The sequence below is a fragment of the Cibotium barometz genome, chromosome 7 (genome assembly GCF_041138505.1).
Source record: "Cibotium barometz isolate CiBa-2024 chromosome 7, ASM4113850v1, whole genome shotgun sequence".
Classification (NCBI taxonomy): Eukaryota; Viridiplantae; Streptophyta; class Polypodiopsida; order Cyatheales; family Cibotiaceae; genus Cibotium; species Cibotium barometz.
The window spans coordinates 22,101,072-22,245,250 of NC_141052.1; the positions used below are offsets into that span (position 1 = coordinate 22,101,072).

A 144,179-nucleotide genomic window follows, 5' to 3' on the forward strand; every position below is an offset into this window, starting at 1 on the left:
CTAAGCTTGTTAAGCTAGAGGTTAAGAAAATGACTTTTTTATGCTTATATGCTAATAAAATTATGATAAACTTATGATTTAATTCCATAAATTGGATTTAAGTCTAAGGATAGTATTCTATCATAATTGTATTATAAAGTCTTATTTTTTCTAAAAATATTAAAAATTATCAATAATAGTAGCAAAGCTATGGCAAAATTTTTAGAAATTAATACATCTCATTTTTTTTGCATAATGTGAAAAGAGGACTTCCTACCATATTATAGGATTGGACATACTATGCTAAAAGAATGATTTTCATCAAATTCATGGAAAACTAATTTTTAGTATTTATACATAAATAATTAATAAAAGAAAAGAGGAATTTTTGGTATTTTTTATTTTTATGCAAAAAGAGAAATTCCCATAATAATGGAGATCCATGTAATTAAATGGAAAAAGAAAATTTTTGGTATATTAAAATAATAAATATTTAATTTAAAGAGAAATTTTAGATAAATTTATTTTATGGATGAGAAAATTTAAATAATAAAAGAGGAATTCCCATGACAATTGGAATTCAATCATTTAAATGGTAAAAAGTGGAATTCTTGGCATATTTGAAATAATGGATATTTTTATTAAAGAAAAGAGAAATTTTAGATAAATTTATTTTATGTGATAAAAGAGGAATTCCCATGACATTTGTAATTCAATCATTTAAATGCAAAAAGAGGAATTCCCATGATATTTGAGATCCAAGAAATTAAATGAAAAAAGAGGAATTTTTAGCATAATTCAAATTATGAGTATTTATCAAAAGTGGAATTTTGAGCATTATTGGGAAATATGGGTAGAATTGATTTTTGTAAATCCCATGAATCTTTTACTCAAAAGAAGAATATTGAATATATTTCACTTGAGAAATTTGAGAAAGAATATGAAAATATCCATCGAGAAAAAGTACCTTTTAACTAGGCCAAGCAATTAGCAGAAATTTAGAAAAAGTCCCATCGGTATCGAAAGTAGAAAATGTTACTAAATGTGAATAGATGTGAATACGATGTGAATAAGATGAGAATACGATGTGATAAGATGTAAGTGGATGTGATAAGATGTGAATGTGATTTAAGTGGATGTGGATGTGAAGAGATGTGGATGGAATGTGATGTGATGTAAATGGATGTGGATGTGGATGTGAAGAGATGTGGATGTGAAGAGATGTGGATGTGGATGTGAAGAGATGTGGATGTGATGTAAATGGATGTGGATGTGGATGTGAAGAGATGTGGATGGGATGTGATGTGATGTAAATGGATGTGGATGTGATGAGATGTGGATGGGATGTGATGTGATGTAAATGGATGTGGATGGGATGTGATGTGATATAAATGGATGTGGATGTGGATGTGGATGTGAAGAGATGTGGATGGGATGTGATGTGATGTGAAATGTGATGTGATGTGAAATGGATGTGATGTGAATCAGGATAGATGTGAATGGATGAGATGCAATGTGAATAGATGTGAATGTGATGTGATGTAAATAGATGTGAATGGATGAGTTGTGATGTGAATGGATGTGATGTGATGTGATGTGAATCGAGATAGATGTGAATGGATGTGATGTGATGTGATAGATGTGAATGTGATGTGATGTAAATAGATGTGAATGGATGAGTTGTGATGTGAATGGATGTGATGTGATGTGATGTGAATCGAGATAGATGTGAATGGATGTGATGTGATGTGATATGGATATAGATAGATGTGAATAGATGAGAATGTGATGTGAATAGATGTGATGTGATATCAATCGGGATAGATATGAATGAATGAGATGTGAATCGGGATAGATGTGAATGGATGAGATGCAATGTGTGGATGTGATGTGATATGGATATGGGTAGATGTGAATGGATGTGATGAGTTGTAATATGATGTGACTAGATGAGAATGGATGAAGGACGATGGGAATACATATGATTGGATATGGATTAAGCAATGTGAATTGATGTAGAAGAATGTGGAATAACAAGAAATGATGTGGAACCATGTAGAAAGATGAGAGTTCATTAGAAACTTCTCCCTCTCCTTTGTCATTCTCTCCCCACCATCCAAGACTGTGCATACCATTATCTCCCCATCATCTAAGACTGCGCAGACCTTTCTCTCCCACTTGAATTCTTCTCCCATCGGCAAGCCACACCATTTCTCCCTTGACTTCTTCTTCTTCTTCTTCTCTCTCTCTCTTGCAAACACACGCATACCAGCCCTTCCTCCTTCTCCCCTAATTTAACCTCCCTCTCCAACTCTCTCGAGCACTAACCCTATCGCCAATCCCCTCACACGCTCCCCATCCCTCTCCACCTCTCCTATTTCACTCACCCTCTCATGAACGCCCTCTCCACCTCTCCTATTTCACTCACCCTCTCATGAACGCCCTCTCCTCTTAACAAGCAACACACACACGACCCCTCCTCTATGGCCTCCCCCTCTTATGACTCTCATTGGAGCAAACATTCAATCTAAGGCATTGGAATTGACATTGGCACACTTACTGGCATTTTTGAGACTCCACATACTATCATTGTTGCCTATAAACCTTCACTTATCCATGTTTATCTTTCTTTTATCTTTTAGATTCTTTATATGTAGTTGTATATGACGTGTTGTAAGATACCCGCCCAACCCGTCACCTACGGATAAGGAGGAAGGAATCTCACTCCGTAAGATCAATTCTAATCCATTGTGAGAGCTATCTCATCAGTGCCTCTCCTTAGCAATCCGATTTATAAGCAATATTCACAGGGTTGGGGGTCCTACCAAAATATGTCAAGGATCACTTTTTAGTTTCTAGTCTCTTGTAAGGAAACATTCGACTCATCAGGTCCACCCAGCCACCCTCTTTCTAGTGACTAGAACCGTTCATCTATAAGGTTTACCTAAATTACTAGGCACATTGTTTCACTCATGCAAGTTACAACATGATTCATTTATGTATCCTTGTGCATAGGTTTCTTTATCCCTTAATGAATACATTCTTTTCCAATCAAGGTAGCCTACACAAGAAAGAATTTCATCATTAAAAAAAAATAATTTCAAACCCTCAACATCCCAAGTTTTATCCATCTCTAATCCCTTAGCTCATAGAGTCATAAAATAGTCTAGAGCTTACAACCGTCGTGGGTGAAAAAACACTCATATAGTAGAATTAGAAGTGTCCCCTTCACCCTCTTCTTGCTATGGAAGACCTTTCTAGCTTAGGGTTTCCCAACGAAGGCGGTTGCCCCAATCTCTATTCAAAGTATTTAGAGAGTCAGTTGCCCCAGGTGGGGAGTAGCTTGTTGCCCCGGACCGATCACTAATCGGATCACATCGGAATGGTTGCCCCAAGAGAACACATCTCTTGGTTAGTAAAGAAAAACAATTTAAAAACAAATCTCCATACCCATCATCACAGCCTTTAATTTCCATTGTTATTTGTATGAATCCATGCAACCAAAAATTACATACATAAGTTCCTACATTTACCTCTCTAATATATGACTAGATGCATGAGACCATCTATTCAACCACATTTGCAAATATACTATTTAGAGTTAGGCACTTACATGGAGTAGATTTACCAAAACTTATAGCCTTGGAGGATGGTCACAACCATTTTCTCTCTGAGGTTGATCGTAGCCAAGTGTTCAAGGTGCCTCATTAGTAATCACTCTAACCTCATTTTCAAATTTTCTTGTATCATTCATGTCGCCATCTTCTTCCTTGTCCACCTCATTCAAACCCCATTAAAAATCACCGATCCAATAGCCTAAGAAGGTATCAATACATCCAATGTTTCTCTCCTTTATCCCCTTCAACAACATCTCCCACCACCCATCTCCATGCTTGGTCTCTCGTCTACATGCTATCACTGCTATAATCAGAGTGCCCTCTTCTTGTGAGTGACTTAGCATAATAGAAGACAACAGAATACCCAATGGGGTTTGTAGCCTAGGAGCCCTTCATTGACTTTGGCAGTGGGTCTTTCCATTAATGGCATCACCACTACTACACGATGACCCACTTTTGATGCCGGGTATCGACGATTTCCATGCCATCGATATAGCTATGTCGATATAATGTCAAAATTTGATGTTGAAATATTTGTTAGAATAATCTTCAAAGCTAAGCGTTGAAATAAACATTGAAAATAACGTCAAAATAAAGGTTAGAATAAGCGTCGAAAAGTGCATCAAAAGATAATGTTTTTTACCTTTTATTTTAGACTTTTGAAAAAACTTAAGTGTGCAAAAAAAGAAAACATTGACAAAAACCAAGTATTTCTTGGTAAATAAAATTGAAATAAGATGTTCTAGCTCATCATCGACTCTCTCATCCTCAACTACTAGATCCATGGCTCCGAATACATCTATTTCAAGAAATGCCTCTCCATTTACATCTTCGTCAATAGGTGTAGCCTCCATATCGTCCTCTTCTATTTCAGGTATTAGAGGTGGTTGTGTTGAAAGTTGTTCTTCTATTTCTTCTTTGAATTCCATATTAGTTGTTGTGTTTGCTTTTAACACCATATTAGATAATTTGGGAAAAATCCCATTCCCATTTGAAAAATGGGAGCATGGTGAACTTGTCCAAAAGTTTGTCAAAACCCCCTCATGTGACATATCATCGGAAAGATCTTGAAGAGTAGAATCTAAATCTATGATCTCCGACAAATTTAGAGTTAGTATGTTTAAGATATGTCCAAAACTATATGGAGTAATTGATTCCCAAAATGTGAGATTTTTTCCAAATTACCTAATATTGACTTTTTTGGTTCAAGTGCTAGTAATTGTTTAATTACTATACCTTCATTTTATCCTTCTTCTAGTTGTTCAGCTAGATCAATATCCGTTTCTTGTTCTTCTTGAGTGGGTTCCTCAACCTCTACTTCATCTAAAATTTCCATATCTTCAAATGATTTGTTTACATTGTGTAGATCAATTTGGATTACAAGCAACCACCTATCGGCTCCACCTTGAAGACGAACTACTCACAATGCTCTGGTAGCACAAATGTGTCCCTTTGGTTTGTCCATACCTTGTGGAGTCTCCTTGAACAAATTTGTTCTTATCTCTGTGCATGGTTTCTTGTGGTCCTTGAGTCACTACCTTGAACCACTTCACATAAAAAATGAACATAGAAAACTTTTTAAACCCAACCTTGATAATGTCTTGTATCGTTCCACAGTAATCAAGCATGCCAACTTCACTACTTAGATCACTTGCACTTGAATGAATTTATTGCATGAAATTTTCTTTAATTCCATGATAAAATGTTGTTCTCTTCTTTTCTATTCACTCCACTCGAAAGTGACGACAGTGTTGTGACTAAAGTGCACCAAATTTGTAATACTACAAGTAAAAGAAGATCATGAGATTGTATTAAGAATAAAAACTTATACAAGACTATGTCTTACAGTTTCTTGTGTACATATAAAAACTCACTTAAATGGTAATCACAACCATATGTAAGCACCTTCTTCTCGTCACTTATAACCTTGCCACTCTATTTTTCTTGTTTTATGGTTAGTTGAAGCCATCTACTAGAAGGAAATTGGATGTTGAGCGAGTGAATTTGGGTATGGCAATGCTCTAGTTTTTTGACTCTTTCTAAAATTCAAACGATCTCAGTATCTTTCCCTCTTTGCTAGGTTATACCTCTGGATCCATTTCTCCATAGCACTTAACTTGAGGATGCAAAATTTATTAATGTTATCTTGCAATTTCATATCCATTGTTCTCTGAAGCCCTTGTCCTTGAGGCTCTTCCCCAACGAGCCGATCATCCTCTTCTTGTGTCCACAATTGTGGCATATCTGGGTCTGATGTACTAAGAAATTATGTTATGTATATAAGAGATTCTTGAAAATCCATCCCATTGCCATATTTCCCTTAGAGTGAGCTTTTTTTGCAAGTGATTTACTGGAAATATGCTCCATTTTTTGGAATGGTCATTGCAAATTCTTCAATTTTGAGACACAACATTTTCTCCTCTAAATTGATAAAATTTGAAAGGTTCATAGCACTCATCTCACGGGCTCCATATATGTTGAATACGCATGTGAATTTGGGTCCAAATGAGGGGGAGGTGGAGCTTCTTTTATACTTCATGCATGGCCTAGTCAGTATATTCTTGTTTTTTATGGAAAGGTGTCGGGCCACCAAAAAATTCGCCATTTGAATGTGAAAAGGAATTAAAAAATTAACTTAAGCAGCCATCAAAATATGTTGGAATTAGGGTAAGGTTTGGAACAATGCACACACAAGATAGAGAAGCTTGAGAGCACACAAACTCACTAGATTAGAATGAACAAATGTGTGCCAAATACAAAAGATAAGTATACACACCCCAAAATGAGTAGATAAGAGGGTGTACATACGCATAGAGGAAAAAACTTCCTAGTAGTGAGGGAAAAAGTGCCCTGCGGGTCCTATGTGTGTCCACACACATCACAACCATATAATGCTACAAAATAGATGTCAAAATAACCATCAGAATTAAAATTTATCGACGCGCATTCCAATGCTTTTTGTGACACGTATATATCGATAGTTAGATCAACGATTATTTTGACACCTGTTTCGAGCGATGACTATTTTGATGCTAGGGATTTTTAACAGAACTGTGGCACCTCACTATTAGTGTTTTCGAAAACAAATTTTTTCTTACCCTCTCCAAAAAATTGGAGGTTCTCTTCTGTCCCTTCCTCCATCCCTTTCTTATTTCAGTTTTTTTTATGTGTGTCTCTAATATATGCACCTTCTAATTGTGTCCTCTCCCTTTCCCCATCCCTTTCTTGTTTCTTTTTTTTAAATGTATGTGTCTCTAATATTATGAAGCTTCTAATTGTATGTTTATTTTTTAGTTTCTAGTTTGCTGAGATTCTAGGTAGCCTTTCACCTTTCTCTTGTTTTCATTTGTTCATTTGCTTTGCTTTTGATAATTTCACCCTTGGGTGCTGGGGTTTAGGATTAACTTAGGTTTAAGCATGCATGCATCTAGCTTAAGGCTATGCTTAAGGCTTATCCATAAGCTTAAGCATTATGCTCAAGCTCTACGCACAAGGCTTACCCTTAGGCAAAGAGATTGAAGCTTATGCATAGAGCTTCTAGTTTATGCAAAGAGATTTCTTGTTTCCTTTGCCTTTCCAAGCTCTATTAATGATATAATTTTCTTTTTTCTTTCCTTGTGTTGTGTGTATTGCAGGTTTGCATATCTTTACACAATCTCTTCACTTCCAAGTATGGACCGTAAACCCTTGCTGCTTTTGTTATTTTTTTCCCTTTTTTACTTGTATAGAGTAGGATCTTGGATTTAGCAACCACCACATTGGTGAAGATTAGAGGCTATGAATATGGAGCCGAAAGCAAGGTAAGTCCCCTACTATGGTTGTTCATTCCATATTTTCTAGAAGGGTAGTATTCTGGTGAGTTTGTGAATAAGCTTTAAAAATGTTATTATGCACTTTCAACATGTTCTGTAAACATAATCACAAGAGATTTGGGGATCTTTCCAGTGGCCGAGCTTGTAACCCTCAAGCTCTCTAAGCTCCGCACCTCCTTGGGGAAAAGATTTAGTCACCATCTCTCTTACGAGTGTTGTCACACCATTGCATTGGGACTATAGATCCTTGTCCCTCCTCTCACTTCACAACACTCATACAAGGTCACTAACATGCATTAGAGAAGAAGATTCGAGAGAGTATTTGCACAAGAGCAAGATTATATGGTACAGTGGAGTATATTATATTATGAGAGAAAGTGACTTATTTACAAGGCCATAAGGGTTCCCACACACTTAAACTTTGGTGGTCGATTGGGTGACCAAGACACACCAGTGGCCTATTGCTTGTACAAAGCTTAATCCTATATTACATGCATAAATTACATTCATGGAAATCCGTTCTAGCTTGTTGCCACATGCTCTTGTTAGAGTGGAAATGACCATAAATATTATGTCATATCATTTTTGGGCACCCATATTAGTTATATATTTGGAAACAATTTCTTCATAGGTTGATCATAAATTATTTTGGTTTCTCTGTCTTTGTTATTTGATATAAATAAAATTAGAAAATCCTACTAACTCCAAAATGGGTTAACATTTACCCCTTCCTCTTATCAATTGTATCCTCGGATCGAGTAAAAGACTATGTTGTATATAGAACTCAGAAGCTATTTTCATGATGCTTAGGTTGTTGCATAGATGTGAAATGGTCATTGTTTATCTGGAAGGGATGGGGAGGGTAGATAGTAAATGATGAAGTTAGTAAATGGGGTAGGGATTTTTGTTGCGAGTGATTACCTCTCTTTTTTTGCATGTAATTACCTCCCTTTTTTTCTTCTTCTTCTTTTTCCTTTTTGGCAATCACATTGATTATTTAAAGTTATTAGTGGCTCTAAGGCTTGTGAGAAATGGAGAAGAGGAGGTGGGGGGTCTAGAGGAATGTTGAAACCATCATCAGAATGAGAGAGTTAATCTTAGCTCTTCATTTGATACATTAAATCAACACAAATGTAGCTTCTTGAAGACCATATTATTAGGGAGGGCTAGAGGTACTCACAAAGACCCAACATTGCCTTTCACCCCCTCCACCTCAAATAAGTGGGTGTGGGGGATTGAATGTATGAAGAAACTCTTGAATGCTTATATAGCCCTCCTTTAACATGGACTCAAGGACCATAATGCATGTCCTACAAGCCCTCAAATATGTGTGAGAAACATGCCCACCAAAACAGCCCATTTAAACAAGTAGAATGGATTAGTTCTTTGTAGAGTTAACTTTAAAACCACATCATAAGTGGCTATTTACCACTTTAATAAAATTCATAATAGATCCTATACAATAAAGTAAGAGGTGCGTGATCATTGCTAGAAGATACATCACCTTCACCTTAGCTTTTCTTGTGTCTAAATGCCTGGTGTGGAGAGAGGATGTTTTAAGTAGGCCTTCTTCGTAGCTTATATATCCCCCCTTCCACATGACTTTCCTTTCCTATTTACTAAATTTTCATCATACAACACTAACCAACCCCTAAACATGGGTCAAAAATATGCCTTTTTTGATTTGTTTTGTTTCACGCCTTTTTGCACAAGAGAGGGTTTCAAGATAAGGCTTAGTATACTTGTAGAAGCATGTATATTGATGTATGTATGCCAGTAAGAGATTATAAAGATATGTATATCATGTATGGAGGAGGGTTTTTAAAGAGAAAGTTTCTCAAGCACCCCCTTGTTGCTAGGCATGTTACATTGTTACTACATGATTGTGGTATATAATTAGGGTCTTTTTTAATGCAAGTCTTTAAGTAGTAAAAGGTGCACCATGTGATGTGTACTATTATTCCATAAAGGAAGAAATTCCAAATGTAGTGGCCCTCTTTATAAGATTAAGACACAAAGGTAATCATACTTTCTTTAAAGCCATGCGTTATCATGCACAAGAATGAATAATTTGAAATAATTGCACACAGCAGATGTATATGACTTTCTCCCTTTATTTATGCCACATATGTCTAAATCACTTTTAAATGTAAATAAAATTGAATATTATAGGATAGTGGAAACCACCTCATAAAGTTAAAAATTGAATATAATAGGATAGTGGAAAGCATCTCAAAGGCAAGTAGAATTGAATATAACAAGATAAACTATCTCATAATGTTAAAAAACAATCAAATATCTTGACTCATTGGTGGTTCATTCTCATGAAGCCAAGTTTTTAATCCGAATCTTAAATCGGCACTATCAAGTTTATGATTTTTAAGAGTATATGTTGCACTCTTAAAAGGTTAGAGCGTCATGTAACATAACTAGTGATAGGATTCAAGAAATCAAAGATAGACTTAGTTTTTCATCAATTTTAGTCTAACAAAAAATGAGTGCTTAAGATTCCACGCGGTAGTGCTTCTCTTAACGATAATATAAATGTTGAAAAAAAGAACAAAGAATATCTAAGATCTAAGTTATAACCTACTTTATTCTACACACAAAAAAAGCTTGAAGGACAACATCTTGCACGAGGAGCACTACTCAAAAAGAGAATACCTTCTCGTTATTATCAAGAAAGGTGTAGAACCTCCTTATAGGAGTTACAGCATGCTACAAATAAGCTAGCATCTATTCTTATCAAAAGTGCCTTTAAAAAAATGCACGAGATTGGTCTATATGGTTTCAACCACATAATATCCAATTTATCAAACAATAAACCCATACACTATCAATTCAAAGCTAACTAAGTTTTAGTTCTCACACGAAAATACTTTCCTGGAGATAAGAATATTTGATTTCTTTAGAAGAAAGAAAACTGTGTCTTCTACTTTAGATTACCAAGTTTATTAGATGTTGGATGTGATTTATGGGAGGAAGTTCTAGGCTTATTGGATGTGATTTACTATGTTCAAGATTTGTTTATGGAGGAAATATATACATCTCCGCTTGAGGACGTAAATTAGGGTTTTCAGGACATGCCTCTCTCTCTCTCTCTCTCTCTCTCACACACACACACACACACAATTAAATGGGTGCTAATAAATAGGATACCCATATTAAATATAGGTGAATTGGACATCTATACTAAATTTTGGTGAATAGGATACCCATTGCGATAGATATAGATAACGGGGCCATATTGTAAATGCCTCAAAAATTGGCAAATGACTCGACTTGATGAAGTATGGCTTTCAAATCTCAAAAATTTAACACAAGTTTTTGTCACAATATGTTGGTGCGATCCATTTGCCAAAAAATTAAAAAATCAAAAATTGTCCATAGGAAGACAAGGAAGGGGCGAGTAGAAAAGAACATATTTTGAGTGTGCATGTTGTCTTGTCTTACACAAGAATCTGTGAAATTTGAGCCGTGACCACCCTAATCCGGAAGTTCACATTTCACACACTCCTGTGTATGAAAAGGCCCTGATTTTGGGAGTCTTTGGAATAAAATATTGAACGGTCAAATCGGCCCATGTGAAGAGGTTGTTCCTTGACGCAGAGGTGACAGTCCATCTTTCCTCTCTCTCTCTCTCTCTCTCTACGCGCGCAGGGCATGCTTTTGGGGTCTCGCTTATTAGCCATGGCTGGTGCTGGTGTGCAGCACAAGGGGTGCATTCAAGAAGAACATACATACATACATACATAGATAGAGAGAGGGTGCCGCTTACCTTTCTGTTTTGCTGAGTGCCAACCACATGAACGAGCGAGCCGCTTCCTGAGTATTATAGCCAGCCAGCCATGGCGGGAGGAAGCCCATGGCCTTCCGGCGCTTCGACCACCCCGCCGGTGACCTTCTCCAAGGCCTCCTCAAGAAGGCCTACGACCAGCTGGCGCTCATCGTCTTCTCCTCTACCTCCAACTTTGCCAGCCCCAGGTAGGCCTCCAGCCCTCCACGGTCCACCTGTAGATCTGCCGCTAAACTGTGTGTGTTTTGACGCTGCGGTGCGCATCCTTTGGCTTAAAATGGCAGTCGTTGTTGGTTCTACCTGTAAAGATCAAGTTGGTATATGTATTCTAAATCAACGCTTGACTGCGTTCACGACCTCATCTTATGATAGTAAATTAGACTTACAATGTTATCCTCCTTGGTGCGCTCATCTTATGATAGTAAATTGGAAGATTAGACTTACAAAGAAGAAAAATGAGACTACTTACATGATAATGGAGGGGATTTAGAATTTCTAAGGTCATGTGTACGTTGCCTATCCATCTAAGACGCTAATTAAGAAAAAGATATGAGTGCATTTAATACAAAAGATGTCAAAAGTCATGTAGGAGAGTAGCTAGCTTATTGGGTGTGTTTTTAATACATTTAGCCTTGTCTTAGAAGAGTAACACTCGATATTACTACCCTAATTAATATCTTCTTTACGGTCCTCAAACGTAATGTAGTTTTAAAAAAAATCTTCTCTCTCTTGTGAGCTAAGGGGGAAAATCAATCTCTCTCTCTCTCTCTCTCTCTCTCTCTCTCGCTCTCTCTCTCTCTCTCTCTCTCCGTGTCTACCTCAACTGTCTTATGGGCTAAGCTTTTAAATAAACATATCTTTGTTGATAAAGAGAGCTTTTTGTCTTTGTGCATATCTTCACTCCATGCATATTGTCTTCAACACATAAACATTATTTAAATAGCATGCTTTCTTTTATCATGTTGAATATCTTTCTATTAGAAACAAATTGCATACATTAATATAGAAATGCTAAACACAAATCATGACTCTTTTTGTAGGCAGCAAAAGGAGGAGCACATATAAGTTGTTTGTGAGATTTTACATGGCAAATCAAAACTATATCTAAATTGCGTGTCAATAGTAGCAAGCATGTAGGTAACCTACCATAGTTAAAGGTTTAAATGTAGAGGCAATATTGTAGACTAAGATAAGGTTTAATGTTTTGTGTATGTATAAGCTACAAATCATTATTCTTTATTCAGGATAAAGTCATGATCTTCTCTAGTGTCCAAGTAATTTAATCTAAGTCTTAAATAACATATGTAAATTGCATAGCATGTAGACTTCTAAAGTAACACACAATTGTTAACCTTATGAGTGCATAACTAAAAAGTCAAAATGTGTAAAGTTATGATTGTTTGAGGTTGTAAATGAGTATTTATTTAAGTCAAAAGAAAATTTAAGAACAAATATATATATACTCAGTTTAGAGATACATGTGGGTCTAATAAGTCACTGCAAGGATGTGAAGTGATAGATGTGAATGTATGGATAGATGTGGATAGGCATGTGAATGTATGGATAGATGTGGACAGGCATGCTAAAGTTTATTTTGTCAAAATGTGAATAGAATTTGATGTACAAAAACTAAAACTTTTTGTAACTAATTGTTTTCTAAAGTTTCTTGAGTGATTTCTCTTTTATTGTCTTAATCTCTAATACATTCTTCTCTTTTAAAATACTTTTATTTATCATCGTAATTTAAAATAAACTTAGAATTTATCTAATAATATGATGAAGGTGTATTGAGTAGTCATCAAGAGTTTCAAATAGTTGTTAGCTAGTAGTAATTTTTAGTTAAACGGTAGTAAAACTATTTAAAATGAGTAATTAGTCTTAATCATATAATTCTTGTGCAAGTGGAGTTGATTTATAATCAAGATTATATTTTATTTTTTAAAGTTAAATAAATAATTTGATATTTTTTAATTACATATTGATTTGAAGTTAATATTAGTTGGATTTTTTTTAAATGAATTTTTTTTTAAAAAAGTCGTTTGATTCAAAGATCAATCACTTACTAATTGATTTTTAGTAGATAATTAAAATTATTTAATGATGACCTTTTATCTATGAGCTTACTTATTAAAAGTATTTACATCTTTAAGTTGAAGTTAATTTCTTAATAAAACAAGATGAGAGACTTATTGAGACTCTAGTAAAAGAGACTTAAGATCTCTCTCTCTCTCTCTCTCTCTCTCTCTCTCTCTCTCTCTCTCTCCAGTTTATGTAGCAGGTCCTAATTTATTTAAGTGAATTATGGTGGATTATATGGATCTTTTTTTTTTCTTCATTGTTTGAGTTAAGAGACTCATCTCATTTGTGTGTGTAAATTATATCACATATTCTCACACACATGCATACGTATACCTACCTATAAACAAACATATAAACCTATAACACTACCTAGCTATTTACATACATATATATATTACTTATCAAATCCCTAAATCTAAAATAAAACTTTAGAAAATATTTTTATTATTAATAAGATTTTCAAAGAAGATAATTATGTATGAGACATTTATGAATATGAAAGACTACACCTAGAAAACGTTGAATCACGGATAAGATATTAAGAAAAAGCTCAACCAAGGATAAAATATTTTAAAATTAAGTATTTATTTTGTAGCCTTAAGAAAATGATTATTTATATTTCTTTACATAAAGAGATTTCACTCTTGATTTATGTTATCATTTAAAAAGTTCTCTAAGATCATAAATGAAATGTGATAAACAATTAAGAAGTCTATGGGTATTGGGGATTCTTCCATTGAATATACACATTGTTTTCCAAGATAACTTATCATGATTCATTTATATACGTGAAATTGCAATGAAAAGTTTTAAATGTGTAATTGATACCAAGTAAAGCTCATGAAAACTCCAAGTGTGCCTTTAATTTAATCCAAAATGTTAATATTTTTTCGCTTTCATGCACATATATGAAAGGAATGGGACAATTTTTACACTCTTTTTAGTACTAATTGCTTGATTTCTTTAATAATGCATTGATATGTTTGGACCCCTTTTATTAGAGATTTTTTTTGTTATTATTTATTTGTAAAGAATATCATTTTTAGAACTGATCAATTACATGCTCATCTAGAGTATTCACACATATAGTCTTTCAATTTTTAAAACTTATCAACTATATGACGATCTAGAGTATTCACACATGTACTCTTTCAATTTTTAAAACTTATCAATTACATGCTCATCTAGAGTATTCACACATATAGTCTTTCAACTAAATGTTTCTGTCTTTAATTACTATTATATCTCATGCTTTCATGTTTAATGTTTCTTTTCGTGCATGTGAAACCTTGGAAAGATATTAAGAGTTTGAAAGGACATAAACAAGTGGGCACATGATCCGTAATCTTGAGGTATGGTCACATTATTCAAATCTCATCCATGATAGTGAGTTTAGGTTATGTGATAAGATGTTTATGGACCTTTGCAATTTTCTTTTCCCACCTCTTATTCGTCTCTCTCTCTCTGTCTCTCTTTCTACACACACACACATGCATGTATCCATAAACATGCATACGTGTCTATGTATGCACACATATTTTCATGCATACAGATATGTATACACATAGACATATACACATACATATATACATGTCTATGTATGTGTACGCATGTTTGTTTGTGTGTGTATATGTGTGTGTGTGTGTGTGTGTGAATATATATTTTTTTTTTGTCTCTCTTTTTAACTATCCAAATTACCCTTATGAATGTTTTTAGCTAGTATTTCACTTTCTTAAAATTTGTGTTCATGGTAGTGAGCTTAGCTTGTATTATGAGTAGATGTTTATTAGGGTAACTTTTTATTTTCTTCATTTTGTTCCTTCTCTCTTTATATATGTGTGTGTGTTTACGTGTACACACACTCAATTGTATTTTTGTATATATTTATAAATATATAATTATATACAAAAATATGTATGTCTATGTATATATGTGTATATACATAAATATATATCTGTATATATATATATATATATATATATATATATATATATATATATATATATATATATATGCACACACACACACACACACACACATATAGTTATCTTTCCATATTTTTATATTTATCTAGATTTTGAACTAGTTATTCTTTAATACATTTTTAGCTAGATTCACTTTATAATCTAATACTTAGGGGTTTTTTTTTCAATCATCTCACTTTATCTTTTATTTATTAGGAATTGTTTCCATTGTGTACTTTATCACAAGTCAAGTAAGTACTTAAAATGGTTAAAGTTTTTGTCACTACCATCTACTTTGCCTGCTAGCATCCTTGATTAAAACAAGTTGTGTATGTAGTACAAGTTACAGTGCCACATAACTAGTCATTTAACTCACATACCAATTTTTGCATGAAGATTTTAAAACAAGATGTATATGTAGTACATGTACACACTACTGCGCATAACTAGCCATTTAACTCACACACTTGGTCCCACATGAAGATTTCAATATTGTATTATGAACGCTTTCAAATATCTCACTTTATTTCATTGTATTGAGTTCTTATGCATGCTTTTAATCTCTTAATTTCTAGCTAAATATCTCTCTAATATAGTGACATAATTTTGACACTTGGTAATGCCTAGTGAGACGTCCTTTAGTGTCATTTGTAAATGCTTGATTACTATGATGAAAATATATTGAAAATGATTGTGTCTTAAAGGTCTTAAATTTATTAGTTTATTTAAAATAACAGTTACTCTAATACTAAATAAAAAATTTTAAGGTATTAGGTGCCTTGCAATATGTATGTGATTATTAAGGGATGTGTCATAACTAAGAACCTTAATAGTTTTAAAAAAACTTTCTCGATAATTTATTCTTTTTAGGAGAGTATAACTTATTACACTTCTCTCTCAAGGTTTAGTAGCTAAGATTTTTTCCCTTTTCTCTTTCTCTTATGGCTATTGGAAATAAATAAAGTTTTATTTTACATGGATTTGCATCATCATTACACATATTTTTTTTAAAAAGATAAAAATATCTTATCACCAAAACTCATCTTACTTGTTGGAAGAAATACATAATTAGGAAAAAGATGTATGTAACACTATAAACAAACATGAGTCTTTGCAATAGAAGTGTACTTTGAAAATTTTACTTATTCTCATACACGTCGACACATACTTCTAAATTTACATTGTAAAATATGCAAGATTTTGTATGTAGCTATGCTTCATCAGAAAAATCCTTTAAGACTTAGTGCTTATACAAGTTGGCACATACTTCAAGATTTATATTAAAAGATATGTATGATAGGTATGTAGCTATGTTTCATGACAAAACTACTTTAATACCAGAAGTAGTGCTTAGACATGTTGACATAGTTCAAAATGTATATTAGAGAATATATATAATTGGTATGTAGCTATTCTTAATTATGAAACTACTTTAAGAGTACCACCATACATAATTTGTAAGCTTATCAGCTAAATCTAAAATATATATTCAATGAAACGAACAAAAATTTTCTTACTCAAAATAAAAACAAGTGTGATTTTCTATATTTGCTAAAAGCCACTATTATTTACATGAATATTTAAAATAATAAAAATCCTTAAGACAAATAAGACTTTCACATGGTAGTATAACATTCTAAGCCAAACCATAAATCCTAACATGAGTTTTTAATATCTTGCCTATGGTGCAAAAAAATTAAGTGTCAAACATCAAACTACATATTAAACAAAATCAAAATCAAAATTAAACATCAATTGGTTGTGGTAGTTCATTTCTTTTTTAAAATTCTTTTTTCTCGTTTGTGGAGGAATTTTCCATGCCTACTGGATAAGGATAGCTTTCAAGGTTCCTTATGAGGAGGAGGCATGATCTCTTTAGATGTTTCTTGGAACTTCTTGTTGCTTTTCAGTATCATAGAATCAACCTCTTGATATTCAATAAATAACTCCACATCACCTTTTATGTGGATCTAGATAAAAGAGGCTTGTGTCTTTTACTTCTTTGATGATATGCAATTTCTTCCATGTTTGACAATAGAAGCCACTACAGTACCTATTGTAAAAATGAATATATTACTCAAAAGAAATAATATTCATTTATAAAATAAATGAGTACCCAATCATCCTCAGTAGAGAAAAGATTCACGAGGTGGTTGATTAGGTGCTAAGGATTTTGGGATGGATTTACTAATGCTTTTGATCCATCACCATTTCTATGTTTTCTAGTGATTGTAGGGAAGGGAAATACATTTGACTATCCTTTTCTCAAGTACATCAGTCTTATCCTCTTTGTTCAATATTACTACCGTATTGTCATTATATTAAAGAAGCTCTTAAGGAAGCCATGCATATTGGTTTTGAATCTTCATAAATAGTAAAATTGCATGCAATACATTTTGTATAATGGCCAATAAGTTTATTTTTTTAAATTATCTTTTTGTATTAGAGATTGATATAGACTTACCAAATTAACGTTTCGAGTCCATGAACCTTATTCTTGAGTAAAATTACACTAATGCTACTTGACAAGTTCCATGAAAGGAAACAAGTCTCCTGTAGTAACAAAGTATTTTTAGGATGCACATGCACATGGGATGGGCCTAGGCACATAGGCTTAGGGTCATTTACATTGTGGGATTAAAGAACATGGGCCTTGAGACTATAAAAGGCATGTGCTTTAGAACTATTGTAGCTTTGAACCTTTTAAAATTGCACTTTACTTTCCATTATACTTAGTGTTGATCCCTCAAGCTTTCCATCTCGAGCATTATGATTGATGATACACATATGTCTCCATATCATTCTGCTGCACCTATAGCACATCTTGGTCATGGTATACATGGTGGTTCCTTGGCCTCTCCATTTGCACACTAGATTGTCTTGGATTTAGAGTGCCTTGGATTTCCTTTTGATCCAAGCAGGATATTGTCTACCCACATCATCGTGTGGGCATCCATGAACTTTCCATTCAGTCTGAGCAATGTCGAAGATCACATTTTGACAGTGGGGTGGCATTACTTCTTGTTTGACCCAAGTGGCCGCACACTCATGGCATGGGGAGATACAATCTATCCTTTCGACGTGGGTGGCACGAGATCTATGTCATTAATCGTGTGACTCTTCCAATTTCCATTAAATCTAGGAAGCCTCTACACTGTTTATGTCACCCGATCTTCATTTCCACACTTGGATGTATACGGACTATTTGTTTAATTTTTGGATTTTATATATAGCCTCTTGTATGTGTATTGTCATGCACGACCACCCTTCGATTTGGAGGACCAAATCATGTTAAGAGGGGATGGTTTTTAATAAAGTGTTTTTAGGATACACATGCACATGGACTTAGGATCATTTACATGTGGGATTAGGGCACATGGGTCTTGGGACTATAAAAGGCATGTGCTCTAGGACTATTGTAGCTTTGAACCTTTTGACATCTTTCATCTATCATTACTCTTTACTTTCCATTTTCCTTAGTGTTAATCTCTCAAGATTTGTTTAATCCAAGCTAATTAGGCTAATCCATGGCTAAGCTAGATGTTACTTTCTTGGCGTATCATATGGCAAGAGCCAAATTTGGCCTACGTGCAAGAGCAACTGCAAACAGATCAGCTTTAGAATGCATTATTGTGCTTTTGAAGAAAGCTCTCAGTCCATCTCATTACAGTGGTCTATGGCTGCCACCCAGTAGTGTTAAAAAAAAGAGAGAAGAAGGGAGTTTGAAATGTAAAGACCTCAGTGGTGTTAAAAAGAAAGGATTTATTTTCTCTCTTTACCCCTTTACATCTTCGTTCTAGCCTAATTAACTTATTTTTCTTTAACCCATTCACACTAGGGTTGGACATTACACTTTTCTATTTACACTCCCCATCTACCTTGCTTATTTACCTTGGGCTTCTCACACGCTTTGAGTGTATTAGTGATACATTAGAATATCATGGGGATCAAATTTTGATTAGTGATACATCCATTGACATGTTTGAGATTGGGTATGATGATACTTTACTTGTTGATGAGCATACGACAGTGCATGAGGAGCATAGACCTAAGTTTCTAGTGCTAGATGAATCACGCTACTCTTTTAGGTCTTCTATCCACATGGATATCTAATGATTCTATCTCTACTCCTAGATCTCATAGCATAGTTGGTAGCTTTCACTTGGGTTTAGTGTATATATTTGGGCAGCCAAGCATTGCACATGATCATAGCAAGCGATGATTTTTTTGCGGTGAGACCTCAAAGTAGAGAGAGGATTATGCATACGGATCTAGAGAGCTTTTCATTTGATCTAGATATTGCTTAGGTCCATTGTTATTAGAGATAGATCTGTCTTGGGATCTAGGTCATATAGGGGCATCATGGATTAGTATAGATCATTCCTATAGGGGTGCCTTTAGTGATCCTGAATACTCTCAGATTGGGGACTCTACTTAGCTTTCATGTATAGGCACTTTATCCATCTTTAGTAATGATGAGGTCTATGGTGATCTTATTGACCATGCTTCTATCTTGATGGATCACGCACACATAGAGGATCTTGCACTTAAGGATGAAGTGCATGGTTTGGATCATATTTATACTCACATCAATGCAGTGGATTGTGCCTTTGATTGTTTGAGTGGTGCTTTAGTGGTTGATGGCATTGGTTTGCACTTGATCGTGCATGATGCCAACTTTGAGCTATGTTCTTTTGGCTCCCATGGGCGTAAACATGAACCAATGTTCTTTGGGGTCGGGACATTTTCCTATGGGTGCATTCTATGTCACTTTGGGGACATGGTGACCGACTATGTGGCACATCATTGTGATGCACCTATAGCACATCTCAGTCGGGTGACATACATGGTGGTTCTTTTGCACCGAGACCATTCCACAATCTTCTGAGGAGTGTTGATTACACTTGGTGGATACCTCAGATTTTGGATTCAAAAAGGCTTACAGTCTTTCCCTTCAACCCTGGTACTACAACGACATTAATATCGAGAATCAATGATGTATACCTTACCTATTTGTTTGATCTTGGAGGGTACATGACTAACTTCTCCATTGACGGTGGTTCCTTAGCCTCTTCACTTGCACAGATTGTCACAGGACCATTGTCCTAGATTTAGAGTGCCTTGGTATTCATTTGATCCAAGCCGGATCTTGTTTAGCCTCATCATCGTGGGAGGCCACTGACCTTTCCATTCAATCCAGGCATCGTCCGAGATCACCTTTTCACAATGGGGCAGTGTTACTTCACGTTTGACTCACGTGGCTATACACTTGTAGTGAAGGGAGATAAGACTTACCCTTTCGACTCGGGTGGCACGAGATCTATGTCCTTGATCGTGAAACCCTTCAGAGCTTTCCATTCAATCTGGGAGGCCTCTACATCGTTGATGGCATCATGATACCACCTCTATAGCTTCATCTGAAGAAGAACACCATTGAGAGAGGAGTCTATCACAAGCACCATAGCCCAACAAAAAATAACTATAAAAGGCACTAGAACACCTAGCCACTATCCCTTGGTCCTCAATTGCCCTAATGGGATACGTCAATACCTTCTATCAACTTCCCAAATCAATCCAGCCGCTAACTTAGAATGTCCTCTAAGGCTAGCTCTCACTTCCAACGACTCTAATCTATCACTTAATAGCCTCTCTTGACCATAGTTGACATCCATCTGACTAAACTCCTCTCTAGCTGTGCTTTGTATCCTGCCAAAAAGTTTCTCTTTGGAGTCCCAAAGTGTCCTCCAGCATCCGCTAGCCTCAAATCCTTGTCCTAAAGTCTCTCTCTCAGAATTAAGCAACTGACCTTTGTCTGACCATAAACTCTCTTGGCTGCCACATAGACAAGTCAGTTTTTGTATGCCTTCTGCTTTCGAAGTTGGATAGCATACTGTAGTCCAAAATTGATCCTCTAGTATCCGCTTCGATCCTCCAGCATCCACGAACTTATAGAGATAGTCCCTAGACGTTCCTGATTGTCCTGTTGACCCTCCTCTAACCTTTCATTCATTTTCCTCCTGCAAAGTCAAATTGAAACTTCCCAAAATGTCCTCTGGCAGCTATAAACCCTCAAATGTCAACCAACTTTACCAAATTTCACCTCTCAACCTCTCTGTTGACTACTACAATTCCACAACTACCTCTGAAAGGATTGTTTCCTCCCAACTAGCCTAACTGACCTAGCTGACACAACAAATCTCTCCTTTAAGTCAGCTAATACCACAAGGATCTCAAGACACTTAAACACAACCAGAACCAATCCTCAAAAACTATAAGCTAACCACCACCAGTGTCAGATTGCTAACATAGACACCCTATAAAACAATAAGCCTTTTGATAATTGTCCTTAGACAGACCTAAAACAGTCAGCTATGCCTCACAATTGCTTCCTATCAGCCCAAATAGATTAGAACAGGATTCCAACACAACCTCTTGACTATTCTGATGTCTGGCTTACATAGAATTGACCCCTACTTAGGCTGACTGGCCCAACATAAACTCAATATTATACAAATCTTCACTTATTGCTTTGTCTTCCAAAGAGCTCCTTCTAGGCAACACAGAATTGAACCAAAACCAAAGAACAACTCTTTAATTCACACAACTTGATTATATGTATATTTTGAGAAGATTATGCAACACCTAACAGAATCCGGGAGTCAAGATTAAGCAAATGAATGAAAAACCAGAACAAAACAAGAGATCTCTCACACATGAGAATGAAAGAAACCAGATCTATGTTCTCAACTTCAACAAAATCATCAACAACTATATAAAATGTTGCCATAGCTTGCAGGCTTAAACTGGAAAATACAGCTGGGAGATTCTTGAGCAATCCTTAATCTCGTCCAATTTCCAATAGTGGTGCATGATAAGAATTCAAGGACACAATCTTCCACACAGAACCCTTAATCACTCTGGCAACCCCCTACTCTAGACAAATATAAGTCTCCTCAACCATTCCCCATCACCTTCTACACATAACAAACCCACATAATGCTAACCAAATTCACAGCTATCTTCTCAACCATATACCAACTCTCTCCTGCAAAACTCTTCTTCTAAAAACCAAGCTCTCATGTAGAACTCTCTTCCAAAAAACTCTTACATATCCTCGTATCCTTCTTGCGCAATTACTTTCTATCTACATGCATACTCCTACCTACCCTACCCTACCCAATCCCGTCAGCTAGCCACCACGCAACAATCCTCACATCATCTTATTATAATGAGTTACCAATGTTGAGCTACCCATGCAAGATCCTATGTTACCTAAGGTCTTTGATCATACTACCCAATGCATTATTTTTTTTCTTGGGGTTGGGGTGAAAATCTTCATGGAGCATATCCCCTTGGCCACAAAAAAACCTATCATCTTTTTCCAAACGCTCCGATGGTTGAAGCATTCATGCTCAAACAATGGCTATGGTTTCTTTGAAATAGTCTTTGGCAAATAATACATCCAGCAACAACCTTCTTCATGCTCTTCTACTGCAAACAGCTTCATCATCAACCAAGTCTTCATATACTTTCTCTAGATCTTTCTAGACTATCATAACTCTGCACCAATATGTCTTTAATCTATATCCATTTACTATCTTTGAATGAATTTTAGCATCCAGATCTGTCAGCTTGTAAGTTCCATTCTCCTAGATGTGCAAAACTTTGAAAGATCCTTCCCATTTGATTTGGAATTTTGTCTGGAAAGTGTTATCCAATTTGGTGTTGTACCTAAGCACTAGATCCTCCTCTTTAATATCTTTATCCTTCATTGTCTCATTAAATAGCTTAGCCCTCCTATTTTACTTAGTTGGATGTAGTGATCCAAAGCCCCTTTCCTTACCAGTTGTAGCTCTTGAAGATCCAACATCTCTTTATATTCATTTATGTCTTTCTCGTGATGTTTTAACAAAAATTACAAACTGGGGATTTCCACTTCAATGGGTATCAGGCCTTTCTCGCAAAAACTAGGTGGTATGGTGAAAATTTTGTAGCTTTTCTCCTAGTTGTCATGTAGACCCACATAGCTGAAGATACATGTAAGTACCATTTCTTGGGATGTTCTTCCAGACATTTGGTGAAAATTTTACACAACTCCTCATTGAACCTTTCAACTAGCCCATTACATTGTGGATAATAAGGGGTTGAAAACTTGTGTGTAACGTTGAATTTTTGCATAAGCTCTTCTACAATATGGCTTTAGAAACCAAGTCCTTGATCTGTCAACAGCTCCAAGGAAATGCCAAATCTTGCACACAAATATCTTCAAAAACAGACCTGGCCACTTTCTTTGAAGTAATGCTTTTTACACATCTAGGCTTAGCCCACCAGGTTAAGTAATCTAAGATGTAGGTCCTACCCTTGACAGTTGTGGTTGGGTAGAGGACCAATTGCATCTAAAACCCATTTCTCAAAATCTCCATATGAAATAAAAATTTTCCTGAACTCATGGTGCAACACTCTTCTTCCTTGTTCTCACATGCCTCAGAGCTTTTGCACCAATGGTAAACATCCTTCCTTAAACTGGACCACACATAACCTACAGTAAGAATCCTCCTCAGAGTTAACTTTAAGGAAAAGTTCCCTCCACATACCCCTTCATGAAATAAATCCATTATGGCCAAGATTTCCTCTAGTTGGGACCCTTGTCAAAACCAAATCCTTGCCCTTCATGTAGAATTGATCGCTAACAATATTGTACTGCTGCAGAGCCCTTCATGTAGAATTGATCGCTAACAATATTGTACTGCTGCAGAGCCCTCCTTATGAAATCATATTTATGTTTTCTGGATAAACTTGAAGGTACCAGACCTGTGTGCAAAAACCTTTCAACTTCATGTAAAATCTCTCTTCCAACATAACTAGGGTGGGTTACAATTATGGTATATGCATCCAAATCTTTGCCTAAACTCCCTCTGTCTAATGTATCTGTAGCCTGGTTTTGTTTCCTCTTCACATGTTGAATCTGGGCCTCTTGAAATTTTTGCAGCATCCTTCTGATTTGGAAGCACCATTCCTTGAACTTGGGATTCTTGGACTTTCAAACATTGTGAAAATGTCTAATGACCCATAAATTGTATCCCTTGATGATAAATGTGCTAATTCTTCTCTTAAGGTACTGTTGGAGTCCATATTCTAAAGTGGCATACCCAGCTTCATTGCTAGTATACACTTGCAACTTAATACCTTCTTAATATACTAATGTACCTCTTGGATTTAACAAAATAATTCCTCCACTGGCAACCCCTAAGATTCTCTTAAAGGATCCATCAAAATCCATGGTAAAAGCATTAAACATATCTCCTTTAGGGTCTTTTCACCTGGGTACCGTCTTCTTCATCAACTATCTCTTCCCTTAATAGCAAAGGATTTTGTTTGTATGTCAAAATATTTGCTAATGTAGTCCTTGTACTATACTCCATGTTGTTGAGATGTCAAACTCAACATGAGCTGACACTCACTTGGCACTTACATGACCGTTCGACATTTATATCACTGGCAGGTTTGGTAGTTGGTATCGACATATCTTTACCAGAGATTCTTTAGCTGGACTACACCGACTAGTCCACATCTACCCACTCCACTTAGTGTGTTCACATTATAGACTACTTGTATATAATCTATTATGTGTGTTAGTCACTTTATCTTCTTTGTAGATATCTTTTGTTGTGTGAAGAAGAAGATGAATTTTTAGTCTCACCTTGTGTATTCTCTTCTAGGGTTTGTGTGAGTGTGTGTGTGCTTGCAAGAGCTCAAGATCTCTTCTTCCCTGCATCTTTTCATGGTATCCGAGTGTGGTTTATGCTAAGGGTTGAGCGGCAAGCAAGAGAAGCACATGAACCGGTACAAGGGTAAGAGCTTCATCTACTCTTCCCCCTTTGTGTTGGCTACTACACCCTTGTCGGGAGCTCTTCAAGAGGAGTTCGGGAGGCACCAAAAAACGAACTCTGATTAAGGAGCTTTCTTCGTGGGAGGAGAGCTACAGGGGGAAACTATACTATCTATTGAACTTAAATTTTTGGGTCAAAATGCATTTCGGGCGCATTTGGACCTCTGTTTTTCAGTCCGCCAAGCGTTCACGATTATTGCGCGGGGATAAGTTTCGATTCTCTGCAAAACTCTATTTTTGGAACTGCATGAAGGTCGTTTGGTTTTGTAGACACTGTGTACTGCAAATAGGTCTCAAAGTTTTCATTAGGTGTATGTATACAAATTGAGGTCCTTGGTTGTGACAGTTTTGGTGCACTATAGTACCGCCTATAGAGAATACAGCAGTTTGTGCAGGTCAAACAAGAGTGTTGTTTTTAGTGAGTTTGTGTTGTAGATAAGATATTAAATGATGGAATAAACCAGATTATTGCAGAGAAGCTTGAATAACTTCCATGCTTGGAGGTTTAGATTGACCAACTTCTTGATGGAAAAAGGTTACTGGGACTACATTGAAGGTGAACATGAGGAGGCACCAGAGATACCGGAGATTAATCCAACTACTGCATATGTAAAAGAATTCAAAGATTGAAATCAAGGAGCAAGGAAAGTCATGTATTAGCTTTTTATCGGCATAGAGGACACTATGATTGGGCATATATAGGATGCCAAGTCACCTAAGGAGGCATGGGACACCTTGGTGAAGTTGTATGAAACTAAGACTAAGGTACGAAAGATTCAGTTAAAGAATGAACTTCATACTGTCGAGAAGAAAAATGTATGTAAATGATTATGCCTTGAAGATAAAGGGCATTGTGGAATCCCTTGCATCAATTGGTGTTATGATGATGATAAGGTGAAAGTGTGTGTCTACGTGGTCTCGAGCCACAATACAAGGCGTTCAAAATGTCTATTCAAACTCGGGAGAGCATTCCCAACTTCACCGATTTGGTGTTATCAATGCTGATCATTCAAGAGAAGACTTTGGGTGAAGATCAAGAGTCTCTCACAAAACAAAAATAGTTCAGAGCAGTAGGCCTTCTACACAAGTTTAGGTAGAGGAAGAGGTAGAGGTCGTGGACGTGGCCAAGGTGGTGGCTAAACAGGTAATCAAAAGTATGGTTATCACAGTAGCAACAATCCCAGGATTCACAACAACAACTCACAGGTGGAATAGGCTAGTTTAGAGGCAAGGGGAGTCAAAGAGGTTGTGGTAATTTGCAAAGGTAGCATAATGATACACAAGGTTGTTTTTACTGTGGTAAGCCTAGACATGTGTAGGCATATTGCTATAAGAAGCTGAGTGACATGTGAAATAAAAAAGTACATCAAAACAACTATGCATCCTCTAGCAGAAATAATGAGGATAATGAGAGGTTGTTTGTTATGCAATATATGGTTAATGATGTGTTTGAAAATGATGTAGCAGCATATAAATATGATGTATGGTATGTTGATTTAGGTGCTTCGAACCACATGACAAGTCATGTGAGTGGTTTAAGAAAATGAAGAGTCTTGAAAGACCAGGTTTTGTTGAAACAAGGCATGGCACTGCTCATCGGATTGTCCATGTTAGAGATGTGCCATTGTTTATGCAGGATGGTAAGGTGAAGTACCTTGTCGATGTACTTCATATTCCGAACATTACAAAGAATCTACTTTCTGTTGGCCAGATGATTGAGCATGGTTTGCAGGTCTGGTTTAACCCTCATGGATGATATGTAGAAGACTTTAAGGATAAGTGTAGGTTGATTTTAAAAGGAAATAGATTGGGAATAATGTTTACATTGAATGTAAATATGCTTGAAGTGAGTACTGCAATGTTTGCAAATGGTTCAGGAGTTATTGCAGATACAGAAGTTTGGTATAAGAGAATCAGGCATGTAAATGTGCAAAAAATGAAGTCCATGCTGCAGACGAAAGAAATTGTGAGAGGGTTGCCTAAGTTTAAAGTTGAAGGTATGCAGAAAGTATGTGAGGCATGTCAATTTGGAAAGAAAACAAAGCATGTATTTTCATATGACAGAAATGTGAGCAGGAATGTACTAGATGTTGTGCATTCAGATGTATGGGATCTTGCAAAGACTATGTCTATGGGTGGCTGCAAGTACTACGTAACATTTATTGATGACCACACCAGGAAAGTGTGGGTGTACTTTATGAAGGAGAAGAGTGAAGTGTTCACTCATTTTTAAAATTTCAGAGTAATGGTGGTTGAAAAATAAACAAGAAGCATGTGAAGTGCCTAAGGTCAGATGGAGAGGGAGAATACTTCTCCAATGAGTTCTCTGAATTCTTGCAAAAGAATGGCATTCAGAGACAATTTACATGTAGATACACTCCATAACAAAATGGATTTGCTGAGCGAAAAAATAGGCACATTGCAGAGGATAGCACGAGCATTGATATAGCAGAGAAGAATATGCTGCATAACTATTGGACTCAGGCTGTGTCTACAATAATTTATATAATGAATAGGACTCCTACTCCTACTTCAGCCATACATGATGTAACGTCAGAGGAGAAGTTTACTAACAAGAAACTTGACTTGTCTCACTTGAAAGTTTTTGGATGTATAGCATATATGCATATGCCAGATGAGTTGCGTACTAAGCTAGATCCAAAGGCTAAAAAATGTGTATTTATTGAATATTCCCTTGATCAAGAGATATAGATGCTATAATCTTGCTACATGTGAGGGTAAGCAAGGACGTTGTATTTGATGAGATGAGTAGCTGGCATGTTGCTGAAAAAGATGCTGTTGGGACTGATGTAAGTGGAAATGTGGCTGCACAGAATGCAAGTCAGCAACTACAGTCATTAAGTGGACTAGGAGAATCCTCATCTAGTGGTTCTGTTGATAGACCATGGAGTGGCAGGCTGCATCATAATACCAGTCTTGGAAATGTAGTTGGCACATCACATAAAGGTAAAGAGAAAAGGGTTGAGCCCCTTGGTATGCCAGATATTTTTGCAGGGCATTCTCTTGTTGTTGATGGTGGAGAGTCTAGTGGCTTAGAGATGAGCCTTGATGAGGAGCTTGGGATTCTAGAAATGAGGACACCTGGTGTGAAGAAGGCTATGGAAGCCATGAATGCAAAGTTACAAAGATCTGGAAGAGTCAAAAACCCTATGCAGAGGTTGACTTATGATGGTTATGTGGCACATCACTATGCAGAGGTTGACTTATGATGGTTATGTGGCACATCACTATGCTTATATGGCGAAAGTTGTGCAGGTTGTAGAACCCACATGTTCTGATGAGGCTATTTGAAATGTGTTGTATATAAATGAGACTTGGGATTTGGTGCCGTTTCCTTAAGGCAAGAAAGCTATTGGCTGTAAGTGGGTGTATAAGGTGAAACATAATAGTGATGGTAGCATAAGCAGGTACAAGGCTAGATTGGTAGCCAAAGGATATGTGCAGACACATAGGATTGATTATGAGGAGACATTTTTCCCTGTTGTTGCAAAGATGGAAACTATGAGAGTTGTGATTATGGTGGCTACAGCTACAGGCTAGTTTTTACATCAAATGAATGTAAAAAATATGTTCTTGTATGGTGACTTGCAAGAAGAGGTGTATATGGATCAGCCACCAGGTTTTGAGGATATAGGTTACCCAGAGTAAAAAAATGTGTTCTTGCATGGTGACTTGTAGCAACAAGAAGAGGTGTATATGGATCAGCCCCGAGGTTTTGAGGATACAGGTCACCACCCAGAGTATGTATGTAAGCTTTGTAAGGCCTTGTATGGGCTGAAGCAAGCTTCACAAGCATGGCATGAAAATATTGTTGAGTATCTTGTCACTATTGGTTTTCATATGGCAGATGCAGATCACTCTTTGTATGTGAACAAGAGTGATAAGGGTATTGTTATCATCATCATTTATGTAGATGATCTTATTGTTGGGGGTGACAACTTGGAAGAGATTGAGTATGTGAAAAGTCTTCTGAAAAAGAAGTTTGCGATGAAGGATTTGGGAGATTTGCGCTACTTTTTGGGAATTGAGGTCATTCGCACACCTGAGGGTATTTGGCTCTGTCACCCACAGAGAGTATTTTTGGGACATGTTGTCCAAGTATGGCATGGCTGATTGTAAGTTAATCTCGGTTCCATTAGATCAAAATGGCAAGCTTAGCGCGGATGCAGGTTATGTGTTAGAGGATCCCACTATGTACAGGAAGATTGTGGAGTTTGATCTATGTCACAATCAGTAGGCCAGATTTGAGTTACACTATTGGCTTAGAGAGCCAGTTTATACAAGTTTCGTACAAACCACATCTTGACACTGTGCGATGCACACTTCGATATTGGAGGGCCACTGTTGATTATGCATTGTTTTATGTAGTAGGTGTACCATTGGAGCTATATGGGTACATAGATGGAGATTGGGCAGGTAGCATCTCAGACAAGAGATCTACCAGTGGATTTATGTTTTCATTGGGGATTTTTCATTGGGGAGTGCTGCTATGACATGGAGCAGCAAGAATCAGCCCATTGTTGCCTTGTCTAGCATAAAGGATCTACGGTGGCAGCGTGTGTGAGGTAGCTTAGTTAGGCAAGCTACATGCTGATTTAGGGTTGCATGTGGAGAGAAAGGTTGTTATATGTTGTGACAATCTTAGCAGTATACAGTTGGCCAGGAACCCAGTTCTCCATGCACAGACAAAACACATTGAGGTACATTACCACTTCATCAGGGAGAGAGTCTTGGAAGGCGACATCGACTTAGCCTACGTCAGCACATAGGATTAGGTCACTAACCTCTTCTCACGAAGGTCTTGGGAGAGATGAGAAGCTCTGCAAATTTCAAGATATGCTTGGAGTTCATGAGCTAGAGTTGAGCTTGAGGGGGAGTGTTGAGATGTCAAGCTCAACATAAACTGACACTCTCACGAGGTGCTTGCATGACTGTTCGACATTTATATCACTGGCGGGTTCGTCGGTAGCTGGCACCGACACCTACAGCTCGACTACACCGACTAATCCACATCTACCCGTTCCACTTAGTATGTTCACATTATGGACCGCTTGTATATACTCTATTATGTGTGTTAGTCACTTTATCTTCTTTGTAGACCTCTTTTGTTGTGTGAAGAAGAAGAATTTTTAACCTCTCACCTTGTGTGTTCTCTTCTAGGGTTTGTGTGAGTCTGTGTGTGCTTGAAAGAGATCAAGCTTTGTTCTCCCCTACATCTTTTCACTCCACTATGTAAGTGAATTGGAACTCTTATAACTCAACCAGCCATTTAGAAAATCTCTTTGATGGAAGGTCATATTGAATCAAATGGGGAAGTAAAGAGTAATGTGTCAGTATAGTGAAAGGCTTAGGAAGTGAGTAAGACCTGAATTTTATTAAGGCAAACACCACAGATACCATTACCAGTTGTGCGCTAAAATAATTCCTTTCTCTAATTGTCTTTGTTCTGCTGCTCACAAAATATACCAGCCTTATAAGAATGCTCTCTTCCTTGCTACAACCAACAACAGTACTGCACCTATGGCATCTTCTCCTACACTAGGATCTATAAAGAATTCCTTAGTCCAGTCTGGGGGCATAACAACTAGTAGTGTGCTCAAAATTTCCTTACCTTGCAAAAAAGCTTCATGTTCCTTGGCTTTCCACACAAAGAGATCCCTTTGGGATGCTTGTTGTAGTGGGTATAAATCCTAAGAAAGAAGATAAATGACTCTAGACAGGTATCTTAGCTTAATTCTTAGGGCTTGTGCTTAATTTCTTAGGGTCTTCCATTCTACTAAAAATATCCACAATAAAATATGTGGTATTTTTGTAAAAATTTTCATTAATGCTTATTTTAAACCACAAAAAATAGCATTAAACTCAATGAATTCCCTCGCAACGTCGATTCGTCCATTGAATAGTAGTAACATGTGTTCCAATTGCCATATCAACGATCCACATGCAAATCATCAACACAAATCAACAAAATAACATTTTTATTAGTAAATATTAAAATTTACTAAAAAAACCAAAAAATACAATAAAAAAGAAAAATAACAACAATTAACTAGAGATTGCTCTGATACCATTGTTAAAACCCTAAGATCTCTCTAGATAATTATTATGCATAGACATGCATAAATCATGCATAAACTCATCCACCCGACCGAGCCCAAGGGATGCACACATGAAATATAATTAAATACATCATACCTTTACCTTGATTTCCCATACCATCAAGAGGTATAACTCCAATCCAATAGTATGTAGCTATAGTGTGTATGCTAGGTGAGTAGTTATGACCCTCTACACAAGACACCATAGTCTAAGCCTCCAAGCCTCCCTTGAGTGTGCCCCATGCCCCTATTATATAGGAGGGCTCTCAAGTGACTCTTGACTCTCCATTTCCCATGTGTGACCCTTGGATGCCTGACCCTAACCTTAACCCTTAAGGTTAGTCCTAACCCATGCTCCCATGCTCGCAAGCCTAATGTGGGTTAGCCTCCTAGTATATGCACACATAATGTGCATATAACAGGTAGTAGCTATACTATTGTTGGTTGGCTTGGGGCCACTCATGCTTGCAACCTTCTTCAAGGGAAAGAGAGTTGATCCTTCTAACATACCAATAAGACTATTATGTCCACCACCACACATAAATCAAAGAAACATAGCTACATTTTAAATGGGGCTCATGCTTGCACCCTTCTTCAAGGGAAAGAGAGTATAGCTTCTATAATAACCAAGAAGACTATTATGCCCACATCACCACCCATAATTTAAATAAAAACACAATAAAGACTCCCTTTTCAAGTCCATATCATATCCTTCATTCTTTAGATTCGTCTTCAATGCAAGGGCATTTTCTCTAAGCCCTCCCATCTTAGAAAATGGAAACAATCTACATAATGGAATTTTGGGACATCAAGAACCCTACACTTAGAGATTATATAGTGTCATAACATACTCTTGAGTCCCTTCATTTCCTACACAAGAAACAATGGAGAGATTTTTCCACTCACTTGCTTTCACGCGGTTGTGGTTTTGAACTTTCACCAACACCTTTTTATCTTTGTAGTTTCTTCTTTACATTGGGAACCATAATTAACATAAATCCATGGCATACAAGGTCATATAAAAGAGTTCATAATTATCAATTTTTTGAGTAATAAGGTTAGTGTGCTTTTATGTCACTACAAATATATAAAGTGCTTAATTTCATTATGTTTGTATTATCTTAAAGACATTAGGTTAGTAAAAGTACTTCATTATGTTGATAAAAGCATTTTATTATGTTAATAAAAATATTTCATTATGGTAGTGAAAGTAATTAGGTTTGTACAAATTGAAAAGTTAGTCTCAATTAAATTATGTTGGTAAAAGCATTTTAAATTTGAGAAGCTATAACAACCTCTTACTTTTAATGAACTAATAAGTCCTCAAAATATTGAAGCCATGATTTTCCCATTTGAGAAATGATTGAAGAACCCTCTTATGGCTACCAAGAGACAATGAATGTCATATGTACGCTTAATAAAAAACACAAATCGCCAAGAAAGTGTACCTTGTACCCCACTACTAGAAGGGTCGCAATGGACATTAATGAGGACATCCGTTGTATCTCCCAAATGACATGCCTACCAAGTTGAGTCGAGAGGAGTTAAGAGTTTAGCACATGCCTACCAAGTTGCAAGTTAAGAGTCGATCACTTTCCTACGCTTCTTATTGAGTCAAGAGTTAAGAGTTGATCGCCCGCCTGTCAAGTTGTGAAGAGCTTCCAAGCTATCTTTGATTTGGTGTAGAAGATGACTAGGGGGTACGTGAAGTTAATTAAAATAAATAATAATAAAATGACGGTGACAATATTATATATGTCCAAAGTAGTATGACAATTAAAGTATTTATGAAATGTAAAGGATACTATTTTATTTAAATCTATAAAGATATATACATAAAAATGAAAGTCTTTATGAAATGTATAAAAATATATATTTTGATAGAGAAGTATAATTATTTATTAATGAATTTGTATATTTGTCTAGATACATATTCATAGCTTTAATTTATTAAGAATTAGTTATAGATTTGCTAATTAGTTTTCATGAAAATCATATTATATAGCTATAATAATAATTAAAGTAGATTATTTGTTATGGTAGATTAATATAAAGTAGATACATATAAATCCATCAATTTATTTAAAAGTATTTACAAATGTGTTTATAAATATCTATATACAAACAATATAATAATATTTATTTATGATTATGTTTCATAAGTAGTATATATTCATTGAAGCAAGAGACTTATATTTGTAAATTCAAAAAAGAAATCAAGGTTCTAGCACGTGAATAAATTGGACTTAGCATTCACGAGTTTTGAATTGAGATATAAAATAAAGGTTTTGGATTTCAAGGAGGAGTAAAACTTTGAAGGTGTCCTCATGATTGAGATCTCCTATATCACGTTCTCCATGTTATTAAGGTTCTTTTTATTATTGAATCTATGAATCATGCATGGTATGAAAACCATGATTGTTGTTCTCTAGCTCGTCATTTCTATTTGTTCACACAAAGTTAGCCTTGTTTTTATTTCAATGTTGGTGACTTTGTTGCAACAAACCATGTCATTTGTTGTGGTTTCCTTTATTTACATTGCCTTTGAACCATCTCCCAAAACACTTTCTATAATGTGTGATACTCCACTCTTTGAGTTAGTAACACATGATTTAAGGATTTTTTTAAATCGCAGGGCTACAAAATTTCATATACAACAAGTATGTGAACATGATAGGTCAGAGAAAACTCCTCTTTTGAACTCGAAAAAGGTCTAACTTGGATACAAAATAGATGGCTAGGTGCATTGAAAGTTCCATATTCTATTAAAAACTTCACATTCAACTTACAACAACTCATTAGGTAGGTTTGAGCCACGTCTAGGAGTTAGCATCCTAAGGAGTCTACTTATGACACAATGCACCATCCATATAAAAAAAGCCATGGACTCATCCGTTGTTGAGGACCAGCAAGGTCAGTCAACCAGATCCATGCCCGGTTTCAGAAAACAACTCTTACCCCTTGTTCCAATATCTTCCACGACGCACATGTGGGTATCTTCGGCGACCCAGAGCCGACCCCAAGCACCGTATGGTCAGCACCCTCTAGGATCCTTCGCAGGTCACCTAGCGCTTCACTCATAGGCCGCTTCCTTGGTCCCTCATCCACCATACCAGAAGCTTACCATTTAAATCGGTCAAGACCTCGGCCGATCTTGCTACGCGAGACGTCCTCCGTTGACTCTCCGTCAGCTGTTGTAACTTAATCAGTTAGGTCTCCACGACATTCACAAGACGATCAAAATTCTTTCTCAACATTCTTGACATATTTACAAACAGGTCACAAATACAGTTTCTATAATGAACTCTCGTCTTTCCACATTATCCCTCGTGAGTCCACATTACTTATTCCACATTCAATTCATATGTGTACCCATTCTCATCCAATCACATCATTTTCCATCTCATCACATCAGATTCATTCACATCACATATCATTCATTCACATCCCATATCATTCATTCATGTCCTGATTCACATGCCATCACATCTCATCCATTCACTCATATCGACGTCACATCCTTTCACATACACATTCGCATTCATTATTCCACCTACACCTCCATATTCGTGCATCCACATCCATATCCACATCTATACATCCACATCCACATCCGCATTCACATTCATACATCCACATCCGCATTCACATTCATACATCCACATCCATATCCGCATTCACATCCATACATCCACATCCATATCCACATCCGCATTCACATCCATATCCACATCCACATTCATACATCCACATCCGCATTCACATCCATATCCATATCCACATCCGCATTCATACATCCACATCCATATCCACATTCATACATCCACATCCATATTCATACATCCACATCCACATCCACATCCACACATCCATTTCCACATCTACATTCATACATCCGTATCCATATCTACATCCATACATCCATTTTCACATCCACATTCATACATCCACATCCACATCCACATCCACATCCACATCCACATTCATACATCCACATCCACATCTACATCCATATATCCATTTTCACATCCACATTCATACATCCACATCCACATCCATACATCCATTTTCACATCCACATTCATACATGCACATGCACATCCACATCCATACATCCATACATCCACATCCACATCCACATCCATACATCCACATCCACATCTACATTCATACATCCACATCCATACATCCACATCCACATCTACATTCATACATCCACATCCATACATCTATTTTCACATCTACATTCATACATCCGCATCCATATCTACATCCATACATCCATACATCCATTTTCACATCCACATTCATACATCCACATCCACATCCACATCCACATCTACATCCATACATCCATACATCTACATCCATATCCACATCCACATCTATATCCATACATCCATTTTTACATCTATATTTTTACATCCATATTCATACATCCACATCCACATCCATATATTCATATCCACATCCACATTCATACATCCACATCCACATCCATACATCCACATCCACATCTACATTCATATATCCATATCCACATCCACATCCACATCCACATCTACATTCATACATCCACATCCACATCCACATCCATACATCCATTTTCATATCTACATTCATACATCCGCATCCATATCTACATCCATACATCCATTTTCACATCCACATTCATACATCCACATCCACATCCACATCTACATCCATACATCCATTTTCACATCCACATCTATACATCCATATCCACATCCATACAACCATATCCACATCCACATTTTTACATCCACATCCACATCCATACATCCACATCCACATCCACATCTACATTCATACATCCACATCCACATCCACATCCATACATCCATTTTCACATCCATATTCATACATCCACATCCACATCCACATCCACATCCACATCCACATCTATACATCCATATCCACATCCACATCCACATCCACATCCACATCCACATTCATACATCCACATTCATACATCCACATCCATATCCACATACACATGTATATCTCTTCTTTTATATATACATCCGTATTCACATCCGTGTACTTCCCATCTCATCCTTTCACATATCCTCTCAACCCTTTTCTCATCTCATTATTCACATTTACATTCACGTCCACATTCATACATCCACATCCACATCCACATCCACATCCACATCCATACATCCACATCCACATCTACATCCATACATCTATTTTCACATCCAGATTCATATCCATATCCACATCCACATTCATACATCCACATCCACATCCATACATCCACATCCACATCCACATCTACATTCATACATCAACATCCACATCTACATCCACATCCACATCCACATCCACATCCACATCTACATCCATTTTCACATCCATATTCATACATCCACATCCACATCCACATCCATACATCCATATCCACATCCACATCCATACATCCATATCCACATCCACATTCATACATCCACATCCACATCCACATTCATACATCCACATCCATATCCACATCTATACATCCAGATACACATGCATATCCCTTCTTTCATATATACATCCGTATTCATATCCGTGTACTTCCCATCTCACCCTTTCACATATCCTCTCAACCTTTTTCTCATCTTATTTTTCACATTTATATTTATTTCCATTACACCACATCTTATCACATCCTATTTTCATCTTATCACATTCATTCACATCCTATCGCATCCCATACACACATCCATTCTCATCCTATCATAGTCCATACACATCTTATCACATCCTATTTTCTTCTTATCACATCCAGTCACATGCTATTACCATTTAATAGCTTTTTCTAGATTGATACTGATAATAGGACTTTTTCTAAATTTCAGCCAATTGCTTGACCTAATTAAAGATTCTTTTTCTGACAACTAGTTCCATATTCCTTCTCAATTCCTCAATTGAATTATATTCAATATTCTTCTTTTGAATAAAAGAATTCATGGGATTTGTAGAGATCAATTCTACCCATATTTTCTCTTATGGTAAAATAATCATAAATCAAATTTATACTAAAAAAAATTCATCTTCTTCCCATTTAATTTCTAGGATCCCTATTACCATGCGAATTTCTCTTTTTTCATCAAATATTTCTTATAAATAAAATTTATTTAAAATATCCATTATTTCAATATGCTAGAAATTTCTCTTGTCCATCTAAATGATGGAATACCAAATGCAATAGGAATTCCTCTTTTAACATTTAATTATTTCTCATAGATAAATAAATTTATCTAAATTTTTTTTAAAATTAAATAAATTATCCCATAATTCCAATATGATAGGAAATTTTCTTTTTCCTATCCAATGATGGAATTCCAAATGTAATGGAAATTTCTCTTTTAACATTTAATTATTTCTCATAGATAAATAAATTTATCTAAAAATTTATTTTTAAAATTAAATAAATTATCTCATAATTCCAATATGATAGAAAAATCTCTTTTTCCCATCTAATGATGGAATTGTAAATGTAATGGGAATTTCTCTTTTAACATTCAATTATTTCTCATAGATAAATAAATTTATCTAATTTTTTTTTAAAATTAAATGAATTATCCCATAATTCCAATATGATAGAAAATTATCTTTTCCCATCCAATCATGGCATTCTAAATGTAATGGAAATTTCTCTTTTAATATTTAATTATTTCTCATAGATAAATAAATTTATCTAAAAATTCATTAATTATGCATAAACTTAAAAATCAATATTTCTATGATTACAATGAGAATCAATCAGTTTATCTAGGATGATAATTCCTAGAATATGGTAGGAAGTTCTCTTTTCATACTTTGAATGAAAATATTTTATGTGTAATTTTTACAAAAATTTCGCTATAGCTTCACTGCTATTATTGATAAATCTCAATTTATTCTAAAAGAATGAACTATAACATTATGGATATGATTAGAATGATCCCTAATTGGATCATTAACCCATTATGGATTGAATCATAAATTTTTATGAAATAACTAACTTAAAAGCTATTAATTTGGCCTCCAATTAAACAAGCATAGAAATTATTCTTGGATTAGAAAAAAGCTTCATGAGAAGCTTCATTTGGATTAAGAATAGGTCATGGGAATGACCATTCTTTGAGTGAGAGAGAGAAATTACATAAAAACCATTAAAATTAAGCATAAATAAAAATTTATGTATTTCCTTACTACCATTCGTCAAATTAACTTCAATAGCATTAAAAAGCCATTCCAATTAAGCTTCTCAAGCTTGAGAGGGGTTGAGAAGAGAGAAACATTGAGAAATTATAGAAAAAGATCAAAATTCACCCTTTACCTTATAAATTGCTTGATTCTTTGATCACGCTAAAGGTCCCCAACCAATCAATTAATTTGGTATGTTGATGGAGCCACCAATGGAGATTGAAGAAAGAGGGAAGCTCCAATTTCTTCAATCTGGAGAGAATTTTAGAGATTAGTAAAAATTATCATTATTTCAGCATAATACTAGCATAGTATAGTTCTCCTATTTTTTCACAGAGGCTAAGGATCTATTTATAGGTGAGGGAGGCCTCTAGCCAAGTCCAACTAATTTCTAGAATTTTTCAGGTTCAGTTTGGTTGAATTTGGACAAGATTTGGACCTAGTTTGGTTCCCTTTTGATTTGGTTTGATCCAAGAGAGAGAGGAGATAAAAATATCACAATATTTTTGAGTTTAAAACTCATTCAAGCGTGTGAAGTAGGCATCTCCAAGAGAGAGGGGAGATAAAAATATCACAATATTTTTGAGTTTAAAACTCATTCAAGCGTGTGAAGTAGGCATCTCCTTGAAGGGACTCCCCTTCCTTACACATGTGTCAAAATGGAATCATTATACCCAAAATCTCTTTTTTTTTTTGTAATACTTATAGTCTTTTACTAATAAACCTTGTACACAGTCAACTCTTCATCTTATGTGGGCATTCACTCATTTTTGGGTATCTTCTCTTACAAATTGTGGATTTATCTCCTCCCCACATGAATTGATCCTATTGGCCCATAAGAACCTTAATTGGACCATAATCTAATTTTTTTTTAAAATCTAGACCTTAGGCTAAGGTCCTTTATACCTATTTCCAATTAATTCCAATTGCACATTGGAAAGTTTTTTATGAATTTCTGTTTTAGGGGAACCCATTTTAGACACTAGGAGAATTTTTATATCCAAAAATATCTCAATTTTAGGCTACCTCTCTCTAGATATTTTCTCTCTCTAGATCAAAACACGGTAAAACAAAATCTTTCTTTTATTTCAGAGAGGGGAATAATTATAAGATCAGAAGGGGAGGTTCTTACACTTGCACACCTCAAAAAGCTGGAGGGAGGAATCTTACATCCTACCCCACCTAAAAAACGCGAGATGTCCTCATCTCGCAAACTAGAGGACAACTCTTTCCCTTAAGATCCAATTGATTCTAGGGTTCCTTATATTCTGGTCAACCCAACAGAATCCTGGCATAAAGATCCCTTATATAGAACTTATCATCAGATAAATCCACATCTACATCCACATCTACATCTACATTCATACATTCATTTTCACATCCACATGCATACATCCATTTTCACATCCACATTCATACATGCACATCCACATCCACATCCACATCTACATCCATACATTCATTTTCACATCCACATGCATACATCCATTTTCACATCCACATTCATACATGCACATCCACATCCACATCCATACATCCACATCCACACATACATTCATACATCCACATCCATACATCCATTTTCACATCTATATTCATACATCCGCATCTATATCTACATCCATACATCCATTTTCACATCTACATTCATACATCTGCATCCATATCTACATCCATACATCCATTTCCACATCCACATTCATACATCTACATTTACATCCACATCCATACATCCACATCCACATCTACATCCATACATCCACATTCATACATCTACATTTACATCCACATCCATACATCCACATCCACATCTACATCCATACATCCATTTTCACATCCATATTCATATATCCACATCCATACATCCATATTCACATCCACATTCATACATCCACATTCACATCCACATCCATACATCCACATCCACATCCACATCTACATTCATACATCCACATCCACATACACATCCATACATCCATATCCACATCTATATCCATACATCCACATCCATACATCCACATCCACATCTACATTCATACATCCACATCCACATCCACATCCACATCCATACATCCGTTTTCACATCTACATTCATACATCTGCATCCATATCTACATCCATTTTCACATCCACAATCATACATCCACATCCACATCCATATCCACATCCACATCCACATCCATACATCCACATCCACATCTACATCCATACATCCATTTTCACATCCATATTCATACATCCACATCCACATCCATATCCACATCCACATTCATACATCCACATCCACATCCATACATCCACATCCACATCCACATCCACATCCATACATCAACATCCACATCTACATTCATACATCCACATCCACATCCACATCCATACATCCACATCCACATCTACATCCATACATCCATTTTCACATCCATATTCATACATCCACATCCACATCCACTTTCACATCCACATTCATACATCCACATCCACATCCACATTCATACATCCACATCCATATCCACATCTATACATCCACATACACATGCATATCCCTTCTTTCATATATACATCCGTATTCACATTCGTGTACTTTCCATCTCACCCTTTCACATATCCTCTCAACCCTTTTCTCATCTCATTATTCACATTTACATTTATTTCCATTACATCACATCTTATTTTCATCTTATCACATTCATTCACATCCTATCGCATTCATTCACATCCTATCGCATTCCATACACACATCCATTGTCATTCTATCACAGCCCATACACATCTTATCACATCCAGTCACATGCTATTACCATTTAATAGCTTTTTCTAGATTGATACCGATAATAAGATTTTTTCTAAATTTCAGCCAATTGCTTGACCTAATTACAGATTCTTTTTCTGACAACTAGTTCCGTATTCCTTCTCAATTCCTCAATTGAATTATATTCAATATTCTTCTTTTGAATAAAAGAATTCATGGGATTTGTAGAGATCAATTCTACCCATATTTTCTCTTATGGTAAAATAATCATAAATTAAATTTATACTAAAATAATTCATCTTCTTCTCATTTAATTTCTAGGATTCCTATTACCATGCGAATTTCTCTTTTTTCATCAAATATTTCTTATAAAATAAATTTATTTAAAATATCCATTATTTCAATATGCTAGAAATTTCTCTTGTCCATCTAAATGATGGAATTTCAAATGCAATAGGAATTCCTCTTTTAACATTTAATTAGTTCTCATAGATAAATAAATTTATCTTTATCTAAAAATTTATTTTTAAAATTAAATGAATTATCCCATAATTCCAATATGATAGGAAATTATCTTTTTTTCATCTAATGATGGAATTTTAAATGTAATGGAAATTTCTCTTTTAATATTTAATTATTTCTCATAGATCAATAAATTTATCTAAAAATTTATTTTTGAAATTAAATGAATTATCCCATAATTTCAATATGATAGAAAATTCTCTTTTTTCCATCCATTGATGGAATTCCAAATGTAATGGGAATTTCTCTTTTAACATTTAATTATTTCTCATAGATAAGTAAATTTATCTGAAAATTTATTTTTGAAATTAAATGAATTATCCCATAATTCCAATATGATAGGAAATTCTCTTTTTTCCATCCAATGATGGAAGTCCAGATGTAATGGGAATTCCTCTTTTAACATTTAATTATTTCTCATAGATAAATAAATTTATCTAAAAATTTATTTTTAAAATTAAATGAATTATTTCATAATTTCAATATGATAGAAAATTCTCTTTTTCCCATCCAATCATGGAATTCCAAATGTAATGGGAATTCCTCTTTTAACATTTAATCATTTCTCATAGATAAATGAATTTATCTAAAAATTCATGAATTATGCATAAATCTAAAAATCAATATTTCTATGATTACAATGAGAATCAATCAGTTTATCTAGGATGATAATTCCTAGAATATGGTAGGAAGTTCTCTTTTCATACTTTGAATGAAAATGTTTTATGTGTAATTTTTACAGAAATTTCGCCATAGCTCCGCTGCTATTATTTATTCTAAAAGAATGAACTTTAACATTATGGATTTGATTAGAATGATCCCTAATTGGATCATTAACCCATTATAGATTTAATCATAAATTTTTATGAAAGAACTAACTTAAAAGCATAAAAAAGTCATTTTCAATGAATTTGGTTTCATTATACCAATTTTATGGTGTTATACAATCTTGACAAAAAAAAAGGCTTACAAGAAGACATACCTATACTCCTATGCTAGGCTAAGCTCTACCAATGGTAGGTATTGCAACTATAGCTTTGGATTACATTGAGACTTAAGGATGTCTTCAATGAATTTGGTTTGTACTTTTTATTTGACCATCAACTTCTGGATAACAGGTTAGGCTAGAGTTAGCTAAGGGTAGTTTACAATCAAGAACTATGCCAACAATATTTTTTTGGTAGCTTTTGCGATCGATATATTCCTTTAACTTTTTGAGGTTTTGAGGTCAATCCACTTAATCTTAACCTCTTGCTGGGTTAATTGAAATGCTTTATTTTAAGACAATGGATCCCAAGCATTCAGTTTTGTATACAAAGAAGATGCACTTACTCTTCTTGGCAAAGAGTTTATGCTCTCTTAGGATTCCCTAACTTGGCTTTCATTATCTTTCTCATCCTTAATGTAAATCAGAATATCATCAAAGAACACCAAGACATGATTATCTAGCTGCCTCCTGAATATATCTTGCATGATCCTATTGAATGGAGCATTAGTCTACCTGATTGGTATCACAATGTATTCATAATGCCCATATCTAGAGTTGAATGTTTTCTTTAGGGTGTCTTCTTGACTATAATCTGATAGCAACTAGAATTCAAATCAATCTTTGCGAAGACTTTGGCATTGTGAAGTTGATCTAGAAGTTTGTCAATCCTAGGGATTTTTTTTTCATATTTAGACCGTCTACTACAGTCAATACATAACTGTAAGGTTCTATCATCATTCTTCTAAAATAGGATCAGAATTCCCTAAGGTGATACACTCGACTTAATGAATTCTTGCTTCAACATTTGTTAGATTTTTTCTTTGAGCTCTATGCACTCACATAGTGACATTTCACACTATAACAAAATGAGGGTTTAGCATCGAAAATAGCAGCGCTTTTGTAACCAAAAGGGTACGGAGATGTTGGCCCCATTTTGGGCCTATTTTCGCTGCAAAACGGGTTCGTTATTCGCCGGCAACAAAAATAGTAGTGATATTTTGCTCTACAGTAGCAAAATATTGCTGCTATTGCTTGGACATTTGCACCACCGTTGAATGTACTTACTTGCCATGCTTGCCAATCATGTCCTCCAGTAACAATATATCCTTCATCTTGCACCCTTTCAAATAGAGCTTCCAAACACCGTTATAATGTAAAATCATATTTATTTTGCGTAGAGAGCGGCTGCTTCAAGATATAGACATACAAATAAATTAACATTACAATTATGTTGTTATTTAAGATAACCTTCTTTAGATAAAAGATAAGAACAGTTTGAGGCTAATATATTATTTACAAATATTGGGATATTGACTCCTTCTTCATGTGTAACACCGCGCTGCAAGTTATTTGCCATCTGTCCAAGAAAAAACATAAATACTTAAAACTCTTCTGCATACTCAATGCATGAGGATTATGCATATGGATAATGCATAAGGCTAATGCATGCATATGGCTATAGCTACCAACATGCATTGGAAGCTACCGACATGCCTAGGTAGCTATCGGCATGCATTGGAAAATACCGGCATGCCTAGGTAGCTATTGGCATCCATTGGAAGCTACCGGCATGCATTGGAAACTATCGGCATGCCTAGTAAGCTAGTGGCTATAGCTACCAACATGCATTGGAAGCTACCGACATGCCTAGGTAGCTATCGGCATGCATTGGAAAATACCGGTATGCCTAACTTGCTACTAGCTCCCATTGGAAGCTACCGGCATGCATTGGAAACTATCGGCATGCCTAGTAAGCTAGTGACATGCATTGGAAGCTACTGGCATGCCTAGGTTTCTACTGGCTCTCCCATTGGAGGCTACCGGCATGCATTGGGAAGCTACCGGTATGCCTAGGTAGCTAACGGCATGCATTGGAAGCTACGGGCATGCCTAGGTAGCTACCAACATGGATTGGAAGCTACCAACATGCCTATGTAGCTATCGGCATGCATATGGCCTCATGCATAAAGCTTATGCATATTGCTTGTGCATATGGCTCATGCATAAGTATCATGCATGAGGCTAAGGCATATGGATATCTCTTGAGAGAAGCACAAATCTATAAAGGCTATCCATAGAGCATGGAAAAAATAACAAACCCTAATCTTAAAACCCTAAACTTACAAACCCTATAACATGTAAAAGCATAAGAGAAGAAACATACAAGAAAGAGATATCTTACCTTGTGAGACTTGTATGTGTTAAAAACCTAAAAAAATCAAACCAAATTAAGAAAAAAAAGTATTAATAACAAACCCTAATCTTAAAAGCCCTAAAACTTACAAACCCGTTAAACATGTAAAAGAATGAAAGAAGAAACTTACAAGAAAGAGATCTCTTGTGAGGCTTGTATGTGTTAAAAATCTACAAAAGTAAACCAAGTAAAGAAAAAAAAAGTTTTAAGAAAAATCAAGATCTCTTACCATATGAAGCTTAAATGGAGAGCTCTTAATTAGGGAAAATACTTGTAATGGTTAAGCTTCAATAAGAAGGGAAAAAGAAGAAAAGAAAAACTTAAAAGAGAGGAAATAGAAACGAAATACTCACAAGAAAGCTTTCATGGAAAGCTTGTTTACATAGGAGATAAAGGAAAAGAGTAGATATACTTACTTGAGCTTGAGAAGGATAGGGTAGGAGAGGTAGAAGTGATAGATAAAGGCATGAACTTGCAAAAAAACTCAGAGTACAAGTTTATTGTATTCAAAAGATAAAAACTACGTAGCATCAAAGAAGCGGGATATTTTTACAGTATAGCATCATTTTTTCACTACTATGTACGTTGCTTGAGCAGCGAGAAAATGCTGCGAAGTAGCGACAAATCTCTGCTCAGCATCATAAAACCCTCAATAGTTTTCTTCCAAAAACGCTACTAAAAAACGTTGTTGTGCTCCCTATGTGCTGTTGTAGTGTCATATGCCCGTTTACCACCACTGGTTGTGCGTTATCACATTGTCAATTTCCCTATATGGATGGCATCTGAGTAAACTCTTCTAGGAAGAGATTCACAAACTCTTGTTGTCAGTATGGGTCCATCTTTTTAGTATCATCATTGACTTTGATGAGTTTAACTACAAACACCCTTAAATTATTTTGAAGAACCTTTTATCATTTGCCTAATTTTTTAATTAACTGTGACTTGGGTTTGCCAGTTCTCCCCGAGGTAACTACTTCTTGAGACTTTCCAAGTCTCATAATTGAGATTGGCATTATTTTCTTCTAACCAATCCATGCCAAGATTACCATTATGGACCCCTAACAGGGTTGTGAGGAGAATTTTGGTGATGCTTGCGGGATGAGAGCCCTAGCAAAATCCCATGGTAGGTGTAAATATGAGAAAAAGTATTTCTAGGTAGTCCTTGGATCTTGATAGTCTGGTGTTTAATGGTAGGTGGCTGAGTGAATGAAGAGAGTGATGAGAAAGAGCTATGGTGAATGATGTCCATGATGTTGATGCATGGTCATTTGCATCTCGCATGCACATGTAATTTGTTCACATGGTGACATAGGTTTGTTGGGAGTGTAAGTCCAAGAGAGGATGACTATAAATAATCATAGCATGTCCATGATGTAGGGATAATGGGAGATAAGTGAGTGTATATAAGATGGTGTTAAGAACAACTCATGGTTGATCATGCACATGGGGATGACGCAGCACTGGTGTGTATATCCAATGTCTAAACATAGATGTTAGTCTACTTGGCATAGGGGGAAGATGCCACCAGCCGGGAAAGGGCCAAGGGAAGCTAGGTAGTTTTGCTAATTAGGGGAATGCATGGTGCACAACAACATGGGATTGAGAGGGAAAATGACGTGGAGCTAAACACAGGAGGAGAGAGCTTGAATTCTGAATGATCAAAGAAGTTGGACAACAGGGGATGGAGGAATTGGATGTTCAAAGAGGCTGAATCAAAGAGAAATTGAAGAGGAAGCATTACTATGAGAAGGTGTGGTGGAAGTATAGAAGGATTTGGACATTTTGAGCATGTGGGATCCAAAGCCAGAGTAGAGGTTATTGAGCAGATGAAGGCCTAGAAGAATTCGAGGACCAAAGCACATATAGGACACTCTATTGGAACTTGGCTTTTTCCCTAGGTTCCAACATGGTTGAATCTGATGTCAGCTCTGCTGTGATTTGAAAGATTATAGTTGGGAATAGATAATAGACAGCTTCCTCCTCCTCACTTGATTCAAGCTCCTCAACATTGAAATCATAATTCTTGTCATCATTTTTTGTCTTTCCTTTAAGGGTTCAATTTAGGAGAAAGTGTTGCTGAATCTGTCAAAATTGGAGTTCAATTTGGTTGTTTAGAACAGCTTGTATTTGAGGTGTTGATGTTTGAGCAGGTTGTGGTCTACTATGAATTTTGGATTTTGAGTTTGTGAGTACTATGATCAGAGTGGAGTGAGTGTTTGATTATACAGTTTTGATTTCATTAACTGAATGGATTCAATTGGAATTTAGAGATTGAATAGTGTGCTAACCATAGAATGGGACTTGGTTTATACGATCGGTTGAAAGAGGTTCATCTGTGAACATAGTTTTTTAAGTTTAAGAGTTCCATGTTTTAGTTGGACAAAGTCAGGTAAGAGATACAAAAAACTGCTGGATGATCTACAACTTGGATCAAAATAACCTGAGGAACTTAGAATTTCAGACCTGAATTGAGGTACTGTATAGAAGTAGAGTTTGTCCAACTGGGGAACGTTTAGTCTAGGTTGTTTTGAAGCTAGAGGGTGGAGTGGAACTATAGATTTTGGGAGATCAAGGAAGAGTGATTCGCTGGATCAAGCACCTCTGAAGGTTAGCTCTATATGCTTGGGGTTTGTTTTGTGTTTTGGATCTAGGTACCCTAAGGGATACAAGGGATAGGTTACTTTGGACTGTGACGAGGGGAGCCAACCTAGGGCAGATTTGTTTTTAAGAGGAGTGGGAAGAAAGATAGGGTATATTTGTTATTAAGAGGAGTGGGAAGCAAGACAGGTTTGGATTTGAGTAGGGAGGTTGATATAGAATCAAAAGGTGGTCAAGGTGTAGGCTATCATCATGGGGTTTTTTGCTGAGTTGTTTTAGGGTGGATAAAAGTATATGGGTCTAGAGAAAGAGCAAGGTATTACATCCATTTCTCCAAAGAGGTAACAAAAGTTTGTTTGGGCCTTTTTTTATTCAGCAGGGTTCAGAGGGTAACACTTGACTTGTTAAGTGCTTCTTGAGTAGGTGATTTGTGATCCCCCATTTCTTGCAATCTCACTCTTGTGTGGTATCTGGTGTTGTTATAGAGGTCATCATCCAGAGCCCTCACAATGTCAAGTGAAAATTAGTCTTGGGTTGTTTTTCTAATTACCTCTTAGGATAGTAAAAATTCCATTCTAGTTTGTTGACATTGGTTGGTAATGGTCCAAGAAGTATTTTGCCCAGGCCTTTCATTCGACAATTACTCTGACTAGAGCTGACAAACATCGTGACAAAAAGTCACTTGCATAGTATAACAAGAAGTGTCCCCTTCATCGTCTTCTTACTATGGAGGACCTTTTGAGCTCAGGCTTGTAACTACTAGAAAGAACCCTTGCTTCGCCTCTCGTGGTGGGTTACAACGATGGCAACTGCCCTGACGTTTATTCCAAGTATTTCTAGAGTCGGTTGCCCTAAGTGAGGAGTACTTAGTTTCCCCAGACATATCACTAAACATATTACATGAGAATGGTTTCCCCAAGTGAGGAGTACCTAGTTGCCCCAGACTAATCACTAAATGTATTACATCAAAATGGTTTCCCCAAACCAATTTTTTCGGAATGGTTTCCTTAGGGGGAGTTCCCTTATTCACAAATTCATCGTCAACATCATTCACACTTTGAGACCGTGTTTGTCAACATCTTTATAAAACCAAAATAGATAATCCCATATAAGTGCCATTCACCTTTCTGGAAGTCCTATCACTGCTCATAATTTTGCTTACTAGCCAACAATTCAGATCTTGTCCTAGTACTTAATAGAACAATGGCATTGCCAAGCCAAATCATAGGAGGTCTTGGGAAATCACATGATAGGGTTAGGTACAAATTAACTCCTAGGAGGAATCAAGTCATGTCCTGTGGTAGACCAACTATGAACCCCATTATTCCAATTTTGGTCATAACTTAGGATGGTTTAACTAGGGTGATCATCTCATTTTGTATCAACTCATCTTACTTTCAAATACAAAATCAGTTTAAACTATTCTCCAAGTAGTCAAATAATTATGAAAAGGTTTTGAGTTAAGATTGGACTTACTTGCAAAGCTGAGTCCATATAGTAGAAAAAATAAAGAGAGCTAACCTGGATGCACGTAATAATTGCTTACAATATTCATTTTCACTCATATGTTTCCTTGGCATGGTCTATCTTTTCCCTTGTCCTTTCACATCACCCCACCTTGTACTTGAATTGACAATATCAGTTCTCCTCCTCTTAGTGATCTCACAATCTTGAGGTTTAAGGTTTGTGAATTTGTCTATCTCTTTTGGTAGTGTCCCACCTAGCTTTGGATTTTTTTACAGATCCAAGTCTCTTAGATTTGACACTTCTCCTATGAGGAAGGATTCCCATTACTTTCTGATTGATGAGAGCAATTGGACTTGTGTGCCCTTGACATGACACATTATCCCAAGACATGGGCTCTTGCAAGGTTCTGTTGCCATGTCCCCCCATGATGAAGGATTTGAAGACCAGGCAGTGTGGAAAGCCATGAGTGCATTCACATCTTACTATTATGTTTGACTGTGGAGAAGGAGAAACATAGTGAGATGGGAGTTGAGGTGCAAAGAAACACTACTATATCTCCAAAAGGTCTTCTTTATTTCGATTTTTCCCAGTCAAGAACGTCACTCTCATAGCTTCAAGCTTGTAAGACATGCATGTGTGTGTGTGTGAGAGAGAGAGAGTGCGAGAGACAAACTGTGAGGGAAATAGTGAGAGAGGGAGATAGAGGGCCAGTCCACCAGAGAGAAAGGAAGGAAAGTGAGAGAGGGTTGAGAAAATAAGAGAAGTGGGGTGAGAGGGACAAAGTGAGGGAGAGAGCCAGGAGAGGGGGAGATCAAGAGAGAGAGCGGGAAGAGGGGAGTTGATAGATGCCTGAGAGAGAGCGAGAAAGTTGAAGAGGGAGAGGTTGGCGAGGGGGTGACAAGATGATATACTTTGAATTTTGTTTCTAGTTATGATACGCTAAATAATTCCGATTAATTTTTGTTTTTTCCATCTCAATAGAAAATTCACTATACATTTCTAATTATTTCAAATCACTTTAGAACCTCCTAATTCAATAGAAATGGAACCTGCCAATTCGAGTATTAGAAATTTATCAAGTTTTTTAACTTAAGCTCCATCTATTCTCACATTATCTTCTTTATTGATAGGTCTAGAAAAGATGAAAAATATGAATAACCTTACTTACCTCCTATCCATGAATAAGGGTAACAACACCTGATTGAGTATTATAAACTACAATGTTACCTTACTTATTTATTATCCATAAGTAAGGGTCAAAACATCTGATTGACTATTACCTCCTCAAAAAGAATAACAATGGCTATCTTATGGATCAATGTTAGTCAAGCCTCAATATTACATTCTCAAAAAGAATAACAATGCCCATCTTATGGATCAATGCCATTCAAGCCTAAGTTGTTCTCTTTTATAACCTTTTCTGGATCAATTATATTCAATGCTTGATAAAATATCAAAAATGGAACATCTTCACATGTGTGATGTTTCTTCAGCATGTACTCTATTTCTTATTTCATGTGGTCATTGAGTAATACATATAAAAGTATGTTCTGTTAATGTTTTATTTAAATATTACCTTCTCATAAAGAATAATGGTGGTTATATTTTTTTTGGCTTGATGCCATAAAAAGCCTCTTTTAGGCTTCATCCCATAAAAGAATAACGGCGGTTATCTTTTATGGCTTGATGCCATAATAGAATAATGGCGATTATCTTTTATGGCTTGATGCCATTCAAACCCTCTTTCTTATTGTTTATAATCTTTTGTTAAGCACACATTCACAACTTAAAAGGTAGGAATATGCTTTGAGATTTAGGAATATGCTTTGAGATATAGGAATATGCTTTGAGATATACTTGATATGTCAACTACATAATGTTATGTTTTGAGATATACTTGATATGTCAACTACATTTTATGTGCCATCACAAAGTTGGACTTCAAGAAAATAGAGGCTTTATGTATGTGTGGGCATTTCTCCTTAATAATTCTTCTTTCCTATTTTACAGCATTTTTGATGGGTGAAGGCCTCACATCTTTACATCTCAAAGACCTTGGGATACTTCAATCAAAGCTTCAAGTTGTAATCAGTAAGATAAAAAGAGCAAAAGTGAGTATATTCAAATTATGTTGAAAGCACTTTATTGTTTTAAAAAACTATACTATAAGGTGTGCCATAAACTACAAACTCTCTTATGTTTAATACCATTTAGATGAAAATGGTGGAAGAAGTTCAAGGTCAAGATCTTTGCAAGAAGATACATTTCTTATCTTTCTAATATACATTGACCTACTTTGTTTCTTTCAATAATATGTTGATATTTACATGTTTCATATAGTTACTAGAGCTCTTTACACAAGTATACGAAACAATGAAATATTTTTTATTGGGATCCCAGTGATGTGGCATTAAAAAAAATGAATACTAGAATAAAAGTCAAATCTTCTTAGTATTATGCTCACACGTACACACACACACACACACACACACACACACTTGTGCATGGGCATATATGCACACACAAATGTGTGTGCATGCACCCATAAATACATACTGGAAAGCAATATTATAACAAGTTCTAAATATACTATATAGTATAGCATACTATATAGCATATATGCACACACACATATGTGTGCGTGCACCCATAAACACATGCTGGAAAAGAAATATTATAACAATTTCTAAATATACTATATAGTATAGTAACAATACTAGGATGTTTGGTCTTTTACTAGATGAGATGATAAAAATAACTATACATATTGGAATGCAATATTATAGAAAGTTATAAATATGGTATGTATCAATACTAAGATGTTTGGTCTTGTACATAAATCAACAACTATTAAGTAATGTTTATTCTAGTGTGACACAAAGTTGGGGTTTTGACTTCGGTCACTTCTTAGAATCAAAACACACTTGTATGAAACCTCACAGTCTCCTCACCTCCCTTTCTCTCCCCTAGGTTAAGATAAGGATAAATACATCAAAGGTGAGATCATAATTCATGGAAGGAAAGATGAAAGGCTCAAGAAAAGCAAGAATTTCTATCAGTCTTGTAGCTCCAAACAAGAGGCAATTCTTTGTTTGAAGAAAATCTTCCAACTCAGGATTATGTGAACGAAAACCTACGGGGAATGTTGGTAAGGTTCATCCGTTCGAATTGGGCAATTTGGACAGAACATCTTAAAGTAAAAGAATATAGCAATCACTTACAAGAGGATAAGATACATGGGATTTGCTTTTTGATAAGAGATTAAGAGGAATTAATTATTATTAAGAAGAAATAATAGCCAAAAGTCTATAAAAATAGAGATACACAAAGAATTACAATTTTAAATCCATCTAGACTGTACAAAAGAGGATTACATAAGTACGTAGAGCTTGAAGAGAGCTTTGCGTCTATATAAAAACTTTCGAAAATGGGCAACCGAGCGAAAAGTTATGAGCATTTTACTACAAGAATATAAAACTGCTAAAAGTTAGCAACTTTGGGAGAAATTCTGATCATCAATGAAGTAAAGGATAAAGAAATTAGTTACATGAGTGGAAAGATCATTTAAAGAGCTTCCTAGCCATATGATCAATTTTAGAAACCAATACCCGAGTGATGAGTAATTACCAGTTGAAATTTGGGTATTGGACCACAAAAACTGCACTTCCCTCTCTTTGCATGAAACCTCAATTTTCACATAGCCTCTTGCCTTTCATCTCCTTCATGATTCAAGCTAGAGGGTAAGAGTTAACATTGCTCACAGACTGCTGGGGTATCTACTCCTCCTTCATGCGTAATATTGCACTACAAGTTGTTTGCCGTCTATCCAATGTCAATGCATAAACATAAATACTTAAAACTCAAATGCATAGTTTATGCATATTTGACAATTCATCCTAGACCGTGACACCATATCATTGCAAGTTTTTTACCATCTACCCATGCATAAACATAAAAACTTAAAACTCATATGAGCTTCTAGCTACTACGGGAGAATATGATTGCTCCCTTATGAGATGGGCATATGTATGTACTTAGGTACTTAGCTAGCATGGTTGTTTTTTCTTGGTAAACTAAGATCACAAAAAAAAGAATGTTAATGTAAAGCTCCTAATATGCATTCGGAAAAAAAGAAATGTTAATGTAAGCTTCTAATAAACATGCATATAGAGCATGTTAATGTAAGCTTCTAATAAACATGCATATAGAGCATGCATAGCTCCAATATGCATACATATAGAGCATATAGAGCTCTAATATGCATACATATAGAGCATACATAGAGCATATAGAGCTCTAATATGCATACATCCCAATGTGTACCATTAACAGAAAGGGTTTAAGGTTTACAGCTTACCTCAATAGGAAGGCTAGGGTGTTGAGACCAAAACAAAGAAGACCTATAATCATAGACTAGAGTCAATGCATAGGCATAGCTGAAGACATATAATCATAGACTAGAGTCAGTGCATAGGCATAGAAGCCTCTTATGCATTCTCTAAGCATGCATATTAATTGGATCACTTTTCATGTTGTATGTATGCATATTAAAGCATACATAGAGCATGCATAAAGCATGCATATACATGCGTGCATATTAGAGCACACATAGAGCATGCATGGCTCTAATATGCATGCATGGAACATATGTATTCTCTATGCATGCATAGCTCCAATATGCATACATAGAACATATGTATTCTCTATGCATGCATAAAGCATAGCTCTATGCATGCTAGAGCTTTGCATGCTCTATTATGCATTCATAGAGCATACATATGTATGTATGCATATTAGATCTATGTGTATGCTCTGATATTCATGCATATTAGAGCATACCCATGTGTATGCTCTAATATGCATGTATATAGGCCTCTTATACATAATATGCATGTATATAGGCCTCTTATACATAATATCTCTATGCAGAGAGCCCTCTTATACATAATATCTCTATGCAGAGAGGCCTCTTTATTCATAGAGCCCTTTATGCATACACGAAAAAAAAATCTCCCATAGCACCATTACTAGAGATAAGAATCTCATGTTACCATACGTTACAATGTAGCTAGCACTTCATGTAGTTAAAATTTCATTTCTTGGCACCTCCATATCCCTCTATTGGCAACCCTCACGTGCATCTATTATCTCCCTCTTCTCATATCTCTCCTTGGAAAACCCTCACCTTGTCTCCCTCAATGCTCATCTGCCTCTTTTCATATCCCTCCTTGGCAAACCCCTCATCTCCCTCAAACTCATCTCCCTCCTCTAAGAGATAATTCGATTTTCCTCTCTCTTCTCTCCACAAGCATGCAACACATATGTAATGATTTCTCCTTTTCTTTACTAATAAGTAGGGCATTGTAAGTTTATGTTTTATCTCACCTAATATTTGAACTTTTTATTTTTAGAGGATATTTTCACATAAGGTGAGAAAATCTCTCCTCATAAGGTGAGCAACCCTCTGTCACATTTTTTTTGAAATAAACATCCAAAGTACTCATAAGTATAACATCACCTATATCATAGGCAAAAGCCTAAGTAATTTATATAATTTTGATTAGGTGTAAACACTAAACACTAAATAGCATGGTATTATTATACTTTCTTAGTTTGCATTCTCATTAAGTTTTAAAAATGTAAACAATGGCTAGATATGATAAAAATGAATACATTTTTTTTCAAGATATTGAGAAGAGAAGGAGGAGGAGGATTATGATAATTCATGTGTATTGAATCTATATGTTTTTTGTAAAACTAGTAGCTTTTTCTAGTCTATAATTTGCAATAAAGAAAAATTACAAATAAGAAACCATGCAACCTATGAAATTGTATAAGTAATATACTTAATGGAAAAAAGATTTGATAGATTATTTATACTAGAAGTATGGTTTAATGAAAGAGATCTTGATTATTTCTTTTATACTAAGAGAGTGAAAATTGTTGTCTACAAATTTGTTATCAAGAGAGTAAAGGAGATCAAAAGAATGACTCCAAATAACACTACTACTTGGGTGAACATTACACACTTGAAAAACTTTGGGTGGTGTGAATAGTTTGTGCATTTCAAAATTTTGAGAATATTAATTTATATATGATCATAAATTATGCATATTCTTAGGAAGTAGTATGAAGTCCAAATGGTTATTACCTTTTAAATTCTTACCAAAAGAATATTGGTCTAAGCTAGGATGTGATATTTGAAGAGATACCACATCAAATAGAGAGGTTTCCCTTTATCATACAACAAGTAAATCACCATGGGCCATAACCTAGTGGTACTATGGATATCCTTGTCACACCATTTTAAAACGAAATGGACTTTGGAGATGAATCATGTGGATCTTGCTAACTGTATCTTGCCAAGCTTATGGAAGGAGGGAAAACTCTAGCCATCAAGAATGAACCTTGCAAATTTTCAAGGTCTAGACTGAGTCAAAGGAGAAAACGAGGTCTCAATATTACCTTGTGAAGAACATAACTATATTATAGATAAAGCTAAATGAAGCTATCTCCTTTGCAAAAGATTGACTTTTGTGACTCACATTGGGTAAGAAATTTAGACATTGTACATGGTGTTATTTATCTTTTGGTTCATAGTGTGTTTTTTGGATAACTAGGAAGAATTCTATGAACACTCTCTTTAATTGAGGTTGAGTAATATTTATGGCTCTATTGTTCATGGGAAGTTACATACGAAAAGAAAAATTGATCAATAATATGTTCGCATGTACAAGTAATTAGCCTTCTCCAAGCATTTATTATATATAATGGATGTTTATAAAAAAACAATCCTTACTACTTATCACCATGTACTCATTTTTAAACTTCTTCATTATTTAAGTACCCTTCATAAGAATATGCCATGTTTGAATAGAATAGATTCTCAATCCTAGTGCTAACACTAAAGTGAATTCTGAAAACTACATAATATGCTAAAGCTCCATACGATCTTGCTTTACAAGTATGGCTACACATGTGCATGTGCATGTATGTGTGTTCACAAGCATATAAAATTGTAAGTGTTAGCATCCACACATGCTTGTGGATGCATGCACATGAGTACATTCACATGTGCATGTGAGAGCATAATGCTAAGAGATTTAACATTTTTAAAAAATAATTCCACATCTTTAGGGGCCTAATAAAATTATATTGATTTTTCTCACATACTTGTGTAAAAAACTATTGCCTTTGTGAAATATAAAAATATTGAAATATTATTAAAAAAACATGAAATAAGTCAACATCATACATTAGAAAGATGTTGATAAGTACACCTTCTTGCATAGAACTTGAGCTTAAATTTTATACCATTTGCATTCAAATGGTATAAAACATAAGATATTTTGTAAAGTTTTGCATAGTGGGAATCTTATTTTATAGTATTTTAAATAATAAAGTGTTACGTACTCACTTTTCTCTCTTTTATCTTATTGATTTCAACTTGAAGCTTTGATTTAAGTCTCACAAGATTTTTGAGATGTAAAGACATGAGGTTTTCATTCATCAGAAAGCTATACACAAAAGAAAGAAGACATAATGAGGATGAAGGCCTATAAATACATATCGACATATTATGAGGAGAAATGTCTACAAATACATGTAGCATTATGATATCCAAGGTTCATCGACTAAGGTACAAAACATGTACTTGGCATATCACAAGCATATCTAAAAATCATTAGTGTATCTCAAATTATTTTCCTATCTTTGTTGTATTTGTAAGTAGTCAATTTGTTTTGTCAATACATGCGTTTCATGTTTCTAGTACTATCACATATAAAAATAATTATCATAATGAGGGGATTATTATTCATAATGAGGAATTTAGTATTCATAATAACCTTCATGATATCTTTTCCAAATATTGGAGGCAAACTAGCATAGATTTATCTTAACTTCATTGTTGGATATAAATTATTACTTCTGAATCATATTCTCTAGAATGATAGTGACTTCTTTCACCTCTATTTTTTGTGCTAGTAAAAACAATTTCCTAAGTTTATATATTTATATATATATGCTTCGTTAAAAAATCCTGTCTTTTCTTTTTCTTTTTTTTCCCCCTCCCTTTGCCTTTTGTCCTCTACTCGTCGCTAGATGATCTGGAACGTAAACGTTCTTTGTCGTTTCATTCCACCGGCCATGCTGCCGGCGGTGAATGCGTGCCTTATTTTTTTTCGTCCGCATCGGCCAGCCATGCTATTCGGCCACATCTTCTTCCTCTGTGTTGGCGTTGACGACTCCTCCTCATACACACTGTTTCATACCCCCCGCCCCCCCCCTTCCCTTGTACTCCTATAAAGTGTCACCCAGCCCCACTATGGCTGGTGGCACGTACGGCTCAGCCTCACTCCCTCCATTTCGTCCCTAATAGCCCTCCCCACTCACTCGCCACGTCCAACCAGCCCCCTCACTCCCTCTACTCACACCCACCCCCTTGCCACCTTCATCTGCTAGCGCACGCCACTCATTCGTGCCATCCAACCCCCTTGCCTTGTCATCTTTTGCTACCGTATATCCCCCCTCACTACTCATTCGTGCCAGCCAACCCCCTCGCCACCTTTTTCTAGCTTCCCCCCCTCACCACTCATTCTTGCTAGCAACCAACAACCTCACTCTCTATGCTTCGCTCATGCGTAGCCCCTCGCTACTACTCACCCCATCTCTCTCAGCCCCCCTTACCACTGGTCTTATACTCCGTTGCTAGTGAACGCCCTCAGCACTCTCGCTACTACTCACCCCATCTCTCTCAGCCCCCCTTACCACTGGTCTTATACTCCGTTGCTAGTGAACGCCCTCACCACTCACATACTCCCCCTCCATCGCTAATTCCCTCACCCACTCATGGAATTCTCGCTCCGAGATTCTCTATCTTAGTCTCCTGCACACTCCCCCTCCATTGCTAATTCCCTCACCCACTCATGGAATTCTCGCTCCGAGATTCTCTATCTTAGTCTCCTGCACACTCCCCCTCCATTGCTAATTCCCTCACCCACTCATGGACTTCTCCCTCCGAGATTCTCTATCTTAGTCTCCTTCACACTCTCTCTCAGTCTTTAGTCCCTCTCTCGCTCTCGCTCTCCCTTTCCCTTTCCCCCCCTCTCTCTCTCTCTCTCAATCAATCAATTTCTTTCATCGTTTCTTCCATTTTTCACTGCTAGGATAAAGAAAATAACTACAACTTGATATGAACTATATTTAAAACCTAGAGGTTGAAGAGTAAACTGAGAGATTAGAGGTTCTATCTCCAAGAGTTTCTCAATATATTCTACGTAAGAGAGGATCTCCACTCAACTCCCAAGCCATCTGAGTTACTTCTCGGTAATAAGCAAAGGCTCAACCACAATAAAGAATAATGGCTTGTGAAGGACATGCACAATGTAGAGGACATGGGTGTCCAATGGTAGTTGACTGTGATGAGGATACAACTGAATAGCAGTAGCTCCAAATGTCTCCCAAGGAAGTGGAGGACCAGCTCACATCCCCATAATCACAAATATTGCACCTCCACCTCAGCGTGTAAATGGGACCAACCCTAGAAGTTCTTGATTAAGAAAAGGGATTGTCCAATGTATCTAACTAGATAATTTTTCTTTAAGAAAATAGAAGAGGTTATCTCTCTTATGTGAGAATTTTTGTTGCATGGATTGTTACGCGAAATGTGGATATATGATTAGGACAAGGCCAATAGTATATTCTAAAGTTTTTGAAAATAAACTAAGGGACGTGTTTTTCTTAGGGGTGACCATTTCAAAGTGATCATTCTTGGGCAAGTGGGCAATTCCCTACCCAGGGTAAAAAAATCTTGAGTATTTATGGGGTTGGGGCAACTTCTTATAATGGTTAACCCACCACAAAGCAGGGTGAGGGCTCCTTCGAAGATTGCAAACCCGAGCTTGATAGGTTTCATGTTAGTATAGGTGAGTGAGGGGACATTTCAGCTTACTAATATGTGATAATTTATTACCACAACGGTTGCAATGCCTAGTTTGTATATGTAACTTGGTGCTCCAAGGGATGTTTTCCAGATTGTATTGTAATTGAAGCTTATGATTATATATGTATCATTTTTAAAATGATTTGTTGGCATTAAGGGATAAAGGAACCCATGAAGGAAATTAAATTAAGGAATTTCGTTATGTGATGCATATGTACCAATAATGTGCTTAGTAATTAAAAACCTCATTGATCGTATCCTGAATCTGAAAAGTGGGCCATAGGGTGGACCGAACTAGTCAAAAACTTTCCAAAGAAAAAAATATAGATAATATAGGTCATACCCCCAAGATCATGAATATATTCGTATATCGGATAGTCAATAATTAGCTCCCGATTAGGCGATCTTCATAGAAAGTTTGGTAGTGACATCCCTCTTTACCTTGAAGGAAGGAAGGGTATAGGAGGTATCTTACAGGTTGTATCAGAGCCATGTTAAGAGTACAGAGAGAATTAATATGTGACATTTGTATTAGAGGTATGATGTCATATGAGTATTGATTGAACAGTAGAAATACTCAAATTAACCTTCGACTAGTTAGTAGTCAAACCAATTGATGAATGAAGATCTTGGGCAAGTCACTTTTTAGACTTCTATCGACCGCCAGTATCAAGGATGAAGTTTCTATCGTTTCCCTCTTCTCGTGAATATATATTTGTTGCTAGTAGAGTTGAACAAGTTTATAGATGCCAAGCTATTCATCCTTCAGATTTTAGAGAAGCTTATGGTACTAAAATACTTCTTATTCTATGGGACTCTTTTCCCAGATCAAAGTGTCATTGATGAAAATGGAGACTCATGTTACACATGTAATCAGATCACTCACTTCATCCCCAAGCATAGGATTCATTGTTGTGGTGGGTTTCACTCGTTATTTTAAGGGATCTCTAGTAGGTTTCATCTGGGATTTTCAAGAATCTCTAATTCCACCAAAATCTATGCCTTGGATCTTACAAAACAGCCTCCCAAGTTTGTCATAGGGTTAAATAACCTTTGCGAAAGTATTGTAAATCAACACGCAACCTTCATCACAAAATGTAATAAAACATAAAAAAATATCTTTTTGACCTCTTTATTTTTCCCCAAGTTTGGTATTAAAGTGTTTTCTCTCTTTTCACGCCAACATGATGAAGAAGCTGAAAGGAAATTTGTGCTTAAGCAGATGCAACTCTCTTCCTTCTCAGGAGAAGGAAAAGATGTGGTAAAGGTGTAGAGGCATGGATAGATTCCATGACTAACTATTTCTCTCTTGTTGGTATTAATAAAGCCAACTAATCTATGTTGGGCCGTTCCACTAATTGGTGATGCTAAGCTATGGTGGAAGGAGTCATGTGTAGAGAAAAGGGTGTCAAGAAAACACTCTCTCTTGGGAACAAAACAAGGGAGTTATTAAGGAAAGGTACTTCCCTTAGACTTTAAAACCATGAAGATGAATGAGTTCTATAGCTTGACCTAAAAGAATTCATCAATGGATGCTTACTACTCCCACTTTGTTAGATTCAAAGAAGTATGCTCTAACTATGACCTTGGCTCAATCCATTAGCCGATTTGTGCAATGCTTAAACCCTCGCCCAACCACCATCGGCTAGAATCCATGTAGCCGACCAGCCTTGAGGATGAAGTTTTTTGAGCTAAACCTTTATAGGAAGAGACCTTACCACGAGTCATCCAATTCAAGGTGACCCTATGGAATTCACCCTTCAATCGACCGAGATCAGTGGTCAAAATTCACTACCACTCTTTCCTCGCCCATAGACCTTATAGAATGATATGCATGGCAAAGTGGAGTGTGCCACGATTGCCATCAACCACGTCATGTTGTGCTGAATTCCCTCATCTCCCCAAGCCTCTTAACCTTTCAAAAATATTACCTCCTCCAAACTTTCCCAAGAACCCACAAACTAATCTAGCGACAGAACTACTTCCATTCAACAACCGATTCAAGTAAGAAATAGAGTTCAAGTCCCTTGAAATATCAAGGACAGGGTCGTGGAAGAGGAAGAGTTGCTATGATTAAATATGAGGTAGCAACCCTTGAAGATGAAGAGGAGGCTAGAGCCTAGGCTTATGCTGGACAAAGCACCAAGGTGAAAATCATAATTTTCAGTGTCTATACACCAACATCCCATCATGGTAAGCATTTTAAATTGTTGATTAATTGTAGAAGTACCCATTTACTTCTTTCACCAAACTGCATCCGACACTTAGGTCTTAATCAAAAACCATCCACAAAAATGGTCATTGAGCTAGTTAGTGGGGCAAGGAAGTAATTTCCCAGCATACCATAGGGGATCTAGAGTTTGATCTCAATGTGGTAAACCAACCAACTGCTACTTCCATGTGATGCCCCTTGATATTTATGATGGTATTCTTGGAATGGATTGGCTAAAATAAAAAAGGGTGGAAAAATCTCATTCAAGGATGCCATAAAGGAAGAAGTAGTCAATCAAGACTAGCACAATCTCAAGGGTCGTATATCAGTATAGATGCACTTATAGATGCGTGTATATCCGTGCATATAGCCATGCATATAGTTACGTAAATAGCCGCGAAAACCTCTCCAGATTGCAAATTTTCCCATGGCCCCTCTCTCACTTCCATCTCTCTCTAGTTTGTGCGGCTATGTTCTCATTGTAGTGATCACCCTTCAATCGACCGAGATCAATGGTTGAAATTCACTACCACTCTTTCCTCGCCCATAGACCCTATAGAATGATATGCATGGCAAAGTGGAGTGTGCCATGATTGCCATCAACCACATCATGTTGTGCTGAATTCCCTCATCTCCCCAAGCCTCTGAACCTTTCAAAATTACCTCCTCCAAACTTTCCCAGGAACCCAAAAACTAATCTAGCGAAAGAATTTCTTCCATTCAACAACCGAGTCAAGTAAGAAATAGAGTTCAAGGCCCTTGAAATATCAAGGACAGGGTCGTCGAAGAGGAAGAGTTGCTATGATCAAATATGAGGTAGCAACCCTTAAAGATGAAGAGTAGGCTAGAGCCTCGGTTTATGCTAGATAGAGCACCAGGGTGAAAATCATGATTTTCAGTGATCTAGACACCAACATCCCATCATGGCAAGCATTTTAAATTGTTGATTGATTCTAGAAGTACTCATTTACTTCTTTCACACCAAACTGCATCAGACAATTAAGTCTTAATCAAAAACCATCCACAAAAATGGTCGTTGAGCTAGCTAGTGGTGGCAGGGAAGTAATTTCCAGCATACCATAGGGGATCTAGAGTTTGATCTCAATGGTAAACCAACCAACTGCTACTTGCATGTGATGCCCCTTGATATTTATGATGGTATTCTTGGAATGGATTGGTTAAAATAAAAAAGGGTGGAAAAATCTCATTCAAGGATGCCATAAAGAAAGAAGTAGTCAATGAAAACTAGCACGATCTTAAGGGTCGTATATCAGTATAGACACGCTTATAGACGCGCATATATCCGTGCATATATCCGTGCATATAGCCACGCATATAGCTATGTAAATAGCCACGTAAACCCCTCCAGATTGCAAATTCGCCCATGGCCCCTCTCTCACTTCCATGTCTCTCTAGTTTGTGCGGCTATGTTCTCATTCTCTTGTAGTGATCACCCTTCAATCGACCGAGATCAATGGTTGAAATTCACTACCACTCTTTCCTCGCCCCATAGACCCTATAGAATGATATGCATGGCAAAGTGGAGTGTGCCACGATTGCCATCAACCAGGTCATGTTGTGTTGAATTTCCTCATCTCCCCAAGCCTCTTAACCTTTCAAAATTACCTCCTCCAAACTATCCTAGGAACCCACAAACTAATCTAGGGGAAGAATTTCTTCCATTCAACAACCGAGTCAAGTAAGAAATAGAGTTCAAGGCCCTTGAAATATCAAGGATAGGGTCGTCGAAGAGGAAGAGTTGCTATGATCAAATATGAGGTAGCAACCCTTGAAGATGAAGAGGAGGCCAGAGCCTGGGTAGAGCACGAAGGTGAAAATCGTAATTTTTAGTGATCTAGACACCAACATCCCATCATGGGTAAGCATTTTAAATTGTTGATTGATTCTAGAAGTACTCATTTACTTCTTTCACCAAACTGCATGAGACAATTAGTTCTTAATCAAAAACCATCCACAAAAATGGTCATTGAGCTAGCTAGTGGCAAGGAAGTAATTTCCCAGCATACCATAGGGGATCTAGAGTTTTATCTCAATGGTAAACCAACCAGCTACTACTTGCGTGTGATGCCCCTTGATATTTATGATGGTATTCAAATGGATTGGTTAAAATAAAAAAGGGTGGAAAAATCTCATTCAGGGATGCCATAAAGGAAGAAATAGTCAATGAAGACTAGCACGATCTCAAGGGTCATATATCAGTATAGACACACATATAGATGCGCATATATCCATGCATATATCCGTGCATATAGCCATGCATATAGCTGTGTAGTAAACCCCTCCACATCGCAAATTCGCCCATGGCCCCTCTCTCACTTCCATGTCTCTCTAGTGTGTGCAGCTATGTTCTCATTCTCTTGTAGTGATCACCCTTCAATCGACCGAGATCAATGGTTGAAATTCACTACCACTCTTTCCTCGCCCATAGACCCTATAGAATGATATGCATGGCAAAGTGGAGTGTGACACGATTGCCATCAACCAGGTCATGTTCTGTTGAATTCCCTCATCTCCCCAAGCCTCTTAACCTTTCAAAATTACCTCCTCCAAACTTTCCCAGGAACCCACAAACTAATCTAGGGGAAGAATTGCTTCCATTCAACAACCAAGTCAAGAAAGAAATAGAGTTCAAGGCCCTTGAAATATCAAGTACAGGGTCGTCGAAGAGGAAGAGTTGCTGTGATCAAATATGAGGTAGCAACCCTTGAAGATGAAGAGGAGGCCAAAGCCTGGGTTTATGCTGGATAGAGCACCAAGGTGAAAATCATAATTTTCAGTGATCTAGACACCAACATCCCATCATGGTACGCATTTTAAATTGTTGATTGATTATGGAAGTACTCATTTACTTCTTTCACCAAACTGCATCAGACAATTAGTTCTTAATCAAAAACCATCCACAAAAAATGGTCATTGAGCTAGCTAGTGTGGCAAAGGAAGTAATTTCTTAGCATACCATAGGGGATCTAGAGTTTGATCTCAATGGTAAACCAACCATTTGCTACTTCCATGTGAGGCCCCTTGATATTTATGATGGTATTCTTGGAATGGATTGGCTAAAATAAAAAAGGGTGGAAAAATCCCATTCAAGGATGCCATAAAGGAAGAAGTAGTCAATGAAGACTAGCACGATCTCAAGGGTCATAAGTTTTATATTTGGGATAGCAATCAAAGACTCAAAGCATGGATGCAATGCATACAAGAATGTAAGTTAATGCTTTCACATTGAATGAGTTAAGTTAATAATTTGATTCTCTTTTATTTCTCCTTATAATGAGTTAGGTTTATAGGTTATGAGCATGTACCTCAAATGTACATGAAGGTTGTTTGCCACTTCATCGATGTGGAGAAAAGAATACAGGGTGAATTGTTGTTGGCTTTGAGAGTCATTAATGATGAGTAGGTGCCTCAGTCTCACTTTAGTTTTTATTGCTTGTCACATACACAAGTATTCATATTTTAACATTTGGTATAGGATTACTCGTGCCCATGTGGCACCCTCATTTGCACATGAGGTGTTCCTCTTTCAAAAGTTCGGTTTGGCATATAAGAAATCTTTTTTGGAGCAGTTGATAGATGAGGAAAGGCATTGGGTTGAAGTTGAGATGTCTCTAGATCATAGGCATTGGGTTGAAGTTGAGATGTCTCTAGAGCATAGGCATGGCCCTACTGTATGGTATAATGCACTAGCTAATTGTCCTTACTCTAGTTTGGAAGATAAAATCTTTATTGATATTGTTTTGATCATGGTTCCATTTCACTTCCATTATTACAACTCATGTTTATTTCCATCCTACATAGGAAGAGTTCTTTGAATCATTGAAAAGGCCACTTCAAAGTTGGATAGGGAAAGTATGACACTCGAGGAGTTCACATATGCTCATATCAAAGAGGCTAGAGGGGTGGAGAATGTCTTTCAAGACAAAACATACAAATTGTTGCAGATTGCAAACCCTACCAAAAATGGTGATGCATTTTTCCAATTCACTTATGCATATGATTGGAACAAGAAAAATTATCTAGTGAGGGACAAGATACTCACCCTTGCTCAGTCTAGACTTGAGCCTGATAGGTGAGATTGGAGGGTTAACATGTGGTGCTTATGTTTGTGTTATGTTTGTCATGTTTTTTCCCAACAACATGCGATGGTCCATTTTTGTTTGTTGTGATGTTGCAAGAAATCTACCATTTTGCACATGATGATTCAAACTAATGTGAAATATGAAGGTTACATTAGAAATTTTCGAGGAGGTTTTGAGATTGCGCAAAATTGAAAACCTATCTCAAGAAGGAGACATATTGGCATTGCATGTGTGAAGAGAGTCTAAGTATTATTTGAGGTCTTATTAGAGACATTAATATGAGAGGCTTGTTGCTACTTGAAGGTTTTGTGGAGCAGTTAAATGATGAAAGGGATAACCATGTAGAAGATGCCTTCCTTGACATTGTAAGAGATATGAAGCCCATGGGTGATACATCTAAGCAACTAGGGATTCAACTATTTGCTAAGAGAGGATTGTGTATAGGTAAGGGGTGTTTTAGTTTTCCATCATGCTCTAGGTCTCTTCTTTATGCATCACTCTAATTGACATGTATGCTAGGTGAGTGGGTACATTGCTGAGGGCCTTGAAATTAAATTCATGCCCTCCACAAATCTGATTATGGGCTAACCCCAATAGTGTGGGGTAGGAGCACCATCCATGAGCGGAGAAGGGCAATATTTTCATGAAATCTTGTTAGCTTCTAATTCTTGTTTAGTATGAGTTAATTGTGATTTAACAATTCATATTGGTCTATATACCATGGCCCCCTTTTCACACATACTTATTAATGTTCACCCTACTTGGCCTTTGGCCCGGCCTTTGGCCCATAAGCCTATCTCCCTCACTTACATTTGGCCCCTTGGCCTAATACAACTTATGCTTGGCCCTTGGCCTCCTATGTACAATTTCTATCCACACACCTCTTCATTACAAACCATCCCCACCCAAATATGTTTCATCCTAAAAACATGCACAAAGTAAAACCATAGTATGGATGGTTTGCATAAGCATCAAAATGAACAACTTCACACTTCTTTGCCAAAACTATACAAATCTTGAGCATGATTTGAGCCTTTGAGACCTCCAAAACTTTGTGTAATGCTGCCCAACTCACTGTTAATCATGTCTAAGAAGTGTATATATCAATTGCATCCATTTAAGCCTCTCTTATGCCTCGTAAATAGTAAATTACAACAAGCTGTTTTTCACTGTTTTGACTCAAAAATCCACCTTAGATATATCAAAAAGGTGTTCCATCCCCTCCAACATAGAGGTGTTCTTCTATATTGCTTCATCTTAAGGAGAACCTTTGACAAGGTTGCGTAACACCTTCTCTGGAATGTACTCCACCATGCTATATTCACTCATGGGTGGAAGCTCATCCAATACTTGCACCTCCAGCCTAACACAAACCTTCATATGTGATACATGAAAGACAGCATGTATCCTTGTAGTAGATGGAAGTATCAATTGATAAGCCACTTCTTCACGAACCCTTCTCAATACTTTGTATGGCCCAATTTAATGGTGTGCAAGTTTTGTGTTGGTACTACCTTTGAGAGATCCATATCGAGTCTTAGGTGTTGTCAAGAACACAAAGTCCCCTTCTTTGAATTCCAATGGTCTGCAGAGCGGCGATGTGCATCTTCATAATGCTTCATCTTCTCTTGAGACTTCTTGATGTTCTCTTTGCATGTTTGCAAAAGTGTTTGCGTTCTTTCCATTTCCTCCCTTACATGTAGATTTGCATTATCTTTCTTGAATTCTACGATCCGTACATGCACCTTGTAGCCATACATAGCCTTACAAAGCGACATTACAATACTACTATGATAGGTGTTATTGTAGGCGAACTCTTCCAAATGCAACCAATTATCCCATGCATGTTGCGTTTCATAGAAATAGTTCCTCAAGTAAGTCGTCTCAAGCCACTTATTGACCCTCTCAATTTGACCCATCAGTTTCTGGGTGATAGGTTGTGCTAGGACTCAACTTGGTACCCATGCTATCAAACAATGTATGCCAAAATGTGCCAATGAACTTCACATCTCCATCACTGACTATTTTTTGAGGCATACTATGCAACTTGAACACATTTTCCATGAGTTGGTGTGCCACCATAGATGTCGAGTGTCTCACTTCTGTTGGTACAAAATGGGCAACTTTTGTCAACAATCAATCAACCACCACATAGATGCTATCCCATCCCCTCTTGGTAGAAGGCAAGCCAGGCATTGAATCCATAACAATATGCATCCGGAATAGGTAAGAGCTGAAGCAATCTATCGGGCTTGTGTGTGGTATCCTTGTTGAGTTCACAAGGCATACACTTAGCAACATACTCTTTGAATTCCCTACATTGACCTTTCCAATGAAATCTCTTTCTTATGCCATTGTAGGTTTTGAAAAAACCCAAATGTCCCACCATGGGATTAGAATGCATCTCATCCACCATGACCTTTTTCTTGAAGAATGAGTGGGGTATAAGATACACCCTTTCTTTGCGATAGAGGATACCATTTTGTAACCGAAAATGAGGTAAATCATAAAAACACCATGCTGTTATTTTTGCACTATTTGTGAAACCTCGTAATCAAGTATGTATTCCTCTTGAATCTCCTCAATCCAATCATTATGCACTTCTGTGATGTCTGATATAATGAACATGCCCATATTCTAGAAAGTGAATTTGCCACCACATTTTCCTTTCCCTTTATATATGTGATCTCAAAATCATATTGCTGAAGGGTAGCCAAACACCTTCTTTGCTTAGGTGGTGAAAGATTTGATTGTGATAAGAATAATTAAAGAACCCTATGGTCACTTTGCACACAAAACTTTCTTCCATAAAGATAGTGATGGCATTTCTTGATTGCATGTAAGATTTGGTCATGCACATGCATCCCCATATCCTTGTCATCAAGTTTGTGGACTTCATAAGAAATTACCCCATGGTCTTGATACAACATGGCACCAATGCCTCTTCTACATGTATCTGCTCTATTAGTGAAAGGCTTGGAGAAATCCGAGCATATCAAGATAGGTGCCGCAGTAAGCATTCTTTTTAGCTCACCAAAACTCTTTTGTGCTGTAACATCCCAAAAGAATGCATCCTTCTTCAACTTATCCGTCAAAGGAGCTACTATATGTGCATACTTCTCAATGAACCGATCATAAAATGCTGAGAGACCTAAGAATCCCTGCACTTGAGTGAGATTGATGGGAGTAGGCCAATTCTTCACACATTCCACCTTCTTGGGATCTACCTTTATGCCATCAATGTGTACAATGTGACAAGGTATTCCACCTCCTTTTCCATGAATGTACACTTGGTTTCTTTAGCATGCAATTGGTTGGCTCTCAATGCATCAAATACTTCCTTCACACACATGAACTAAGTGCTCCTTTTAACTCTTTCTATACACCAATATTTCATTAAAAAAACACCAATACAAACTTGAAGAGGAATGGTTGTAGCACTTTGTTCATCAATGCTTGAAAATGAAGGAAAATGGAGGTAATGATGCATTTATGGGGGCAGATCAAAGCATATGTATGCCATTAGTGATGGGTGATTAAGAATATGATTAAAATGAGACTAAACTAATCACACAAGCATGCGGAGGGCATGAATCAAATACGAGAACTGATTTTTCACTCCCAAAGGTGTCGTTTTATAGGCCAAGAGTACATCCTTGAATATAGGAGAGGTGCCCTAATTTTAGGAGAGATGGAGAGATGGAGAGGAATGTGGAGAGGTAGAGTTATTGTAGGAGAGGTGGAGAGATGGAGAGATGGAGAGGAATGTGGAGAGGTAGAGTTATTGTAGGAGAGGTGGAGTGAATGTAGGTGGGCACTGCCTCAATTTTCTCCCTGATTCTCTACAGAGGAGGGTGCCCTCTTTTCACCTCTTTGACTAGACTCTTGTGCCTTTTACAATGTTGTAGTTACATGGATAATAACCTTTGAACCTTGGGTTTTAATCTTGTCTTTATGTTTGGGTTATTTCCAACACCCTCCTATAATCCAAACATGAAAACAATGACTTATAACTGACTTTGCCTAACAACAAATCCTCCTTGATACATTGAGATAGAGAACCCCCTTAATCACAACATAGGGTACATAGGGTGTGTGTACTCTTCTCTTACAAACTTCAAGGCATGGATTAACAACAATAGGTGGGTATACACAACAAAGAGTTAAGCAGCCAGCAACACAACAAGAATTACTCAACAACTAGTGCTCCCACAGACATAAGGCATAGCCAAATATGACTTAGATAATGTTTTAAAAGGCATAAGAGTCCTCTACATCTTCACACACTTGAGCAAGGTTGGTTTCTTCTACAACAGTGTTGACTTTCTTCTTTCCTTTCTTCTTGTCCTTGAGATAGCACCTTTAAGATGAGTGATTTGTCTTTCCACAATGCACACATGGATTGTTGGTGAAGCAGTCGTTAGTAAGATTATTTGTTCTTCCATAGCTTGCACACTTTTTCTTCATATTGTTAGAGGAGACAACATAGGCGCCTCTAAAGTCATCTTTGACAAGCTTCTTCTCTTCTTCTTGCAAAGAGTTAATCACACTTTCCAAAGAAGGAATGGGTTACTCTTTAAAGCATAGTGACTATTTGATTGAAATTTGAAGGCATAGCCTTTAACAATATGGCAATGACATCTTCTTCATATACTGGAGCCTTCACATACACAAGTTAAGTCAAAGACTCTTAAGTCTCTTGATTAGTAAAGCCACGCCTTCACTATATTCCATTTTAAGCTCATACAATTGAATTTTAAGACTAATTTTGGAGTGTTTAGCCTTAGCATTAAATATCTTTTCAAGTGTGTCCCATGCCATTGCAGTAGTGTTATCATCATCAATGTAATGAATGTAACCATCATCAAGTGTAGTGATTATGATGCGCAATGCTTGCTCATCTTTGGATTGCAATGCAATAGTGGTTTCTATAATATAATAACAAAATTTTCATCTCCATCATCAGGTTGTGGTTTTACAAGACTCCATAGATTCTTCTTCATTAAGTACCCCTTAATTTTGGTTTGCCAGGTGTGGAAACTTTGGCCATTAAACTTATCTAGCATTTTAGATGAAGCCATGAGAAGTTCTTACCATTGAGATAAACCTAGGGCAGTGTATAATATCCTACAATTGTGATTAATGTAAGTAATTATCCCAAAACCCCAAATACATTGAGATAAGCACCATGTTTTGTATATGCAAAAAACTATATGACTTTGGTGGGTACAATTAGGGGTAGAAAATGAGAGTAAGAGTCAAAATTGTTTACATAAACATCAATAGAAACTCTCTAATGTTGGGTTAGACCAAGAAATGGTCACTAAACATTTCAATTATAAAGATTAATTGCTTGTTTTTCTGAGGTAAGTTCTGAGGTAAGTTCAATGTTGGCATGTGCGGGGGGTACTCTGATTTGGAGTGCTCAAATGGAGTACCAACAAATAAGAAGGGAAACTTGAAGTGAGGCTATATAAGGCTTTAGAAACACATGAATTAAATATTTAAAACTTGAATGGATAAAAAAACCAAGTATTTAAAGATTAATTGAACAAATCAAGAAATTCTTCTTATTGTGGTATTCTGTAGAAAACAGTCGATTGATAATATCCCTTGTGTAGCCTGTGTGGTTGATCCTTTTGAGAACCCTTTTAGGGATATAAAAGCCCCCAAACAATTCCTCCAATGACTCAGGGATACAAAATCCCCCAAACAATTCCTTGAATGACTCACTCTATAGTGAGTTCTGGACTCTGCAAGCCAACGGTGTCGATTTTTGAAAAACGCACAAATCTGCTGCACCGCATGACGTTTTTGAGCAATTAAAGAGGCTCGACTATGTGCCATGATGTGATGAGAAAGCGCCTAAAATTTTAGATCACCAAAATATTAAGTGTACATAGAGATCAAAGCCCACCAAAGCAGTAATAAAATCTTAATGATCTATTCATAATGAATTATGTTGTAAAAATGATTAGAGGAGTGTAATTACGGTACCAAGGGATCACCTAACTCTGATACCATGAAGTAAAATGGCAGTAATGATGAATTTATGGTGGATCAAAGCATATGTATGCCATTAGTGATGGGTGATTAAGAATATGATTAAAATGAGATTAAGCTAATCATACAAGCATGCAAAGGGCATGAATCAAACACGAGAATTGATTTTTCATTCCCAAAGGTGCCTTTTTATAGGCCAAGAGTACATCCTTGAATATACGAGATGTGCCTTGATTTTAGGAGAGATGGAGAGGAATATGGAGAGGTGGACTGAATGTAGGTGGGCACTGCCCTCTATTTTCTCCCTGAATCTCTACAGAGGAGGGCATCCTCTTTTCACCTCTTTGACTAGATTCTTGTGCCTTTTAAAATGCTGGTTACAACGATAATAACCTTTGAACCTTGGGCTTTAATATTGTCTTTATATTTGGGTTATTTCCAACAGAAAAGTGGCGAGTGCATTACATAGCCTAAACGACATCACCATGAAATGATAGAGACCTCTTTCAGGATGAAATGTCATCTTGTGCTCATCCCCCACTTTTCATTCTTATTTGGTGGTAATTGGACTGCAAGTCAATCTTGGTGAAGAACTTGGCACTCTTAAATTCATCCAAGAGATCATCAATTCTTGGGATTGGGTACCTATTCTTGATGATGATTTTATTAACATCCCGATCATCTATGCACATTCTAAAAGTCTCATCCTTCTTCTTCACCAATAAAACGGGCGATACAAATGATGATTGACTCGGTTCCACCCACCCTATATCTATGGGCTCTTTAACTTGCTTTGCCACTTCATCTTTCTCCACTTTTGATAATCTATGCGGAGGTTTATTGACCAGCCTTGCATTAGGATCTAACTCAATGGCATGATCTACCTCCCTCATTGGTTGCAAGCACTTGGGCATATGGAACACATCTTCATACTCCTTAAGCAGCTTCTCCATGACCACATGTGTAACTTTGCTCTCTTTCTCATTATCCTCATGTTTACAAAGCTGAAAAACGTACATATAGCCACTCTTTTTCAATTCTCTCTTGAAGTTGAGTTGTGTGATATTGATCAAGGTTAAATTTGAGGTGCCAAAAACCATGCAATGTAATGGTCTCCTTTCCATGCATAAACCTCAAAAATCCTTGTTGTTTGCAAATTCATAGAGAAGGCTCCAAGATTTGATAGACAATCACACCGCAAAACCATTTCAATCGACCCCATATCTAGCACCAACAATTCAGCTTTGCAAGTGTAATCCTTTGAGAGCATCAATTCCACATTTCTACAAATCATTATGAAATCCATGTTATCCTCGTTTGCCACTTCAACTTTTCTCTTCATTGTTGCTAATTCCTTCGGGTACAACTTGAGATTTCGCAGTAAATTATAGTTCACAAAATTGTGTGTGCTACCACTGTCCACCAACACAAATGCAATCCTTCCCTTGATGGTAGCCTTGAATCTCAATGTATGTGACCCTTTGCAACTAGCATAGGATTTGTTGGATATGGAACAAAGAGTAGAATTGTGTCCATATACAGTTGTAGCACCCAAAGTATGTAGTAAGCCATCATTGTAATAAAAAAGATCACCAAGAGAACCATTGGGATCAAAAGGAAACTCCCCTTCCAGGTCTAAATAATGGTCGGCATCCACAAACTCATATGGCTCATCAAGTGGCTCTATTTCTTTGTCCTTAGTCTCATCCACCACTTTTGATTAAACCATATTAATTTTGACATTGCAGGCTTTGCACTCCTTCCAATGCTCTTTGTGATACTTTCCACCACATTGTAGCATAGGTTTTTGTCCCTCATTTGATTGATGCGGTCTTCCCTCACAAATTTGGTCTTGGTAACCCCATCATTGGTTGGATTTTCACCCACTTGTTGTGAAGGCTTTTGAGAAGTATTCTCACTTTTGAAACCACCCGCCGTAGTGTATGGTTTGCCACCACTACCATAGATGGTAGGAAATTTAGGTACATTGGGAGTGTTAAAAGGTGGCTTTGTGAAAGCATTTGACCCATAATCTCGCCGATGATTCACCCATGTATTTGTATACTTTTCCTCATATACCTTGACCAAGATCATTGCATCCTTGAGAGCTGTTGGTCTTTGTGCCTTCATATCCATTCCAATTGCATTCTTCAAGCCCTTGATATACTTCACTATTTTAAACTCTTCACTAAACCATTCAACATGAAGCATAAGTTCAAGAAACTTATGTGTATATTTCTTCACACTCAAGTATCTTTGTTGTAGATTTGTTGTAGATTGTCTCATTCACAAAACATTTTATCTTTTTGCATCTTGGAAGTGAATGCTTCTCTCATATCTGCCTTGAATGCATCCCAACTTGTGACCTCATAATCTTGTGATTGGAGATGCATCCACCATGCATGAACATACCCTTCCAAGTGTAAGGTAGCAAAGTAAACCTTTGCTTTCTCACTTCAAGGGTTTATCTCAAAATAGAGATCCAATTTGTTCACCCACTCCTCAAAGATGTCATTGTAGTACCTTCATCACCACTAAACTTTGAAAGGATAATCTTTTACAGCCTTGATTCCATCTCCATCCCCATGATGGTCACCATGCCTATGCATAGGCTCATCCATATAATCATTTTTATCCTCAAACTCACCAACAAGATCTTCCTCAACAACATGAGGTCTTGAAGCATCACCTCGATGAGTATTCCCCTTGAATGGAACATGACCATCACTCCTTGGGAATTTTGAGCCTTCATTCCTTGGGTTTGGAAATGCATGAACCTTTCCTTTGCCTTCATTTGGTGTGTACGGAAGCATTGGGTTGCGCATAGCACCATAAGTAGAATGAAAACCGAACATTATGAGATCGTGCACCCTTATCTTCATCCTTTCTCTTTATGTCATCATGAATGCCCCTAATCTCTTTCATTATTGGTTGCATCATTCTTTTAACAAGTGGTTGCATCATGGATTCCATCCTGCTTTCTCATCATCATCATCATTTGTAACATGTCATTTGTCATAAGCGGGAATCGTGGGGGTGCGTTTTCTCCTCCCAATTGATTTGATGCATTGGCCACATTTTCAAAACTTGGCCCCATTTTCACATTATTTGTCTTATGTGTCATATTTTCATTGTCGTTGTCCCCTTGTAAACTCATGTCCTCTTCATCAATCACCTCTACATGATATTCATTCACCATTTCCCTATCTTCTCTTATATCTTGAAGTCCCATCGCTTGCTTGGATGGATGCCCCTTGGCATAATGGCTAGTAAAAGGTTCAAATGGTGTCGAAAATTGTTGATCTAGGTCTCTATGGATAGCTCTTGTTGCATTGTATCCAAATATTCAATAACAAAAAATGTTAAGATAGCCCTAATATTCTTTGTTTTAGGCTTTGTACAACATTGCTGAAAATAGTAATTTGGCTCCAAAACCCTAATATGAAGTTAGAATTTTTTCGGCAATAGATTTTGGAAAGATCTTAAGTGGTACTATCCCTAAACAAAAATCCTGTTGCTTGACTCAAAGTGGAAGTATTCTCTGTTTTGACTTTTGTGTGTTGACCAAGCATGCAGTACCTAATTCCAAATTTTTTTGTGTCATTTGGTAGGTCTCAGGGAGTACTATAAGTATATCCAATCACTTTTTTGAACCTTCAAAACCCCTTGGACTAAATTAGGGTTTTATGAATCTAGTGAAACCCTGAATAAGGCCCACTTCTGGTATTTGATTTATGCAATCATTAGCTTGTTTCAAAGCTCTAGAGAAGAAATTTGTAATGCGATGTAGAGACCTTGTTACTTGCCCAAAACCCTGATGATTGAATTAGGATTTTCATTACATCCACACATGAATTTCTGAGCAAAATCGAACAGCATCCCCTTTGAAATTGGGAAAAATCTCAATGTAATGAAGTGTTACAACACTCATGCACTCATTGCCAAATTGCCCTAATGTCCAATGAAATCCAATTGCATGTGAATTTGACCATTGTAAGTGTCTTTTTGCATGCCAAAATCATTGCATAATTGTCCCAATACCTCACCCATGCATCATTTTGCCACAAGATTTCTCTTGATATTGTCTTGAGGATGTACGTCGGTGGAGCATGTTGAAGCTTTTCGATTTCCCCGGCCAAGCTCTTTACCCAAGTTTACAATCCAAGGGAAAAGTTTTGGGCCATTTCTTCCCCACCATGTACCTTAATCCCTCACCGTATCACTTTCCTATGGCACTCATGGCACAGTGAGTTCAAGACATGCTCCCCACGGTCTCTCCATATATCGGGGTACCCTCACACATCACTAGTATGCTAGAAATAGAAGGTGTAATGCAAAGTGATGTGGAGAGTGAATGAACTATTTAAACAGGTGGTGAGATCACTTACAAATTGATTTTAAGCATGACTCATGCTTTTACAATTGTTCATACATTCAAGTATGTACGCATGCACCATCAATCATCACTAATGATTCAACACATCCAAAGTTAAATCTAATAGTGATTAGAAATGAAATTTCTCAAAGCCTTCTCTTTGATGCTTACCATTAATAATCTTAAAATCCCCTTCATAGCATATGTTTGCCAAGATTTTTGCACATTTGGCATACCATTTACATGCATTTGAGAAGTTGAAGCATCCAATAAGCAATAGCAAGGTAAATAATGCTTCCAAAAGCTTGAAATAAACCACAAGGCTCCACAAGAGGATGAAAATGATTCATTCTTAGCAAAATCCAAACTTGAGAGCAATGGTTGATTAATTGGTAAGAAACTTTGCTTAGCAAAACCCAAACTTGAGAGCAATGGTTGATAAATTGGCCATTTGGTAAGAAACTTTGCTTAATTATGTCATCATTAATTGGTTCGCTTGGAAGAAAACCCCAAATCTCAAGTGTAGATTCAAGAAATCCAAGAAATCAATCAATTGATGCAATAAAATGTTTATCAATTGTTCAAATGTTACCAAGAAGCCACAATATTGAATGTTGGTTGCTAAATGATCTTGCCTTGATGAAAAACATGGGCCTTGTAGCCTTTTGAAGAGTCCATGGCCCTCAAATCTAATGAAATAGGTCTCCAAGATGGTAGAAACTGATAGAAGATGCCATTGCTAAGCTTAAGAAAGCATTTAAGTTTGTATTCACACTAGAATGGAGTCCCACTTCAAGAAAATGGCACCCTTCTCTATAGAAAATGGGCACCCTTCTCTATAGAAAATGTCACCCTTCTCTATAGAAAATGGGCACGGCCTATTGTTGCCTCTCTAAACCATAGATTAGGAGCTAATTATGCTCAATAGTATCCCCCTAATGTTGCCTAAATGATAGTATTCAAAGGTGAGATGATGCAACCAAGAGCGATGATGAAACGTGGGTTTCCTTCAAGCACATAAGGGCTGGAAATTTATCTAGAAAACCATGGTAAAATTTTGGAGAAATAGGATCAATAGGAAGCTCTGATACCACTGCAATGAACTATGATTGACCACTCAAATAATGGAGTGGGAACATTGGTTTAGCAGCACCATCCATGAGCAAGGAGAAGCCTTAGGGCAAGATTGCCAAAAATCTTGTTAGCTTTTAATTCATGATTAGTATGAGTTAATTCTGATTATAGTTCACATTGGCCTATATACCATGGCCCCCTTTCACACATACTTATTAATGTCCACCCTAGTTGGCCTAGGTCCCTCACTTACACTTGGCCCCTGCCCTAATACAATGTATGCTTTTGGCCTTTGGCCTCCTATGTACAATTTGTCTCCACAGTCATGTGTCCACCGCTTCATTACAAACGCTTCATTACAAATGTGAAGAAAGACATTAGGGAAAATGTGGACTCATTTTTGGGCCCTCTAAGAAATGCCAAGTCATCATTCTATTACGAAAAGGGGGATCATGGATAACTCTATCCATAGTACCTCAAAACTATGTCATGTAACATATCATTGGAAAGATCTTCATGAGAGGATTCTAACACACCAACCTTCAACGAATTTGGAGTTTTTATGCTCAAGTTATGGCCTTCCCACCAAAAAGTAACCTCAAAATTTCCGTAGTCTCACCCTCATTGGTCCTTATGGAATATTCCCTAGAATCTCAAAGAGATTAAAAGGCCCAAAAGTGAGTCCAAATTTTCCCTATTGGAACTTCGGGTGGTCACTTATGCACCAAATTTATTTTCCATTTCTCTCGGACCATATACTTGTGTTTTGTTCAATTTATTGTCATTTTTAATGATACAAGAGTTGAATAATTAAGACATCAACCAGCAAAGGGAGAGCAGGAGCAAAAGAGCATCGGATCCATCGATCACAGGGTTAGGTGGGGAGTCTAAACCGGTTAGTACAATGTAAATAAGAGTAAGCAACTCAACCCTACAATGATTTCATAAACTAGATATAAAAAACTCTCTTCTTACTATTTGTAGGCCCCAGGTTCTATACATATATCACTGCCATGCTTACAAATGTGGTCAACTTAGTGGCTGGTCCAGACAATGAGATGTACGTGTTTAGTTGGGTGTACTTACTTTTCTTTGTATTAGTTATAAATGCCACATCTAACTTTGTATGCATGTTCTTGTGATTCAGGATTGAAGCATGGTTGGAAAAGATAAATAAACCATCTCTCTCTCATGCTTGTGAGCCTTGCACACAAAAGTGGTGAACTTTGTTTGGGCAGACTTTCCAACTAGCTTGCAAGTGGAGTTTGTAGATTTAGAAGAATTTTCCCCTTGGAACAAGTTCTCCAATGAGTTGGCATGGGGTGCAACAGAGCTTGCAGTCGGCTTTTTATTGCCGATCAAGGTTGGTTTGTTACTTGTTGCCTAGCATCTCATTTTCCACTTGTTCATGAGAGTGCAACCAAGAATGAGTTGGCATTGTGGTGCAAAAATACTTTGTTATATGACCAAGGTTATGTTCGACATGGCAAGAGGGTAAGAGTAGCCTCTATGGTTATGTTTGGTATGGCGGGAGGGTAGGATGTCCATGAAAGACATGATAATGAGTATGACCTTCATTTCAGGTATTGATTTGACATTGGGAATGTTCTCTAGGAGGGAAGATTTCCCTATGCCGACCATGCATCATGTTCGTGGTGCTTAAGTGGATCCCAGGAGCTTTCCACTAGCAACTAGGAGTGTGCTCATGGAAAGTAGGCATCTTACGTTTCCAAGGACCAAGGCCGCATGGACATATATACATGGGGGGGCTGAGAGAACAGGTATATTCTACTGGTGAGACTAATTATTCATGATTTATCCATCCATGCTTGTTCTCATGCTTTATCCATCCATGCATGCTGGCTCTCAATCTTATGACATTTGATAAGAAGAAACTTTGTTTTTATAGGTGTCTTATCACTACATTCACAGAGGTTAGTCATAGCATCATTGATTTGTTTGCAGGTTGTGGTGGGATGGGTATATTCTACTGGTGAGACTAATTATTCATGATTTATCCATCCATGCTTGTTCTCATGCTTTATGCATCCATGCATGCTGGCTCTCAATCTTATGACATTTGATAAGAAGAAACTTTGTTTTTATAGGTGTCTTATCACTACATTCACAGAGGTTAGTCATAGCATCATTGATTTGTTTGCAGGTTGTGGTGGGATGGGTAGAATGTCATAGTCAGTACTACACAATCAGTACACATAGGCATTGTCTATGCATTGAGCATGATGTAAATGGTTATGATGCACTTTTGTGAGGGGCCTTCACTCTGAACCTGACAGATAGCCGCATGTTTGACATGCACATGATCTATGATTACCATTGTATATATCATAAAGAAAAGACCATGATAGTGCACAGCATACCTAGTCAAACTTTATGTATATTTATGTTTTGTCATGGGTATGTATAGGGGCTAGGGTTTTTCCCTTGTACTCCCCAAGGGTTTTTTCACCTAAAGCCAGAGACCCTTGTGTGATATATATGGCTAACATCATCATAATAGGGCTCACCTATATATACCTATTTATAATGATAATCTATCTATTTTTGGGAGCGAATCTTGGCTCTCTCTATCTACATGTGATGTAGCATATTGGTTTCAAGTCATCTACAGAGGACCATGATCTTTATGACATTTCATGGATGTTTTCCTTATTTATAACATTTACTATGGTTTTGTTCCTTTCACGAATGTTTATGACTTTTTCTGTACGTGATGTCACCCATATTCTTAGTGAATGGGCTCTTGAAATTTCCATTCTTAGTGAATGGGCTCTTGAAATTTCCATGTGTCAAGGAATGTCAACAACACTTTTGTATTTTCATTGTATGGACTCTTATTAATTTCATGTATCAAGTAATATGCCAATAATAGAATGAAACTTATGTTGACATTTGAAACCTCAAGACTTGTCATATGGTGTTATAGAAGATAAGAATGTTTTTGGGGAAAATGGGAATGGAAATATTGTTCCCTTCTTTGGATTCTAGAGTATAGGATGGTGGGTTTTTTGGGGAACAAACCCACTAGTTGGATACATAGTCTCTCTCTTTGTAAAAGCAACCTAGATCTAACTCTACTTCTCAAAAAGCTTCAATACTTGTTGTGCTCATTGTCAACACCTTCTTCCACACTTTCAACAATGTCCTAGATGGTCCCTTTCTCATCCACCCATTCCCAATAGTTATTGCCACACCTCTCTACTATTAGGGGTGTTTCTATGCCCATTTATTGACTCAAAAAAGACTACACCTTGATGTGTAGTATAAAGAAAGAGAGAGAGAGAGAGAGAGAGAGAGAGAGAGAGAGAGAGAGAGAGAGAGAGAGAGAGAGTTTTGGGAAATTCTTGAGGAGGTACTATAGGGGGCTAAATTAAATCACAGTGAAGAATAAATATCCAATCCCTAGGATTGAAAAACTTCTAGATCGACTTCACAGAGCCCGTCTTCACACAAATTGATTTAAAGTCTAGCTACTATCAGATTAGGGTCAAGGAAGAAGACATCCCAAAGAAAGCATTTAATTCTAAATATGGGCATTATTAATACATGATGATGTTTGGGTTGACTAATGCCCTAGTAAAATTTAACAGGCTCATGCAAGATATATTCAGGAAGCATCTTGACAATCATGTTTTGGTGTTCTTTGATGATATTCTGATCTACTCTAAGGATGAGAAAGAGCACGAAGCCCAAGTTAGAGAAGTTCTAGAAATCCTAAGGGAGTATCAACTCTTTGCTAAAAAGTGTAAGTGTACCTTCTTTCTAGAAAAAAATGAATATTTGGGATTCATTGTCTCTAAGGATGGGATTTCAATAGACCCGGCAAAGGTACAAGATATAGCGGAATAGCCTTAACCATCCAACATCAAGGAGATTCAAGCATTTCTTGGAATCATAGGGTGGTACCAAATATTTACTCAAGATTATGCAAAGATAGCCACACCTTGATTGAAGATATTTAAAAAGAATACAAAAATAGTTTGAACTAAGAAGCATCAACAAAGTTTTGATAAACTCAAGGTGTCTCTCACAACTTCACCCATCCTTCAACTGTAAAATTTTGATGCACATTTTGAAGTAGTCACTAATGCTAATGGATTGGCTACTGGTGGAGAAGGAAAACTAGTAGCTTACACTTGAAGGAAACTCAAAGATTACGAGAGAAACTATGCTACTCATGGTCTAGAATGTTTGGCTATAATTCATTCTCTTAAGTTATGGCAACAATACCTACTTGGCAGAAGGTTCATGTTTACTATAGATCATAAGAGCTAAAGTGGATTTTTATGAGAATTTGACTTTAAAATTAAATATAGACAGGGCAAAGCTAATGTAGTTGTAAAAGCATTGAGTAGGAAGTTCTTTGTGTCTACAATCTCTATGATAGTAACCCTTTACTTATGGAAGTGAAGTACAATGCAGCCTCCTTAGATGAGTACTTTGGGCATAATTTACAACTCTTGGCCCAAACAACTCACTCTGAGAAAGAGAGTAGGATAATCAAAGATTACACTCTTTTGGATTCTTATTCGGCCAACTAAGGTTGTGCATACCAAACATTAAAGAGTTAAAAGATCAATTCCTACGTGAAGCTCATGATATGCAACATTGGCCAGACATCCAAGATATGTGAAGATGTTGAATGTTCTACTACAAACGAGTTTCTCTTGGCCAGGATTCAAGAAAGATATACTCAGGTATGTCACACAATTCTTATCTTATCAAAGGAACAAGGATGAAAGGCCAATTTCACCCCTAGACATTCCTCAAATGAAGTGGGAATGTATCAGTATAGATTTTTTTACAATCCTTCTTTCTGTATAAGGGGGTTATGACTCTATCACGATGGTGGTGGAAAGGCTAACAAAAGTAGCCCATTTAATTTCTCTCAACAAGGAAATGGACATTCTAAGAATATTCATCAAAGAGATATTCAAACTGCATGGTTTGCCACCAAAAAGGATTGTCAGTGAAAGGGATACAAAGTTTACTTCTCGGTTTTGGACTGATCTTTTTAAGGGGATTGTAACTCAATTAAACTTTAGCATGGCCTCTCATCGAGAGGTAGATGGTCAGACTGAAAGGGAAAATCAAGTCATTGAAGACACTCATGGCTTATTGGAATGCGAGCCAAATCTATGGCTTCATTACCTGCCCATTGGTAGAATTTACCTATCACTCAACTATCACAAGAGGATAGGTATGTCCCATTTTAAGGCTTTATATGGTCAAGATTGTATAATACCATTAAATTGGTTTGATCTAATGAATAGAGTAGAAGCCTTTAAACAAATGAATAGAGTAGAAGCCTCTAAACAAATGCTCTGGATTACATGGATCAAGAAATGAAAGTTTTCCGGAAGGAGATCAAGGTTGCCTAAGACATACAAAAACATTATGCTAATGTCAAAAGATCTCAACAATTATTCAAAGAAGGAGATATGGTCTTTCTAAGGGTACATCCAAAAAGAAGCTCTATATCTTTAGGAAAGTATAAAAAGTGATGCCCTCGATACTGTGGACCTTATGTCATCACCAAAAGAATCAATGACCAAGCCTATGAGCTATTGCTACCCCCTCATCTAAAAGTCTATAATGTATTCCATGTAAACCCTTTGAAAGCCTATGTATCTAGTCTTGACCATATCCTAGATGATGATAAAATAGTCATACCATCCCAAAGCACTTAAGAAATTCAACCAAATAGAATCCTTAGTTCTAGAGAAGGGACTCTCGAAAATAGAGTCATTAGGGAATATTTAGTTCGTTTTTGGAAAGACTTCCCAAGAGAAGATGCTACCTCGCAAGATGTACCTAAGTTGTATCAACATTTTCCCTACCTCTTTTTGAGAGGAGGAGACATCTCAATTTCTTTAAGGAGAAAATGATGTAAATTTTTGTTAGAAACCCTTTAGCTTTATTTCTAAATTTTATTTTATTTTCTAAAAAATAAAGGAGGTGGCGACCAGCTCCTTAGCGCAGCACCCCCCCTTCATCATTAGTCCTCCCTCTCTCTCGCTGGGTGGTGGACCTCCGGCCAGATGATATGGAGCATAAACGTTCTTCGTTATTTCATTCCACCGGCCATGCTGCTGTAGATGCATGCCTTATCTTTTTCCTCCCCACTGGCCAACCACGCTATCCGGCCACGACTTCTTCATCTGCGTTGGCATTGACTCCCGATCCCTATTATGTGCACCATTTTAGACCCCCCAGGTACTCCTCCTCGAAAGCCACCGCCATGGCTGGTGGCAGAGGGCTTCGCCTCCCTCTCTCCATTTTGTCCCTCGTCAGCAACCAGCTCTACTCACATCCCTCGCTACTCTCGAGTTCTCACCACCTTTTGTAGCGTACCCCCTCCTTACCACTCATCAAGCCACTTGTAGAGGGGGCATTTTTTAAAGTGATCCACGTGTGAACCCCCTCCTCACCACTCATTTGTGCTAGCAACCAGTCCCCCTCACTCTCCATGATTCGCTCATGCATAGCCTCTCACCACCCTCGCCTATACTCACCCCCCTCTCTCAGCCCTCACCACCCCTCTTACACTCCCTTGCTAGTAAACCCCTCATCAACCAAATCCCCCTCACCACTCTCACAATCCCCCTCCATCACTAATTCCCTCACCCACTCATGGACTTCTCCCTCTGGTATTCTTTGTCTCATTCTCCTTCACACTCTCTCTCAATCTCTTGTCCCTTTCTCCGTCTGCCGGTCTCCTCTCCAACTACCTACAACTTTCTTGCGCTTCTGCTCCCATATCTAGATGTCTCTTAATGAATCAATGTCTTTCTCTGTTTCTTCCATTTTCACTACTAGGATAAAGAAAAAAACTACAACTTGATTGTTAATTATGAATAAAGCCTAGTGAGTGGTTGAAGAATAAACTGAGATTAGAGGCTCTATCTCCAAGAGGTTCTCAATATACTCTACATAACAGAGTATCTCCATTCAACTCCCAAGCCATGTGAGTTACTTCCTTGAAATAAGCAAAGGCTCAACCACGAAAATAAATAATGGCTCATAGAGGACGTGCAGAATGTGGAGGATGTCGGTGTCGAAGGGTAGTTGACCATGATGAGGATACAATGAAACCTCAAATAGCGGTAGCTCCAAATTTCTCCCAAGGGGAGAACCAGCTCACCTCCCCGTTACCATGCAAATATTAGGCCTCTACCTCGTCGTGTAAGTGGGACTAACTCTAGAAGTTCTTGATTAAGAAAAGGGATTGTCTAATGTATTTAACTAGAGAACTTTTCTTTAAGAAAATAGAAAAGGTTATCTCTCTCATGTGAGAATGTTTGTTGCATGGATTTCTATGTGAAATGTGGATGCAAGGTTATGACAAGGCCGGTAATATATTCTAAAGTTGTTGAAAATAAATCAAGGGACGTGTTTCTCTCGAGGATAACGATTCCCAAGTGATAGGTCTAGGGCAACTCGGTACTCCCCCACCTAGGTGTTGGGCCACGGGCATTGGACAACTCCCAGACTAGACAACGATTGAGCCAAAATGCCACCGGAACATCAGAGACGATGCACTTAACACTAGTTAAGTGCATCAGAGATGATGCACTTAACACTAGTTAATTAGGTAATTACTTTTGTAAATCAGCCATGCTCAGAGCACGAGGGTATCTTTGTACCACTCTACTATGATTGCGCACGTTAAGCAGTATAAAAGATGTAATCAAAACTCTTCAGTACAAAGGCTATTGCTATATTACTTCTCTTTTGTGAATCCAAGGAGATCTTTATGTATCATCTTTGGATATTTGTCGTGTTTGTCTGTCTTTTTTGTATACTTGTCTTGTTTTTTATTTCCTATGAATCTGTCGGTTAAGTCCAGTATCTTTTGTTGCAATCCAGATTATACGCAGGAGATGATCAGTCTTAAGTAAACATTTCTACTTGTGCAATCTCCTATAAACCGATAAGTTGTTTCTTCATCATCCTATGCATGTCTCGTATTAGAATGGTGTATTGCTATATGCATAACTAGAGGCACTCATCAACAAAGTAGGTTGATCGGGGTAGCGGTAAACCTCGACGAGACCACGATGTGTCTTGCTGCCTATTTCACTTACTGCTTTACTTGATTCTTGATTCCTGTATGCTCGAATCAATGCTTCATGTCATCACATGAACTGCGCTACTCGGCATGGCTCGAAGCTCAGGAGCTCCAGTTTGCTAGACCCGAAGAAGAACCGGAAGAAGAAGGACCAAAAGAACTAGAAGAAACAAAACATGAATCAAAAGAAGAACCAGTAACTCCACCACCACTATTTATACCACCACCTCCCTGCCTTCTACACCCGCCTTCTACATTACAACATGCTTCAGCGACTAGCTATCACAGTGAAGTATCCAAAATTCTCTGGGAATTCCTTTAAGGATGCAGATGCCCACATCCTTCTCTTTGACAGTGCATGGCGCATGAACGTTCCCATGGCATGGTGGATTAGAACCTCAAGAAAGCTGTTTTTCTCTCAACATTACAAAAAAGTGTCGCTCCCTCGGTTGCTCAGTAGTACGAGTATGCTCATTTTCCCACATGCAATGAAATCATAGATGCCTTTCTTCTCAAAGATTCTAGAAAGATAAAACATCAGTGCATGTGCTTGATAAGCTCTGCCGGATGAGCCAGAAAAGCCTTACGGTTAAAGACTATGTTGCTAAGTTTCAAAAGCTTCTCCAAACACTAGATGCAACCAATCGACTCGTGGAGGAGATCCTTAATTCCTATTTTATGAAGGGACTAAACAAGCAATTATAAAGGGCAGTAGGCTGGTGCCAATCTCACGAGAATGACTCTGGTTGAATCAGATCTCGGGAGAGAGCACGTGTTGGTAGATTTTTTCAAGAGTAAAGGCAAGACCAAGAGGAAGAGGAAGAGGAAGTCCAAAGGTCTGCTTCTCACTCTTTGGAGGAGGAGGAGGATGATTCTGATCACTCAACTTCAAGTGAGGAATCGAAGGAGGAGGAGGAAGATCGCAAGGCAAGGTCGAAGAGCAAGAAGGTAGGAAAAACAACCAAGGAGCTGCTGGCTATGGCCATGGATCAGTTGACTAGTGAAGAAGCAAAGTCCCCTCCCAAAGTTCGGTGAGGCACTTGGTGTTCAAGGTGTAAGAATCATGGTCATGGAGCCGAAGAATGCGGCTTAAACAAGATCTGATGCGCCATTTATAGAACTGACACACACACTAGAGAGGCATGTAGAAACAATGGGAGGAGAGCCCCTCAACAACCTATAGTCCAAGCCCTAGTGGCGGCGATAGTTCAACACATCCCGCCAATGGCTCCATAGGATTCATGCCAAAGGCCACCATTCCATCCACATGGAAATTTTCCTCATAGGAATGTGCCCACGGCTCAATGAACCACTTTTGCATGCTTCTATTGCCATGCTCGAGGTCATTGCAAATTTATCTATATGAGATTTGGAGGAATCATAGGGACGTAGTGGAAGGAGCCAAAGCTTCAATATCAAGTCTGTCGGTAGTAAATGCCATGGAAATCCAAGATTTAGACGAGAAAGAAGTAATCAGGATGACCACAAAGGTGGCAGAATCATAAGCCATGGTGCCGGTGACAAGATCCATGCAACTCGAGACTCCAGAGGTGGGAAAAGAACCGACCTTGGATAAGTGGGGGAAGCACAAAGTTGTCACTTTGGTAGGAGAAAAAAAAGATATAAATAGAGGTGTTTAATTGGGTGGAAAAGCAACAAGCCTGAGAGGCGCTACGAAAAATGGACTAGAAAGGCCCAGGCTAATCTTCCGAGAAAAAAGACGACGTTAGTGTACCGCGGATGATTTGAACCCAGATCATGGAGGAAAACTTCCCTCGCCCACAGCGAGACGAGAACCAAGAGAAAGGTGTGGAGACACTGTGGCAGCAGGAGAAAGGTGTGAAGGCACCGAAGGAGGAGGAAAGATGAAGCATTTTAGGATTAATTTTAATGACATTTTAATGACATTAATTTTAGGATTAATTTTAATGACATTTTAATCAAGTTTGGACCAATGGGAGGGGGGGAGTGAACATTCTATCCACTAGCTTTAGGATCTAAATTAGGTATATTTATTGATATACTTTAGGCTTGTCCTCACATCACCTTTTTTATCTAGTAGCCCCACTAGTATCACTTCACCTCCCTTGGGCCCCATCAAATCTGCACAGCCAAAAAGTAGCCCTAAAAATTAAATTTTCCCCTCCAAAAATGTGATTTTATCCCCTAAAAAGTGTTTCCATATTATTCTATAGTGAAAAAAGGATTCACCAAGCTTCCTAGCCCCTTTCTATGCTCTTAAACTAATTACACCTATAAACCATTAGTCCTAGAGCTCTCTAATCTTGCATGTAACCTTCTAATCTCTTTCTATTCCTTGTTATAAGCTTGTGATCTCTCTTCAATCCTGTTATATGTCTTCAATCTCTCCTTAATCTTGGAGCAAGTTTCAAACCCTCTTGCAAGTTTCCATATCTTTATTAATCTTGCTATAACCTCTATAATCCCTCTCTAATCTTGCATATAGCCTTCTAATCTCTTCATAATCTTTACTATGAGCTTGTAATCTCTCTTCAATCCTCTTGTGTGTCTTTAATCTCTCCTTAATCTTGTAGCAAGTTTCTAACCCTCTTCCAAGCTTCCATATCTCTACTAATCTTACAATAACCTCTTTAATCCCTCTTCTAATTACTTGTAAATCTTGTTGCAAGGTTTAGTGTCTCTATAAGCTCTTGTCTAATCCTCTAGTAGCCTTCTAACCTCCCTATTCCTCCTCTAATCCCACTTAAGTCACTTTATCCTCTTGTAAACAAGTTCTCAGCCATGGAAACATCGAATAGGAGACCTAGTGATTCCATCTCTCAGTATGTTCTTAACAACTCTAGGAATGAGCAAGGTATGTGGGTTGGAGAGAGATTCAGAGTTAATGATTGGTTTACTTAGAGCCACACTCAAGAGGGCCACACAGAGTCAAATCTTGTGGTGTTTTGGAACATGATTGGAAGGGAATATTGCTAGCTTTCAAGAAAACTTGAAATGAAGTCATGGTGCAGTGGTTCAACATGTCTACATGGCTTCAAACATTCATCTTCCTCATCAAATGGAAAAAACCAAGTTTCCTTGTAATTTTAAGTATTTTGTTACTAATGTGGTTCTATTCAAATCATTTTATTATATCCTTGTTGTTCACTTCGTTTTTTTAGTGGTTTTGTGTATGCAGACATATTCCCATCAAGTTATATAGAGGAACAACCATTGAAGAGCATCACACGGACCTTCATCAGTGCTTTCCATTCCACCATAGGTGAGGTTTTATTTCCCAACAAGAACCCTAGGACACTTCTTGGCAGTAGAATATTCTTTTTCACACACTCTTACATAGTTCCGTCTAGGCCTCATTAGGCTGTATAGAGTGGCCAATCCCATACAAATGGAGTGTAGATGTGTTTAAACAAAATATGATTAGTGATATCCAATCCTCTTTAAAATTTACAAAGCCCTCTCGGTAAGTCCCATTCATCGTTTTGTGCACGTGTTTTGTAAGTCCTTGCCCACAAGCCACTCCAGCAATGTTTATTTGCAAATAATTGCAATCTTAGAAGATGAATGGTTTATTTGGAAATGCATGGGATATAGTGGAAGGGGTGCATAAGGGAGATGTATATTATTGCAGAGTTGTAATTTCAAGTATCACACTTTGATACTTGAAAGCATGCTCATTGACAAATTTATACATCTAATTCCACTACAAGCGATGGATGAAGAAAAAGGGGGAGTGGATACCATTGCAGTCATGTGAGGGTGTTGATTCACCCATAGAACTACCACTCAAACTACCCAATGGCACCATTGACCTTGTCAACGCTAGCAAAGAATGGAAGCTAGCAGACGTTTGAGAATACCTACTAATCATGGGATTTGAGGAAGTACAAGATGCAAGCTTGAAGAAGATAGAACGTCGAAAGCTATTAGCTTTTTCCTATTTCATTTTTGTGTTGATTTTTCTAACCATCCATGCTTTGGTGATATTTGTTGATATGTGTTCATGTAGATTTCATGGTTTGTGATTCTTGGAGGTACGGGGGTGTGGAATTACAATTAGGAGTGTAACTAGGTAATGTCAATCCAATTTTTTTTCATTGTAATCCAACTTTTCCCTTTTTGATTGATAATGTAATGAATGGCACGGACTATTTGGATCAAAGCTTGAATGATCACAATAAGTTCAATTTGGATACGTTTGTACAAAATTATTATTTGGTTATGTTTGATTAAATATATTACTTGGATTAAGTATTTTAATTAAAATGAATACGTTTAATAAATTATTTTGGGTGGTCGACCCTTTTTCATTAAGTATGAAATTGTCGATTTCAAACCTTGATTTTTTCTATAAATAGGGAACCTCCCTCATTTTCGTCATTTGTATCACTAGCACTCTCATTTGCTAGTATATATTCCCTACATCTTGGCTTGCACTCTCATCCCAATCCTAATGGATCATTCCATGGCGTATGAGAACTTTCTTACATTCTTAGAGAGGACTAAGTGGGCTTGCCAACACGAGATATTTCACATTTTCTCTTGCACCATTGGGTTGTTGCAAGATCAGGTTGTCCAGTTTTATCTAGTTTATGCTGGACTGGGACAATGCTTGGAGAGCAAATTTTGGGAGCAAGGTACCTAAAATGAGATCAAGCAAATAATAGAAAATATGCTTGTCCTTAAATTAACCCAATATAACTTAAATTAATATAAATTAGTCTAATTAATCAAAATTAATCAAAAATATGATGAAATGATAAACAAATGATCTTTCCATACTTAGAGTGATCTAATTTATTTTTCCATAGATGCACCATTACAAGTACACTAGTCCCTATAGGTTTTAGATGATTCACATCAAAAATGTAATTTTACTAATTAGATTATTAATATTTGAAGGCCTTCTGATAGTCTGGAAGAATTTTGAAAAAGAGATCATTAAAAATCCAACCATTGGATTTGCAATTTTTACTAACCACCACATTCTACTAATGTCTCAGTATCTACCCACTCTTTTGATCTACAAGATTGAGGATTTTAAGTGGTCGATATTGTGGGTACAAAAGTGGCGTATATCATAACACTTTAAAGACCTTGAAATATTTAAAGAAAATAGACAGATATCTTAAAATTTTCTTGAAAAATCAAGTTAATCTCCGTATTATGTGAAGATCTAAGGTACAAAGTGGGAATCTCATATGAGTTTATATGTAAAAGATATTAGCATTTTATGGAATCAGTTCAAATTTGGGACAGGGTGTATACATTGACTTTGTACCTAAGAAAATGAGGACTTTTGAGTATCTAATGCTTAATCAAATTATGCAACTATATTTCCAACTTTGAATATGATGTTCCAACAAAAGAACTTGAAATGAAATTCCTTCATTTACTTGGAGAGATTAGCCACTAAAGGTAAAATGCCTGTTTTTTTACTGTTTACAGGAGGGTGCCTGAGTGGACAAAACTGGGCACCCTGATCTTGCAACCACCCCATTGACTTCGAAGCAACTATCCTCCTCACCGAACATGACTACAAGAAGCAGACCTTGGAGTACGCGGAAACATACATAAAGCTCTTTTCTATGATCATCCCCGATAGTAACACTCTTTGGGTCCCTTGTGCGAGCTTCTACACTACATCAACAAAATTGATTCAAACTATCCTAAGAGATTGCGTAGGTACCAAGAAGTTGTACAAGAAGATGGGCACTTCAAGGCGCTCTCCACTCAGGAAATGGTTTCTCTTGGTAAGGGAAACATGAGCACAAACTTTTTGTCATGGATCTCAACATTCATTCTCATGTTGAATAAACAAGACTCCAATGATGAGGTTGATGTTGGTGGTGACATTGCCCTGGTCGATTTAGTTAAAGGCAAAGAGGTAGATCCAAATCCGGAGCTCCTTGATCAAGTGGTGGAGCAAGATCTGGCCTTGTTTCTTCTTCAACAACATGAAGAGGAAGAAACAGATGAAGGTACCACCTCATGGGCCAGTGGAGAAGGTTCATCTTAGTAATGGTAGTTGTGGATACACCCGTCGTCGTAGATGAGGCCGATGAGATAAGGGCAGCACTAGATATGCCCGAGTTAGCACTAAGTACGCTTAGCTCCATAGTGGTAGATGGAGAGGAGTTTCTCTTCTTGCAGGACTTAGAAAAAATGTTTAAAGTAAAGCAAGATGAGTGCTTATCTCTCCTTACCATTGGGCTAGATTTTCCACTTGACAACAATAGATCCTCTCAATACATGGCGGACCAACTTGTACCAATTAATGGTATGGTATTAGAGAGTGTTGTCCAATTTGTTCAGGGGAAAATACAAGAATCAGAACAGGGTCAGGTGCCTGAGGAGGAATTCAAAGAAGTACAAGCTAGCTTGCCCCAAGTCAGCTTGGTGCATTCACCTCCTCAACAATTGGAGGAACACAAGTTGTCAATTACATTGAGCAGCCAAATGTGATAGCATCTGATGAACTACACTCGGTAAGTTAATAATCCCCTGTTTTTTATTCCTATTCATGGCATGACTGATTACTAAAATATGGTTTGTATATAGCATGTCATGGAGTTGGATGCCTTGGCACATCGTAAGGGTGGCACAAGGGATCTCTTTGGAACTAACTCAGCATTGGCCCATTGCATGGGCCATATTCCAACTAAAGAAATTATGGTTATCCAATGCTTTTAGGGTCAATGCATGCTTGGGTGTAGCCATTTTTGGTGAGGTTCAAGGCATTTTTTGTATATAGGTAACTTGCCCGACCCATAACTTATGCATTGCTCAATGGAATTTAACAAACTTGGTATCCAAGTAGTAGTACACATTCCAATCTTCAATATGAGACCAAAAAAACACAGAAGTAAAATTTATAATCTAATAATTAAATTGTTACAAGTTCGATGTGGCATGTGAGGTATGTGTTCTAAATAACATATGTTATAACACTATGCAAAAACATCAAAAATTTGTTATGCACATACATGCAGCCAAGTAATCATTCTAAAGTACAGTACATGAGCTTCTCCTCAACCATAGGACGCATCCAATTGAGAACATCTGGTATGGTTTAAGGGACCTCCAATGTTGTGCTAAAATTTTGCATACCCATTCAAGGGCATGCTCCATAACTTTTTTTTGGTTTATTGAGAACCTAAACGGATTGAAAAAATGGAATCCACACTAGTGGGACTAGTGCATGGTGGTCTTAAAACACTGATAGTTGGTGATATTGGTATCTTGATTCACCTTGGAATGGAAGAAATTGAAAAAGTTCAATTTTTACATGTGCAAAGATCTTTTAATAAATCCAACACTATTTACAATTTTTCAATAAATCCAACTCTATTTACAATCTTTTAAAAGAAACTTGCACTTGGATCATAAAGATCAACGCTTTTTTCCCCCCATCAAGAGGCACAGCCATTGATTCTTATTTATAGAACAATTACTATCCGGGATTTACTTCATCTATCGTAATAATAGAAAGGAGTCTCATTTTACGGATCCATCAGTCCAGCCTACCCCATCGAGTCCCATGGGTTAGCGAACCACCCAACCACTGTAGTGATGGGATCCCATTTAGAATTTGGTTAGGTTTTGTCCCGGGTATCAGGGAAAAGAGTTCCTAGGCCCCCTAGCCGGATATTCATGCAAATTTAACACCAGTCATGCCGCTTACACACCCAATATGAAATTACCTTTTTTCACAGATTCAGCCATCTTTAAAAACAATCATTTAATGAAACCATAGTATCACTGATCACAATCCTCCAAAATATCCGGTTGAATCTTAATTTCCAATCATTCCTTCATCGGAGTATCTATGGCATCATTGGCAACCAGAACGCTCACCACCTGTCCACTCAGGGGCCTTTTCAATAGTTCCTAGCTCATAGTACCCGGCAATATAATCACTTACAAAAATCAAATGGAATCTCCATTGAAGATCAGCAAGATCAACCAACAGATCCATATAAAAGAGCCATGGACTCATCCGTTGAGGACCAGTAAGGTCATCAACCCAATCCATGCCCAGTTCCAGAAAACAACTCTTACTCCTTGTTTCAATATCTTTCACGACGCACGTGTGGGTATCTTCGACGACCCAGAGCCCGAGCACCGTATGGTCAGCACCCTCTAGGATCCTTCGCAGGTCACCTAGCGCTTCACTCATAGGCTGCTTCCTTGGTCCCTCATCCACCGTGCCGGAAGCTCACCATTTAAATCGAACCGAGGTTGGTCAAGACCTCAACCGACCTTACTATGCGAGACGTCCTCCGTTGACTCTCCGTCAGCTGTTGCAACTTTATCAGGTAGGACTCCACGAGACCACATTCTCAAGACAGTCAAAATGCTTCCCCAACATTCTTGACGACATAAAACAGTCATTTACAAACAGTTCACAAATACAGTTTCTACAATGAACTCACATCATTCCAGATTGTTCCATATATCAATCCATATTACTTTACCCAAATCCAATCATATGTGTATCCTTTCTTGACCAGATACATCATTTTCCATCCCATCACATCAAATTCATTCACTTCACATAACATCCATTCCAATCTTTCTTAATTTACATTACGTCTCATCACATCCATTTCTCATTACATCTCATTCGTTCACATCTTATATTATTCATTCACATTCTGATTCACATGACATCTCATCTCATCCATTCACTCATATCGACTTCATATCCATTCACATACATATTCGCATTCATTATTCCACATACACATACACATTCACTTATACATCCATACATCCATTCACATACATATTCGCATTCATTATTCCACATACACATCCACATTCACTTTTACATCCATACATCCATTTTCACATTCACATTCATACTTCCACATTCACATTCATACTTCCACATCCACACCCACATTCATACATCCACATCCATACATCCACATCCCTATCTACATCCATACATCCATTTTCACATCCACATTCATACATCCACATCCACATCCATACATCCACATCCACATCCATATCTACATTCACATTCGCACATCCAATTCCACATTCATATTCACACATCTACATCCACATCCTCATCTACATCTACATTCTTACATCCACATCCACATTCATACATCCACATCCACATCCACATCTACATTCATACATCCACATCTATATCCACATCCATACATACACATCCACATCGGCATTCATTCATCCACTTCCATACATTCATACACATCCACATCGGCATTCATTCATCCACTTCCATACATTCATACACATCCATATCCACATTCATATTCATACATCCACATCCACATCCACATCCTCATTCGCACATCCAAATCCACATTTACATTCATACATCTATATCCACAACCATATCCATACATTTATTTCTACATTCCCATTCATATATCCACATACGCCTTCACATCTATTCTTTTACATCACATTCATTCTCGCCCTACCTTAACCCATATGCATCTTATCCCATCAGATACACTTCTTACCTCATCCCATACACATCTTATCACATCCTAACTCATCCCATACGCATCTTATCACATCCTATCACATCTCATACCCCTCTTATCACATCCTATCACGTCTCATACGCATCTTATCACATCCTATCACATCTCATACGCCTCTTATCACATCCTATCACATCTCATACACCTCTTATTAGGCATAAAGACAACTTTAGTAGGAATAACACTTTTATAATAATTCTTTTATGCATTTTACTATGCATAAATTCCATTTTAATGAGAATAATACTTTCGAAATAAAAATAAATCTTTTATACATCTTTCTATGCATAAATTTTCATCTTAAAGAAATTAACACTTTTAGAATAAAAATAAATCTTTTATGCATCTATCTATGCATAAGATCACAATTGATAAGAATAACTCTTTTGAATTAAAAATAAAATTCTTTATGCATCTTTCTATGCATAAAATCAAAATTGATGAGAATAACACTTTTGGGTATAATTTCGTTATGCATCTTTCCATGCATAAATCCAATTTAGTAGGAATTACACTTTTAGAATAAAAGAATTTCTCTTATGCATCTAATTTATGCATAAATCCATTTATGATAAAAATCTCACTTTTAATACAAAAAATCTTTTATGCATACAAATCATTTATGATGAAAATCATTCTTTTAATATAAAAGAATTTCTTTTATGCATCTAATTTATGCATAAAATCAATTTAGATGAAAATCTTACTTTTAATATAAAAAAACCTTTTATGCATATGTTTATGCATACAAATCATTTATGATGAAAATCATTCTTTTAATATAAAAGAATTTCTTCATCTAATTTATGCATAAAATCCATTTATGATGAAAATCTCACTTTTCATATAAAAAAATCTTGTATGCATATGTTTATGCATACAAATCATTTATGATGAAAATCATTCTTTTAATATAAAAGAATTTCTTTTATGCATCTAATTTATACATAAAATCATTTATGATGAAAATCACACTTTTATAATAAAATATTTCTAGTATACATTTTTCTATGCTAGAATGAAAATAACCCTTTAAGAATACTCATACGATGGGAATTACTCTTTTTAACATAAAATTTAATTACTAGAAATCCTCTTTTTCTTAATTCATCACTTATGCATAACATAAAAATCAATTTCTCCATGATTACAATAAAATTCTTTCAATTAATCTAGGATGATAATTCCTAGAATATGGTAGGAAGTCCTCTTTTCATGCTTTGAATGAAATTATTTTATGTGTAATTTTTACAAAAATTTTTACCATAGCTCCGCTGCTATGACTCATAAATCTCAATTATTTTAAAGGATAAAGCTAAATATTAAGGGAATGATTAGAATGATCCCTAATTGGATCATTAACCCATAATGGATTGAATTATCAATATTCATGAAATACATAAACTAAAAGCATAGGAAAAAGCCATTAATTTGGCCTCAAGCATAGATTAATCTTGGATTAAGGAAAAGCTTTATGAAAAGCTTCATTTGGATTGAGAATAGGTCATGAGAATGACCATTTCTTGAGTGAGAGAGAGAATTTACATAAAAACCATTAGAATTAAGCATAAATGGAAATTTATGTGATTCTTTACTACCATTTATCAATTAACTTCAATAGCATTCAAAAACCATTCCAATTAAGCTTCTCAAGCTTGAGAGGGGTTGAGAAGAGAGAAACATTGAGAAATTATAAAAAAGATCAAAATTCACTATTTACCTTACAAATTGCTTGATTCTTTGTTCACGGTAGAGGCCCCCAACCAATCAATTGGTTTAGTATGCTGATGGAGCCACCAATGGAGATTGAAGAAAGAGGGAAGCTCCAATTTCTTCAATTTGGAGAGAATTTTAGGGAATAGTAAAAATTATCATTATTTCAGCATAGTTCTGGTATAGTAAAATTCTCCTATTTTTTACAAAGGGCTCAGGTTCTATTTGTTGAAAAATAGGTATAGGGAGAGGAGACACACACACAGGAGCAAGCCCTAATGTATATTGCAAACCCTAACCATAGAGGGAAGCCATCTCCGTACTCACAAATGCATAAAGCCATAATCCATAATACACAAGACACACTATGAGTTGTGTCCACACACATCTAACCCTAGCTAATATCCACACACTATGACCAGCTGGACGCGGTCATTTATGTCTCACACATGCTGCTACCTAACATGCCAGCACATAGCATAGCTGGCACACATTGACATCGAGCTTGAATCTCAACAGCCCCTCTCAAGCTCATGATGTACTGCCATAGATGAAGATGTAGATGAACTTGGGATATCAAAGCTCTCAAAACTCCCCCTCAAGCTCATCCCATCCAACATAGTACGGAAGTACTCAAACTTCTCCCTGCTAAGTGGCTTTGTAAAGATGTTAGCCACCTGCTCCATCATTCTTCACATACTGTAGATCAACTGTACCATCCAGCACCTTCTCTCTGACAAAGTGATAATGGACCTCTATGTGTTGGTCCGCGCATGAAACACTAGATTCTTGGCCAACTGTATGCTTCTCATGTTGTCACAATGAATGACAACTTTGCCATCAAGATAATAGACTCACCCAAATTAGCCAAGAGATTCTTTAACCAAACTCCTTCACATGTAGCAATGGCTACACCCCTGTATTCAGCCTCTATAGTACTAGATAAAGCAACAATAGGTTGCTTCTTGGCTACTCCAACTCACCACAACACTTCCAAGTGTAAAGGCATAACCACTTAGTAGACCTCCTATCATATGAGCTACCTGCCCAATTAGTATCTGTGTAGCCATGTATATCCAAGCCTTTACCACCACTGTCATAAAGTAGACCATAATGTGCAGTGGTCTTTACATATCGCATAATGTGTCTCACTGCATCCAAATGAGGTTTTCTGGGACTCTGCATAAACTGGCTTACTAGCCCCACAGCATAACTTAAATCCGGGCGTGTGATAGTCATGTAAATGAGACTACCAACCATCTTTCTGTACATAGATGGATCATCCAACTCCTCACCAAAATCAGCCCGCAACTTCACATTCTGCTCCAAAGGTGTACTCATAGGCTTACACCTTGTCATGCCATATTTTGCCAACATATACAATGCATATTGGTGTTGCACTAACCATGTACCTGCATGGTCTTTGATCACTTCAATTCCAAGAAAGTATCTCAACTCACCCAAGTCTTTCATGTCAAACTGCCCACTCATGACATGCATCACATCTGTACCATGATCACCTGTGATAATCAAGTCATCCACATAGATGACAAGTAAGACAATCCCATGATCTGTTTTCTTCACATAGAGTGAAAAATCTGCAGTAAAAACTTGAAATCCAAGGGAGATAAGATATCTGCTCATCTTATCACTCCAAGCATGAGGTGCTTGCTTTAAACCATATAAAGCCTTCTTCAATCTGCATACATAAGTGGGATATCTTGGGTGTACATACCCTTCTGGCTATGCCATATAAACCTCTTCTTCTAGATCACCATTTAGAAATGCATTTTTCACATCCATTTGATGCATTTCCCAACCATTTGCTGCAGTCATAGCAATGACTGCTCTTACTGTTCCCATCTTTGCCACTGGACTAAATGTTTCATCATAGTCCAAGCCTTGGGTTTGTGCATAACCCTTAGCTACCAATCTTGCTTTATGTCGCTCAATGGAACCATCAGCAGACTTGCATTTCACTGTGTAAACCCATTTACAACCAATAATATTTTTGTCCTGTGGTAATGCAACCAAATCCCATGTGTCATTATGAACCAATGCGTCCATCTCAACGTCCATTGCTTTCTCCCATACATGCTTTCCAATAGCTTTTGTATAGCATGTAGGTTCCACATGCTTCACCAAAGAAGTCATATATGCGTAATGCATAGCAAAATCACGATATGTCAACTTGTCAACTGGATAGGTATGCCAAGTTCCTCATCCAAACTCTCTGAACTTGATGAATCATAACCTGTAATTCCAATTCCTTCAACCTTCTTTTTGCCTTTATCCATAGCGCTACTCCCAGTGCTCACACTCTCATGCCTCAAGCATCCGTACAGTGCTACTCTCAGCCTCTGTTGGCCCAGACATAGAAATAGAACTAAAACTTGCTTGTGGCAATTTCACATGCACATCAGCATCAAGTGAATCAATGACACCCTCATCCTTTGAATAGCAAGCTCATCAAACACCACATCTCGTGAGATAACCACTTGCCTAGTTTGTGGATTGTAACATTTATATGCCTTTTGATCCTGTGCATAACCAACAAATACACACTTCTTTGCCCTTAGGATCCAACTTCCTCCTTCTCTCATCAGGCACATGTACATAAGCTATGCATCCAAAAACTTTGAGGTGTCCAATGTCTGGCGGCCTAAAACCTGTAAGCCGCATCTCTGGCGTACTTCCATGAATGGCTGCTGTAGGTGTCTTATTCAATATATACACTGCAGTAGCACATGCTTCTGCCCAATAATAATCTGGCATGCTCTTTTCATTAAGCATCACCCTGGCCACTTCACAAATGACTCTATTCTTTCTCTCAACAACACCATTTTGCTGTGGTGTATACCTGCAAGTCAATTGTCTTCTTATACCATGCTTTCTCAAGAAATGCTCAAAAGCATGTGAGGTGTATTCACCACCTCCATCTGTCCTCAAACACTTTATCCATGAACCATATTGCTTCTCTGCAAAAGCTTTGAAATCCATAAACTTTCCCAACACTTCACTTTTCTCTCTGAGAAAGTATATCCATGTCATTCTGCTGAAATCATCAATGAATGTCATATAAACTGCCTTTAATAGATGGGTTTTGTGCAGGACCCCATACATCGCTATGTACTATCTCAAGTGGCCTGCTACTCATGTTGCCTTCTCTAGGAAACCGCAACCTTGCCTGCTTTTCCAAACTGACAGGCTTCACAAACATGCATATTCCCATCATACTTGAATCTAGGCAGCCCACTAACAATGCCTCTTGCCTGCATGTTCTTCAACCTTTGTATATTCACATGTCCAATCCTCTTATGCCACATATCAATGTCCTGTACCACATTTTGGCTTTCAGAGAACATGGCTAATTTTAACTCAGGAATTTCAGCATCCAGCTTAAACAACCTGCCTTCTTTCTTTCCTTTAGCAATGACTCTACATCCATTTTTGAAATCCTCAATGAAGCAACCATGCTCGTTGAAATGAACCTGTAATCCCTGTTCCACCATTTGACCAACTGAGGCACATACAATACATCTGACATCATAGACAAACTTTTTGTGATAGAAGGCACATACAATACATCTGACATAGACTTTGTTTCACCATTGTGCATAACCAATGGTACACTTCCAACATGTGTAATGGCATGCTGGGTATCATCTCCTGTTTCCACATAGCCTTGCACATCCATAGGCTTCATATGCTCAAACCATTCACCATGACAAGTCATATGGTTTGATGCTCCAGAGTCCATATACCAAGTGTCATCATTTTTAGCATTTGTCATCATAGATCCCACAACATGTTTCATGGCAAACAAGTGATTTGTGCTGCCATCATTACTGCTTGATGCATAATTTCCACCACCATGTTGTGCATAATGTCCACGATGTTGTGCTCTACCCCCTCTCAAATCATTCTGTTTGCGAAAACAATCATGTGGTGCCAGATGACCAAATTTTCCACAATAATGGCATTCCACATCTTGCATAGATGTTTGTTGGCCTTGCTAACGTCCTCTACCACGAGGATTACCTCTGCCTCTCTGAGGTGTATATCCACGACCACCTCTAGCACCATATGAAGGCTGAAAATTTTGTTGTGATGACCTGTCCTGCCATCCACGACCATTACCACAGCCATGTGATGTAAATCTCCCCCTGCCTCTAAAACCTCTTTGCGATAGAAAGCCTGATTTTTGGCATTATCATCATGCCTAGTAGATGCATCCTGAAAGGAGTCACTGAGTTTGATTTCCTCAACAAGCAAGAGTGAAACCAACTCATCAAAGTCTGGTAAACCTGTACTCTAAACCGAGATGGATGTATCAAATGACTTATACTCCTTGCCAAGACCACACAAGGTAATATCATCAGCAGGCAGCATGGGGGAATTGATTGTTGCCAATGCATCTGCATACTTCTTTATCTCTTGTACATAATCATGGATGCTCCTTCTATTCCGCTTCACATTATGTATCTGTCGCAATTGAGACTTGCGAGCACTCGTGTCAAACAGCTTTACCAATGTATCCCATGCATCCTTGGGATTCTTAGCATCATGTATGTATGAGAATAGCATCCAAAATACATATAGACAGATAATGCAACACTTTGTATGCTCTTTCTAACCATTGCTTATGAGCTATAACCTGCTGCTCTGTAGGTTGTTGGGGTAGTTTCGGCTCTGGCTCTGCACCTGTAATGAGATTCTAAAAACCTTTTCCTTTCAAAAAAGTTTTGATCCTGTACTTCCATGCTTGGAAGTTCTTCCTATCCAGCTTTTCACCCACAATTTGTACTGGATTATCCGACATATTTTCTCAATGCAATACACCTTCCGCACACGTCCACATTTGTAAACGAGCCTTCCTCAGCTCAACCACACTCCAATGAGTGTTTCAGATACTCCAAAGTAGTCAACAAACTTCAATTTTGATGTAGAAAATCAACCTGTATGCATCCAAAATGAACTGGCTCACACAGTCCAAGATACCCTGTTTTGATGCACTTTTCAAGGCTCCAAATTGCAATGTAGTGGTGCAATCAAGTGTGCATAACTTGCATTGACACCTAAACAACCTCAATGTTGAATATCAACACCATCCAACATGCGTACATATCAATTTTGTCAAACCCCCTTCTCTGTTTTGAGAAAAACCAGAAAAACCAGTAGTAGATTTGCTCTAATTTCTTCAATCCTTGTCCAAATTGAGCAACCAGGTATTCATTAGCTTGGCTATGATGTCCACTAACTCCATGTAAAAGAAATTAGACCAATTGTTTAAGACGAGTGAGTAATTAGTCGATTAATCACACTCTGTTTCACTACAACCAGTAGACAGCCTGTTTAATCAGCTCATTTCCAGCTCCATTAGGCATAATTGATCAATCCAATCATATAGCCTCCTTCTCAAGTGTATGTAGCAACTAATTTCTAAGTCAATTATGAAGTTAACCAATCACATCAGTGAATTTGAGTCCTCCACTTATCAAAAAATTAAAAAAGTACTCTGTTTCTCTTTCCAGCCTATAGAGGGATTTAGGAGTGTTTATGTTGCTAATTGATGATGTAATTAAGTACCCAACGCACCTAGGCATGTGTGCAATCCATCAATGCTCTGATTTTTGCCAAAAACTTGCTCCAAATTCATCAAAATTTGACCTCTTTTTCTCTATTTTGTGAGAGCTCAAAAACCAGTAAATTTCACACATTCAAATGCATCAAAATTGCTCCAAAATCAATGTAGGGCTTGCACATGAGTTGCCAATACATTCTTCCTTGTCACATACATGTTTGTTTGCCAGATTTGCATCTATATTCACCATACATCACTGCTTCCAAGCTTTAATGGAAAGCTTCCAAAAACCAAAATTTTTCCTTTGCTTTGGGCAACCCTAATTTGCTTTGTTTCTGTCTGAATCACCTGCAATCCGCTTAAGGATGTTTAGTAGACCTTACCCGGTAGGCCAAGCTCTCAGATCTGATAGAAATCGATGTGCTCCAAGCTTCACAGCTTCAACGGCAAGCTTCACAGCTTCTTCTCCCTCTTCTCTCACTCACTCATAAACCCTAATAGACAGCACAAGGCTCTCATACCATGTTGAAAAATAGGTAGAGGGAGAGGAGACACACACACAGGAGCAAGCCCTAATGTATATTGCAAACCCTAACCATAGAGGGAAGCCATCTCCCTACTCACACAATGCATAAAGCCATAATAGATTTCAGTTTGGTTGAATTTGGACTAGATTTGGACCCAGTTTGCTTACTTTTTTATTCGGTTTGATCTAGGAGAGGAGAAATAAAAATATCACCTTAATTTTGAGTTTAAAACTCATTCAAGCATGTGAAGTAGGAGTCTCCTTGAAGGGACTCCCCTTCCTTACATGTGTCAAAATGGAATAATTATATCCAAAATATCTCATTTTTTAAGTAATACTCATAGTTTTTTACTAATAAACCTTGTACATAGTCAACTCTTCATCTTATGTGGGCATTTACTCATTTTTGGGTATTTTTCTTTTACAAATTGGATTTATCTCCTCCCCACACATGGATTGATCCTATTGGCCCATAGGAACTTTAATTGGACCTTAATCCAAAAATTTCTGAAAATCTAGACCCTTAGGCTATGGTCCTTTATACCCATTTCCAATTAATTCCAATTGCACATTGGAATGGGAAGTTCTTTTTGAATCTCTATTTCAGGGAATTCATTTTAGACACTAGGAGGATTTTAATATCCAAAAATATCTCAAATTTGGACTCTCTCTCTAGACATTTTCTCTCTCTAGGTCAAAACAGGGTAAAACAGAATCCTTTTTTTATTTCAGAGAGGGGAACAATTATAAGATTAGAAGGGGAGATTCTTACACCTGCACACCTCAAAAAGCTGGAGGGAGGAATCTCACAGCAATGCAAGACACTTTTGCAATGTATGCGGAGGGAGAAACAATGAGAATACATAAGACTCCTTATGGAGCAGCATCAGGAAGTGGATGCAGATGGACGCATTCGAACATTGCCATCGGAGCAAAGAACATGAGCTGTGGGGCCAATCGATTGGTGGGAGAATTCACGACAACAACATCAAGCCATTCAGATGAGTACAAGTCTCATGTCATTAGAAGCTTTACCTTGCACCCTAAAAATCATAGAGTGACAACCCTGCCAACACCTCAGGAGATGCACGTAGCACAAGAGACACTACTTTCTAACCTGAGAGATGGCCTACAGAAAGTGAAAGGGGTGCACAGGTTAGATCAACTAGCTGCAAAGAGGGCGACATTAGCTATGTTGGTATCCCCTGAAACAAAGAAACGGCTTGGATGCACAACGTCGAAGATGTTGTCAATCAGAAGGTCCAACGTTGCTCCAGCGGTTGGACGTAGAGAAAAAGTAATGCAGGATGATCCAGAATCGAAAAGTTTGTGGGCTTCAATAGAACGCAAGAAAAGGAAAGATAGCCTAACTGTGGAATTCACTGTTAGAGTGACATCATTCTGGCACGAGAACAAAAGAGTTTCTCCAAACATGTAAGATTCCTCCCCAGCCTCTCAGGATGTCCAGTATCTTCCCCTGTAGTGAAATCCCTCTTCAAAAATATAAAAGATCTTGTTTCTACCAGTTTTGGCCTAGAGAGAGAAAATCTTCTTCAGTTTTTAAATATTTTTGGATGGAAAAATATCTCTTCTTATTAAAATAAGTTCCCCCGAAACAGAAGTCCAAAAAGATTTTCAAAAGGTGCATTAGAAATTAAGTATAATCTGTTCAAAAGGCATTATCCTGGGGGTCAAGATTTTTTCAAAATTTTAAATTAAAGTTCTTATGGACCAATAAGATTCATCCAAATGTAGGGAGGAGATAAATAGAAGAATAAAAGAAAAATCCCCCAAAAATGAGTAAATACTCACATAAGATGAAGAGTTGACTAAGGACAAGGTTAATAGTTAAAAAAGAGAGATATTTAGATGAAATGATGCAATTTTGACACCTCAGTATGGGGGAATTCCCCTCATGAAGGAGGCGCCTATTTCACATAAGCACCAAGAGACTTGAAAAATCCACACTGGTGGGTGCTAATTAATTACTAACCCAAATATACTTCGATCATGACAAAAATTTGCAAGCATGTGGGGGTGGGCCCTACCCACATGCTTGCAAAGTTTGGTCCCCATCGGAGCATGTTTGAGTACGATCCTATGGGGAAGGCCCGGATTTTCCATGGCCTCTTAAGCACCGAGACTTGAAAAATCCGCATTGGGCATTAACTACTAATCCAAACATGCTCTGATTGTGACCAAACTTTGTTAGCATGTGGAGGTGGTCCTCCCCATATGCTTGCAAAGTCTAGTGTCCATCGGAGTATGTTTGGTTACGATGGTATGGGGAAGGCCCGGATTTTTCATGGCCTCTTAAGCACCAAGAGACTTGAAAAATCCACAACTGGGCACTAATTACTAATCCAAACATGCTTCGATTGTGACCAAAAATCCACAACTGGGCACTAATTACTAATCCAAACATGCTTCGATTGTGACCAAACTTTACAAGCATGTGGGCGTGGGTCCTCCCCACATGCTTGCAAAGTTTGGTCCCCATCGGAGCACGTTTGGGTAGTACGATGGTAGGGAGAAGGCCCGGATTTTGCATGGCCTATTAAGCACCAAGAGACTTGAAAAATCCGCACTGGGGGCGCTAATTACTAATTTTTCCATGGCCTCTTAAGCACCAAGAGACTTGTAGAATCTACACTGAGCGCTAACCTAATTACTAACCCAAACTCTATAAGCATGTGGGAGTGGGCCTCACCCACATGCTTGCAAAGTTTGGTCCCCATCGGAGCATGTTTGGGTACGATGGTATGGGGAAGGCTCGGATTTTCCATGGCCTCTTAATTACCAAGAGACTTGAAAAATCCGCACTCTAGGTGGTAATTACTAACCCAAACATGCTTTGATCATGACCAAACTTTGCAAGCATGTGGGGGTGCCCCCCCCACACATGCTTGCAAAGTTTGGTCCCCATTTGAGCATGTTTGGGTACGATGGTATGGGGAAGACCCGGATTTTCCATGGCCTCTTAAGCACCAAGAGACTTGAAAAATCTACACTGAGCGCTAATTACTAACCCAAACATGCTCCAATCATGACCAAACATTGTAAGCATGTGGGGGTGGGTCCCCCCCACATGCTTGCAAAGTTTGGTGCCCATCGGAGCATGTTTGGGTGGATGGCATGGGGATTTTCAACAAATAATATGATAGCCAGGGTTAAAAAAATAAAAAAACCAAGAAGATCAACTTAAATGTAATGATACTCAATAATGAAAAAACTCATAATGATATAAACATCAAATAAGTACATCAAAAGGTGAGCTAACGCAGCTACTCTGGGTTTATAGCCACTATCTCAAAAGATCAAGGCATAATGAAAATGAGCTTTCCTAACTATTCTGAGGTTAGTCACTGCCCATAAATCTAAGTGCAATGTAAGTGAGCTAACCCAGCTAGTCTGAGTTTAGTCACTATCAACAGCAACCCAATCAAAATCGTCATCTCTGACTGCTGGTCGACGTGCGTGTCGAGGCTGCTGTGCACGTCGAGGCGGCTGTGCCGGCTGTGGGGGTCGTCGAATATTTGCGGGGAGGTTTGCCTCAAAGGCAAGCTCATGAGCTGGTGCCGGTGTACTCGGGAGCTCACGAGTCCCATAAGCTGATATAGCCCTCATCCTCTCTCTACGTCGTGCTATTGCAAGATGTCCCTATCTATGTAAACCCAAAATCTATAATTAGTAATGGTACGTTGTCGTGATGTGTGCAGTCTAGCCAGGAAAGCGCGGGGCTTCTGGCTGTGAGAGTAAGTGGTTGAACTTCAAGGGACACCACATTTATATAAACATCATCACAATAAAAAACCATGAGCAAGAGAGCTCATAATCCCATAACACCTTAAACCATAGCCAACAGGCCCACAGATACCTGTCACCTTCACTATTCATAGGCTTCCTAAAAAGATATAGATGATCATGGTCTTCCTCAGCAACATACTTCCTTTCAAACAACACACACAGCAGAACCATCATCTATGCATAAAGAATTTTATTTTTAATTCAAAAGAGTGATTTTCATCAATTTTGATTTTATGCATAAATAAAGAATTTTATTTTTAATTCAAAAGAGTTATTTTCATCAATTTTGATTTTATGCCTAAATAGATGCATAAAGAATTTTATTTTTAATTCAAAAGAGTGATTTTCATCAATTTTGATTTTATGCATGAAAAAGTGCATAAAGAATTTTATTTTTAATTCAAAAGAGTTATTTTCATCAATTTTTATTTTATATATAGAAAGATGCATAAAAGATTTATTTTTATTTCGAAAGCATTATTTTCATTGAAATTGAATTTATGCATAGATAGATGCATAAAAGATTTATTTTTATTTTGAAAGTGTTATTCTCATTAAAATGGAATTTATGCATAGTAAAATGCATAAAAGATTTATTTTTATTTCAAAAGTATTATTTTCATTGAAATTGAATTTATGCATAGATAGATGCATAAAAGATTTATTTTTATTTTGAAAGTGTTATTCTCATTAAAATGAAATTTATGCATAATAAAATGCATAAAAGATTTATTTTTATTTCGAAAGTATTATTTTCATTGAAATTGAATTTATGCATAGATAGATGCACAAAAGATTTATTTTTATTTTAGTAGTGTTATTCTCATTAAAATGGAATTTATGCATAATAAAACGCATAAAAGGTTTATTTTTAATTCGAAAGTGTTATTTTCCTTAAAATTGAATTTATGCTTAATTAGATGCGTAAAGAATCTTTATATCAAAAAAATTAGAATGCTCTTACATTCTATAAATAGATGTGATGAGATGTGATAGGAATCAGATGGATGTAAATGGATGGAAGTGATATGAATCAGATAAATGAAAATGGATGAATGGATGTGATGTCCTGTGAATTAGGATGTGAATGAATGGTATAGGATGTGAAAGAATGTGATGGCATGTGAATCGTGATATGAATGAATGATAAGGGATGTGAATGAATGACGGCCCGATGTGAATGGATGATGAGGTTTGATGTGTGAATAATGTAGATTAATGTAGATTGATGTATGGATGATGTGGTTTGATGTGTGAATGATGTAGATTAATGTAGATAGATGTATGGATGATGTGGTTTGATGTGTGAAGGATGTAGATTAATGTAGATTGATGTATGGATGATGTGGTTTGATGTGTGAATGATGTGGGTTGATGTAGATGGATGAATGGATGATGTGGATGTGGATGTGAAAATGGATGTATGGATGTGGATGTGGATGTGGAAACGGATGTGTGGATGTATGAATGTAGATGTGGATGTGGATGTATGAATGAGAATGTGGATGTGGACGTATGAATGTGAATCGGGATGTGGATGTGGATGTGGATATGGATGTATGAAAGTGGATGTGAAAATGGATGTATGGATGTGGATGTGGATGTGAAAATGGATGTATGGATGTGGATGTGGATGTGGATGTATGGATGTGGATATGGATATGTATGTATGAATGCGGATGTGGAAGTGGATGTATGGATGTGGATGTACGAATGTGGATGTGTATGTGGAATAATGAATGCGAATGTGTATGTGAAATGATGTGACATCGATATGAGTGAATGGATGAGATGTGATGACATGTGAATTGGGATGTGAATAAATGATATGTGATGTGAATGAATCTGATGTGATGAGATGGAAAATGAAGTGATTGGATGAGAATGAGTACACATATGAATGGAATGTTGAGTAAGTAATGTGGACTGATGAGGGATAATGTGGAAAGACGAGAGTTCATTATAGAAACTGTATTTGTGACCTGTTTGTAAATTACTGTTTTATGTCAAGAATGTTGGGGAAGCATTTGACCGTCTTGTGATTAAGGTCATGGAGACCTAACTGATAACGTTGCAATAGTTGACAGAGAGTCAACGGAGGACGTCTCGCGTAGCATGGTCGGCCGAGGTCTTGACTGGTTTGATTTAAATGGTGAGCTTCCGGCACGGTGGATGAGGGACCAAGAAAGCGGCCTATGAGTGAAGCGCTAGGTGACCTGCGAAGGATCCTAGAGGGTGATGACTATACGGTGCTCGAGCTCTGGGTCGCCGAAGATACCCACACGTGCGTCGTGGAAGATATTGGAACAAGGAGTAAGAGTTGTTTTCTGAAATCGGGCATGGATCTGGTTGATTGACCTTGCTGGTCCTCAACGGATGAGTCCATGGCTCTTTTATATGGATGTGTTGGTTGATCTTGCTGATCTTCAATGGAGATTCCATCTTGATTTTTATAAGTGATTATATTGCCGGGCACTATGAGCTAGAAACTATTGAAAAGGCCCCTAAGTGGATAGGTGGTGAGCATTCTGGTTGCCAATGATGCCATAGATACTCCGATGAAGGAATGATTGGAAATTAAGATTCAACTGGATATTTTGGAGGATTGTGATCAGTGATACTATGGTTTCACTAAATGATTGTTTTAAAGATGGCTGAATCTGTGAAAAAGGCAATTTTATATTGGGTGTGTAAGTGGCATAACTAATGTTAAATTTGCCTGAATATCCGGCTAGGGGGCCTGGAAACTCTTTTCCCTGGTACCCGGGACAAAACCTAACCAAATTCTAAATTGGATCCCATCACTACAGTGGTTGGGTGGTTGGCTAACCCATGGGACTGGATGGGGTTAGGCTGGATCCCTAAATCCGAGACTCAATTCTGCTATGGTACGTTTGATCTCTATGATCCAAGTGCAAGTTTCTTCCTTGATCTGACCAAGTGACTTTAGGTTCGGTCGGATCAGTTTGGTCAGTAATGACCTTGACTACGTTATAGTAAAATTTTATCCTGGTGGAATCACCTGTGCTTTCCGGGCAAGGGAAGTTTTTTCGAGTTCGGTTTTGGAAGAACCGAGGAATTAGTCACCTGTCCGGATATCCGTGGGCGAGGCCCCGAGTGTGGGACCCTGCCCCATGCAATATGTGCTACTTCCGCTGCTAGCACCCCGAATCCGTTGCGCGGTGGGGATGGGGATCTTACACTCCAAGTCTGCCACGACGGTCTATCTCTGCGATGAGGTCCACAATAGACGAGCGGCCATCCTCGTGGCCCTCCTCGCGTGATTCCATGCTAAAACCTAAGCCTAACACAAAGGTCTAATGTGAAAGGTCCAATGCTTAGTGCTAAGTAGCACTAATGAAGCTATAAAACAATGCTAATGGGCCCACTAATGCTCATCCAAATCAAGAAAGTAAGGAGAGTTAAAACAACTTCTGACAATGAGGCAAAGAAAAAAACTTTTCCGGTTTTATAACCTCGAATGAGGTTGGTGGCATCATGCACTTTAGGGTTTGCAAGATGTACACTCTGAATTTTAGGGTTAGTGAGACAAACGGCCAAGATACGCACTTAATTTAAGGGTTGGTGAAGGATCGATGGGGCTGAGATTTGAACTCAGTACCTTGTTTGAGGTACATGGACGGCTTAGATTTTAAGTCATTACCACGATCGAGGTATGTTTGATGGTCGAGATTCATTTAATACCTCGATCGAGATATTTAAACGGTTGGGATCGCATCTTCAACTGTGCGTGAATGGATGGCTCAGATTTTGTAGACGAACATCGTTTGAGGTTTTTAAACGGTCTTGATTTCATCTCTATACCTCGAACGAGGTATGTGGACGGATGAGATTGCATCTCTATACCTCGAACGAGGTATGTGGATGGATGAGATTGCATCTCTATACCTCAAACGAGATATTTCAATGGTCGAGATTTTATTTCAATATCTCTTTCGAGATATGTGGACTGTGGAGATGGGCTAGTCAAATATACTGATGAATGTACATTTGAGGGATGTGTCTAGGGGGATACACCATGGCATTGATGTGGATCCAAGTGGCAGGAATATCTCGATCGAGATAGTGTGGTGGCGGTGACTTGTACTGGTGACATGGATGATGACTGGAAACCCGGACCTGCTAGCATGGCATTAGTTAGTATCTTGTTCGAGATATGTCGCTTTAGTCTTGGGAGGCACATGTTGTGTTTTAATTGATGGCGATATCACGATCAAGGTACCCCACTCGAGATTCGTGGATGTCCCAATTTTAGAGAGAGTGAACGAAAGTGAGTACCCTCATCTTGCAACCACCCACATGCAACATATATACACATCAAATTTTCATCTTCAATCAAATATTGAAGATTTAACAAAATAAGTGCAAATTTAGAGAATACGAATAAAGACCAGGAGATACAAATCAAGGAATAAGAGAAAGAATTAAATAATCTTAGAATCAAATTAGATCATTTGAAGAAAATCCTAGTTGGTGCAAGGGAATGCCAAAGAGAGCTACTAGAAATTGATAGGCTTGTAATAGGCGGTGGTGCTAGTTTTAATAAGAGTTCTACAACTAACACTTTTCTTCAACATTTATATTTTAGGAACTTGTTGATTGATGTACGGTGGGGAATTCACAAACACATACCCAAATTCTTTTGAAATCTTGAAATCTTGCATTAGGAAGAAGGACATGTTGGCTATTGTTTGTGACTCCAATTACAAGGGATTTAGTGAAGTTTTGACAAAAGGTATCATGAAGGACATTGAGGGGATTTTGAGTGCAAATGATATTCAAAGTGCTTGTGAGATGAAGCAGGTATAAAACACAAAGGCTATGAGTCCATCCATGCCATCACAAAGGATTCTCTTCACATGTGAGGGATCAAAATCCACTTACTTCCACCTCCGTATAAAGTTGCATTGGCAAAGAAGACAAACAATGCACAGGTAAGATCGCTTGTCGGTGAGTATTTTCATGTGGAGGGAATAAAAGTATTAAGTATTTCCATGTTGATATCAAAGTAGATTACAATACCTTTCACAAAATTTTCATGGATTTAAAGAGACATAAATAAGCAATGATCAAATTTCATAAAGTCTCTCATGAAGGTTAGTATGAATTAAACTTTCTTATTCATGTGGTGAAAAATCAAATAGCACGTATATCTAATCATGTGTTGCTTCATGATTGTAGATGCTATGGGAGTGGTCTCTTTTGTATTGAAGATAGATGAGTGTCAAATTGTCAAAGGATGCAAATTGAAAAGAATCGGACTTGTAACACTCATGAATAAGGAAATGGCACATGCAAAGGACAAGGACATGGTGCCTTCTTTCAGTGTTCAATCTGGAAAAAGACAATTGGTAGTTAGGATCTTTTGAGGTGCCAAAGGCGAACCATGAAATGCTAGATTGGATGATTCAAAGATGTCCGTTGAATATTGAGGTCATCAAAGCAACAAATAAATGGTGAACAACTTGAAGTTCCAGGTGTGGGTACCTTTGTAGTGGATTGGCATTTATGAGGAGATTTAAAAACAATCAAATGTATGCTTGGTTGTGACACAAGTGCTACCTCTTTACTTCCTTTCCCTCTATGTATGCATCAAGAAATTAAAGCAAAAGTGTAAGAAGGAAGATGAATTGTGATGGATTGATGGAGTCATGTCACGCAACTTGGAAGCACCGCCAAATAGGGATGCGAAGGATCCTATATGGAATCCCATTATTCCCATGTGAAAAAAAATCACTTACGTACATTACATGTCATGTGATAAGAATATTTGATAAGTTGCTCAAATTGCACATTAACTTTGCATTCACTACTATGAAGTGGGTTGCTCAATCCATGGAAGTCATTTCCAAAGTGGAGGATCTACTCAACTCGCTAGGGGTGCATGGAGACAACGTCAAAATAGTGAAAGATGCAAAGATGTCTGGAGATAATCACGTTGTGGTGCAACAAGTATCAATGATTGGAGTAAAGGCTAGGCGTTTTTTGCATAACATGTCGGGGAAAAACTCCAAAGCAAGATGGGAACTGTGGAAAGAGTTATGCAAGTGTACTATTGATTGAAACAAGGATGCATGTCTTTGTAATAATAAGCGAGCAAAGGTTTGGGGTTGTTTTTTGACAAGATAGTATAGATCATGATGTTGAATACTACCAATGTTGAACGAGGAAGCATATTCAAGACAACACTCATCGAGTTTACTCAACTAGTCATTAATAGTGGGAAGGAAACATCAATCACCCATTACATGGTATTTTTTTGTTATTATCAAGTTGTTACAATCTATATGTATTTATAATCATTCACGTAGTTGCTTATTTCCAACATGTTGTTTATGCTCAATGTTACTTGGAAAAGTATGGTTCCCTCGATATATGGAGCACCCAAGGGATGGACAAGTCACATTATAGGGCAAAGGGAATCTATTTCAAGAAAACTCATCATGGTGGAGGGGTTACATGAAAAAATTACCTCATTGAAATGTTTGATTGGTTTTCATCTTCTTCTTCTTCTTCAATCACTTCCAGCGTTACTACCTTGGAAGTGGACGGACGATTTGGGAACAACTCTCTTTGACTTCCCCTATTCTAAGGTGGAGGTCTTGCATTACTTTGGATTGAAAAAACTACAGGTTGGATAGAGAGTCTACCTCTAGGATTTCCCTGATTTTGGCAGATAGAACCCTGATTACTCTGGACGGAAGGGGCGGGAGTCTGGAATCTTGATCTGTGATTTTCCTGCCTTGAAAACCTCGATCCAAAAGGAGTTGGGCAATCGATACTGCGATGTCCAAATCCTTGACAGTTATAGCATTTCACTCTCTTGTTCAAGGGTGGAACTTCTGAAGTTGAAATCTAGGAGATTGAGTTTCGAGAAACGGACATTTCTTCCATTCTGGAACTTCCCATATCTTGGGTTTGACCTTGATATCTCTTAGGCGGAGAAAGGTTGGAATCATCTTCTCGGAATAAAAACCTTTTGAAAGGTCTTTGGGGCTGGACTTTGACATCAAAGGCTTTGGCGAATTCCTTCGCCATCCGAACTGCTTCGGCCATGGAAATAGGTTTGGCATTCTTGACTAAAGTATCCAATGGCTCGTTCATTCCCCGAATGAACCTGGCCATCAGCTACTCTTCATCCAATTGAGGGGAATATTTAAGGAGAAGGGCAAAAGCCTGATGGTACACTTCAATTGTCCGGCTTTCCTGCTTTAGTTCCAAGAACTCATTCATCTTAGTTTCAAGAAAGCCTGGGGGACAAAACCTTTCTGAGGTAAGCCTTGAGATCGGTCCAGGTTTGGGTATTTCGGTCGAGATGGTTTGTCTCGCAGTGGTTTCTCCATGCCACTCTAGCTGTCTCCACTATCTTCAGCCTTGCAAGAGCCATTTTTCTCTTCTCATTGTACCCGGTGACATCGAAGTATTCTTCCATTGATTCAATCCACTTCTTCACAGCCTCGCCCAAGTTTTCCCCTTCACCCTTGAAAGGTCCAGGCTACGAACTATGAAGAGTTTTACGAACATCTAGGTCGAGCTCTTCTTCATCGAGTTGGGGGTTAACATTTCTACCATGACGCCCTCGGTCCATGTTCCTATCAATACGAAAATTCTTCTTAAGTCTCTTTATTTATGATTCAATCCGAATTTTGATTCAACTGATTCCGAGGTTCTTTAAATAGGTCGGCTCCCCACAGAATCAAGGGATAAAGATACTCATATAGAACGCATTATTAGTTAATAATTCATTCAGAATCAAGGGATAAAGATACTCATATAGAACGCATTATTAGTTAATAATTCATTCAGAATATCTCATTCATATCTTTAACACAGTAACGGTCCATCATCAGACTAATTTTTTCCATCTGAATAGTCCTTCATGGGGATTTCAATTTTTCAAGTTTTTAATTTATCATCCCTTAACTTGATCCACTGGACAAGAGTTAACAGTAGCAATTGTCCAGCACAATCCACTAATCTCATAGTGATTGGCTGAAGTCATTAACGTCATTCTAGTTAAGAACATTCTCACAGGGACTCGTCCCATTCATCCTCATTGTGGTTTTGCTCAGCTTATTACATTTCAACCAAATTTCAAGAAGCATCATTTTTTTTCAATCAGAATCCAAATCAACTCATCAGTTCTCAACCAGAATTTAAAAATCAAATCAACCACATTTGAATTCATCATCTGGATAGCATTAATGCTTGTAATTCCCAAGTCTTAGATTTACTCGTATATACTGCAAGTAAAGAGCTACAGTTATACCCTCGGTATATACGGGTAGTCATGTTTCTTAGCTATAAGGTAAATACCATCATGTTTAAGCCTCAAGTAAGTCAGGGATTCCATACAATTGCAGTACTTCCATCTGAAGACCCAATTACTAATTTACGAATTTCGGTTTGAATATCAAATTGTATGAATTTTATCACACAATTACAACCTTTTTGTGCTTCTTGATAAGTTTTTGACATATTTGGCTTCTCGGTTGATCCTCATTAGCCAATTCGCTCTGATACCAACTGTAAGATCCCCGTCCCCACTGCACAACGGGATTCGGGGTGCTAGCAGCGGAAGTAGCACATCTTGCGCCGCGGGGCAGGGTCCTACACTCGGGGCCTCGCCCACGGATCCGGACAGGTGACTAATTCCTCGTTTCTTCCAAAACCGAACTTAGAAAAACTTCCCTTGCCCGAAAAAGCACAGGCGATTCCTTGAGGATAAAATTTTACTCTAATGTAGTCAGGGTCATTACTGACCAAACTGATCCAACCGAACGTAAAGTCACTTGGTCAGATCAAGGAAGAAACTTGCACTTGGATCATAGAGATCAATGCTTTTTTTCCCCATCGAGAGGCACAGCCGTTGATCCTCCATAGAACAATTACTATCCGGGATTTACTTCATGTAGCGTACCACAATAGAAATTGAGTCTCATTTTACAGATCCATCAGTCCAGCCTAACCCCATCCAGTCCCATGGGTTAGCCAACCACCCAACCACTGTAGTGATAGGATCCAATTAGGAATTTGGTTAGGTTTTTTCTCGGGTACCAAGGAAAAGAGTTCCCAGGTCCCCTAGCAAGATGTTCATGCAAACATAAAACTAGTCACACCACTTACACACCCAATATGAAATTGCCTTTTTCCCAGATTCAAATGTATTTAAATCAGTCATTTAATGAAATCATAGTGTTACTGATCATAAACTTCCAAGTATCCAGTTGAATCTTAATTTCCAATCATTTCTTTATCGGAGTATCTATGGCATCATTGGCCCAACCACCAGAACGCTCACCACTTGCTCACTCAGGGGCCTTTTCGATAGTTCCTAGCTCATAGTACCCGGTAAATATTCACTTATAAAAGTCAAGATGGAATCCTCGTTGAAGATCAGCAAGATCAATCAACAAATCCATATAAGAGAGCTATGGTCTTATCAGTTGAGGACCAGCAAAGTCAATCAACCAGATCCATACTCGGTTTCAGAAAACAACTCTTACTCCTTGTTCCAATATCTTCCACGATGCACGTGTGGGTATCTTCGGCGACCCAGAGCCCGAGCACCGTATGGTCAGCACCCTCTAGGATCCTTCGCAGGTTTTGACCAACCTTGCTACGCGAGACGTCCTCCATTGACTCTCCGTTCAGCAGTTGCAACTTTAACACTTAGGTCTCCACGACCTTAATCACAAGACGGTCAAAATGCTTCCCCAGCATTCTTAACATAAAATAGTCATTTACAAACAGTTTACAAATACAGTTTCTATAATGAACTCTCGTCTATCCACATTATCCCACATCAATCCACATTACTTATTGCACATTCCATTCATATGTGTACTCATACTTATCCAATCACATCATTTTCTATCTCATCACATCAGATTCATTCACATCAAATATCATTTATTCACATCCCAATTCACATGCCATCACATCTCATCCATTCACTCATATTGACGTCACATAATTATGATAGAAGTAACACTTTTATAATAAAAGTATTCTTTTATGCATACTTTTATGCATGAAAATCAAATACGATAAAAGCAACACTTTTATAATAAAAATAAATTTCTTTTATGCATACTTTGATGCATGAAGATCAATTATGATAAAAGTAATACTTTTATAATAAAAATATTCTTTTATGCATACTTTTATGCATGAAAATCAAATATGATAAAAGTAACACTTTTATAATAAAAATAAATTTCTTTTATGCATCCTCTTATGCATAAAAATCAATAATGATAAAAGTAATACTTTTACAATTAAAAAAAATCTTTTATGCATGAGAATCAAATATGATAAAAGTAACATTTTTATAATAAAAAAAATTTTCTTTTATGCATCCTCTTATGCATAAAAATCAATATGATGAAAGTAAATCTTTTGTAATAAAAAAATATACTTTTATGCATTATTTTAAGTATAAAAATCCATAATAAAGAAAATAACACTTTAATAACAAAAAATTTATCAATAAGTATCTTTCATAGAATTTAATTCTATTGAAAATTATTCTTTTATAAAAATTAATCAATATGCATCTTTTTATGCATGAATGAAAATGACACTTTTAGAATACTCTAACGATGGGGATTACTCTTTTTGATTAATAAAAGATAAATTTTATTTCATAATTTTTCAAAAAATTTTGCCATAACCTCCTTTGTATGGTTGACCATTTTTTAATTTTTAACTTACTAAAATTAATTAGAAGTTTACCAAGAGTATTTAAAACATTCTAATATAAACAATCAAAGAGAAACATTATGAAAAACTTGATTTTATTCATTAATCATTCATCTAGGATAAGAATGGTTGGATTTACTAAAGAAGAGAGGGGAATGCCTTTTTTCAATGAGGCATAACATCATTTGCAATTTAGAGAAGACAAAAATCATAAAAACCATAAAAAACCATAAAATGAATGGAAAAGAGAAGAATCTCCAACTTACTAATGAATTTGAGAGCTTTCCTTTGGCTTGATGGTTTGAGGGTTCTACTTTTGTTTGAAACAAGAGTGGCCACCAATCTTTTGGAGGAGGGAAGGTCAAAAACTAATGAATTATGAGTAAAATTCACTGTTTTTGGCACTTGGAAGAGGCAGGGTAACAGTGCAAAACACTATTAAGTTTCAACAAAGGGGAAGGCTTCTATTTATAGGAAAAAGTGAGCTTCAAACCAAGCCAACTGATTCTAGAATTTTCCAGATCAGTTTGGTCAATTTTTGACCATTTTTTTGGGTCAGTTTTGCTTGAACGAAGTCGATGACGAGTCTAAGCAGGTTTCTTACAAAGTTATCCGCGATGGCAATGGGAATGTTAAGGTTTTGGTGTAGCAGCTATCTTTCGATTCATTCTCTTTTTTCAAGGTTTTCATAATTGGACGTTAAACCCATTCCATCATATGATGGGGATTGCGGGAGTTCTTGGTGCCGCCCTTTTATGCGCCTACCCCTACATTCTTGCAAAGTTTGGTCACAACAATCAGACCATGTTTGGGTTAGTAATTAGCACCCAATGCGGATTTTTCAAGTCTCTTGGTGCTTAAGAGAGACGATGGCAAGTCCGGGCCTTCCCCATACCATCATACCCAAACATGCTCCGATGGGGAGCAAGCTTTGCAATTATGTTGGGGGGGGCCTCCCCCACATGCTTGCAAAGTTTGGTCATGACTGGAGCCAGGTTTAGGTTAGTAATTAGTGCCCACCAGTGTGGAATTTTTAAGACTCTTAATGCATAAGAGGCCATGGAAAATCCGGGCCTTCCTCTTACCATCGTACCCATAGATGGGGACCAAATTTTACAAGCATGTGGGAAGGGGGGGCACCCCCACATGCTTGCAAAGTTTGGTCATGATCGGAGTATGTTTGGTTATAGTAATTAGCACCGAGTGTGGATTTTTCAAGTCTCTTGGTGCTTAAGCGGCCGTGGAAAATCCGGGTCTTCCCCATATTATGGTACCCAAACATGCTCAGATGGGGACCAAACTTTGCAAGCATGTGGGGGGGCACCCCCACATGCTTGCAAATTTTGGTCATGATCGGAGCATGTTTAGGTTATTAATTAGCGCCCAATGTGGATTTTTCAAGTCTCTTGGTGCTTAAGAGGCCATGAAAAATCCTGGCCTTCCCCATACCATCATACCCAAACATGCTCCGATGGGGACCAAACTTTGCAAGCATGTGGGGAAGGCCCACCCCCACATGCTTACAAAGTTTAGTCATGATTTGAGCATGTTTGGGTTAGTAATTAGCTCTCAGTGCAGATTTTTCAAGTCTCTTATGGTGCTTAAGAGGCCATGGAAAATCCGAGCCTTCTCCCCAAACCATCGTAATTAAACATGCTCTGATGCGGAGACCAAACTTTGCAATCATGTGGGGAGGACCCACCCCCACATGCTTGCAAAGCTGTCACAATCAGAGCATGTTTGGATTAGTGATTAGCCCCTAGTGTGGATTTTTTAAGTCTCTTGGTACTTAAGAGGCCATGGAAAATCCGGGCCTTCCCCATACCATCTGTGGATTTTTCAATTCTCTTGGTGCTTAAGAGGCCATGGAAAATTCGGGCCTTTCCCATACCATCGTAGCGAAACATGCTCCGATGGGGACCAAACTTTGCAAGCATGTGGGGAGGATCCACCCCCACATGATTGGAAAGTTTGGTCATAATCAGAGCTTGTTAGGATTAGTAATTAGTTCCCAGTGCGGATTTTTCAAGTCTCTTGGTGCTTAAGAGGCCATGGAAAATACGGGCCTTCCCCATACCATCCTACGCAAACATGCTCTGAAGGGTACCAGACTTTGCAAGCATGTGGGGGGGGGCTCTCCCACATGCTTGAAAAGTTTGGTCATGATCGGAGAATCTTTGCATTCATATTTAGCGCCCAGTGTGCAGAATTTTCAAGACTAGGTGCTTAAGAGGCCATGGAAAATGCGGGCCTTCCATATACCATCATTCCCAAACATGCTCCGATGGGGACCAAACTTTGCAAACATGTGGGGAGGACCCACCCCCACATACTTGCAAAGTTTGGTCACAATCGAAGTATGTTTGAATTAGTAATTAGTGCCCAATGCGGATTTTTCAAGTCTCTTGGTGCTTAAGAGGCCATGGAAAATCTGGGTCTTCCCCATACCATCGTACCCAAACATGCTCCGATGGGAACCAAACTTTGCAAGCATGTGGGGAGGGGGAACCCCACATGCTTGCAAATTTTTGTCATAATCGAAGCATGTTTGGGTTAGTAATTAGTGCCCAATGCGGAATTTTCATCAAGACTCTTGGTGCTTAAGAGGCCATGGAAAATCCGGGCCTACCACATACCATCGTACCCAAACATGCTCCGATGGGAACCAAACTTTACAAGCATGTGGGGGGGCTTCCATTCCCACATTCTTGCAAAGTTTGGTCATCACCAGTGGAGTATGTTTGGTTAGTAATTAGCGCCCACCAGTGCAGATTTTTTATGTCTCTTGGTGCTTAAGAGGCCATGGATAGTCCGGGCCTTCCCCATACCATCGTACCCAAACATGCTCCGATGGGGAGGACCAAACTTTGCAAGCATGTGGGGAGGACCCACCCTCACTTGCTTGCAAAGTTTGGTCACAATCAAAGCATGTTTAAATTAGTAATTAGCACCCAGTGCGGATTTTTCAAGTCTCTTGGTGCTTAATAGGCCATGGAAAATCTGGGTGTTCCCCATACTATCGTACCCAAACCTGCATAGATAGGGACCAAACTTTGCAAGCATGTGGGGGGGCCTACTCCCACATGATTGCAAAGTTTTATCATGATAGGAGCATGTTTAGGTTAGTAATTAGTGCCCAGTGCAGATTTTTCAATTCTCTTAAGAGGCCATGGAAAATCTGGGCCATCCCTTTACCATCGTATCCAAACATGCTCCGATGGGGACCAAACTTTGCAAGCATGTGGGGAGGACCCACCCCCACATGATTGTTAAGTTTGGTCACAATCAGAGCATGTTTGGATTAGTAATTAGCATCCCAATGGGGATTTTTCAAGTCTCTTGGTGCTTTAAGAGGCCATGGAAAATACGGGCCTTCCCCATACCATCGTACCCAAACATGCTTCGATGGAGACCAAACTTTGCAAAGCATGTGGGGAAGACCAACCCCCACATTCTTGCAAAGTTTGGTCAGAATCAGAGCATGTTTGGATTAGTAAGTAGCGCCTAGTGTATATTTTTCAAGTCTCTTGGTGCTTAAGAGGTGATGGAAAATCCGGGCCTTACCCAAACATGCTCTGATGGGGACCAGAATTTGCAAGCATGTGGATGGGGGGGGGCTCCCCCACATGCTTGCAAAGTTTGGTCATGATCAGAGCATCTTTGCATTAATATTTAGCGCCGAGTGTGCGGAATTTTCAAGACTCGTGGTGCTTAAGAGGCCATAAAAAATCCGGGGCTTCCATCCACCATCGTACCTAAACATGCTCCAATGGGGACCAAACTTTGCAAACATGTGGGGAGGACCCACTCCCACATGCTTGCAGAGTTTGGTCACAATCAAAGCATGTTTGGATTAGTAATTAGCGCCCAGTGCAGATTTTTCAAGCCTCTTGGTGCTTAAGAGGCCATGGAAAATCTAGGTCTCCCCCCATACCATCGTACCCAAACATGCTCTGGGGACCAAACTTTGCAAGCATGTGGGAGAGGGGGGGGGGCACCCCCACACATGCTTGCAAAGTTTGGTCATGATCGAAGCATGTTTCAGTTAGTAATTAACGCCCAATGCGGAATTTTCAAGACTCTTGGCCATGGAAAATCCAAGCCTTCCACATACCATCGTACCCAAACATGCTCCAATGGGAACCAAAATTTACAAGCATGTGGGGGGGCTTCCATTCCCACATTCTTGCAAAGTTTGGTTATGATCGGAGCATGTTTGGTTAGTAATTAGCGGCCCAGTGCCGATTTTTCAAGTCTTTTGGTGCTTAAGAGGCCATGGATAATCCGGGCCTTCCCCATACCATCGTACCCAAACATGCTGCGATGGGGACTAAACTTTGCAAGCATGTGGGGAGGACCCACCCTCACATGCTTGCAAAGTTTGGTCACAATCAAAGCATGTTGAACTTAGTAATTAGCGCCGACTGCGGATTTTTCAAGTCTCTTGGTGCTTACAAGGCCATGTAAAATCTGGGCCTTCCCCATACCATCGTACCCAAACATATTCCGATGGGGACAAGACTTTGCAAGCATGTGAGGAGGACCCACCCCCACATGCTTGCAAAGTTTGGTCACAATTGAAGCATGTTTGGACTAGTAATTAGCACCCACCAGTGCAGATTTTTCAAGTCTCTTGGTGCTTAAGAGGCCATGAAAATCCGGGCCTTCCCTATACCGTCGTACCCAAACATTCTCCGATGGGGAAAAAACTTTGCAAGCATGAGAAGGGGCCACCTTCACATGCTTACAAAAGCTGGTCATGATATCGGAGCATGTTTGGGTTAGTAATTAGCACCGAGTGCGGATTTTTCAAGTCTATTGGTGCTTAAGAGGCCATGGAAAATCCGGGACTTCCCCATACCATAGTACCCAAACATACTCTGATGGGCACCAAGCTTTGCAAGCATGTGGGGGGGGGGCCCACCCCCACATCCTTGCAAATTTTGGTCATGATCAGAGTATGTTTGGTTGAGTAATTAGCGCCCAGTGCAGATTTTTCAAGTATATTGGTGCTTAAGAGACCATGGAAAATCCGGGCCTTCCCCATACCATCGTAATCAAACATCCTCCGCCGATGGGGACCAAACTTTGCAAGCATGTGGAGAGGACCCACGCCCACATTCTTGCAAAGTTTCGTCACAAATCACAGCATGTATGGATTAGTAATTAGTGTCCAATGCGGATTTTTCAAGTCTCTTAGTGCTTAAGAGGCCATGGAAAATCCAGGCCTCCCCCATACCATCATACCCAAGCATGCTCCAATGGGGACTAAACTCTGCAAGCATGTGGGCGGGGCTCACCCCCCACATGCTTGTAAATTTTAGTCATGATCAGAGCATTTTTAGGTTAGTAATTAGCGCCCCGTGTGGATTTTTCAAGTCTCTTGGTGCTTAAGAGGCAGTGGAAAAACCGGGCCTTCCCCATACCATCATACCCAAACATGCTGTGATGGGGACCAAACTTTGCATGCATGTGGTGGGGAAGGCCCATGGAATATCTGGGCCTTGCCCGTACCATCGTACCCAAACATGCTCTGATGGGGACCAAACTTTGCAAGCATGTGGGGAGGACCCACATGCTTGCAAAGTTTGGTCATAATCCGAGCATGTTTGGATTAGTAATGGGGACCAAACTTTGCAAGCATGTGGGGAGGACCCACCCCCTCATGCTTGCAAAGTTTGGTCATAATCCGAGCAGGTTTGGATTAGTAATTAGCGTCCAATGTGGATTTCTCAAGTCTCTTGGCGCTTAAGAGGAAATAGAATATCCAAGCCTTCCCCATACCATCATACCCAAACATGCTCCAATGGGGACCAACCAATGGGGACCAAACTTTGCCAGCATGTGGGGGGAGGACCTACCCCCACATTCTTGCAAAGTTTGGTCACAATCAAAGCATGTTTGGGTTAGTAATTAGCGCCCAATGATGCAGATTTTTCAAGTCTCTTGGTGCTTAAGAGACAATGGAAAGTCTGGGCCTTCCCCATACCATCATACCCAAACATGCTCGGATGGGGAGCAAACTTTGCAAATATGTGGGGGGGGGCTCCCCCACATGCTTGCAAAGTTTGGTCATGACCGGAGCAGGTTTTGGTTAGTAATTAGTGCCCAGTGCGGAATTTTCAAGACTCTTGGTGCATAAGAGGCCATAGAAAATCCGGGCCTTCCCCTTACCATCGTACCCAAACATGCTCCGATGGGGACCAAACTTTACAAGCATGTGGGGGGGGCCCATATGCTTACAAAGTTTGGTCATGATCGGAGCATGTTTGGTTATTAGTAATTAGCACCCGGTGTGGATTTTTCAAGTCTCTTGGTGCTTAAGACGCCATGGAAAATACGGGCCTTCCCTATACCATCGTACCAAAACATGCTCTGATGGGAACCAAGGGAACCAAACATTGCAAGCATGTGGGGGGGGAGCCAAGTTTGGTTTTGATCGGAGCATCTCTGGGTTAGTAATTTGCGCCCAATGCGGATTTTTCAAGTCTCTTAGTGCTTTAGAGGGCATGGAAAATCCGGGCCTTCCATACCATCGTACCCAAAGATGCTTCGATGGGAGCAAACTTTGCAAGCATGTGGGGGGAGGGGGCACCCCCACATGAGTGCAAAGTTTGGTTATGATTAGAGCATGTTTGGGTTAGTAATTAGCGCCTAGTCTGGATTTTTCAAGTCTCCTGGTGCTTAAGAGACCATGGAAAATCCGGGCCTTCCCCATACCATCGTACCCAAACATGCTCCAATGGGGACCAAACTTTGCAAGCATGTGGGGAGGACCCATCCTCGCCCAGTGCAGATTTTTCAAGTCTCTTGGTACTTAAGTGGCCATGAAAAATCTGGACCTTCCCCATACCATCGCCAAACATGCTCCGATGGGGACCAAACTTTGCAAGCATGTGGGAGAGGCTCACCCCCACATTCTTACAAAGTTTGCCTGAGCATGTTTGGGTTAGTAATTAGTGCTCAGTGCAGATTTTTCAAGTCTCTTGGTGCTTAAGAGGCCATGGAAAATCCAGGCCTTCCCCATCCTGTGCGCTTTTGCCACACAGGTCGTAAGCTGAGGACTTGCCGAACACCGTATGCGAGCCACGACTGGCTACAAGTATACAACTAGAAAAGTAAGCTCAAACAGAATGCAAGGGTGTGTCACTCACTGCTCTAACCGCTGCTATGAAGGATTCCCGCGTCGCAGCAGTGAAGGAGGAGCCGCCTCGCCGCTCTACCGCCTCTCCGTCTCGCGGTGCCGCTACACAGTGCTCGATCGCTCTCTCACTCTCTCTCACACGCAGGAGAAGGAAACCAAGGAGATAAGACAAGAGCACTCTTGTATTCACAACATATGAGAATGAGGGTTTTAGGGTTATATTTGACCCTTATAGGTGACTTGGCCGTTCACACATGGGCGCCCATACATGGCCGGTCGATCCTAAGCCTTACCCTGCTGATATTCAAGGTGCGCCTCTCATCGGCGATCACCCAATCCCTTTATCCTTAACATATGGTGCCGACAAGCCCGGCCCATGACTCAGAATATTTAAATTAATGTGACGTAAAACATAGTATGTCTCAATGTCCGTCATGGGTTAACATGCCCCCTTCCTGCTGATGTAGATTCCATCCTCGGAAGCTATGGTATGGTAAGCTCGATAGGGTTGTTGTGGTGGACCGTCTGCAAAACAGGGAAGTAGAGTGAAAGTATGCTGGAATTCAAAAGATATAAAGTGTATAAATTCAAGCATGTTAGACCACAATGGATGTTGCTATGGGACTTAGTTTAAGGGGTCACATGAATGAGCTAGTGTAGCAAATTAACAGGAGTTTAAAATTATTGAAAGTAAATCAAGAGTTAGTAAGGTATCAAAGGTTAATCAAGGTTTCTAACTGGCCTAAGTCAAGGAAAATAACCAAACTTAATAAATAAACAGATGACCACACTGTTGTGTCTACTCTAAGAACAAGTTAATACCACGAGCCTAGGGACACAAGAAACATCAGAGTTATAGGAGCCTTTTGCCTTTATTTCTTTATGCACGTGACAATTTTTATACACAATGGCGACCTTCCTAAGGCAAAACTAACATCGATCCTGGTACCATGTTTAACACAAGGCATTATCCAGGAATCTATTAGCTCACTTTAGGCAAGGCTACCCCCTACCAACTAAGGCATCGGTGTGGAGTAGGATACTCCTCGCCTACCAAGTATCAATAAGGCGATAGGCCAACATTAAAGCACATCATAGACTTGTATTGCCATTTATTGTAGGCTCTTTTTTTTTAAAAAAAAAATTTCTTTTGATCTTTGCTCCTGAACTATAATTTGTCTTACATCCTTTCGACAAAGGGGTAAAATCTATGTCCTAGAGGTCAACACACACATGGCCAGGTGTCAAACATTAAGATGGTTTGACCCTAGACCTAAGACAATCGTATTCCAAGGTTAACTAAAGACGTCATGCATTCTCAGGAATATATCCAATAAGGTTAAGCTCATTAATGATTTACACTAGCACGTCAAGCAACTTCAAAAACTAAGTAGTACATTGACAATTTCCATGTGGTCATGCATTATAGTTCATGCAATTAATTGAATAGAAAAAACGAAAGAGAGTGGGTATGGAAGAATTACACCTGTATTTTGGAGATCTCCTTGATTCGATGAGAGAAATGCCTGCAATTTGATGAGATATTTATGTATGAGCGTTGCGGCTATCTCAGGACTTGAAAGCGAACCCACCTCAAACTTTTCAACCTGTACAATCAACTAACAAGCACTATACCTTGAGAGGCACATCAGTGTGAAAAATTAAAGACTCGTTTAAGGAATCCAAACTAGAAAAAACTTGAAAACACTAACCTACCTACCAGTCACCACACTACTACTAAGGATACGGTAAGAGGATGTTGTAGAGTCCTGGCTCTAGCCCTAAGGCTAAGCCTCTATCCGCATCATCCAAATAAATAAAGTCAACCTCAGTAGTGCCATGAGTTTCATCCGTCCATTCATCATTGTCAGATATTTCCTTTTCATTTTCCCATCCGCATAAACTCATCAAGAATGTAACCATGCGAGGATAGTCATCTTGTGGAAAAGGAAAGCATTGGGCTATCGGGGATATTTCCTCTACGGAGTAGGGGTCAGTCATGGTCAATAGGCAAATTAGCCATTCTAATTCCTCAACATTTTCCTCTCTGGCTAGTACATCTATATGATCCCATTCAGTTTCAATTACAGGATAGCACATGTGAAATATTTGAGAAAGGTATAGATGATACCTCTCACCAAAGCATTGGGCTATCGGGGATATTTCCTCTACGGAGTAGGGGTCAGTCATGGTCAATAGGCGAATTAGCCATTCTAATTCCTCAACATTTTCCTCTCTGGCTAGTACATCTATATGATCCCATTCAGTTTCAATTACAGGATAGCACATGTGAAATATTTGAGAAAGGTATAGATGATACCTCTCACCAAAGGTGGGAGTGGATGAAGTGTATGATGATCATGCATCTGCCATATCTGCAAACACAGATATAGCATTAGTAGGTTTATGATAGGTCAATCTAGTTCTTGATTGTATACGGATATTTATCCTCTTTTTGTGCTCTTGCTCTTTTTACTATTTTTTGTTTTTCTTTTCTTTGTTTTTTTTAAAAAATTGTATGAAGCTATATATATACATCCCCTTGAATTTGGCAATTACATGGTCATGGGAGAAGGTTAAGGAGGGAGTATTAGAATGTCGAGCGTGAGTACATGCTCCCCCTTTCCTTGGGTAGATCATATTATTTGCAAGATGTTGCCTCTTGGAACCAACTTGTCCAGCGGGTCATAGGTTGTGATGTGGGTAGATAGCTTTTTATGACCCTTGTGGCCACATCCAATTGCAGAGATGGTAGTGTACGCTCCCATTGACGAATGGAGGAAATGGTTTCCGATGATACTATTACAAGGGGAGATGTAGACTCATTGGTTTTTTGTTGAGTGTTGACAGGAGTAGGTGTAGAGCATGTAGAAACTTCTATATGAGTGTGTACCTGGCATGAGGAGCTAGAAGCTTCATGTGGCTCCCCCCCTAGGTGGTAATGATCGATATCGTTTGGGAATCCAAACTAACTTTGGAAGAAGTGGTGCGGAGCACTCTGTTACCTTTCCCTTACCACGGTCTTGAATTGTCATTGGGGTGACAACAATTGGTTTGCAAGGTTTTACAGGCGATGTAGAGGGATTCAGCTTATGTTTAGGGACCCAAATCTGGTCATTCCCCTCGTAGTACCCTTGGGCTACTAATAATATTTTAGGGATCCATCACGATGTTACATTGCCCTTTCTCGGGTGGATAGCTGCTTTCCTTTTACGAGGCTTCTTGGTGGCTGAACGAGATTGAGCAGGGGAAGTAGCTATTAACGAAGCTTTTGGGACCCATTTGTATGTGTTTTTTGGCATAGTAAGCAGAGCTTTAGAGACCACCCTACATGTTTCCACTCTTGGCGTTGAAGCGTTAGAGGGGTGGCAAATAATCAAAGATGGTTTTGCCACTGGACTTTGTGATTTTTCATTATCTAGCATTTGAGTGGATGACTTAGGTGCGGGATTTTGAGCGGTCAGACCTAGTGTTGGTTCTTGCGTTGTGACTCGTCTAGTTGCCCAATCGATATTGCACTTGGTGGCCATCATCCATTTGCGCCCTAAGTTTACAATCCCTTCCATGGTACCCGCAGGCATAACCAAAAAGCTTTGAATTACGGTCCCCTTGTCATAGGCAACCGGAGTGTGCAGAACTCCTGAGACAGGGGTTTTTTTCTTGTTGATTCCTTGAACTTGGATAGCGCTCTTGGATAAAGGTGGTTTTCCAAGTTGACACCACACGTCATATGATAGCAAATTGTGTTGAGCTCCTGTATCCAATAATGCATTATACAGCACCTCCCCCGTAAGGACTTTGTAACTCAATTGGGTATCTTAGAGGCGGGTCAGATTCCAGTGCATCCTCCTCTGCTTCCTCGAAAAATACTTGCGTAATTCCCAAGTTGGCTTCTCGTTGTCGCCTAGCACGCTATTGACGTTCTTTGGCTTCGACTCTCGCTTGTATCTTTTTAAGCTCAGCTTGTTCTTTAGCTGCCTTCTTTTGATGGATTGCATGTAACTCCTCTTGGCTCAGGGGGTCATAGTATCTTTTGAATTTACTTCCATTAAGGAATCCAATGGTTTCAACTCCGTCGAGAGTCTCCACTCTGATGGTACCTTGCGGGGTAATTTCACATACTCTATATGGTCCCTTACCAGCATATTTGAGCTTCTTCTTTTCGTTTCGCACTCCATACATCAATACTTTATCCCCAACCTTGATGTCCTTATCCTTTAGGTGGCGATCAAACCATTTTTTCCTTCTATCCTTCTCCATAAGAGAATTGTATACAGCCAATTGTCTTTCTTCGTTTAGCCGCTCAAGGATATTCAGACGCTCTACTAAGGGATTACCATCCCAACCCTCTTGAGTAGCAACACGAAGACTAGGAATGACAAATTCCCACGGCATGACTGCTTCTTGGCCATATACCATTTTGAATGGTGTGCAATTAATAGCCACTTTGTACGCAGTACGATAGGCCCATAAAGCTGTCGTAAGCTTTAGATCCCAATCCGTGCGATGAGCTTCAACTGTCTTTGTCAAAACAGAGATTAATGTCTTGTTTGTACTCTTGGCTTGGCCATTCGCTTGCGGATAATAAGGAGTAGATTTATGATGGGATATCATGAAATTTGTTGTGAGCTCCTTAATCACGTCATTTATAAAATGCGTCCCATTGTCGCTCACAAGTTCAAAAGGACAACCGAAGCGTGTGATTATATTTTCAAAGAGGAACTTGGCTGTTGTCCTCGCATCTGCTTTACGTGTCTCTTTTGCTTCAGCCCATTTGGTCATATAGTCAGTGGCCACAATAATATAGCGAGATTGTGTGTTTCGGGCCGCTGGGCTAATTGGACCTACAAAGTCTAAACCCTACTTTTCAAATGGTTGGTTTACTTTGATTGGATGTAGGGGCATCTGATCTTTCCGTTGGGGTTTCTTGTATCGTTGGCATTCATCTCGCAACCCTTCACAAACAGTGATGCATCTTGGAACATAGTGGGCCACCAATACCCTGATTGTAAGATCTTTCGCGCAGTTAAGTCTCCTGAGAAGTGACCACCGGCTACGCCCATATGTGCCTCTTGCAAAATGTATAGATACTCATCCTCTCGGGCACAACGCCTAAGAACGTCATCCTTTCCTCTTTTATAAAGAGTCCCGGCTATCAGGCAATAGGGTTCGCATTCTTTGATCAGCTTTCGAGCTAGATCTTTACGAAGCTCCTTGGGTGTAAAGCCATTAACCAAAAAGTTAACAATCTTATCACTCCATTCAGGCATTGTCTCCACCATGAACAGGGAAGTGTCAAGTAAGTCATCATTGTTAAGATTGGTTATGGTGAAGGACATAGATTCTAGAAATGGGATTGGTCATGGTGAAGGACATAGATTAAGCATAAGATTAAGGTGGATTAAACCACACTAAAAACTCCATGACTAGAGAGAGAGGGAGATTGCACACTCAACACTATTCCCTTGTATTGCATATCACAATGAACCATACAATGATATAGACTCTCAAGCCTTATCCCTCTTTATACATCATCATCCATGTGGCAACTCCTTTTCCACTTCTTTTGGTCAACACTCACACACCATACAATATTACATGTGGCATTCCATCTCACCACAATATCTTGCACTTCTAGAGTGCTTTCCCACATATACACATACACACAATATCTTGCACCTCAGGGTGCTTTCTCACATACACACAACACCACGATTACATCTCTCAACACCCCCTCTTAATCGAGGTGTTCCACAACTCACCCATCATCCATACAATGTAGCATTGCACAAACACAATCGCTATCTCTCAACACTCCCCCTCAATGATACATTGGAGTGTCCATCAACCAAACATGTGTGCCCGTGTCTACCATCTTAGACACCTAGTCCATTTTGAGCCGACTCATCGCTCACAGCGGAACCACTGAGTCCGATTTGAACGTGGAAGTTCGGGTGGGATCCAACCCATGCGCATGCACCTCACACGTGCATTGCTCTTGCACACATCACACAACAGCCATTTCGAGCTTCTAGGTGAGCTCTCGGGCAGGGTTACCCTCATACCATGGATGATTACAAAATTTTTGTTTTGAGCACGCATGCTCGTGGACGATTTGTCCATCATCATATTTGGGTGAAAAATAAAATTACAAAACCCTTGGTCGCAACCGGGCAGAAGACCCTTGATGTGTGTGAACATCTTTAAAAAAACTTTGGAAATTGGTTGTGTGTGAATGTGTTCTCATATAATGCCTTTTAAGGCATGTGAACAAGGCTTATGCTTTTTTTTAAAATAAATGATATGGTGTGAGTAAAATCTTAACTCAAGGTTTTAAAAATCTTATCAAGAGCTGCACCAAATTTGGAAATACTCCAAAATGCGTTAAAGCTCTCTGTAGCCTGCAAACGGCGCTGACAACCTGCACATGGGACCCGCATCCCAAGGTCATCTTCTTCATCCTTCTTCTCGACTGTTCTTCTAGTTCGAGTCTCTGCTGCTCCATAGCCACAATTAATCTCACAAGTCACGGGTTATGAGCTCATCCTGTTCGTGGATCTCTCGCTGACCGTGTTCTCTTCTGTCTTCCAACTGAGCACATCATCTTCACAAATAGCTCTACTTTTCTTTTCTAGTTCGAGCTTCTTCTCATGCGCTCCAAGTATCTGTGAGCTTCCTCCTCCAAGGTCTCACTTGCTTCCAAAATCTCTTGCACAGCATTCTGGTCTAGCTCAGCACTCCAATTCCTGCAACGTGCACCATCATGCTTGATCTCGCTTCCATGTCCTGAGCCACTTTCTACGATCAAATTTACGGCATCCAGAGAACTCTTCCCCATTAGCAATGTACCCGTGTCCTCTGCCACATCTGCGTCCACGACCAGCATCATATGGCCGCCTGCCCTCACCATCATCTCTTGGAGACACGAAATCTCCATTCGTGGGTGGCAGGGCTGCCACCAATGTGACCTCCCCTGCCACCACTCCGTGTGTAATAAAAAATTGTTACTTTTAGATTATTTACTGTGTTTCTATGCCATCCTCTACCTTGTGTACTGCATCCAAGGGCTTCCATTTCCTTCTTTTGAGAAGAGCTGCAAACATAACTGAATGCTCTTCCTTGACTGTAGCTTGCAGCCCCCCCTATTGATTGCACTTCTTTTCCTCTTGAACCCCTTGCATGAGGTTCACACATTGACCACTAACATGGCCACAATGAGCTCCCCTCTTAATTGAGCTCCACAATGCATGCTCTTTCAAGGGTTATTTCTTTGAGTTTCTCCCATGAGAAACCATAGGTGCATTCACATGTGAAAGCTTCCACTACTTCCACCACTCACTCATTTTCTATGAGCGAACACATGTGCATCCTCCTCTTGATGCACATACATGAACTCCATCTTGAGTTCACCATCTTACTTGCCATCATCTTGACAAGCATGCACCTCCTCCACTCTTTGCTTGGAAGCAAAGAACCTTGGGATTCTTCCATCCCATCAAGCAACCCTTCATAAAGCATTTTTCCATGCTCAAACACGAAACTTTGAGGCAAAACTTCATAAAACCAACCTTCTTACGGCATAATCAGCAGCATATCTTCTCTTGGCAGCTTCTCCTTGACGGTGATGAAGACTCCATAGCCTTCATAATGCTGAAATCTCCATTTTCAGCTTCCTTGATGATGAGCAGGCTTTCCTTGTTGCAAAACTCCCTTTTGCAACTCTCTTGGGCAGCTTCTATGCAACCTCCTTGTTGCAAATCTCCTCTCAAATCCTCACAAATGCAAATCCAAATGATAATATGAGTGTGCATAATTTTTTTCATAATAAACTGAAAATATAATGCTTAATCAAAGAAACACACAACCAAACTAATATACATAATAATCACCCATGACCAAGAGCCCATTTGGCTCTGATACCATGTTAAGATTCTAGAAATGGAATTGGTCATGGTGAAGGACATAGATTAAGCATAAGATTAAGGTGGATTAAACCACACTAAAAACTCCATGACTAGAGAGAGAGGGAGATTGCACACTCAACACTATTCCCTTGTATTGCATATCACAATGAACCATACAATGATATAGGCTCTCAAGCCTTATCCCTCTTTACACATCATCATCCATGTGGCAACTCCTTTTCCACTTCTTTTGGTCAACACTCACACACCATACAATATTACATGTGGCATTCCATCTCACCACAATATCTTGCACTTCTAGAGTGCTTTCCCACATATACACATACACACAATATCTTGCACCTCTAGGGTGCTTTCTCACATACACACAACACCACGATTACATCTCTCAACAATCATCAACCCCCGTAGGAGCCTCACCATTAGGTATGCGAGACAAATGATCAGCCATAACATGTTTTTTGCCAGGTCTCACAACAACAGTGAAATCAAACTCAAGAAGAATCAATAGCCATCATGTGATTCTTCCTGTGGAGCATGGTTTGTTTACCAGATACAACAATGCTTGATGATCCACATAGAAAACAAACTTGGTGGTAAGGAGGTAATAATAAAATTTCCTTACTGCATATATCATTGCCAACCCTTCTCGCTCCGTAGTGGTGTAGTTCATCTCAGCATCGTTCAACTGGCGACTGGCAAAGCTAATGGGGTAGTTGAGCTTGTGTTCTCCAGGTTGAGTTAACACACACCCAATAGCAAAGTTTGATGCATCAATATGCACATGGAAGAGTAAATCCCAGTTAGGCATTCTCAAGATTGGAGCACTTGCCAAGGCCTTCTTTAATAGCTCATAGTAGGCACGATCACATTATTCGGTCCAAATAAACTCGATGAGAAGCTTATACAATGGTCGAGCTATCTCGGCGAAGAAGAGAATAAACCTTCGATAATAACCAACGTGGCCCATAAAGCGTTGGACTCCCTTGTAGTTGGTGGGTGGTGGCAATCCCAGAATGACCTTGATTTTACTCTCGTCCATGGAAATCCCATTTTTGGACACTATATGCCCTAAGATAACTCCGTGTTTAACCCAGAATTGGCATTTGAAAGGATTCAAGGAGATGCGATATAATCTACATCTTTCAAATATTTTTCGTAAACACATCAAGTGCTCATCCTCCTAAGAGGAATGAACACAAAGATTATCTAAGAAAGCTTCACAGAAGTCCCTTAGATATTCCTAAAAGGCCGTGTTTATCAATCGTTGGAATGTTGCAGGTGCATTGGTCAAGCCAAAGGCCATGACGCGAAAGGCAAACACTCCAAACTCCGTGATAAATGAAATTTTAGCTTGGTCCTCGACTGCAATTATGATCTGATTGTAACCCAAGTACCCATCTAAAAAGTTATATGCTTCCTTGCCTGCCACTCTTTCAAGCACATGTTCAGAATATGGCAAGGGGTAATGATCCCTTCTGGTGGCTGCATTAACCTTTTTGAGATCAACGCACACTCTGAGTTTCCCATTCTTCTTTGGTACGATGACTATCGGAGAAACCCATTCTGAGTGCTCAATAGGGTATATGAATTCACATTTTACAAGTTTTTCAATTTTCTCTTGTACAATCTTTGCGTACTTAGGATTCATTGGGTAGGGACATTGCTGGACTGGTTTAGCAGTGCTAATCATTGGAATTGTGTGTTGCACCAAGGGTGGAACACCCTTCATATCATGATATGTCCAAGCAAATATGTCCTTGAATTCTTTAAGAAGCTTTGTAAGTGCAGCTTCTTCTGCCTTGGTGAGGTCTTGAGCAATAAAAACTGGTTTAGACTCCTCACCCGGATCTGCTAAGTCTATCTCCTTAACTACCCCAGGGCCATCGTAGACACCGCTACTCCCATTGGTAGGCGTTCGTTGGGCTTTTGTGTAGACCACTTTACGTTCCCCTGTGGTAAATGATTTGAAATGCTCGGGTGCGGGGTGTAAGTCTACTAGTTCTTGTTGTGCGCTTTTTTCTTTCAATTCCGCTTCCTTTTGTTGCTGAGCCAACTCTTGGTTTTGCCGCCTTCTTGTAGTACGACTTAGTCTCGGCTTCTCTTTGATTTCTAATTGGGCGACGTCATGAGGTTGCGGAATACACCACATGACACTTTGGAGGTATTGTCCCCAATTATCCGCTAACTTCCAGATGAGCATCAACCGAATGGCTCCTACATAACTAAGCCATTCTGCAGTGGATCTTTCCTTGTTTATTGCAGTGTGTACATTAGCTCGATAGCGTTGGCGCTTATGTCTCGTTTTCTTCTTACCAAGTTTTTGATTTTTGTTTCTATCAGATTCGGACTCACTTGGTCGATCTTCACTTGTGTCCCCCTCACTTTCGGATGATGAACTGCAGGAGGTCACTGTCCTAGGCCTTGAGCACCTTGCTTCCACATTTGGGTGATTATTTGATTCATCCCCCCCATCAGGCAGCTCAGAGTTAGTTTCTTCTTGAGATTCATACTTTGAGTTGCATTGGTCAGAGTCTTCGCTACTTTCAGTGTCAGTGGAGTTTGCCACTTTCTCGCCATTAGGAGTCAAGTGCATAACACCTATCATGTTTATTGGCACTAATGGTGGCATATCTTGCCCCTCAGGTGTTACCCAACTTGTGCCTCTATTTCCCCATGTGTCTATGGTTGCCGCTAGGTGTACCCAATCCACGTTATCCGACTCAGTCATACCTGGTATAGGACATCCATATAAGGAGAATCTTTCCCATCATTAGTCTCTTTTTTGCATGTATAGCAATACCTTAATGGGGCGGAGTGAATAGTGGTATCTGATCGATTATCAATGATAACCTTGCTTCCTAAAGGATGTGCACGACCATTCTCAAGATCAACTCAAATGACAGAGTCCTGGAATTGTAGATAGACATGGTTTTTCGACCAGTCATGCACCATTTGTGCTTCCCTCATGAAAGGACGTCCTAAGATCATTTGATATGACATAGGATGCTTGGAGAAATCCATTACAATGAAGGTATGTCGTACCTTGTATCCCAGAACCTTGATCTTAAGGTCCCTTAACATTCCAATAGGTTTAGCAATAGTTCCGTTTGCCATCTTAACCACTATGTTTGTGACTTCGAGGTGAGGTCTCCCCATAGATTCCCAACAGTTTTTAGTCACAATGCTCACTCTAGCACCAGCATCAAGGATTCCCTTTAGAGTTAATCCCTTGGTAGTAATGGGGAGGGTGGCATTGGATTCGTCACCTTCAAAGTACTGTCCCAACTTGTTAACAGGTATTTCAACGACCAAATCTTCATCTAAGCTGGGTTGTAGATCCCAAGGTTCCCCTTCATTCAGAAGCGTGTCGGGTCTATCCATATTTGCAAATTGTGGTAGCCCCGCCTTTAGTTCTCCATTGAGAAATGCCCGAAGAGCTAAGAATAGCTCAGGATCTCCGTATAATTTGGATATGATCGTGGTTCTGATTTCAAAGAACATGAAATCCATTAGCTTAGACACATTCAACGGTACTTTTCAAGACATCGCCCCTTGACTGGTGAAGATGGAATCACTTCCTCTTCGATGGGGTCAGGCATTCCCTCACTAAACATTCTTTCAAGCAAAAAGGGTGTTAGCCCACTTCCTGATGTCCTATCCTCACTTTCTTCCCGAATGATACTAGGTATAGCTAACGGTTTATGGTTCCTGTGAGGCTGAACTTGTGTAGGAAACACTGTGTCTGGAATTTTGATTCTTCTAGGGTCTGCTGGCTCCAATTCCCTTTGTGTTTCTTCCACCAAACCCCTTAAGTGTTGCACTTGTTCAATTTCCTCAACTGGGTTCGGGTAAGTTCCAATCTTTTTCTTGAGAGTTTTTGGCCCACGTGGCTTGTCTTAGGGAGTCTCAGTCAGTTTGGGTGGTCGAGAGGGCATTAACTGACTTGGTTGTGGGGCCGAGGAAGTTTTCTTCTATTTCCCCTTATTTATGTACTCGCTTGATTCTCCTTCATTGAGCTCCCGAGTGGGTTCCTCCCTTAAGGTAGTGGCTTTGGTCCCCATGGTTTCTATTGAATCGGAATCATCTTCAGGATCATTCATATACACGGGGTCGTCTCCTGTCCCTATGTTAGTCTTTGAACTAGGCTTGGAGCTCGTGGCAGCGATCTCTTCCGTCGTGTTTTCTTTTTCTTTACCTGAGCAATTGATGCAGTATCCATCTCTTCAAGAATGTAGTTTTGATTTTGAAGCATTGACCGTGTAACTACATTCGCAGGTACAACGGGTGTGGTTCCTCGTGCTTGGTTGGTGACCTCAACCAAATTCGATTATCTTGGTTGGCGTAATCTTGGGTGCATTAGGATTATGTGGACAGTGAGCGATCAAATGATCTATGCCACATCGATTACATGTAAGTACCGGCATTCCCAGTGTGCTCCCTTGATTTGGTTGCATTTGAGTAGCAATCTTCTGTAGCCTATTAGGGCACTCCGCTACATGGTGCGGTCCACCACAATCGTAGCATTGAAGAGGTGGTCTCCTCACCAAGGTATTAAGGTTTTGCCCCCTTGTGGCAAGAGCAGCCGCTTGATATACAGGCTTGACTTGCCCGAAATGATCCTCCATGTACTGGGGAATCATTTCAAACGTATCAATCCCATATGGAGCAGTGGGGTCTATCTCCTCTTCATATGGAGCAGTGGGGTCTATCTCCTCTTCATAATCCCCACACGCACTATGTGACACAACCCATCTGGTTTATTGGGGTTATCCTTTGGATGTGGAGGTTGTGGTCCTAGCAGCACTGGCGGTGGTAACGGCACAGACTGGACTACATTCGGATTCCTTGGAACTATGGGCTGTGACAGTTGCTCGACAAGTTGTGCAGGCATCAGCGCGGGTACTTGAGGTGTGTTTGACGAGGCTAGTGGTGCCTGATTTGCCAACATTCGCTTAAGTACTAGGTAATCTTTAGATTGATGGCCATACTTACCACATGCATTGCAATTCCCATTGAATTTGTCTCTGAATGTGGGACATTCACTCGTGCTATGTGGTCCTAAGCACATCGAACACCATTGTTGCACTCTCCTTGGGTACATATGGCTATTCTGAGGAGCTCGATTACCCCTGAAGTATTCTTGGAGAGTCTTAGTAAGGTTGGTCACAGACATTTCAGATATCTTGGGCTCCTTGGCAATAGGTTTTACCATCATTGGCTCGTGCTGCGAACTAACGGATTTTGTCTCCGAAGACACCTTTTTACCTGCAATCATCAAGTTGTCTTCTAACTGGATTGCATTGGCAGTGACTGCTTCCCACGTTGTAAGACCTCTAATGACTAGGCCATTGTATATGTCCTCGTGGCGCAATCCTCGGATGAGCCTATCGACGAGCAGTTGGTTATTATTGAAGCGCTCATCGGGAGTGCAGCGAGAATTTAGATGCTTCAATCGACTTATAAAGTCTCTCACTGACTCCCCTTCCTCGCGTTCAGGATTTTGGAGTTGAGATGCTACTCCCCAAAGCACACCCTCACATATGTATTCTTTCAAGAACAACCTCTTGAGAGTGGGGTGGTGAGTGCGCTCTTCAACCTCTTGAGAGTGGGGTGGTGAGTGCGCTCTTCAACCCTTAAGGTTCGATACCAATCTCCGGCCTTCCCACTCAAGGTTAAGCCTAGGGCTTTACACTTATGCAGCTCATTGTCCTCTTCCAAGGAATCACACACGTGTTCAAAGACTTCAATGTGCTTCCTAACATCCTCGTTACCACTGAAGTTCTGAGTGAGCTTCTAAGCCACTTGTACTGCCTTGCTTCTAGGTTCTCTCTCAAGCATTCCCCGCATGTTTTCCGCAATGGATCGTCCGATCGTCTGAGCAAACGCTGCGAGATCACCTAGGTGAGCAGGCATAGCTGGTGGAGGCACTTCTGGGATAGCCTGGCTCATAGGAGTTGGCGTTGGTCTGAGTATGTTGGCAAATGACGTAGGATATGATGTGGCTAGGCCTAGCTCCTCTTGGATAAGGGTTGTGATAAGGCGGTCATGGAGCATACGCCATTGGCATACTAAGAGGCGTAGGAGCTACATGAGCATGAGTAGCGATAGGTACATAGGGTCGATAGGCACTGGCACGCACTATTGTAGGTACTGTTCCACTAGGTAGCGGTGTCGTACTAACTACAGTGGTAACAGGTGCACTTTCTATCATGCTCATCATTGGGGTAGGCATTGTGGATTCCCTAATGGAAAGTTAAGCCAAGGTTGGAAAGCTAAAGTTACTGCTCGTGGGCTCAACCTTGCATTGAGACTCCAGGCGAAACAACATATGAAGGGTCTATGGGACTCACCGACAATTGTGATAGGGTTGGTTGTTTGGCCTTGCCCATATCCAAAAACCTCATAGGGCCAAGGTTCACTCCCCTATTTTGCCTCTCAATTTGGATAATTCTATGAATAACCTCACATATCATTTGTTGTTGCTCCTCTAGATTAGTGGCGCTAGATGTAGATCGTAGGACTTCTAACCAACCTACATGGTATGTGTAGCCCGTGTATAGGTCAGTTAGAGTCTCTGTGTGTAGATCATATTCCCAATTTTCATTGAGAAATATCCCATCTAGACTTGGTGTGCCAATTCTCTTGAAGTGGATGCAATGTCACTTCTTATGGATTGGCTTACAGGGACCTCTACTTTAGGAAGAGCATCGGAAGTTGGTAGCTCAGTAGGGCCCTCATTAAACGAAGTGGGTAAAATATCCACATGGACACTCTTTGGGAGGGTAGGGTCTACATAAGATGTGAATGGTGAATCTACTACCCCTCCTTCTTCATTTACTTCGCTTGTCGCATGCTCAGAGCGTGTACTAAAGGTCTCTATTAGACGACTAAACATGCTAGATTCAGGTTGTGGGGCCCAACCTGGCATGTTTTGGCTTGTCTCCTCAGGGTTCTTGGTAAGGTGCCCTTCCATGGCTTCTGAGTCAGAGGACGAGTCACTATCGGATCTTGGGTTGCACTCCCTTGGGTTCCAGCCGAAGGCCAAGATGCCAACGTGGAGGGATGGTGTGAGCCTGCGTAAACTGAAACGCTTTTTCTAGTGGTTCAGGCTCTAGCACCCAACCAGAATGTAGATGCATGTGACGTGGGTACCCTACGTGCATTGGTAACTACCCTTGAAACTCACACAAGTGGTTTCTTAGGTGTTTCGCACCCCGTTTTTACATGTTTTTAGATTGTTTTTAGATTGTTTTTAACTCGTTTTTGACCCCCTTACTTACGGTCAAGCGTGTGATAGCTCGAAATGAGCGTATCGTTTAAAGGATCCTAGCGTGCTTTACAGCACCGTGTTTGCCTATCCAGAGCTCCTGTGGTCCTCGAAACAGTCCGTTTTCCTATGGGGTAAGGGGCAAAAGCCTATTTGCTTGTGGAGGAAAGGGTGAGGGCTTTATCCCACATGCTCACTTTACTCCTTGGGGAGTGGGCTACATATAGGGCACAACTTCCCATAAGCTCTCACTTGAAAGAAAGCTATGGAGGCTCACTCTCCTATATATATATATCAAAAGACCAAGACCGGGGCCGGGGTCGGGGTCGGTTGGGGGTTTTTCTTTTCAAGATTTTTTTCTCTAATTAAAAAATCTTTCCTCTCCACACGTTTGGTTTTTTCTTTAGAAATAAAATTTAATTTTTTATTTCAAAATTAATTTTTTCTTTTTTTCCCTTTTTTTGAGATAAGTTTTCTAAGGTTTCTTTCTAGGGTTCAGCCTTGGCCGCGGCGCAGTTCACACACAGCACAGGTTTTGGGGATTCAAAAACCCCCCTCGCACGCAGAAAACCAGATAACAGAACGCACGCCCACACGACGCGGAGCGAAAAAATAACAAAAGAAACAGAAATGCAGAAGACAAATTGCAGAAACAGATTGGAAAACACGGAACACCTCAACAACAAACACACAGTCGCTTTCCTACAGTGTAAATTAAACTTCACGCAGCAGCCCGAGTTGCAAACAGGAGCTTTGTGCAGGGCAACTCCTCGGCACAGCGGCGCCAAAAATGTGCGTTTTTGCCGCACAGGTCGTAGCTGGGGACTTGCCAAACAAACACCGTATGCGAGCCACGAATGGCTACAAGCATACAACGAGAAAAGTAAGCTCAAACAGAATGCAAGGGTGTGTCACTCACCGCTCTAACCGCCACTGTGAAGGATTCCCGCGTCGCAGCAGTGAAGGAGGAGCTGCCTCGCCGCTCTACCGCCTCTCCGCCGCGGCCGTGCCGTTACACAGTGCTCTCTCACTCTCTCTGTCTCTCTCTCTCTCTCTCTCACGCAAGAGAAGGAAACCAAGGAGATAAGGCAAGAGCACTCTTGTATTCACAACACATGAGAATGAGGGTTTTAGGGTTACATTTGACTCTTATAGGTGACTTGGCCATTCACACATGGGCGCCCATACATGGCCGGCCGATCCTAACCCTTACCTTGCTGATATTCAAGGTGCGCCTCTCATCGGCGATCACCCAATCCCTTTATCCTTAACATATATGGTGCCGACAAGCCCGGCCCATGACTCAGAATATTTAAATTAATGACGTAAAACATAGTATGTCTCAATGTACGTCATGGGTTAACACATACCATCGTACCCAAACATGCTCCGATGTAGACCAAGTTTTGCAAGCATGTGGGGAGGACCCACCCCCACATGCTTGCAGAGTTTTGTCAGAATCAAAGCATGTTTGGATTAGTAATTAGCCCCTAGTGCAGATTTTTTAAGTCTCTTGGGTGCTTAAGAGGCCATGGAAAATCTGGGCCTTCGCCATACCATCGTACCCAAAGATGCTCCAATGGGGACAAAACTTTGCAAGCATGTGGGGGGGCCCACCCCCACATTCGTGCAAAGTTTGGTCATGTGATTAGAGCATGTTTGGGTTAGTAATTAGTGCCCAGTGTGGATTTTTCAAGTCTCTCAGTCCTTAAGAGGCCATGGAAAATCAGGACCTTCCCTTTACCATCGTACCTAAACATGCTCTGTGGGGACCAAACTTTGCAAGCATATGGGGGGCCCACCCCCACATCCTTGCAAAGTCTCATCATGGTGATCAGAGCATGTTTGGGTTAGTAATTAGCACCCAGTGCAGATTTTTCAAGTCTCTTGGTGCTTAAGAGACCATGGAAAATCCGGGCCTTCCCTATACCATCATACCCAGACATATTCCGATGGGGATCAAAATTTGCAAATCATGTGGGGAGGACCCAACCCCACATGCTTGCAAAGTTTGGTCACAATCCGAGCATGTTTGGATTAGTAATTAGCGCACGCCCAGTCTGGATTTTTCAAGTCTCTTGGTGATTAAGAGGCCATGGAAAATCCGGGCCTTCCCCATACAATCGTACCCAAACATGCTTCGATAGGGACCAAACTTTCCAACCAAACTTTACAAGCATGTGGGGGGCTTCCATTTCCATATTTTTGCAAAGTTTGGTCATGATCGGAGCATGTTTGGTTAGTAATTAGCGCCCAGTGCGGATTTTTTAAGTCTCTTGGTGCTTTAGAGGCCATGGATAATCCGGGCCTTCCCCATACCCATCGTACCCAAACATGCTCTGATTTGTGACCAAACTTTGCAAACATGTAAGGGGGTGGGTCCTCCCCACATGCTTGCAAAGTTTGGTCCCCATCGGAGCATGTTTGAATTAGTAATTAGCCCAGTGCGGATTTTTCAAGTCTCTTGGTGCGTAATAGGCCATGGAAAATCCGGGTGTCCCCATACTATCGTACACCCAAACATGCATAGATAGGGACCAAACTTTGCAAGCATGTGGGGGGCCCCCCTCCACATGCCATGGCCTCTTAAGCACCAAGAGAATTGAAAAATCCATAGTGGGCGCTAATTACTAACCTAAACATGCTCCGATCATAATAAAACTTTGCAATCATGTGTGGGGGTGGCCTCTTAAGCACCAAGAGAATTGAAAAATCCGTAGTGGGCGCTAATTACTAACCTAAACATGCTCCGATCATAATAAAACTTTGCAATCATGTGTGGGGGTCCACCCCCACACATGATTGCAAAGTTTTATTATGATCGGAGCATGTTTAGGTTAGTAATTAGCGCCCACTACGGATTTTTCAATTCTCTTGGTGGTGCTTAAGAGGCCATGGAAGGGCCTTCCCCATACCATCGTACCCAAACATGCTCCGATGGAGACCAAACTTTGCAAGCATTTGGAGAGGATCCACCCCCACATGATTGAAAAGTTTGGTCACAATCAGAGCATGTTTGGATTAGTAATTAGCGCCCAGTGCGGGTTTTTCAAGTCTCTTGGTGCTTAAGAGGCCATGGAAAATACGGGCGGCCTTCCCCATACCATCATACCCAAACATGCTCTGATGGAAACCAAACTTTGCAAGCATGTGGGGAGGACCTACCCCCACATTCTTGCAAAGTTTGATTAGAATCGGAGCATGTTTAGATTAGTAATTAGCACCCAGTGCAGATTTTTCAAGTCTCTTGGTGCTTAAGAGGCGATGAAAAATCTGGGCCTTCCCCATACCATCCTACCCAAACATGCTCCAGACTTTGCAAAGTTTGGTCATGATCGGAGCTTTGCGTTAATATCTAGCACCGAGTGTGCGGAATTTTCAAGACTCTTGGTGCTTAAGAGGTCATGGAAAATCCGAGCCTTCCATATACCATCATACCCAAACATGCTCCGATGGGGACCAAACTTTTCAAACATGTGGGGAGCACCCTTTCCCATATTCTTGTAAATTTTGGTCACAATCGAAGCATGTTTGGATTAGTAATTAGCGCCCAGTGCGGATTTTTCATGTCTCTTGGTGCTTAAGAGGCTGCCATAGAAAATCTAGGTCTCCCCATTTCATCATACCCAAACATGCTCTGATGCGGACCAAACTTTGCAACAAGCATAGGGGGGGGCACCCCCATATGCTTGCAAAGTTTGGTCATGATGGAAGCATGTTTTGGTTAGTAATTAGCGCGCCCAATGCGGAATTTTGAGACTCTTGGTGCTTAAGAGGCCATCGAAAATCGGGGCCTTCCACATACCATCGTACCCAAACATGCTCCGATGGGAACCAAACTTTACAAGCATGTGGGGGGGCTTCCATTCCCACATTCTTGCAAATTTTGGTCATAGTGCAGATTTTTCAAGTCTCTTGGTGCTTAAGAGGCCATGGATAATCTGGGCCTTCCCCATACCATCGTACCCAAACATGCTTCGATGGGGACCAAACTTTGCAAGCATGTGGGGAGGACCCACCCTCACATGCTTGCAAAGTTTGTCACAATTAGAGCATGTTTAACTTAGTAATTAGCGCCAGTGCAGATTTTTCAAGTCTCTTGGTGCTTACGAGGCCATGTAAAATCCGGGCCTTTTCCATACCATTATACCCAAACGTACCGATAGGGACAAGACTTTGCAAGCATGTGGGGAGGACCCACATGCTTGCAAAGTTTGGTCACAATTGGAGCATGTTTGGACTAGTAATTAGCACCCAGTGTAGATTTTTCAAGTCTCTTGGTGCTTAAGAGGCATTGAAAATCTGGGCCTTCCCCATACCGTCGTATAGCCAAACATTCTCCAATGGGGACAACACTTTGCAAGCATGTGGGGGGAGCCACCTTCACATGCTTAGAAAATCTGGTCATGATCGGAGCATGTTTGGGTTAGTAATTAGCGCCCGGTGCTCAAGTCTCTTCGTGCTTAAGAGGCCACAGAAAATCCAAGCCTTCCCCATACCATCATACCCAAACATACTCTAATGTGGGGACCAAACTTTGCAAGCATGTGGGGGGGACCACCCACATGCTTGCAAGCATGTGGGTGGGGGGGCCACCCCCAGATCCTTGCAAAGTTTGGTCATGATCAGAGCATGTTTGGGTTAGTAATTAGCGCCCTTGTCAAGTCTCTAGGTGCTTAAGAGACCATGGGAAATCCGGGCCTTCACCATACCATCGTACCCAAACATCCTCCGATGGGCCAAACCTTGCAAGCATGTGGGGAGGACCCACCCCCACATGCTTGCAAAGTTTGGTCACAAATCAGAGTATGTTTGGATTAGTTATTAGCGCGCCCAGCGTGGATTTTTCAAGTCTCTTGGTCCTTAAGAGGCCATGGAAAATCCGGGCCTTCCCCATACCATCATTACCCAAACATGCTCCAATGGGGACTAAACTTTGCAAGCATGTGGGCGGGGCTCACCCCGACATGTTTGAAAATTTTAGTCATGATGATCAGAGCATGTTTAGGTTAGTAATTAGCACCCCGTGTGGATTTTTCAAGTCTCTTGGTGCTTTAAGAGGCCATGGAAAAACCGGGCCTTCCCCATACCATCGTACCCAAACATGCTCTGATGGGGGACCAAACTTTTCAAGCATGTGGGGAAGGCCCATGGAATATCCGGGCCTTCCCCATACCATCGTACCCAAACATGCTCCG

The 144,179-nt window shown here is 38.7% G+C and overlaps 1 long non-coding RNA gene across 13 annotated transcripts; it reads left to right on the forward strand.

Moving 5' to 3' along the window:
* The first annotated feature begins 10,545 nt into the window (after positions 1-10,545).
* LOC147636786 (uncharacterized) lies at positions 10,546-111,570 on the forward strand. 13 transcript variants are annotated; one of them, XR_015266216.1, is made up of 4 exons: positions 10,549-11,392; positions 14,581-14,635; positions 110,527-110,872; positions 111,120-111,554. It is a non-coding gene; the product is annotated as an uncharacterized LOC147636786 (long non-coding RNA). The 13 variants fall into 13 exon arrangements; XR_015266217.1 differs by having other exon boundaries at positions 10,550-11,392; positions 110,742-110,872; positions 111,120-111,557; XR_015266221.1 differs by lacking the exons at positions 110,527-110,872; positions 111,120-111,554 and adding an exon at positions 26,637-27,363.
* Positions 111,571-144,179: the final 32,609 nt, after the last annotated feature.